We start from the raw sequence: 144179 nt of genomic DNA, 5'->3' as shown, positions 1-144179 counted from the left end.
ACATTCTCACCACTGACACCAGCATTTTATTGGATACGATCCAATGTTCAAGTCTATCAAGAGCCTCATCTTCTGAGGTGATAGGAATACCACCACCACCCCAGCTTTGTGTCATCCACAAATTTTATGAGCATCTCTTCTATTCTCTCATCTAAGTCATTTATAAAGATATTGCAGACTACTGGACCCAGAAAACAACCCTGAGGTATCCCACTGCATTCATCTCCCCATGTGGACACAGACCCATTAAAGACCCTTCTCCTTGTTGCCTGTCACCATCTTGCCATAGTCTCCAATCAGTGGGCCAACCATTTCCTTTACTCTTGCTCCATACATATCCAAAGAATCCTTTTTGTCAGCCACCATGTTTTTTTAATAAGAGTTTTATCAAGTTTAAAACAAAGATAAAAGCTACAGAAAAACAAAAAAACTACAAAAAGAAAAAGAAACTAAAAAAGTTTGAAACACAAAGAAAAGGAATTTTAAAGATTACATACAAAGGTGACTTCCAACTTTCAACAGCAAGAATATACAGCAATTTCCCTTTGTCATGAAATCAAGCCATTCTAAATCTTGCTGGCCCTCCAGCTTGTCCTTACTATACACCCAGAATGGGTCTATGCTGCATTGCTTGCCTTATAGCTTTAACATGCAACATTCCAAGGACTCTGATTCATGGTTCCCTCAGCTGAAATTCCACCCCTGCCCAATATTCATCACACAAAGACATCCTCCAATTGGCATGGACAATGCCCCATAATTTTTTTCCTTTGTTCTTTCACATTGTATCATGGATTAATTAATTTTTTAAATTCCTTATAACTATGACCTTTTGCTTCAGCAAAGGATCGTTACCTTGCCATGGTGCTGGAGCTTGAGCACCTCAATGATGCCATGAGCTAAACCGTGAAGGGCCACCGAAGACGGGAAGGTCATGACAGAGAGGTCAGACTAAATTCAATCCCTGGGGAAGGTAATGGCAACCTGCCCCAGTATTCTTGCCGTGAAAACTAAATGGATCAGTACAACCAGAGATATGTCGGTATACCATCGGAAGATGAGACCCCCAGGTCGGAAGATGGTCAAAATGCTACTGGGGAGGAACAGAGGATGAGTTCAACTAGCCCCAGATGTGATGACGCAGCTAGCTCAAAGCCAAAAGGACAGCTAGCAGCTGACGGTGCTGGTGGTGAACGGCGAATCCGATGTTCTACGGATCAACACACCATTGGAACCTGGAATGTAAGAACTATGAGCCAGGGCAAATTGGATGTGGTTATTGGTGAGATGTTAAGATTCAAGATAGACATTTTGGGTGTCAGTGAACTGAAATGGACTGGAATGGGCCACTTCACATCAGATGACCACCAGATCTGCTACTGTGGACAAGAGGACCACAGAAGAAATGGAGTAGCCTTCATAATTAATAGTAAAGTGGCTAAAGCAGTGCTTGGATACAATCCAAAAAACGATAGAATGATCTCAGTTCGAATTCAGGGCAAGCCATCTAACATCACAATGATCCAAATATATGCCCCAACCACAGATGCTGAAGAAGGATGAGGATCTGCAGCACATACTGGACAACACACCTAAAAGAGACATTGTTTTCATCACGGGAGACTGGAATGCTAAGGTGGGCAGTCCAATGACACCTGGAATTACAGGTAAGCATGGCCTGGGAGAACAAAACGAAGCAGGACATAGGCTGATAGAATTTTGCCAAGACAATTCACTCTGCATAACACACACACTCTTCCAACAACCTAAGAGACGGCTTTATACGTGGACTTCACCAGATGAACAACACTGAAATCAGATTGACTACATCCTTTGCAGCCGGAGGTGGCGGACATCTATACACTCTGTATAGAATATAGAAAATATTCTGTATAGAAAATCAAGTTGAAGTCCAGACATCTTATAGTTGCCAAGGTTGAGAAACACTGGTCTAGACCGTACTAGACCACAGTTGGTTTAGATATGGCATATTCATTATCAAACATCTGTTGGAGAGACCTCTCCCTCTCTCTTTCAAATCTTGTCCAGCAATCTCAAGTGCCAGTCCTTTATTTGGACAACATTGTGTCCTTTGGGGTTTCCGTCCAGTGGAAATGTCTGTCCTTAGTGTTGCCTGGAGATACGTTTCTGTTATCAGTGCAAACTTTTGAGAGCTACTTCCCTTTTCCTGCTGTGTATGCTTTGCATGATGCACATATTGTCTCCCTCCCTTTTCTTTCCCTGTACAATATGTGCACACTCGGGGAGATAAATGTTATTGCAAAGTACTAGAAATTTGCTGCACCACCCATATCCTGTGGCTTTAATTAGAAATCTTCAGAAATTTTCATTTATAGTCTTCTGCTACGCCTCTCCCTTATGATACTTTTGTCCATCTGTGCAATTGTCTTATGTTAGTTACTCTCAAAGGTGGCGGACATCTATACAGTCGGTAAAAACAAGACTTGGAGCTGACTGAAGTTCCGATCACGAACTTCTTCTTGTGCAATTTAGGATCAGACTAAAGAGATTAGGGAAGACCCACAAATCAGCTAGATATGAGCTCACTAATATTCCTAAGGAATATGCAGTGGAGGTGAAGAATAGATTTAAGGGACTGGACTGAGTAGATAGGGTCCCAGAAGAACTCTGGACAGAAGTTCGCAACATTGTTCAGGAGGCGGCAACAAAATACATCCCAAAGAAAGAGAAAATCAAGAAGGCAAAATGGCTGTCTGCTGAGACACTAGAAGTAGCCCAAGAAAGAAGGAAAGCAAAAGGCAACAGTGATAGGGGGAGATATGCCCAATTAAATGCAAAATTCCAGAGGTTAGCCAGAAGAGATAAGGAATTTTTTTTAAACAAGCAATGCGCGGAAGTGGAAGAAGACAATAGAATAGGAAGGACAAGAGGCCTCTTCCAGAAAATTAGAAACATCGGAGGTAAATTCCAGGCAAAATGGGTATGATTAAAAACAAAGATGGCAAGGACCTAACAGAAGAAGAGGAGATCAAGAAAAGGTGGCAAGAATATATGGAAGACCTGTATAGGAAGGATAACAATATCGGGGGTAGCTCTGACAGTGTGATCAGTGAGTTAGAGCCAGACATCCTGAAGAGTGAGGTTGAGTGGGCCTTAAGAAGCATTGCTAATAACAAGGCAGCAGGAGATGATGATATCCCAGCTGAATTGTTCAAAATCTTGCAAGATGATGCTGTCAAGGTAATGCATGCTATATGCCAGCAAATTTGGAAAACACAAGAATGGCCATCAGATTGGAAAAAATCAACTTATATCCCCATACCAAAAAAGGGAAACACTAAAGAATGTTCAAACTATCGAACAGTGGCACTCATTTCACATGCTCAAGATCCTGCAAGGTAGACTTCAGCAATTCATGGAGCAAGAATTGCCAGATGTACAAGCTGGGTTTAGAAAAGGCAGAGGAACTAGGGACCAAACTGCCAATATCCGCTGGATAATGGAAAAAGCCAGGGAGTTTCAGAAAAACATCTCTTTCTGTTTTATTGACTATTCTAAAGCCTTTGACTGTGTGGACCATAACAAATTGTGGCAAGTTCTTAGTGGTATGGGGATACCAAGTCATCTTGTCTGCCTCCTGAAGAATCTGTATAACGACCAAGTAGCAACAGTAAGAACAGACCACGGAACAACGGACTGGTTTAAGATTGGGAAAGGAGTATGGCAGGGTTGTATACTCTCACCCTACCTATTCAACTTATACGCAGAACACATCATGCGATGTGCTGGGCTTGAGAAATCCAAGGCTGGAGTTAAAATCGCTGGAGGAAACATTAACAATCTCAGATATGCAGATGATACCACTTTGATGGCTGAAAGCGAAGAGGAACTGAGGAGCCTCATGATGAAGGAGAAAGAAGAAAGTGCAAAAGCTGGCTTGCAGCTAAACCTCAAAAAAACTAAGATTATGGCAACCAGCTTGATTGATAACTGGCAAATAGAGAGAGAAAACATAGAGGCAGTGAAAGACTTTGTATTTCTAGGTGCAAAGATTACTGCAGATGCTGACTGCAGTCAGGAAATCAGAAGACATTTAATCCTTGGGAGAAGAGCAATGACAAATCTCAATAAAATAGTTAAGAGCAGAGACATCACGCTGACAACAAAGGTCCGCATAGTTAAAGCAATGGTGTTCCCCGTAGTAACATATGGCTGCGAGAGCTGGACCATAAGGAAGGCTGAGAGAAGGAAGATAGATGCTTTTGAACTGTGGTGTTGGAGGAAAATTCTGAGAGTGCCTTGGACTGCAAGAAGATCAAATCAGTCCATACTCTAGGAAAGAAAGCCAGACTGCTCACTTGAGGGAATGATATTAAAGGCAAAACTGAAATACTTTGGCCACACAATGAGAAGACAGGACACCCTGGAGAAGATGCTGATGCTAGGGAGAGTGGAAGGCAAAAGGGAGAGGGGCCGACCAAGGGCAGGATGGATGGATGATATTCTAGAGGTGACGGACTCGTCCCTGGGGGAGCTGGCGGTGTTGACGACCAACAGGAAGCTCTGGCATGGTCCATGAAGTCACAAAGAGTTGGAAGCAACTGAATGAATAAACAACAAATGACCTTTTGACCTTGACCACTAGATGGTAGCAGACAGAGGTTTTTGTATCTCTTGGCTGCCATCTATTGGTCATCCAAATGTGTGTACCTGAGATGCACCTGCTAGATAAATGTGATTGAACAATTGGAGTTTGAGAAAGAGGTTTTGCAGTAGAGATTGATGCAGGGGCTTCAATTTACCTGAAGCACACAGTATAAAGATTGGACAGAGAAGCCAGGGTTTCACTGGGAGCAGTGTTGACTGGGAAATGAATGCAAGACTAGGAAGACTACAGAAATATAAGAGCTGAGCCCTTTCAATTATACGCTCAGTGACATGCCTTAAACTAGAGATGAGCTTTGCACTCTCTTTGATTACTAGATGGCAGCAAAGAGTTGTCTGCTTAGTTATGCAATAGATTGCATGCTTTTCCATATGCTATGCCCTGTCTAGGTTCCCAGAGAACTACAACAGTGAGGATTAACTGAGCTATATAGATCAATGGTTTCACCTGGGTACAGTTTATGCTATAGTTCCTTTTGTTTTGGAAGAGTTATTGCTTCACCAGACTCTGTGCTTCCAGGTCCTACCAACAATGCAGATCCAGATATCATTGCTGCCCTGGACCAAACTGACTCTGATCCTCCTCACCAGCGCTTGAGAATGCTGTTGTCTGCAGGTACAGTATCATCAGAGTGAGTGGCTATGACTTCCCTTTCATAGAATTCCTAACTGCAAGAATCTTCCTGCATTTGACCCAACTTGTCATCTGACTTCTGTTTCCTACTTCTTCTGACACCATCCCCCCCAGTGAGTTTTGCCTGTTGTCTATGCTGCATTTATTGACGAGATTGGCTTGATGGACTTATTCTGGCAATAATATAGGTAGGAACTGCTGTTTGTCAGCTTAAGGATACTCTGACATGTGAATTCCAAAATGGTGACCCCATTTTGGAATTCTGCCTCTTGAAGTTGTCATCAACTCCTGATTCACATGTTCTGGGCGTGAAAGCTCCTAGATTTGATTATAGTTGAATGAAAAACTGAGTTGATCTTACTCTACCTTTGTTAATTCCAGCAAAGATTTCTGCCCTGAGCAGAACACACTGTAAAATGTTTCTCCAACTTATCTAGAAGGCTAATGCACTTTGCTGCTGTTTGATCATCAGTTTTCTCTTCAGCCAATTGAACACCACTCCCACTCCCCTAGTTTCAGAACTACTTTAATTTTCCAGTACAGAATACTACTTATCCATCATTACCAAAAAACATTCTCCAACTTCACACATACACACACACACACACACACACAAAGAGAGAGAGAGAGAGAGAGAGAGAGAGCAATCTGAAATTTAATGGGCCCCTCTCCTGGAGTACCCCACTTGTCCTGACTCAAGTTAATCTCTTTCTTCCTAATGGCCTCCATACAACTTCCCTGAAAATAAAACTAGTTCGCTCAAGACGGCTTACTTCAAAGCAGAGAAGTCTATCGTTCCACATTTTGTCATGCTTTTTACTGAGGCATAAAAATGAAAGAAAGCAGAGGGCAATTGGGAAAGCTTTTTCCTGAAAAAGAAAAAGAAATAAGGAAAGGGAAGAAGTAACACTAATTTAACTCATTTTCATTCTGCAATTTTAAAAGGGATCAAAGATCCAGAAGATGAGAAGGCTGTCAAGGAAAGCTGATGACTGCACTCTACTGTCATGGTTACTGTTCCAATGTTCCTGAAAAACATCGTAACGGGTTCCCATGCCATGGGGCTGACACGAGTTGCTGTATGGGAGGGGGCTGCTCCTGTTCCTTGTACCAGGCTGCGTTGCGAGGAGTGAAGAATGAGGAATGCATGTTTGGGTTATCTTGCCCTGTCAAGGATGTTTCCCGCAGACCGGCAGGAACAGTTAGGGGCACCTGTGGGCATGGAATTACACTGACTTTGGGGGGAGGGATTGGGAGTTGCTTGGGGATTTATTGGGAGACATCTCGCGCTTTTTCTATTCTCAGCTTTGCTTGTGATCCTGCATACTATTCATTATTAAATCAGATATCCATGAAAGCCCTGTGTGAGTCAGATGGTGATTTTGAATAGGCAATCATTACATCTACCCACAGAAGGACAGGCCCAACAGCTAATACTCATTTGCTTTCTCCTCTTTAAGGTTCTGCTAACATTTTTCTTCCCCCAATGGGATTGCAAAGGCAACCTGTTGTGCCCAACTGTGCTGCTCCATAATAAAATTCTGCACAGATAATTAAATATAGAAATTAGAGTTAGTTACAGCTATGGATCTTTCTGGCTGTGCACTGGAAAGTTTTGTTAAGAAATAGTAAACAACCAACTATGCATTCTCACTGACAACAGTTGGCAAATGAAAGATTCCCATCTTCTCAGGTTCTGTGGAATAAAGAAAAAAGCTGTGATTTAAAGAAGTCTGCATAATACTGCACTAAAGAGTCAGACATTGTGCATGACAAGTGACTGGTGGCTGCATCGTGTCTGCTGCTAGTGCACCAGACATTATGGCATTGGAGGGAAATCTTAGTGTAATATCTGTTCTTTTAATGTCACTTTTATCTCTTATCGGAGGGTCTCACAGCCACAAATTCCCACCAATTGCTACCTGATCCTTATTTGACAGGAAATGCCAGGAATAAACTTGGGATCTTCTGCAATCAAAGTAAGGGTTCTCCCTTGAGCTACTGTCCCTTCCTTGTAACAGGTCACTAGCCATGTACACTGCTTTCATGGATTGCTTGTAATTCCAGAAATAATTGGTTGGTCTAAATAGAGCTTTGATCCAGCAGGAGTCTTGTTCGATTCTCTTAGTCCTTTTCTCCAAGACTTCCAAGATTCTGTAAATGTAACCTTAGAATAAATTTAGAGCTAGTACTTCTGGCTGGACTTCTTGTGGACCTCTGGATTACCTCGCAAGGCTGACATCAATCTTGCAAGTCTGAAAGTACATCTCTTCCCACTCGCCTTTACAGTCCAAGAAACTAGGGAGGGTCCCTTCTGAGATGTTTGCCACACCCACATTTCTTCTGCGGACTCAGCTGCCATTTGTCTGACCACTGTCTAGTCTGTGGCTCTTCCACCTGTCTCCCAAGGTCATTCCTGTTAAAGTTTCCTACTACAGATTAAGGTTGCTATGGTAACTAATCATTTTGGCCAGGTGAAAAGGTTGAATTCAATTGTCTCCTTTTCACGTGTTAATGGTTACATCACCTGGGGGGGAGAAACCTGCCCGGACTTGTTTTTTAGTTTCTGTTTCTCTTCTGTGCAGACATGTAGAGAGTCAAGCTGCTCTCGCTGAGAGCCCAAGACTTTTAAATATGTTTTGCTTTTTGTTTTGCTTTCTGTAAATAAATTATTTTTATAGAAATGCCTGGTGTGTGTGACTTTTCTGATCTCTCCTGGGCCAAAGGCTTTCCCAGCAATCTGCCAACAGGTTATGGGCCCAGTAAACAGCCCAGTAAGCCCAGTAAAACCCAGAGAGAAAAGAGAGATCAGCTCCACACCTCATGCACAATTTAAAAGCAGGTAGCAAAGACCTGTGAAGATTTTCTTTGGAGCCACCTGGAGATTTTCCAGCAACTGCCGGTCTACAGGACAAAGAAGCCAGCTGAGGTGACTTGCAAAAGAAGGAAGAAGCCATGGCTACCTCCCAGCCCTCAGCGATGCCTCTGGAGCACCTATCAGAGATCAACTATTTGAATTGGGCCCTGAAGATGGAGATGTATCTTCGCAGAGAGAATCTTTGGCTGCCAATTGGTGAGCAAACCCCCCAAAATCCCAGTGCTGAATGGCTGAGACAGGATGAGCGGGCTAGAGCCACCATTATCCTGGGAGTTGAGGACAATCAGCTAGTCCATGTGCAAGACATGCAGTCTGCAAAGCAACTTTGGGACGCTTTAAGAGACTTGTATGTAAAGGGAACAGCAGGGAGTAAAGTTACCCTGACAAAAAAGCTGTACAAAGCCTACCTTGCAGAAGGAGATAGCCTTCCTGAGCACCTGCATTATATTCAGCAGCTGTTTGTTGAGATGAATGGAATTTACACCTCTCACAAAATCATATATCCTCCTGTCCTGACTAAATGAAATGTGGGACACACTGATTTGTACCCTGGAGGCTATGCCTGAAGCAGACCTCGCCCCATCGTATGTTACACAGCGCTTACTCGCTGAATGGGAGAAGAGAGAGGAAAGATCCCCTCCCATCTCTTCTGGAAAGCTGCAGTACCAGAAAACAAGGGAAAAGAAGGGAAAGGAAGCTGAGGCCACAGTGCTAGCCAGCCAGCAATGGTTCAGCTGGACATTTGCAGAAAGACTGTGCCTTGAGACCCAAGAGTAGAAAGACAGAGAAGAACACAAGGGCAACACAGAAGAAGGCTCTTCAGACAACCCAAATTGCACAGGTTGCTGAGAAGGGTAATTCTGATGTATGGGTGTTAGATTCTGGGGCCAACTGTCATTTATGTAATTGTAAAAGCTCTTTTGTGTCACTCTCTAAAACTGAAAGACAAAGTGTATCTTTGGCTGATGGGTCTGTGACCAAAATTATGGGACAAGGTGACTTGTATTTATCCTGCTTAGGAGAAACTGTAAAAGGTGTGTTGTATGTGCCAAATTTACAATCAAACCTTTTATCTGTGGCACAATTGGCTGCAACAGGGTATGTCATAACATTTAAGAAAAATGGTTGTGAGATACGTAAAAATGGGAAATTGTGTGCTACTGGTATGTTAAAAGACTCCTTGTACATTGTGCAAAATGCAAGGAAGCCAAGCTGCAAGGCTGCAGTTGGCAACACTCCATATCATGACCAATGTGTACACCTGATGCACAGGAGATTTGGTCATGCTAATTTCAAGTATATAGCACAAATGCCACAGCTGTGTGCTGACCTAAAGATAAAACCCTGTGACAAATACTTAGATTGTGTAGTTTGCAAAGAATGCAAAACACTAAAAGCTCCTGTGAGTAAGCACAGTGACAGAGTTACAACTAGACCTTTGGAAATTGTACACTTCGACATTATTGGTCCTTTTGCTCCAAGTCTTGGACAAGCAAGGTATGCAATGACCATCATTGATGATTTCTCAGGATACACATTTATCTACATCTTAAAACATAAAGATGAGGCATTTGAGAAATTTAAAAGTTTTGTGACATGGGCAAATGGAAAATTCCCTAGGCCTGTATCTGCACTCCAATGTGATAGAGGAGGAGAATACCTTTCTCACAAATTCAAAAGGTTCCTAGCAGAAAAGGGGATAGAACAAATTCTTTCTAACCCTTACACCCCTCAGCAAAATGGTGTTGCTGAAAGAAAGGACAGAACCTTGCAAAATGCGATGGAATGCATGCTGAAAGATTCACATTTATCTTTTAAGTATTGGGGAGAGGCAATATCTACTGCCTCTTATGTACAAAACAGATTGTATAACTCTGTGATTCAGGACACTCCATTCCATTTGTTTTATGGTGTGAAACCAAAGGTAAACCATCTTAGAGTGTTTGGTAGCACTGCATGGGTTCACATTCCAAAACAGCAGAGAAGGAAAGGGGGCCCCACAACAAAGAAAGCCATCTTTGTTGGCTATGAACAAAGCCAAAGGAGCTACAGGTTCATAATGGGAGAGAAATTGATCATTAGCAAAAGCGCTTCTTTTGCTGAACAAAACTGGGGGAGATTAAACTCTAGCTCTCCAGTTGATCTGACCACCACAAGAGAACAGCAAGGACTTGCTGATGGTGATCTTTTGCCTGATGAGGACATTAAACCAGAAAAGCAAACTGAAGATCTGTCTGATGAGATAGATGCTTCTCAGGAAAGTGATAGGAGTCAAAATTTAAGCCCTGTATTACCTCGCAGATCTCAGAGAAGTAATAAAGGCATTCCTCCATCACGTTTTCAGGCTGAAACAGTAAAGGCTTTTCACATATTCACAGAACCTGAGTCTTTAGAACAAGTGAATGCTTTACCACCTGAGATTGCACAAAATTGGCATTCTGCCATGCAACAGGAATTAGCATCCTTGAAAGAAAATAAAACATGGAAACTGGTAAATCTACCTCCCAATGAATGCTGTCTGGGTTGTAGATGGGTTTTCAAACTGAAAAGGGATGCTGATGGCAAAATCCAAAAATATAAAGCAAGGTTAGTTGCAAAAGGGTTCACTCAAAGGAAAGATTTAGACTTTGACAAGACTTTTGCACCAGTTACTAAAGGTGAATCAATTAGATTACTGTTAAAAGTTGCTGCACTGAAAGGAATGTCACTTCACCACTATAACATTCAGACTGCATTTCTCTATGGTGATTTAGACCACAAATTATACATGCAGCAACCCCCTGGCTATGAAAAAGGGGAGAATCTAGTCTGTGAACTGCAGAAGTCAATCTATGGGTTAAAGCAAGCTGCTAGATTCTGGAACCAAAAATTAGATGAAAAACTGCAGAATTTTGGTTTTGAAAAAGGAAAAGCAGATCCATGTGTATATATGAAGAAAGACAAACAAGGCCATATGTATCTGTGCATTTATGTTGATGATTTGCTGCTGTTCACATCAACAGAAAAACAAAGGCTTGATTTTGAAGCCTGCATGAAAAGCCATTTCATATTAAAAGGCCTTGGAATTGCAACAAACAACCTAGGTTTGAAAAAACACAGGGAGGAGGATGGTAGCTTTCTGTTAAACCAAAGGGGAGATAATGTTAAAATAATGTGAATGGAAAGACAGAGTTGTCAAATAAGATTGGTTGGCATCTTAATCTGTAGTATAAAAAGGGGAGTGTTAATATTTCCTACTACAGATTAAGGTTGCTATGGTAACTAAAGTGAAAAGGTTGAATTCAATTGTCTCCTTTTCACATGTTAATGGTTACATCACCTGGGGGGGAGAAACTTGCCCAGACTTGTTTTTTAGTTTCTGTTTCTCTCCTGTGCAGACATGTAGAGAGTCAAGCTGCTCTCACTGAGAGCCCAAGACTTTTAAATATGTTTTGCTTTTTGTTTTGCTTTCTGTAAATAAATTATTTTTATAGAAATGCCTGGTGTGTGTGACTTTTCTGATCTCTCTTGGGCCAAAGGCTTTCCCAGCAATCTGCCAACAATTCCCACATACCATTACATACAAGCTCCCTTTTAAAATCTTCAGGAAATGCTTTGCTTTCTCTTCCACCAGTATCTAAAGTGCTGGAGGGAGGGGCTGGTACTCCTTACCAAACAAGTTGCTAGCAAGACATTTTTCTTCATTCATGCTTTATAACATACATTGTAGTTTGATTTGATCATATTTACTTGTTCTATTTGCCCTATTTTTATTTCTTTTTTCAGAATTTGTATTTTGATTTTGACTATTGTAACCAACCTTGAGCAGCATTTGGTGGAAAAACAGGATAAAAAATTAATAGATAAATAACTTGCCATTTTTAATAGCTTGAAATAACCCTTTTCTCAGGCTTCATTACCCCAGTCACCCCCAGCCATCTGAAGAGCTTTTGTCCTCAATTCCAACCTTTCTCCCACGCTATCCTTTATGCTTGGAATAAGGCATCTGAATGATAGTACTTCTCTGACTTCTGTCAAATCCTTCTTCAAAACCACTTTTTTCACACAGCCCAACCTCAGACTTCCCATAGCCTGTTTTAACATTCTCCACCAAGGCGTCCTCCAGACAAGCAATGCGTGTAACTGTCACACTGGCTGGAGAGTCTGGGAGTTATAGTCCCAGCATATATAGAAGGCTCATGATTGGGACAGGCTATCCTCTCACAAGGAACATATAACTGAAAACATCTCCCTCCCTCCCTCCCTCCCTCCCTCTCTGCCACTATCTCCATCCCCTTCCTCTTTTGTGTTCCCAATTGTACACAAGCTCCTTGGGGCAGGAACCTATATTCTGAAGCAAGCATTTTGCACTGTGTAACAAAAAGGCTTACTAGAACAGGGATGCTTATTCAGAAAAATAGTCAGTTCTTCCCTTTCCTCAGTGGGACAGCTCAAGCAGTTTCTTCCATCCTTCTTTTCCCTTTCTGTGAAAACATTCATTCATTAAAGCTATATTTGCTTAACATATATTCTTACCAAAGGGTACTTCTCATCTCTTGTCCTTTAAACGACATGAGCTACCCTTTCTACCTTGCTATATAATCTCTCTTCCCACCCACCCCCTACCTTTTTCATAAGTGCTGTCCTTTGTTCTCTAGCTTTCATTCTTCCAAACTAAACATGAATAAAGTTTATAAAGGCCTCAGCATATGTTCTAACGATTTCCCCCAATTGGAAAGTATCTGTTAAAAGAGCATTTTCTCTTATTTCTGCAATTCTGTCCATATGGGTATAGCTATATGTGCCCAATTTAACTAAACTTTTTTCTCCCTCTCTAGGAAATCTTTTGGAAATATAACTGTGGGGTGCCACAGCCTGTGATTTAGTGGCATCCAGAGTCCTTGGTCTCCTTTAATTCCATCCTCCTCTTCATTTTCCATAGTCAATGTCATGTGCAGCAAACATCATGACTCTAATTCCGTATGTTGGACTGTGCTCTCTTATAGCCAGACGGACTTGTCACCATTCATCAGTGCCAAGAGAGCCATCCTTGTCATGTATTTATTAGCTTTTAAAAAGATTTGTCTCTTTGTATGAATAAAAGCCGTCACTTTTTCATCTGCGTTTGTCAAGATTGCCGCTCTTCACATAGTTATCTATTTTTCTCCTCTCCCAGGACATATCACCATTTTGATAGTCAAACATCCACTTCATTCCAAGGCTGCCTGCTGAACCATTAACCTTGAACAACAAGTTATCTCACAAAACACCCACTGAAAGCAAATGCTGGGAAACTTTCAATTCTTCCCCATCTTATGTTTGCTTAAACAATGAATCTGAATGAAGCCTTGAAGTGATAGAACTGTTTTCCATCTCAAACTCCATTGGCTTATATGATAAAGTATTCACACAAACTTTCCTCAAATTGTGCCTTCCAGATGTGTTGGGGTTACAGCTCCCAAAATACACAGCTATTGGCCATGCTGGCTGGGAATTCTGGGAGCTGTGGTCCCAAGGCCTCTGAGGAACACCAGACTAGGACAAGCTGATTTACACTGTAGCCTTCCTGTGTGTAACTTCATACAGAAGTAAACAGGTCAAATAAACATTTGAAGCTATTGAGTTACTAAGTCATTTAGTTCAGAGAAGGCAATATTTTGACATCCAAATATCACACTTTTTTTCTTCTATTATTTTTGGTAGGTAGAGCCGCAGAGAGAGGTGATGATATAACAATGTCACACAAGTAAGCAAGGGCGTGTTTTTCTGCTTAGCCCCTATTTCGGGGAGAGAACAATATCTCCCAATAAGATACAAGCTTAACAGGTCTTTTTTTTTCCCTCTCTCTCTCTTACTAGAAATCATCAGGGAATTATGCTGCTAAAACTTAATAATTTGCTGCCAGATTTGAGATGCATAAAGAGTATTAAGAGAGATTCATCCCTTCACTTATATTTTCACATCCATTTGGTCTATCTCTGAGATTTCTTTCATGAAAGTGGCAAAGTTATGCCATTAGAACCAGTATAAAAATCTAATGGAAATAAACAAGAAGTACATGTAAATATCGGAAAAGAACATTAAGACATCAGCCCTGGATTAACCATTAAGCAAAATAAGCACATGCTTAGGGCACCAAGGGAAGGGGGGCACTCCAGAGTTTTTTCCCCTAGCTATCATGCCCTTAACTCTTTCACTGCCACACTTGACTTTAGTTTTCAGCACTTACTGAGTCTTAATGCCTTGTCAGTTAAGCAACGTTTGGCTGTGCTCAGGGCTAAGGGCATCAATTGTCCTTAATCTGGTCCTATAAGAGCTACTCTTTTTTCACCAGTCAGGTTTCTAGCGTACATGTTCCCTGCCTTTTCAGGGCTGAGATAGAGCAAATCTTTCTTGCTTTACTCTGTTTAATACTCTCTTTAGAGTATTAATGCAGGGTCTTCAGAAAGAATTCTATTGCTTTAAGTCCATTTTCTTTGTCTTTCAATTGAAATTCCATCTACGCTTCTAGATTCTACTTATTCTCTTAGAAGACAAGTTCCAGATGTTTCTTACTGTGTACATTTTGTTTTTACCTCCCTCCCCACATAATGTGTTTTGTAGTTTGAATCTATGTAGGACACAGTATGCAAAGACCCAGCTCTCTGGAGAAGATTCTAATGCTGGGGAAAGTGGAAGGAAAGAGAAGAAGAGAATGACCAGCAGCAAGGTGGATAGACAGACTCAGTTACAGTAGCAATGAGTGCACCGTTGCAAAATCTGAATGACCAGGTTAGGGACAGATCATCATGGAGAAAATCTATGTGGTCGCTAAGACTCATCAACTTGATGGCATGTAATCATCATCCTTAGGAACAGAGTATTTCCTGAAAGAACACAAAAGAAAATCTGACTGATATTATATCCCCAGCTTTCTAGTCACAAAGCACCAAAGCACCCAACACCTATATTTTACCTTAAAATATAAGCCAGTATAAATAATTAAAATTATTAGTAGTTCAATTCCAAAGGCTTGGTTTAAAAGATATGGTTTTATAAAAATACATATGACCTAATTTGGGGACACACTCTATCTAAGCACAGCTCCAGACCTTGATTTCACTTTATATAAGTTTTGCAGTTTTCCTCTACTACACAGATAATGTAACCTGCTCTTAAATATCTTTTCCCATATTCCAAGCCAAATACGTTCTAACTGCTCTTGATCTGTTCATAAGGGTTGGAGCTGAGCTGCAATAAGGGAAGGAACAGCTCAAGGAAACAATATGCTGGTATCAGAGTAAGGTAAGTCTAGGGAAGGAGGAAAAAACCTCAGAAAAATCTGCTTTCCCAATCCTACCTTTTCCTCCATACATCAGGTTTGTTTTCTTAAAGACTTTGTTCATTTTAGCTTTCTTTGTTAGTCTAACACTATGTAGAAGCATTTGACATTTGCTTTTGTTCTAGAATTCATCTTTCTCTAATCATTTGAGCTTTAAGGTAGTCAGAACAAACTCATATTCTACTGTAACATTTTATTCCCTATAAAAATAACATGAGATTTACATTTAGTTCTCCCCCCAGTGAACCTCTCCCCCAAAACCCAGTGGGGAATATTTCAGTTTTGAGGTTGTTTTGTTATTCCCATAATTTTTAAGAAATACTGGCCATGTTGGCAGGGAATAATGGAATATTTGGAGGATACTAAATTGTCTGACCTTGAAGCTGTATCTTGGTGCAACCCTATTGAAGTCCACCTATCAAGGCACTTAAGTTGCCCTAAACAATAGTATGCTACTTTAATACACCTCCTGAAAAAAAATTGATTTCTTCTTGAATTGATTTGTTAATGGGGGCTTAACAGATTTGGCATGTCCTTCACATGCAAGGAGAGACAAACTATCTCACTTACTCTCTGTGATACTTGCAAATTCATTCTCTCCCATTCCTATACCAGTCTGTATTTCTGGAGTCTGTGCACCTTTTTTGTACAAAATTTGTCCTAATACAGGAAATGTTTTCTTGTAATATTCTTTTTTTTTTACCCTGTGGAGTTTTCCCCAATATACATATATGTGTGCATTTTTTTTAATCAGAGAGGTACAAAAATTGAAAAATAATAATCACAATCCTGTTTACATTTTTTAAGAGCTGTATATGAGGCCTGCCTTTATTACCATGCAAAGGAAATAAATTTCACCATCAGCCCTATCAGCACGATCTAAATAGGTACCTAAAATACACTTTCTTATTGCCTATCACTCTGCAAGTGTTCTGTGGCTAATGCATAATGGTTTGTCAGAAGGCAAATGGATGTGAAAGGGGTGCCCTAAGAAAATTAATGGCTTGGTAAACTCAAAGATAAGACCAAAAAGGAAATATAAATCATGATTGGTGATATAGATGGGAAAGCAGCAGGAGACAGTCCTGCCTTGGACACTGAAGGGCACTGAGAGACTCGGTGGCAAAACAGATTGAGGGGACATGCAAGACAGATCAACTCATTATTGCTCAAATTAATGAGCCACTCAGTTGCTAAGCAAACATTTTGAATGTTGATTAAATCAACATGGAAGTCCAGCACCATCAATTAAATCACCAGCAATGTCAAACTAGTGGAAACAATGTAATTACTTGAATCTCTTTCAGGAGTCATCTACAACATACAGTGTAAGGACTGTAATGGCCACTATGTAGGACAGACAGGCAGAAGACTAGCAGATCTCACAACACATGGACAGACTCAACCATAGTTTCAACTGGCAAACTGTGAGCATCCCAGACCAAGCTAAATCCAAAAATGCTACAGAATTCCTGGAAGCTTGGCATTCAGACAAATCAGCCATCAATAGAGATAAACCATATTTACACACCATTCAAAAGAGACAAAAAAGCTAGGAAGGACACAAAAAGACCAGAACACATCCTCCTCAGCAATCTATACCCAGATAAGCAGGAATTAACACCAGACAAGCAATCAAGCAGAAAACAATACCCTAATCAAGGATCTACCAAGGAAAAAAACACACACCCACCAAAACTGGCAGGGTAAGCTACTGTAGATTAACAGGGAGCAAACTCCACACTCACTGGCACTGATGATGTTACCTAGTTGGGTAATGAAATGTCAGCTAGCAAACAACCAAGTTCAGAGAGCACCAAGGACTCCACAGTTCAACCCTGAGCTACCTATATTCTCTTCTTTCAAGTAATTGTCGTCCCCACTTGAAATACCATCCACTTCTAAATGGGAACTTACCTTCAGTATATAAATGAGGTAGGTTGAATGTAAGGTAAAAATAGTGGCCCTTGATACTGATAAATATAGGGAGGGAAAGAAGAGAAAATTGAGCATAAACAGTTACAATCTATTATTGGATCAAGAATTGAGAAAAGCATCACTATTTGATTAGACAAGTGTGGATACCTTCTAAATTCTCAACTTTGGGATTTAAATGTACATGAGATAAAACATTTCAGATTTTTCTTGATTCAGAACCAAGTATAATGGTGTTCAGGAACAACCAGCAACTGAGCATTCTGGAGGACACATTGTCATTCTGATGAGGAAGAAAAAAACAAAGGCTTAGCTCCTATTTGAATCCTAAACTTACAAAGATTTGTTTTCAAAACAAATGTATCTGGTTCAAATACTTGAGTTGCAACTTCCTACATGACCAGTACAAACACTGAACTTGACAGGCAAGAGATAATTCTAACTAGGAACCAGAAAACAGAACTGCCATCCCAATGAATGGAACAAGAGACAACTATTTTCAAATTCCCAAACTTCAAAAAACTATTTGAGAAAAAAATATCGGGGGGGGGGGTATTAAACAGTGGTCACATCAGTTCACTTCCTTCAAAACTAATCTCACTCCTCAGATAGAGACGAAATAAACAGCTGATCTTGAGATGGATGAAATAGCTAAACAATTGTCCTGATCTATTTGGAACTATTCTAATTCATATAGGAATAGATGAGGTACTTTGTATGTCTAGGTCCTTTATGTATCCAACTTTCAAGCTGAAAGGGGATTCATAAGGCTGAGAACCTCTCCCATGTTATTGGTAAAACACAAAAAGGGAGTTGAAATGTGACTTCAAAAAAACTCAGGTTCATGCACTTGGTCAGTATGCTTGCTTTATTTAAGCCCTCCTCCTGCTACTGTTACCATCTTACTGGACATAGTTTTTCTGATAATTGCTGTCAACGCTTTGTTATGCATCATAGACTTGTAAACACTTTTAATGGCAATTAAAAATGCTTCTACATTTGGCTGGTGGATCACCTCTTCGCTCTTGTCTGAATTACCCAACTCATTAGACTGAATTAGCACTTAATAAATGCCGAGTTCTTACAAGGATTGCAGCCATTTCAGAGCCAACACGCAACATTAAAGCTGGGGCTAAAGGTGGCCTAGGCCTAATGCATCAGGATGTTTATCCATCTGGTTGTTTTTCCACTTTTAATTAAAAATTGACTTTGGGGTGTCATTTTATATTAACAACCAATTGAAAGGCTGCCCAGTCATTCCTTGGATCAAAAAGAGATATTCATAAGGCTCCTTTAAGATTGCATTAGTCATATGACTGTCAAGAACACTTAACAGTGTGTAAGGAACAGCTAGATAGGCCAATGGCATTGCAGTCACCAGCACAGGAAAATTACAGAGGGAAAATTTAATACATGGTTCTGAATAGTATTGATTTTAGGTGTGAGTGTATTAGTTGAATCCAGTTTTTTTCCAATCATTCTTTTTCTTTTCTTTTCTTTTGAGTAATTTTTTAAAAGATTTTTGTTATATCATGGGATACTTGGAGTCCTATTTCACTTCTGAATAGCTGATTGCCAGGGACTCACTCCCTTTAAGTGAGGTACATAGTGGTTAGATAAAATAATAGGAAATCACTTGCACTACCCTCCCCCCAGAGTATTGGGAGGGATAGATTAGAAGCATGATCCAGAACTAAAAAAAAATGGCTGCCACAGTAGATGTTCCCTCCCACCCACCCACCCCCTATTACTCAATATCAACTTCCACCTCACCTTTGCCTTAAGGGGAGGGGGGCAGGTGGGCTCATTTACAAAAGAAAACAGTGGGCTGCAGCCAGTCAGTATTTTTAATTTCTAAAAATGGCTTTGAAACCAATGTGGAATCAAAGGGCCATTGAAAATAAAAATGATTTGGGGGACTGGTGCTTTTCAGCATTTTAGCTTTATTATTTTGTTTAAAATTAAAGTTATATTTAAAACAAAAGTGGAAGTAGGGGGCCTGGCAGGCATGAAGAGAGGTGTCCATGGGCACGTTTTTATAACCCTAACTTGATCACTCATCCTTTTGCTGTGAAAAGCACAAACAGTTTTACAAGTATAGGAGGAGGTCAAGCTAGTTCCCCTTCTCCTGAGGCCAAATGACCACTTGTATTCTCCCCACCTAGGAAAAATACCACAGTTGCAAGCATTTCCTATACTTTAACATCTCTTGCCTGATCTTCTTTTTGCACTTACAGGTAAAAGCAGCACAGGGCACTGATGATGATAAGTGCAGGAAGTTCTAATAAGGTGCCAGCCAGATCTGCTGCATGCAGGTGATACTTGCAGGTGATCTGCCATATCACACTGTTTAGCACAGTTGATGAATCTCTTCTGGTGTCACTGCAGCAGCCCTTGATACATGAATGAAGGGCCCTTTCAATAGCATTTATAAATGTGCATTAAGCAGAAGGAGAGCCTTGGCATGGCCTGAGATCGCAAGCATCAGCAAAAGATAGGACAAACAAAAATGAAATGTATCCTGGTATGTTGACTGAATTCTTGGTAGAATTCTTCCATCAGCTTGAAGGGCTCTGAAAATAAAGGCAAGAGAAGCAAAAGCTACCTTCATTCTTGCTATTTCTAAGGCATTTCTAAGGATGGAACAAAGAGATGCTGCCTAGGGAATGGTCAGATAAGAGAGGGCATAGCCTGCAGCTGCATAATGGACAGAGAAAGAAGGTCAGAAGGGACCTTCCCTAGCTTCTCAGGCTGTAAAGAAGATGGTGGGGGATTTGTATTTGCAAGATTCTGTTAATGTAGCCTTAAAATAAAGTAGAATTAGCTCATCTGGTCATGTTTCCTGTCTGGTCTACCTGGGAAGGCTGGCAGTTTCCTGATCTAGCCTACTTTTAAAAGGCTGACACTTAGCATGTTGTGTGATAGCAAGCAGAGCTGAGCCTGTAAGATGGAAGTATCAAACCTCCTCTCCCAGAACCCCTCAGAGTCTTCACTCCTTAACTCACCTTCTGCCTTGGGGTAGCGGCTGCCACTGTAATCTTCCCAAGGGGTGACTCCCTTGTCTCCTCCCTCTTAAACTCTGATATATGAGAGAGATAGGGCTCCCACCCCCTCCTGCCTTTCTGGCAAGTAAAAGGTTGAAGAAATGATATGATTAAGTAATTGCTATAGTGCCACCATAAAGCATCAACATGTGCGACTAGAGGGACCAGCCTTTCCTTCCCCTCTTAGGAAATAGACCAATCTCACAAGAGATAAAGAAAATTCAAAGTTTATTTAAAGCATAGAAGGAAAGCTTTTTACTTTTAAATGTTAAAATCATAAATATACAGTGTTCAAGGAGCTAGACTATACAGCTGCCTGATTTACAACGTACAACAGCTAGCATACTGGTTAAACTAAAAATCTCCAAGATCACAAAATGGCATTGATCTGTTACAATTCCCCCCAGGCTCTGAGTTTTACAGATCTCAAAGAATTTCCCAGGGAAAAGTAGGTAGAAAAATATTGGACTAAGCTCACACAGACAGATGAAATTGAAATTTGATGCAGCTTCAACTTGAAATATTTGAGAGAACTGCATCCTGAAGCAAAGTCCTATGCTCCCCCCCGCCAGACTACACTCACCCCTAGGGGTAATTTAGCAGGACTCTTGGAGAGATGTTACATCCCAGCTCAGGCATAGCAACTCTTCTTTATTCCCCCAGAGTTCTGACTTTAAAAGAAAATTCTTTTTCCTATCCAGAAGAAGAAGAGACTGGGACATTTGCCTTTGGTTTACACGATGGAAGTTATGCCTCCCACAGTGTTATTTCTGCTGGAGACAAAGGAATGTATATTCCCAGTCAGGAAAGCCAGCTCGCATTCTTGTGAATGCAAGCTGGCATCACAACAGAGGTTGTCACTTTAAGCCATGATAACATTTTATTATAACAAGTTACATGAACATAGCAGGCATATTTTGTTAATCCAGATTTTACAGCTTAGCATACTATGTGAACCCAGCTAGCAGGAGATTAGAAGGAATAAGTACATTTAGCCATCAGAACCAGCAAAACACTCCAGGACCCAGTGACCAGGGAGACATGCCATCAGAGGGCATTTTACTAGGGCTCTCCAAAACTTGTGATGATGAGAAAAGGATGCCCAGCTGCCAAAATGTATTACATCCAAGATTATTTTGTAATTTTCCTCTTGGAATGTGTGTGTGCGTGTGTGCGTGCTTGTGTATATACTTACATAAACAAACACATACATTTCGGGTCTTTTCACCTGAGAAACATGGCTATTAAGGGAAACATGATAGAGGCATGAGAAAAGATGATACTTATTAGATCAAGATTCAGGACAGATTAAGGGAAGTAATTTTTTATACATACATAATAAGACTATGGAATTTTCTTCCATAGGATATAGTGATGGCCATCAACTTGCATGATTTTAACAGGGCACTAGAGAAATTCTTGGAGAATCAGCTAGTCAGAAGCTACTAGTCATAGTTGTAATGGTTGCCTATTCTGACATACTCAGCCTCACAAGCAGGTTCTTAATGAAAACTGATTTATTGAAAGAATAGTGTGCAAATACAAAGAAAGCTGAGAATGACCAAAAGCGCGCCAAATACAAACTAAAAACCCCCGCTTCAAACCCGATCCCGCCCCTCGCCCCACCATAGCAACCACCCCCTCCCAGGTGTTGGTGACCGTTACACATCGGCCTGGGAAAGTAACCTTGAACACATGCAATAACCCAAACATACATTCCTCAGTAACAGTAAGGAGATTACAGCCCGGCACGGCTGAAATTCCCCTCCCAGCAAATGACAGACACGGATCAGGAAATTGACATGCGAAACATTACGATGTACCCAGACCATTGGAACGATGAACATGACATACCGCCCCCCTTAAACAAACTAAGGAGCAGGCTTAGCAGGATAGGCAGTATGAAAACGGGCAATTAAAAGAGGGGAGTGAACATCGCGGGCAGCAACCCACTCAGGTGAGGGAAATGTTTCCAACGGACAAGGTATTGCAGGGTAGAATGGAGTCGTCGAGAATCAAGAATCTCCTTGACTTCAAAGTGCTGCTGACCATCAATCATAATGGGTGCAGGAGGTGAAGGTTGTGGGTGCCAGCGATCCGATTGGTGGAAAGGCTTGAGCAGGCTGCAATGAAAAATGGGGTGCAAACGTTTAAGATTATGAGGCAAATCCAACTTAAATGTAATAGGATTAATTTGGCCCACAATAGGGAAAGGACTCACGAATTTGGGTGCCAACTTTTTAGATGGTTGAGGGGATTTGATAAATTTGGTGGAGAGATAGACTTTCTCCCCGATCTTGAAAGTTGGTTGTGGCGCCCGCTTGGTATCTGCGTGGCGTTTGTACGCAGCCTGGGCATCTGCCAGAGCCTGTTGGATTTTGGGCCAGGAGTCCCCCAAATGTGCTGCCCAATCTGTAGGGGACGAGGGAGGAGACGTTGGTTGAGGCAGCTCAGGAATGGGAACAAAATCTCGGCCAAATATGGTATGGAAAGGGACTTGCCCGGTGCTTTGATGCACTGCGTTGTTGTAGGTGACCTCAGCAAAGGGCAGGAGATCGACCCAATTGTCCTGCTGATAATTAACAAAAGCACGCAAATATTGCTCCAGTGTGGAATTAAGTGCCTCTGTAGATTCATCAGTCTCAGGATGCGACGCAGTGGACAATGCTTGTTTAGTGCCCACCAATTTCATAAAAGCCCGCCAAAACTGGGAAGTAAATTGTGTGCCTCTGTCAGTCACCAAACAGGCGGGGCTCCCGTGGAGTCTGTACACGTGTACAAGGAAGAGGCGGGCCAGCTGTTGAGCAGAGGGAATAGAAGCGCATGGAATGAAATGGGCTTGTTTTGAGAAATAGTCTTTTACAACCCAAATCACAGTTTTCCTCTGGCTCGGAGGCAAATCCACGACAAAATCCACAGGAATTTCCTCCCAGGGGTGAGAGGGACTGGCCACGGGTTGCAATAACCCTTGGGGCTTACCAACCTTCCTTTTGGACCTGGCGCACACTGGGCAGGAGGCAACGTAGTTTTTGACATCACGCCTTAGCGTGGGCCACCAGAACTAGCACCGAACCAAGTGGAGGGTTTTTACAAACCCAAAGTGACCAGCCACTTTATCATCATGGGAACGGAGCAAAATGTCCTTGCGCAAATCATCAGGGACATAGAGACGGTCGTGCTTCCAAGCAAAGCCCCAGTCAAAAGTAACATTGTTCATATTCGCTTGCAACCAAGTGTCAGATTTCAATTTGGAGAGAAACTGTTGTTGCAAGTTAGAGGGAATTGGCAAACTTCCTGCACGGGATGAAAGTGAAACGTCGGGCTGCTGTGCACGAGTTTGGCTGTGAGTTACAGCTGCCATACCCAATTGGGGTTCAGTCCACAATGTGCCCACCACGTCAGGAACAGAGCTTGAATCCTGGGGCAAGTGGGAAAGGGCATCAGCTAGAAAGTTTTTCTTTCCTGGAATAAACTTTAACTTGAAATCAAAACGGCTGAAGAATTGAGCCCACCTGATTTGCTTTGGGCTGAGCTTCCGAGGTGCACTGAGCGCTTCAAGGTTCTTATGATCAGTCCAAACCTCGAAAGGGCAGGTAGCCCCCTCCAGCAAGTGGCGCCAAGTGTCTAAAGCAGCTTTAACTGCAAAAGCCTCTTTTTCCCAAACGTGCCACCGCCTTTCTGTCTCAGAAAATTTACGGGATAGGTAAGCACAGGGCTTTAGACACCCCGACTCATCTGCCTGCAGCAGGAGTGCTCCAATGGAAAAGTCAGAGGCATCCACTTCAACCACAAAAGGCTTGGTTGGATCGGGATGTTGCAGAATGGGTTCAGCAGTGAATAGCTGTTTAAGTTTGTCAAAAGCCACCTGGCATGCAGGCGTCCATTTAAGCAACGCCCCAGGGTTCCTTACCCTTCGGGTATCACCCAACCCTTTTGTTTTGAGTAATTCAGTGAGAGGCAATGCTATCTCGGCAAACCCCTGGATAAATTGCCGATAATAGTTAGCAAACCCCAGGAAACTTTGGAGCTGCCTATGCATACGTGGCCGCTCCCATTCCAGGATGGCTTGAACCTTAGCTGGATCCATCTCAATACCCTTGTCAGAAATTCTGTAGCCCAGATAGTCAATTTGAGACTTATGAAATGCACATTTAGATAGTTTAGCATACAGTTCAGCCTTTCTCAGCTTGCTGAGCACTTGCCTCACCAGTTTTTCATGTTCCTCCATTGTTTCAGTATAAATCAACACATCATCCAAATACACCAAGACCCCTTTGAATAAATGGTCATGCAAGACCTCATTGATCAGTTGCATAAAGACCCCAGGCACTCCCGCCAACCCAAAAGGTAACACTTTATACTGGAAAGAGCCCAGAGGGCAATTGAAAGCAGTTTTCCATTCATCCCCCTCCTGTATGCAAATGCGGAAATATGCCTCCCGCAGATCTAACTTGGAGAATATTTTCCCCTTCGCCAGATGTGCTAACATGTCTTTGATTAACGGTAAGGGATATTTATTCAATATTGATACTGTATTTAATCCCTGGAAATCTGTACATAGTCGCAAAGTTCCATCTTTCTTTGGTCTGAAGAAAACAGGAGCACCTACTGGGGAATTGGCAGGTTCAATAAAACCACTAGCCAGATTTTTGTCGACAAACTCTCGTAGCGTTGCCAGTTCCTTCTGGGTCATAGCATAAATTTTTGGCTTAGGCAATTGTGCATTAGGGATAAACTCTATGGCACAGTCAGTTTTGCGGTGCGGTGGCAGCTGATCCGCCTCCTTTTCGCCAAACACATCTGCAAAGTCCTGGTATTGTTCCGGCAGCCCATCTAGCGGACCGGTGAGGAAATGCGGAGTTGCTGCTGCCGCCCTCCCCACAGCGCTGTTGTCCACGTCATCCCCCTCAGGGGCTTTGTAGAACCCATCCGCAAAAGTCACCATCCTGTGCACCCAATTTATCTGTGGGTTCTGTTGGACGAACCAAGGCATCCCCAAAATGACAAACGGACCCCCCACAGGCGCCACCACAAAAGGTAGTTTCTCCCAGTGGCTGCCCATTTGCAATGCCACCATCCCTGTGGAGTGAGTCACCGGTTTCCCCCCCGCTGTAGATCCACCCAATTGGGTAAAGATCATGGGCCGTTTCAAAGGGAACATGGGTAGCTCTAATGCAGCCACCACATCAGGGTGCATTAAACACCACGAGCACCCCGAATCGACCATTGCCCACACTTCAACAGTTCGTGTACGGGACCCCAATTTCACCTTCACTGTCAGCGTAGGGAAGTTTCCACTCACCGAAGCGTGGTCGCGCCCTTCCTCTACCACCTGCCCAGTGGCGCCTCTTAGAGCAGGTGGCTGGCGTTTCCTGCCGGTTGGGACAGCTCAGGCTCCCCTTCGTCCCCATAGAAAGGTGCGTTCTCAGCCTCAGTTTCAGCCATCGCTGCCTTCATCTTCCTGGGCACAGAGGGGGATTTCCCTGATGACTTTGCCGGACACTCCTCGGTCTTCCTCTGCGGGCACGCCGCGGCTCGGTGCCCCTCCTTCCCACATCGGAGGCATTGCCCTTTCGCAAAACAGCTCTCCTTCTCCTCCTGCCAGGCCATACGTCCTGCTCTGCCAGTGGTGCCCAGTGGCTTGGCCATCCTCATCATGGCCATTTGCTTGGGGCCCTTCCTGCTTTGTGCGAACTTAGCCTGGGCTTGCTTGACATTCCCCGCTAGTTGAATCCAGTCATATAGGGTGATCGGATCTGCCCTTCCTAACGCCCATCTCAGTAACTCGGGTCTCAGTCCGTCTTTGAACATTTCTATTAGAGTAGTTGGCGACCAATCGTCGACCTTTGCAGCTAGGGCTTGGAATTCTAGGGCATAATCGGCCATGGACTTTGATCCTTGGATCAGTTCCCTCAGAGCCACCTTAGCTTTCTCCTTTGCTAACGGGTCAGCAAAATGCATTTTTAGCACCCACAGAAAGTCTCTGAAATCATCCAACTCCATGGTGTCCATCTCGGTTAATTGGACAAACCAATCAGCTGCCCTCCCCTCCAGTTTAGTAGCTACCGCGTTTATCTTTGCCCTTTCCAAAGGAAAAAGCCTCCCAAACTCCTCCATATAGCTTTTTGCATTAGTCAGGAAGAATGACAGCTTTGTGGGATCCCCATCAAACTTGACAGTGAAATCCCTATACCTGGCCCCTTGTGGGCTGCTCTTCCTCTCCTTCCGCCCATCCCTCCTCCTGGGCTCTGGAGACCTTTCTTCTCGAGGGGGGGGGAATTCGCAACCCCGACTTTGGGACTTCTCTTCCAATCTCTGCTTCGTCCCCTCCCTCCGTCCTCAGCCCGCCGCGGGGGCGATGGAGACGCCCGCCGGGGACTGCGCAGTGGTGATCCCCCCCAGTACCTCCTCCGGTCTTTCCTCCTCACACTCAGGGGGGGGAGGGAGAAACAGATGGGGATGACCATCTGTAGTGATGTTCCCTTCTTCCTCTGTCCTGGCTGCCCCTCACAAATGACATCCTCGCCATCATGTCTTCTAAAGACTTTACCCGGGCTTCCAACCTCTGTGATTTCTCAGTGGCCTCGGAGACGTCCGACCCACTCTTCTCCATTATGGCCACCTTTGGGGATAGCGGATACCTTGGCTTCACAGGTGCCTGGGGCGTTCTGGACAGGGTTCCCTCTGTCTTCCTGACCACCTTGGACTTTACCGCTTTCGCAGTAGCTGAGCTGGAGTCTGAGGTCTCTGACAGTTCCTCCGATTCCAGAGTGAGGGTCCTTTCCCTTCTTTGTCCCATGGAATCCGTTTCCCCCACGCTGGAATCCTCACTCTCTCCCGAGCGGGGAGTAGGTTCAGTCATCACTAACTTTGTTTCCTCACAGTAACACTGGAAGGATGTTAGTGGTAAGAGTTTTAAGATTCTCAGCTTTATGTAATGGTTGCTTATTCTGACATACTCAGCCTCACAAGCAGGTTCTTAATGAAAACTGATTTATTGAAAGAATAGTGTGCAAATACAAAGAAAGCTGAGAATGACCAAAAGCGCGCCAAATACAAACTAAAAACCCCCGCTTCAAACCCGATCCCGCCCCTCGCCCCACCATAGCAACCACCCCCTCCCAGGTGTTGGTAACTGTTACACATCGGCCTGGGAAAGTAACCTTGAACACATGCAATAACCCAAACATACATTCCTCAGTAACAGTAAGATTACAGCCCGGCACGGCTGAAATTCCCCTCCCAGCAAATGACAGACACGGATCAGGAAATTGACATGCGAAATGTTACAATGTACCCAGACCATTGGAATGATGAACATGACAATAGTGCTCTTTGAGTCTGGAGGGGAGGGTACATCTCTTAATAGCTATTAGCCATCATCATAGCTGGCCTACTTCTACGTTTTCCAGGAATCTACCAGCTAGAAATAGATACCCTATTTCCCTCATGATCCAACATTGTTCATATGTTCTTGGGACTTCCATACTCCTACTTTAAGTATCGTAGAAGGTATCAGTAGCCTACTGCCTTAATAATAAACAAGAGAAGAAAAGGCAATACTTCAATAATGCTGAGAATTTCATTATAATCATATAATCTCCCTTCCCCAGCAACAGATCCTTGCAGAATCAGGCAAGCTTATATCTCAAAAATGCCAGTGTGCCACTGAACACTTGGGAAATTAGAAGAATGGATTGTACACCCACAAAAAATTAGGATGTATATATGTTGCTGCAGCTGGCTTAGGTAGATTCATCCTCATACCTTGGGGAGGGAGATTATCAGCTGCCCTGCCTCTTAATGGGCGTGGATAAAACCCTCCTTTTCCTTCTCCTTCACAATTTTGTCTGGGTACCCTTCATGTCACTTTCAAATGGAATAATATTCCAGAAGTGTTTGTACTGAACTGGAAGAAAAGTGTAAGGAGACTTCTGCGACTATTCATTTGCAATTTCTCAAGAAATATTCCAAAGAGAAAGTTCTTTCTGCCTTGGGCAATCAACTATCTATGAACATTAAATAAGGAAGCCAAGAATCACTGAGGAATACGTGCACTGAACTTTCGACTGACCTGGGTAAAGCTGCCACCCCTGGAAAGCAAACCAGCCTAGATGTTCTGTATTGTTCTTTGTCTTTGAACCTTCTTTGAATTCTTTGAGAGAGCCAGACAGGCAGCTTTGGGTCAGAGTCCCAGTTTCTGTACAAGAAAACTCCCATCTCACTGAATCAGTAGAGCTGAAAGTCCCTGTCTTTTCCACCAGTGTTAGCATACTACCTGGCCCCAATGCCTGCTTCATCCTGGGCCATAATTTTGGAACTAGCCCACTAGGGGTCTTTGGGGCTTCAAAAGAAAGAGATGCTACAGGGGATGTATGACTAGAAGGTTGAAAGGAATCAGAATCTGCTTTATACCAGGTAGTTGAGACTTTTGTCTTTTAATTAATCTTTTAATTAATTTTTATTTAAGTTGGGCACAAATACCATTTTGAAATTTTCCACCAAATCTGCAGGCAAACAAACTGAGTGGATGGTTTCTGTGATTTCTCCTGAGGAACAAGAATTCATCCAATAATTTCTCAACAGCAAAGCTCCATCTTAGCACTGAGAGAAGCACAACTACTGAAAAGGCCTGTAGTGAATAAGAGGATGGCCTCGAAGAAAAAGATCTGCTACCAAGGCAATGATCAGATACATGAAACTTGAGCCCAGACCAGGAAAGTGGTTTGCAAAAATGCCTTAGACAGCACAAACACACCCCAATTCTAATGAACATAAAAGGAGGAGGGAAAGAAGTACATTAGACTTGCAAGATTACAGCTATTCCAATAAAAGTAGCTATAGGTCTGCACTGTGTCTGTTTCTTAGGCTAGTCTACCTTATAGAGCTGACAAGGTCCCAAGGAAGTAGTTTCTTCAACTATCTTCTTTTGAGATTTAACTGAAGCATGAGAACTGAGCAATCACTATAAATCACCAGAGAAATGATTCTGCAGGGAAAGACAGATTTGCACACACAGTTCTTGGCTACCTTATAGCTAACTAAATTCAAGAATATCATATTATACCATGAAAAATTCTTTGAAATTTTCTCCTTTGAAAGAATTTCTAAAGCAATTTCATTACATTGAATTAGAACTGGCAGAAAAAAAATGCAGAAGAACCCCTCTAGCCAGCATTAATTTTTATAAAGATTTAGTAAATTCATACCTCCTGCACTTAAGAGAATTGGAATGCATATGCATTTTGGACCCTGTAAGTTTTCTTACTTATCTTTGCAGTTCAATTTACCTAAAATAGGCAAAAAAGACTATGCATTAGGTAAAAGTGCAAATAGGTGTGTTTAGTAGAGGGAAATACACATCAGGTGCAATATATTTTAAAAAGTCATTTGAAAATGTATATATCTGAAAAAAATGTATGTATTTTTTAATTCAGACTTTTGAGAAACTCAGCAATACTGAACTTGCTAGATTTACCCATCACTACAATTCAGATAGTTTGTCTAAACTGTATGCAAAATATTAGATTGAACTATGCTTCCTCCCCAGATTTGGCCTAAATCGCATTGTTGTGTAAATGCGAGATTTTAATCTTTACCCTACCTGCAATTAAAATCTTATCCCTCAAAAATGTGCTAATTCCCAATTGAAAAAAAAAAAACCAACCTTGTACCTTGGTCCTTGCCTAATTGTTCAACAGGCAGTAGCTCATCATTGCTATAAAATGCACACTAACTTTCCTCTCTCTCTTAGCATACTGAATGAATTTGAAAAAGTTCAGGACAAGCAAAAGAAAATTCATTTTTCTTATAAATTGGAATTAATTATGGTATTTATGGCTATTAATATGTGGTTATCACTTCTGTATAAACTTGGAAGGAGAGAGGTAGTTTAGACTATCAAACCCAACTACCTGATCAGTGCAAGAATCCAAATTTTCTTTACCAATAACAGTATCAACAGTTTTTTTAAAAAGCCAAGTAATCAATGTTTAATAGAAAATGCATATTAGGGGAATTTGGATTAAGGTTTCTAAAGGAGTATTTTCAGTTACATTGACCACCAGGAGGCAGTCCATGACTGGTTTCATCCTTACTGGGAATTATCAGGCATAGGTAGTCAGATATTACTCTATGGGGTTCAAACCCTACCAAGATTTGAACTCACAGACTTTCCTATTTGAATGACTATACACAGTGTCTTAGCTTTAGGAGCTAAGTCTGGATCCTGGTGGTCAGTGGCTTACAAGAGGGGATACACTGTACAAAATAAATTCTCCTTTCAGCCAACCTCAATTTCTGGAGACTACAAGGATCTGTCTACATTGTTTTCTTGGCAACAGTGATACAGGTACTAAGAAATGCTCTCATTTAAGCAACAGAACTTTTTAGCTGACTTTCATTAACTATTCTATTAAGGAAATGAGACTGTTTTCATTCAACTAGTTCTTCTAATCACCCTGCCATTTTTCTGCTCTGAGAAGGAACAATCACATTCAAGGAGCAAATTAGAAACTTCTGAATAAGGGCTAGAGTATGTGATTGGAGAGGCAGAAATGGTTGATGTACTGAGAATGTATGTAGTCTGTAACAAAACAGAGGAAGGCTTGAGAAGACATCAGATGAGCTAAGATCTCACACAAACATTAAAGATTGCCCTGTGAATCCTAAATGCTAAGTAAACTGCAATCAGAGCTTGTGTTCAAGCAAATTTTTACATCTGAGCACTGCTTCCTGCTTTTGATCAGGGATGGGCCACTGATGGGAGGCCATATTCCTGGAAGGGTGAGGGAGAAGCCCTCCTGGCTACTAATCCTCTGCTAACTAGTCCAGCAGGATGGAGAAAGTAATCCACAGTGCCCCACCAGTTGTATTAGTGCCAGTGAAAGGGAATGATATACACAGTGGGATGTTGCATCTGCCCCACTGAGCAAGGCAGCAGAAGTGGAATTGTGGTGGTGGTGGCAAAACATTATTGCACTCCCAGGCCTTTAATGGTGGGAGCTAGGCAGAGCCAAAGGCAGCTGCACCAAGACACTGGGCCCACTTGAGTTTTGGGCTTTCCTTGAAAGGAGGGATATAGCACCTGTAATAAGTGAAAATAAGCTTGTCATGGAAGGAAAGTCACTAACTCCTTCCTGGATCACCAGGTTCCTGTCCTTTAGAGTTATCTGCTCTTGGGCCTGAGTGTCTAATTTGCTGAGTCCCAGAACGACAGAAACTTATTCAGGATTTTTAAAAAAGCATGAACTGAGCTTGAATTGAGCTCAGCTGCTGTCTCTACATGGACCTATCCTTACAGTTTTCTGGGCAGGATGTTTGTTCAGTTTCTCAGTCCAGCTAGCAATCCGGAGTTCCTTGGTGGTCTTCTGTCCAAGTACCAATCAAGCCTCATCCTGCTTAGCTTCTGAGCCTGGACAAAACTGGCAAGACATGGCCACCCGTTGGGACTGGTGGCTGTTACATTCATTTCTGTTTGGAATTGTTGGGAGGCCTCCTTTTTCTGACTGTCTCACACTCGCACACGCACACACACACACACACACACTTTATATCTAATTATTTGTAGGCAACACAGGTCTTGACAGCAGAACAAGTGGTAAACTAAACTCGAAATTCTCCTGGAGCCACCTGTCTTTCACACCTAATTTTCACACAAATATCCCTTCTGCTGAGAACACCAGTATGCCATAAGCACACCCAGAGCAAAATAAGCACGTAGATCCTTCCAAACAATGAAGGGAACATATCTATTAATAGCAGCACCTCCACCATTTACTTCCTCTGACTACTTTGGAGGGTCGAGCAGATTAAAAGAAGAAGGAAAGTCATGCATCCCCTTCACGGTTCAGTGTTTCCTAATTGCTCCTGCAATCTGCCATAACATGTCACCCCCCTCTGCTGAGGCGCAGAATATTACCAGATTCTTTTTGTATCTCTTTAGTGCATAACTTGACAGTTACATGGCTAGGCAACTGTTTTGTTTTCTCTGGAGCAAAGAGAGTTGTCAGGGCCCTGATATTGGGTTCCCTTCCGTGACACAGGTCTGATTTTTTTCTTCCCCTCAACAGCATATCATTCATGTCTGGAGCTGAGAAATTCGGAAGGTGGAAGCTGTGGATGGTTTTCCCACAGGGTGGGGAAAAAGTGCTCCCTGCTAAAACTGCTGGAAGGCTTCCCTTCTTAATGAACCATCACCTGTAAACCAGGCCTATCCTTGGCCTGTATGGAAACCCAATGGAGGGCAGCAAAACTCTTTCCCCCTGAAAAGTCCAGGCCCCAAAGCCCAGAGATTATTACAAACAGAGAATGGAGGAAGTACATGTCAAGAAAAAGGGAGCCCAAAGAAGCCTCCTGAGAAATCAGTATGCTTGGGGAAATGTCAACATTCGTAGGTGGAAATATATATATATTAAAATGAGCCAGGGAGAAGGGAAGGGAAGGGAAGGGAAGGGAAGGGAAGGGAAGAGAAGAGAAGAGAAGAGAAGAGAAGAGAAGAGAAGAGAAGAGAAGAGAAGAGAAGAGAAGGGAAGAGAAGGGAAGAGAAGGGAAGAGAAGGGAAGAGAAGAGAAGAGCATCCAGCCAAGACTAGGCATGTTCAGTAATCTCCAGAAATTATGGAATGTTGAGTATTAACCAAGAAAGGAAAACCAAAATTTTGTGTGGGACCAAGAGATAAGGAATCTGTTGAGCAATGACCATTCTGTTTATAGAATATGCTTAAAACCAAATGGTCTGGATTCACACCACAAGCTAAGCCACAAAAAACTATTCCTGGTTAAAACTAAACACACTTACCATGTTTACTTAACCTGGTTAAGGCTGTTGTTTGAATACAGCCATGGAGTATCATGGAAAAAGGCCTCATTGGCTGGCAAGATGCCTGAATAAGAGCATTCCAGCTAAGAGGTAGGAACCTTTTTACCTGCTATTTCATGCACCTTTGAACCCTGCATTATGTGGGTCTTTCATGCATTTTCTAAACATGGAGACAACAGGAAAGAGTGGACAAGCACAAAAACATGAGTACATAATGGCTGGATTCCCACATTGCACAAGCCACAATTTTAATTATGGATTGTTGAATAAACATAATTGGCTGATCTCATATAATATAGATCTGGGGACTGCAAATATCCCCAGCCCTCATGGCCATTGTGAGAATTCTGGGAGCTGGGGAAGGCCGAATTAACCCATAAACCATGGCTTACAGTGTTCACTGAATTCATGCAAAGGAATATCTGGAAAGCACTACGGTTTCTCCTTAGTTTTACCTTGCAAAGAATATGTGTTTTGCCTTCATAGCAAACCTCCAATGTAGATTTAGCTGAAAAAGAACAGGAGGCACAAAATCAGCCAGAGAGCTTTATTCCAAACAAGCAAATACTGAGCTTAGAACCATCTACACTTCCCTTTTCCCCACTTCACCATGGGTGGTAAAACTGGCAATGTAACAATACATGGATTACAGACTCTGTATCTGAGCAGGCACACATACAATTGCTATATGTGAGACTTGTATATTTGCCTATATCTTCATAATAGATAGAGCATCAATTCAAGCCAAGGTTAAAAAAACCTCATATGTGAAACGTGTAGGATGTTATAGAGGTACTTAGGAATTGTCCACAGAGAACCTACAATTGCACTATAATAGGAATTTTAGCCCTGTCTTTTTGTAGATCTAAATCCCAAATCCTCCGTTTGTTCAATTAAGGCTTTATCTAGTCCAAGTGATGATATTGCCTCGAGTGTGAGGCCACAATATGCCAGATCAGGATCAATTTGTCTCCTCAGGGATGAGGGAAACCTATCTAGTAGCATGAGGTGAAACAGAGGCTCACCCCAAAGAATTTTTTCAGCCAAAACCTGAGACAGCACCAAGAGAAACATGACGAGGCTCTAGCCAAACAAGGGCATTTGACGCTGAGTGAGGGACATGGAGTATGGCTTTCAGAAACTTACAGTAGATTGAACAGCCTCTAAAGTAGGGGCATCCTTATAAACACAAAGTTGTGCATCATTTAATAACAAGCCCAGAACTTTTGCTTTCTACAATTTTATAGCTGTGACAGCATAATTTCCCTTGATGGTTACCATATTTTAAGACTGCATTGAAAACTTTTTGAGCTCTAATAGAAAGCTCAACCATAGAGCAAAGTAGAGGTTCAGATCTTCAATCCACAGAGTGATCACTCCTGGGATCAGAGAACTAGCAGCAGAAGAACCATTCTCCCTTGTCACCTATGTTGGGAGGAGAAAAGTGTGACTTTTTGATGCCAGTTCTCCCAGCACTGAAAAAGTTAAAAAAAAAAACAAAACCATTCCACAGAGTAGCAGCTGAAAAGCCACTTTTCTCATTCCCTTTCCACAGGGAGAGGGAAGTGGGATGGAACTAGCACGTCTGAGGTAAATCAGCCCATTAGCACCAGTAGAAGAGCCGGTGGGCAGGTTCATGTGGGCAGCATCACCACAGGGCTGCCAGCAGCTCTTTTACAGGTGAGAATAAGGAGGGGGGGTGATATGTAGGGGTAATATTAGGAAAAGGCAATGGGCATATAAGAACTCCCCAAAATTGCAAATATTGTTGACCCAGTGAGACTGACTTCTGTACTCCAAATCAGGATAATCTAAAATGCATAGGAATAAAGTTTTCACTGAAGTCTCCATTACATTTGGTCAATTAAGATACCAAGTTTCACAAAGTAAATTTATTCAGCCTCACATTTAAACTAGTCAAAAGCTATTAGAGCATTTAGGTGGAAATTAAATCTGCTCCTCAGAGTTGTAAATGCATCTAGACCTGATGCAAATTAATTCATGATCAAGATACAGTTCTAACCAGTTCTAACATAAATCACAGATTTGCTCATAAAAATGTGGAAAAGTGTCCAGCCTGCCTCTTTGAGAGAACTGTAGCTCAGAGCAGAGCAGAAGGTTGACTTGCAAAAAGTCCCAGTTCCGATCACTATCATAGTCTCTCCTGATATGGTGCCCTTCAGATATGCTGGACTTCATCTCCCAGGATGTCTAGTTATTGGCCACATGCTGGCTAGGAGTTCTGAGAGCCAAAACCCAACAGACCCAAATGATTGGGAAGGATGCTCTCTCATTCAAAATACATCTCAGGTAACAGGTACTAGGTAAACCTTCCTCAGTCACCTTTCTGGACACTGCTTCTTGCTCATCCTGTTGCATGATAAAGAGACCAAACAATCAGTTAGTTGACCTTATGAAAACGAAAGCTGTACGTGAAGTCCAAGTTGTTACATTTTGCCTACTTCTTATCTTCCACAATATATTCTTTCTCTTACTTGGCCAATGGGTACATTTTAGATTGTTTTCCCCTTCCAAATACTTATGCTTTCAGTGGTCTCTACAGACAGCTTCATGGGGATGATGCAACAATTAATTTTCTAGAGCAGGGTGGCATAGCTTTGGGATTTAGTCTGTCTAACATATATGGCCAATTAATATGTTGGCTTTAAAACACGTTTGAAAGATAATCTAATGAACACAGCTGTCCCTCAAAGGCTGGAAGGGCACTAAAAGTGTCTCCCACTTGTTCTCTGAAAGGGCAATGAGGACTATTTCTTCCCTTCACATACACACACAAATCCCCTACCCTACCCACAGGAGCTTTGGGAAGTGTCTGTGATCTGCTTGCACTGAATGTCAGAAGCCAAAGGCCTGTCAACTTGGTCTACTGTGGTTGTCCTCATCCTACCACTCAGAGTGTAAGAGGTTCTCTCAGATGTGGCTCCTTAACTGAAGGCTCATTTCCAGTTTGTAATATAAACTTAAGTATGCTAGAATAGCAGTGGATTGAGGAGCTTATCAAGAAATAAATGAATTCACTTTTTATTAATACCACAACAAAAATATAGCTCGGGTCACTAAGGACACAAACCTAACTATGAACTCTGTTCCTATGATACCTAGCAAGCAGCTGGCAACAAGGAATTTTGCACTGGATTTCTTATGTGTATATTGAACAGGACTAGCATGCTCTGTTATAGTATGGGTATATACTGTGTTTCTCACTGAATCTATCCTGATCTGGTTTGCTGTAGAGTGTTCAAAAATCAAATTATTGTGATCTTGGTTTATAATGCATAAAACTTTTTATGTATCTATGCTGCACTTAGTTATAAGTGCACTCTTAAGTAAAACAGCTGCTACTACTACCACTATATATCTTCATTTGCCCAATTTAATTCCTTTTTATAGTAATTTTATTGAGAATTATAACAATAAACACTAAGACAAACTGAAAAAACCTAAATGAATAAAAAGAGAAAGTAAAAGGTGCAGAAAAGAAAAGAAAAAAGGAAAAAATAGAGAAATAGAAAAGAAAAAATAAGAACATAGTAAAGAAAAAGAAAAGAAATATATAAAGAAGTGAGTTCCCACCTTCATCACAAGACAGCTCACACAAGTGGCCATCGTGCAGCATATACCAAGGTGATGTACTGTCCCTGCTCATCTTCTGCATAGGTTTGAACCCCCTTAGCCAGATAATCACAAAGACTGCATACAGATACAAGTTCAAGAGTGGAACTACCATCAGCCATATCCTCTACATGGATGACATCAAGCTGTATGCTAAGAGTGAACAAGACATCGACTCACCGATCCACCTGACATGGATCTACAATGAGGACATTGGAATGTCATTTGGACTAGAGAAGTGCGGCCAGATGGTAGTAAAAAGAGGGAAGATAGTTAAGACTGATAGGGTAGAACTACCAGTGGGCCACATAGCAGACATACAGACCAGCTACAAGAACCTTGGTATCCCACAGTCACATGGGAACCACAATGAGGAGGCAAGGAAGACAGCGACATCCAAGTACCACCAAAGGATAAGAGAGGTCCTGAAAAGCCAACTCAATGGGAAGAACAAAATCCATGCCATCAACATGTACAGTATGCCCTGCCAGTCATCAGAGACCCTGCTGGTATAGTGAGCTGGCCAAAGGAGGACATGGCGGTTGCTGATGTGAAGACCCAGAACCTCCTCACAATGTACAGAGGCCTCCACCCCAAGTCCAACACCCAGAGACTGTACACCAGCCAGAAAGAGGGTGGGCAGGGTCTGGTGAGTATCAAAGCCACTGTCCTGGATAAGACCCAGAGCATCCAGGAGTACATCAGTAAGATGGCACCTAAAGATGAGCTGTTGAGAGGCAGCAGCAGACATGGAAGGAAGATCAAGCAGAGGAAGTGCTACGGCAAGGCAAGACCCTGCATGGGATGTACCATCACAGATAGCTGAGGTGGCTGACCTTGGGAAATCCTACCAGTGGCTGGAAAGAGCTGGACTAAAAGACAGCACTGAGACACTGATCATAGCAGCACAAGAACAGGCACTAAGCACCCGACCCATAGAAGCAGGGGTCTACCACACTAGACAGGACCCAAGGTGCAGACTGTGCAGAGAGGCCTCAGAAACAGTCCAACACATAGTGGCAGGGCATAAGATGCAGGCAGGAACAGCATACACTGAACGGCACAACCAAGTAGCTGGCATTGTATACAGGAACATCTGCACAGTGTATGGGCTAGACCCTCCCAAGTCCAGTTCGGAGATTCCACAGAAGGTCATGGAGAATGACAGAGCTAAGATCCTGTGGGACTTCCAGATCCAGACAGACAGGCAGGTATTGGCCAATCAGCTGGACATTGTGGTAATAGACAAGGACCAGAAGACAGCAGTAGTGATAGATGTAGTGGTGCCAAGTGACAGCAACATCAGGAAAAAGGAGTATGAGAAGCTGGAGAAGTACCAGGGCCTGAAGGAAGAACTAGAGAGGAAGTGGAGAGTGAAGGCCAAAGTGGTCCCGGTGGTGGTAGGGGCACTTGGGGCTGTGACTCCCAAGATGGGAGAGTGGCTCCAACAGATCCCAGGAACAACATCAGAGGTCTCTGTCCAGAAGAGTGCAGTGTTAGGAACAGCTAAGATACTGCGCAGAACCCTCAAACTCCCAGGCCTCTGGTGGAGGACCCGAGGTTGAGGAAGACACATACCACCCATAGGGGTGAGAAGGGAATTATTTTGTGTGTGTGTGTGTGTGTGTGTGTGAACATGTCTTTAAATGCACCAGGGATGCCCCAACTCAGTCTTTTATGCAGTTATTGTGAGTGCAAAAATAAAGGCAACTCTCAGAGAAATGTGTGTGTCTGTATGTGTGTGTGTGTATGTGTATATATACATACATACATACATATATACACACCTACACACACACATGCACATGCACACAAGGGTCATTTGTTCATGAGAAATCTTGGCCCATGAAGATTTCAGACACATGGAGGAGATCACATCAAGTACACATTCATACTAACACTGGGACTCCATTCCTGTAACCTACATAGACCATTCAATTCAGGATCAGGACATGGTCAATACTAACCCAGTAATTATTCTAAGTCAAATATTAATCAGAGCGCCTTCCCCCAGTCAGTCTAGCAAGGAAAAGAGACTGAAAACCCCCAGGAACACTATTGCAAATACGGTAGCCAGAGCTTGACAGTCACAGAATGCCACTCTGAAACACAACAGTCTGCAGTGCCCAAGCCACACCTATGACTGCCTGCCTTGCCATAATCAAGCCCTGCCAGGACTTTCCTGGTACAAAGATACCTGGCAGGACTGGAGGATGCTGGTGAGGCCTTTGCGTTCTCCAACATTGTGACCCTTGACCTAATTAGCATATTGAGTACTGCCAGATTCAACAGTATTTAGTAATGACAGGGTAAGGGGCTGACTGGGTTTAGCATGTTGTTTGAACACTGCCTAAATGTATAGCTAGAGGGCATGATTAGCAGCTGCAATAATGTCTGCCTAGGTGGCTAGCATGTATGACCCGGCTTCACTACACATATTCATTTAATGGGTGGAAAGAGAATTAACTAAGCACTGAACAGCTCTTCAAGTTCTTTGTCCAATCCTAAACTGATGTTACTGTTACCTGCAGCAATAAAGTCCAGTGATATTTATCACTGGTTGCTCCTTCATGACTAGGATACCAGTTTAGGGGGGGGAAAATAGCCCGAGGGCTCCCCCTAGTGTTTGCCAGACATGGCACACAGCACTTTAAATTCTCTCATCAGGCACTACTCAAAATAGAGGTTTTGTTTTACTTTTTTTAGATGTAGCATATTTTATATTCCACAATCAGAAACAAAAAGAAGAAGAAGATGAAATGGGAAGATCATTAGAGAAAGACAAAAATACTGCAGGTGCACAAAATTGAGCAAATAAAATATAGTTCACTATCTTGGCAAAGATATAAAATAGGCACCAGTTGAAAATTAAGCCAAGATTTTTTTTTCATATATTTGGTAGATGAATGGTGAATTAATTTCTTTTGAAAAATACTTCAAATCACCTAAGCTTACCTCCTGGCTTTGATTCACAGCATGCGTTTCAGATATGTTGGAAAACAGTTTGGACCAAGAGAGAAATTTGTTCAGTCTTAATTTTAATACAGACTTGAGTGATTTGCTTTTCCAAAGTCAATATGAGAACCAAAAAGCAGTTATGCTTTTTTTATTTTGCAAATATACTGTAAACCAATATGTACAGCCTTTCAAATGTTGAAATCCAGATCTCCAGTTTTAAACACAAAGATACACACACAAATATAAAGGGTGCATGTGTGCATACACACACACAAACAAACACATTTAGATTAGAGAAAATGACATAACCACCTTACATTTGGAATGACTGCTTTCAAAAATGTGCATTTCAGAAAAAAGGTATACAGAAATATATCAGGAAAAATGTACACAAAGATGCATTTGCCTGGATTTAAGAATCTGCAGACTGATGCACGAATGGGAAGAAATGAACAAGATGGTGGAACAAAATGAGAAACTGGACATAAGTTGAAGTTTTGTCCACCCCTGACTATGTCTCCCTCATCTTAGCACAGTCCAGATTTGGACAAGAGAGTTGGCTAGCTGGATAATACAATAATCATATATATTAACACTCATTCCCAGCATGTCAGTGAGAGAGTCGTTAATAAGCTTGGTGGGAGAAAGGACAACATAAATAAATAAATATTTAGGGGGCAAATGGAAAGTCAAAAAAAGACCCAGATGAATGAAGAGCCAGTTTGGTCTAGCGGTTAAGGCAAAGGGCTAGAAACCAGGAGACTGAGAGTTCTAGTCCCACCCTAGGCATGAAAGCCGGCTGGGTGACCTTGGGCCAGTCACTCACTCTCAGCCCAACTCACCTCACAGGGTTGCTGTTGTGGGGAAAATAGGAAGGAGTTTTAGGTATGTTTGCCACCTTGAGTTATTTATAAAAATCATAAAGGCAGGATTAAAAAGTCTTTAAAAAAGAGTTTGCTGAGTAGGCATAGAATGGTGACTGAAAGCTTGGGATGAACTGGAGTATGTGTGTATGAATGTATGCATTAGAAGAAAAAGCTCTCAGAGGGCAGGCAGGTGGCTGCATTCTGTATGGCAGGAGGCAAGGCGTTCCAGAGAGGGTTGGCAGCCACTGAGAAGGTATCTGGGTGAGCTCCCAGCCACCCCCTCTTCACACCGGGTAGCTCAGAATAACCTCTCTCAGGGAAAGCAGCCGGCCGGTTGACACTAGCCAGGGAAGATGGCCTTGTAGCATCCTAGAACAGAGCATAGCTTGCTGAATATCCACAATACCATATTTGTATTGGGGGTTCCTTTGAACAGCTGGAATTTTAGTTACTTACCTCCTTATCCTTCCCTATCTTTTAGCTAAGAGCAATGCGCACAAAGAGATTCACTGTGGAAATCCTGGCTCATTTCGAGCAGTTTAAGTGTTTTTCTAGATGGGATTTGCTGAAGCTGAAAGTCTGGCAAGGTTCATTATCTTGAGCAGGCTCAATAGATGCATTGCTACTATTGGGGTTAGGAGGGGAGGGAGAATCAATAACTAGCCCAGCCAAAGGCACTTATTCCACCAAAGAATTTTCAGTGCAAACCTGAGCAGACTCATTATCACGACAATTACATTCTAAAAGCCCAGATTGTGTTCGCAGGTTACTGGGCAGTTAAAGACTTGATGTCCCAGTGTGGCTAACTGCATTTTCATCGGCTGACCCCAATGAATTGGAGCTTTTCCTGCAAGAAGGGGATGAGACATTTTACAGGGTGCAACAAGAACTGGCTTTAGTAATGTGCCTGTGTACTTCAGATTCAGTTTTGCCTCAACATTTCATTGCAAAGTTGTATTGTTTTAGGGTGAAAAATGCCTAGAGTCTTTGAGGAGTGGCACACAAATAGACAGATGTATAAATAAATAATTCTGCTAGTCAGGCTTGGTGGTATATTTCTCAGTAATATAAGGGGGAGGAGTAACTGTACTTAGTGATTTTTATTATGGGTTAAAGTGGAATGACTTATAGAAATAATGTGGTGTTTTGGTTTAATATAGAGTAAGAGGTTGATTATGGGAATTTTTGTATATCCTTGCTGTTAAGAGTTGGAAGCCACATCTTTTTGTAAATTTGAAAAAAAAATTCTCTTGTGTTTCTGCACTTTTTTAGTTTTTTTTTTCTTTCTTTGTAGTTTTTTGTAGTTTTTATTCTTTTCTTGAAACCTAATAAAATTTAGTATTTAAAGGAAGGTTATATTATCACAAGGGAAATGTAACCGCATAAATTACAGTACACTGATCAGATTCTGCAGCAACAGTATGGATATCTTTTGTTTGTTTGTTTGTTTGACAAATGACTCTGGGTGGCATACAATCATAAAACAATTAAAACAACACAAAATAAATATATATGGTTGCCAAGTAAACCTATTGCCATTGATGTTAATATAGCCAAGCAACAGGACCATTCACATGCTCAGGGCCCCAGACCCGGGCACATAACCAGGTCTTTATGGCCTTACGAAAGGCCAACAGGGTCGGGATCACCTAATCTCTGTAGGGAGAATGTTCCAGAGGGCAGGGGCTACAGCAGAGGAGGCATGCCTCCTAGTCCCCGCCAGCTGACATTCCTTGGCAGACAGCTCCCATAACATGGCCAACCTGCCAGACCGAATTGGACTGCTATAAACAACTGGGAGAAGACCATCCCTTGGATAACCCGGTCCCAAGCCATGAAGGGCTTTACAGGTGACAGCTAGCACTTTGAATTGTACCCAGAAGCACACTGGCAATCAATGCAGCTCACATAGTAGTGGTGTTACATATGTCGAATATGCGACTCCATTTACTAACCTTGCAGCCGCATTCTGCACCAGCTGAAGCTTCCAAATGCTCTTCAAGGGCAGCCCCATGTAGAGCGCATTGCAGTAATCCAGACAAGAGGTCACCAATTTTAGTATATGAAAATCTCCAAGAGGCATATCAAACTGTTCAGACTGGACTGCTAATTCTGATTCACCTACGATCACTGAAGAAAATAGCATCTTGGTCCAGTCTGGCTTGCTCTGTTTCTGCATGCCTTAGTTGTGGGCCTCCAAAACCTACAAATATTGTTACCAAATTGTAATTATTAAGGTGACAAAAGGGGAAACTATTAAATCAATGACTGAAGCATAATCTCACTTTTCCCTCCTAAAGTGAAAAATCCCAAATACTTTAGCTACGCCTCTTAGGAAAAGTGTTTTTACATCTTGATCATTTTTTATTACTCTCATCTGCATTAAGTATACTCCTCCAGGAAATAGAAATATCAACACAAGATGTTACTATCAAATGCACATGCAGGCTTGAAAACTCAGCACAACCATAAATTATAAAGTGTTAAAAATATTGCATGTAGGGATTATATGAAAAACTGTCCAACTATACCAATAAATGAGGAAACTTTTGACCTTTCATTCTGGCAGAATTTTAGAATATGTCTTCATCCAGCACTTAAGAATACAAGTCATTTTTCCAAGAGCCAGAGAAAATTACACAATGTTTTAGAAAAAGAATGCCAGGCTTTGGTCTTTTACTTCAATTATTACCTTGGGCAAGGCATTTTCAAGCCAGCAATTTTGAAGGTTTCTTGGCAGCTACAGAAAGAAGATAATTCTTCATAAAGCAGATTGACATGCCAAACCATGTGCCAGCAATGGAGTGGTACAGTGGATTTCATAATAAAAATCCAAACATTGTACCCTAAAATCAGAGATAACCTCTTCACATAGATCTTTCCTTTTGCAATTAAAAAAGAAATAACTTTTAAAGGTTGACATTTCAGAAGCTTTCAAGGCATAGGAAAAAAAAATGTTACCAGCAAATGTCATGTTGGGAAAATTACTCTTAGGAAAGCATCAGTTCCCAGATCAAAAAGATAGCATGATGAATGGTTGGGTTCATGCAATATGCTAAGCCCTAAATCAATTTAATAAAATACAATTGCTGTGCCCACACAACATAGTATTCCAAAGCAATTATATTATGGCTCAATGATGGTTCACACAATATGCCAAGTCAATGGCTGGATTGCCACATCACACTGAACCACAGACCATTCAACCCAATTTTAACCTAATGTAATGTGATAAGCCAATCTAGCCAATGAGTGGTTTTATTACCATTTTCATCCTAGTGTTATCTTTTAATGATGTATTTACTAAAATATTTGTATGTCATCTTTCTACCACAAATGACCTCCATCAAAATCAACCAGCTCCATAGCTGGTTATAGAACTGAGAACCACATTAAAATGAAGAAGGTGAAATCCTAAGGTAGGTATCACAGGATCCAGAAGATTGATTGATTGATTGATTATTTACAGAACGTATGCAGCCACCTAACTCATATAATGATCCTAGGTGCCTCACAATAATTAATAAAAACAAGGATAAAAACAAAACCACCCTTTGATTATCTCATCCAGGCCAGAGACTGAATTTTGCTGCTGGAAAGCATTCTCCAGTTCTGAAGCCTCTATCTTGTTACTAACAGTGGAGCTCTGACATTAGTGAAGGAAAAGAGAGGTATTTCTAGGGTGTGTTGGGGAAGAAGCTTGGAGAAATAGGATCCAGATGTTTTCCACTCCTCCAGGAGTAAAATTATAGCAGCCCTGGAGTATCTTAATTTCCATCCCTTGAAGCATTGGGAAAAAAAAGTCAAAGAAGGGAACTAAAATGGGGAAAAGGTAGGAGAAACAGCTAAGCATTGGCTTCCTACATAGAGCAGGTAGAACTTTGGGAAGGTTGACCTTTGGTCACCTTACAATGTATGAGGTACACCGCAACTCAAACAATCCAAAGTAAATCTTCAAGAAGGCTTAGAATCAATGATGGCTCTTAAGGAACTCTTCCCTTATTTGTTGAGTTTTCCTGTTCTTTCTAGCAAAGGGCAGTCACTAATCCTCCCTGTTCAGCCCCTGGACACTGAGCTTGCTGCCAGAATGGAAAACATAGCTACTTCCCCAAACTCTAAGCCAGGCCTGTTGATTCTAATCACTTCCCTGATGACTTTTAAGCCAGCAGCAACAGAATTTTCATTGTGCCTAGAAACTGTGGGTTTAAACAGCTTTTTCAGTCTAAAGGCTTAACTTCTCCTCTTCCCAAACATTCATGTCTGATAGTGTTTGAACTAGTTTCCTGGTATTTTGTTTTCCTCTACTTCCTTGTAGAGCCTACTTAGAGCCCAAGGCAGCCCAGAAATCTCTTCATTAATTATACAAATCAGAGCTAACAAAAGCTATTATTGCCCACAGTATACGGGCTGTTATTATTAGTTGATTAAACATGCCTGTGAGCTTATATTGCTGCTCAAGTGCCTTAGCCTGCACCAGAGTTAATTCTAGAAGTTTCAGTAAAGCACTCAGCAAAAAACCCTGCTCCTGATTCTAGGGCCTTTTGTTTAATCAATCAAAAAGACCCAACGCCAGCCACAGGCACTAATTACAGCCTTCCTTTTCAAAGGTCACTAATGATTTCCCATGCGGAAACAATTCTCTTTCAGGAAAGATCGATTTGGCCACCATGGGAACAGAAAGTGGACTTGCCAGGCCAGGAGATATCCAAGTCTGTACCCAGTTGCAGACTTTTTGGCTTCAGTTGCAGTGCCTTGCTGCACACTGCATGGCTTTTTCCGCTTCCATTCATATGTAGGCTACTATGCAATATTTGTGCGGCTTTCTCTTCACAATACTTCATACGGAATATGGGACTAGATGGACATTTTGTCGGAGTCAGTACAACTTTTCTTACATTCTAATTTACAAAACCCAGCAGGAAGCATGCAGAAAACATTTTATAATGGTAATAATTCACAATATTTGCAACAGCCAAAGCCCTGTATTTAACATTTTGTGCAACAATTTTATGTTTTGTTCCAATGCTGCAATCATTCATAAACATGAGTGCCATTATTCATCTGGATTATCCAAATACAAAAAACACCTACCTCAACAACCCACAAGTTAAAGCAGTTGCGAATAAAGGAGGGTAAGAGATGAATGCTCAGGAATCTATTTGCATTATGCAAACTTAAACCAGGATTGCAGTCATCGAGAGCAGAAATTCATGAAGAAAAACTCATGAAATTTTAATCTGTTTCAGAAACAACTTAAGAGACCAACTTTTTAAACATAAGAAACAATAAATATTCATAGGGCATGAAATTTTGATGACATAGTAACTTAATAGCTTGAGAGGCAGACAGGATAAAGGTATAAATACATTTTAAAAGACAGAATAATTTGATTATCACAAATGAAGCTCATGTTCATAAATGTGTTTTGAGCTACTTTTGTCAGTCCTAAACCAAGCAAATCCCAGCCAAAAAACAACATCGAAAATGTTGGAATAAATTCTAATATTGAAGAATGTCAATGAGTAATTGAAAGCCAATTAAAATTCAGCAGAGGAATAAAATCCGACATTGCAAAAATATGTGGGATTCTAGCTGATGCATTCATACAAGGCCCATTTACTTTCAACTGATGTTTTCAAAAATCAAATATTCAATTCCATATTTGTGAAATTTATCCAGAAATTTGGATTAATGATCCATGAAATAGTTCTACTCTCACTTTTGTTTTGCCATATCATTTCTCCGGCCATATTTTATTCTTGTTCCTGATGTTTTCCTGAGCCTCTAGCTTTGCTGTTCTTTCCAGAACAAAACAAACTCTTGACCCAAAGTGTCAAGGTATTACAAATATGAACTGTACTGGACAATGATATGTGAACAGAGTGCCAACGCATCAAAAGCTCCTCTGTAAAACTGTTTGAAACAGCTGACAATCTAGATTTCAATGGAAAGAGAAAACAGAGATTGGCAGAACAAAGGCAAGAATTGAGGTATAATCTGTTGATAGTCATTCCAACTGTATCCAGGTTCCTAAAAAGAGAATTAGGATGCAAAGAACTACACAGGAAATTGTAATTATCTTAATCATAATAGCAACCAGCTCAATAACAGGATTAAAGAAGTTTATATAACTTCACACCTAAAGAACTTTCTTTAAAGAGACAATAACTAAAGGAGGCACAAGATGATTTTTTTAAAAAGCACAAAAAGTAAATATGGATAATTGCACTGCAAATACAGTATAAGGCCTCTGAACCCACAGGAAGTTTTTTTTCTGTTTAAGATGGCCATCCATTTTCCTTCTGTAGCAGTCCCAGTGTAATTGCCTTCTGGGCATGCACACTATCAGCCTTCCGATGTAGACAAGGTCAGGAAACAGGAGCAGCATGAGTTTCGGGAGTGGCCTTTTTGTTGTAGGGTGTCATAACAGGATCTTGGAAACCTGTCAGAGATTCTTATACCAAACAAAATCAAGGCAGGGTTATTTTGAGTTTCTTTCTTGGGCTTTCTTCTTTTCCAGGACTGGGTAAATTTTCTTCCCTTATCCCTTTATTCACCTCTTCCCCATTCCTAAGGCCAGATTTACATTCCATGGCACACTTAACATCTGGGAAAGTCCTTGAAATAGCCATTGCCTATGCGTCAGGAGGACACAACTGCCCTTGCTTGTGGTGTAACTGAAAAGTGCTCCCCCAAATGATTTGCCAAGACCTATTGAGTCCTATAAATCACCTGGTCAGTTTTCCCTGCTACAATGAAGTGTTTTGAATGTAGCCACCCAACTTGAAGGAGATCAAGGTTTCTAAATGTTGCTCTGGCTGCCTTAAGTGCCTGCTAGTCTTAAAACATTCACTTCACCTTTTAACTGTCCTTACCCAAAGAAATAAAATTAAAAGGGAACCCAATTTTTCACCCTGACTATCATGAGTAGTTCTCAGGAATGCAAGTTATAGACAGCCCTTTCTTAACTGAAACAAATGTTGAGTAGATCAAATGTGCACCTTTTCCCTAAAGATAACCCAGATCTGCTTCAGCTCTGGGTAAATACAAATACAGGTTAATGTAGAATGAGATGCCAAGAATCCAGTGATAGGGAATGAGGGATAAATGGATTCTTCTTCTTGATTTCCTCATTTCAGGATTCTTACCAGAAGTCTCAATGAAAGCAGCAGTTCTCCATGTTGAAGCATTTTGGCAGCCTCCTCCAAGCCCTGCTTTTTATTATATTGTAATTCTACTTTACACAATTGATCACCAAACACAATGAACCAGGAATTACATGAGCACTCCAAAACCACACACTCTCCACACAGTATTTTTGCCAAAAAGCTACCAACTCAAGATTCTGAGCAAATAAAATCAACATGACAGTTTTTTCAATTCTATGTTCTAGCATCTAGTAGTCTTATTTGGACAATAGCTCAGGCAGAGATAATAGGAAGAAAGAGGGATTTCCAAACATCAATGCTATGGAGGGAAGTCAATTAAGTATATCTGAATGTATGTGTGTGTTTCTAAGAAGTCAGAGTCTTCACAATTAGTTTTGATTGCTATCTAATTGTAAATACAAATTATTTTTTCTGCATTAAATTGGAACTTTTATATCAGGATTTAATGAGAAATAATCAGGGCAGTTAAGGCACAAAGCATGCTACATACTACTGTGAAATCCCAGAGACATCTGTATCAGAGATATCTTTTGGGAATGTATTTATTTGAATCTCCATCTAAGTCTGGTGAAGCTACATTAGAAGATAAGAATAGCTGAGGAGGGAGAAATATAACAGCAGTTCAAATGCTTTGTTTTTGGTTTTATCTAAATATCTTTAATCTTTTGTCCACTATTGTCACAAAATGAATTAAACTTGAGTAGCCCCAAAGCTGAGTTAGCCAATTTTACTATTTGGTTCACTTTACAGATTTCTGATGGAATCAGGATGTCTACAGCCAATGGAGGTTTCACCAAAATGACAAAGTGTGTCTTGTGACATCACAATGCAAGCTCTGCCCTTTTCACACTTGCATGTGAGATCATGACACACATACAAAAGGGTTGGAGCCTATGTTACAGGGTTGTGATGCTTGTTTTATCATCTACCCACCCTCCCCTGGAGGATGAATCAGAAAGAATTTTCCATTCACTTCAATAAGGGAATGGAATCTGTCAGTCTGGTTTCAGTATCTTCAAATAAGCAATATAGTTTTAAAAGACTTCAGAAACAATGGGGAACACTTAGAAACCTGACTGAAATTTAATTTAAAAAACATAGCTTTTGGGGGGGAGTTATTTATAAGCTGTTGGTGAAAGATGTCTCAGAAACTGAACAAGTTAAAATTTTTATGTTTAAATAGATATAGAATTTAAATGCAATAATTGATATGCAGCAATGGTAATGTCAATGGAAGAAAAACAGTAAATTTACACTGAATATTATACTTAAAGAAAACTTACGTTTTACCACTAGGATATTACTCCCGCACTGATTGCTAAAATGAACGGTTCATTGTCTAAAACTTGTCAGAAATGTAACAATCAGGTTGGATCATTTTTCCATATTTCATGATAATATTGTCAAGCTGAGTCATTTTGGAAAATGATTTATGAATTGAATGAATTCAAATGAATGAATGAAACAAATTCCAACCTGCTCTTTTTCAATTAAATATTACTCAACCTCACATCCCCATAAAGTACGTTGAATTAGCTTTGTATATGGCAACTGCTGCAGGATACTTTACACTTCTTATTAGAGAGTAAATGCAGTTCCTTCTGCAGAAGAACGGCTAATTAAGTTCCGGGAGTACACCATGACGTCTAGAATAACTTTGTATTTCAAACTAAGTCTGACACAGATTTTAATTCAATTTGGAAACTATTTTTGGACTATAATTCTACATATGGATTTGTACCAAAATATGGGTTTCTCTTAACACTAAGTCTTAATATTCTAATGTTCAATGATCTGTTAAATAAGGATAGTTGTAGTTCAGACAGAAAATATTGTTATTTATTTATCTATTTACTTGATTTATATAGCTGCCCATCTTGCTTTTATGTGACTCTAGGCGGCTTACAATAAAACAAATAAAAATATAAAATACATAATACATAATACATAATATAAAACAAAGATAAAAACTCATAGCAGCCAGGCACAATCTAATCCATCATCCATGCAACCAGGAGACATGCTCTAACCCATGCCCAGGCTCCCTGGCTTGAGCACAAAGCCAGGTTTTCAAGGCTTTACAGAAGGCCAACAAGGACACGGCCAATCTAATCTCAGGGGGAATGATGTTCCAAAGGGCAGGTAACATGGCAGAAAAGGCTCTCCTTCTGGGCCTCGCCAGCTGACACTCCCTAGCCAACAGTATCCAGAGCATGCCATTCCTACCCAGATCAGACAAGACAGGTAAAAACAATTTGGGAGAGAGAGTCCCATAAGTAACCTGGTCCTAAGCCGTGAAGGGCTTTAAAGGTGACAACTAGCACCTTGAATTGTACCCAGAAGCACACTGGAAGCCAATGCATCTCATGGAGCAGTGGTGTCACATGTGCTGAGTAACTGGCACCAGTAACTGCCCGCACTGCTGCATTTTGCACCAGTTGACTCTTCTGAATTTATTTTATTTATTTGTTTCTTTTATTAAGAGTCCCCTGATGGGAGGAGATGGGTGGGGACAAATTAAATAAATTAAATTAATTAATAAATAAAACTGCCCAACTCACTATAAAAGTGATTCTGGGCAGCTTACAAATAAAAAAGTAAAAAATTCTAAAAAAAAAAAAAGGTAGAAGAAGTTAAAAGAGGAAAACAAAAAGGTAGAGACAGTGTCTTTATGGCACCAACCACCCACTTAAGGGCAGCCCCACTTAAAGTGTATTGCAGTAATCTGATCTGGAGGCCACAAAGGCATGAGTGACTGTGAGCAAGGCCCCCTGGACCAGGAACGGCCACAGCTGACACATAGTCCTAAGCTATGCAAAGGCCCTCCTAGCCACAGCTGCCACCTGCTCTTCAAGCAGGAGCCATGAGTCCAGGAGTATCCCCAAATTGCACACCGGGTCTGTCTGGGGCAGTGCCATCCTATCCAGAACCAGAAAGTTCTCTGGAACCAGGAGATCCAAAAACCTAGAACTGCTCAGTCTTGCTTGGATTGCGCTGAAGCCTGTTGCGCCCCATCCAGACCCTGAGGCAGAACCTTCACAGCATCACTCAGATGGTCCTGGGGTAGAGATACTAAGCTGGGTATCATCAGCATATAGATGTTACCTCCCCCAATTCTTTATTTACTTCTTTATGTTATTCTATGATTTATACTGTGCTGAGTATTGCTGTTGATATTTATACAGTATATTACTTGGATTTCATTAATGACTTTCCATTTTTAAAATATGTTCAGTTATGTGAAACTAATGGAATATTGAAATTCCTGCCTAACAAATTTAGTTCTATTTAATTCTAAATAAAGTCTAAATTCTTGTAAATTCTGTTTATTTGTTCTCTCTCTCTCTCTCTCTCTCTCTCTCTCTCTGTGCCTCTTTTTTCTTGTCTTATTGTATTATTTCCTTGGTATTTACAGTGAGAAGATGGTTTAGTTTTTCACAGCTTTTTAGTCCTCCTTACTTAAAACAAATTGCATTCATTTATTGTAACATGAAAGCAACTTGGAAATAAGTACCAATCCAGGTATTTCTCCCACAGCTGAATAATTAAAAGAAGGTGGGTGAGGTGTAGGTAGTCTCTCGATCAACCAACTTGGTCATAATTAAACAGTCACACATTTATGAAGCTTGTCTAATTCATTCCAGTACCAGCAGCAGGGAATCAGCTTTTGTGAAAATGGTCAATTATAGTGTCACAAGGCTTCAAATGTATGAAAACTCTTCTTCAGGCTGGATATTATGTTCAAAAAAGAAACAGGGAGAATGACATGAAGGGGAGGGAAAAAAACTTTCAGAAAGAAGGATTATGCAGATGTAATGCTTTTAGACCAGGCAGGTACCCCCACAAAAAATCTTAGGGCTGCACCCAAGGCTACAAAGAAGCAACAGCAGCTCTTCTTTAAAAAAAAAATAGGAAAACCAGAAATGATTTGGCTATTTCAGTAGCACTAATTGGCTAAAACTCAAGAGACATTTCTAAGGTAAAGAGTAGATGTCAAGGGCAAAAAAATGTAGTAGTTCTTATCTCTATTAATGTCATAAATTTCCTTGGCATGAGAGCCAGAAAAGCAATGAAAAAGGCAGATGGGAAGGCATCACATTTTTATTTTCTCATAATGATGCCCTTCATAATACTTTACTCACTGGTCAAAAGTTGCTTTTCCCCTCCCAGTGTCTTGAAAAGAACAATGACCCCCTGAGAGTCCCCTGGCCTTTGGAATGCAGGGTGCTGTAGCTTTTAATTTGTTCCTTGGGGTGGTTCAAGATTGATATGAAATCATTAGGCATGCAGAGTCAGAACATTCTCAGGCCGTGGGTATCATTGTGCCATCTTGCAGTCTTGCTTGATTGCCTGGCCACCATCCTCATCCTCCACCCCAAAACACTGAACTCTTACAAGTTATTTTAACAAGATTTTGCACAAACATATTTAAAACTTGCAAAATTTCAGCAAATATATATGGATTCAAGGCATTTTACAGAATGCTGTGACATCCACAGAAACTATATTGCAGTCCATTGGAAGTCTGTTTATGCTGATTTTCTGCTCTTTATTTTCTTCACTCTTAAGAAAATGGAGATCTTGATCTGGTTTCTGAGGTCAGTGACAAATTAATATAGGTGAATAATAATAATAATACAAATTAAAACAGAGTATTTTTCTTAAGTTCCATTGATCCAGAGCAAGGTCCTCAAACAGTTTAGATACCCTTGATGAGGAGCATACCTTAAAAGTTCTGCTTGACCCAGCCCTGCTCCTAGTTGCCAATAAGGTCTCCTTTGATTGATTCACCTGTGGAGTTTCTTTCTGGAGAACTTGGACTTAGACATGCAGTTCCTATTTAGGATTTCACTGCATTACTGCAGTATTGCAGTAATGGAGCTGCCTTTGAAAAGCACTTGAAAACTTCAGTGGGTCCAGAACATAGCAATTGGATTATCCCAGGCACTGGGATAGGGTGAGGTTGGAGCTCAAGGATTATATGATCTGATAGATTGATGATTGTAGCTCAAGCACCTAGTTTTCTTGGTCTTGGTTTTATTATTGTCATGAGACACTCAGAGCTGTGTTCTACAAGATGGATAGCCTTATAAATCTTTTAAGTAAATAAATAAAAAGGACCAGTTATGAGAAATTGCAATCACAACACTCTCTAGCTGCTGCTACGTGGTTTACTGATTTGCTCTCAGGCCCACTTCCAAGAGCCAGCCATTGCCTTTTAAGAAACTGAACCAACTTTCTCAAATTTAGCATCCTCCAATGCCACCATAGCCCAGTTGGGAATTCTGAGACTAGTGCTGTCATATCTGCGAGGTATGGTTGGGGAAGGCTGCTCAAAATGGTCTGAGACTGAGATATTTAAAGAGTGTTGAATTAAAGAAAAGAGGCCCAATGGTACTATTCCCACCATCTGAAGTTTGGTGAGGAAGAATAAGAGGCAGAGATTTCCTGGCTGGTGTTATGAGACTGCAAAATACTCTCCACCAAGAAGTTTATCTGTCAGACTCACTACAGGTAGTTCTCGGGTTACAGTGGTAATTGGGACCAGGATTGCCATTGTTAAGCGATGCAGTCATAAAGCATGGTGTCATGTGACCACATTGCTTAGCGATGGCAATCCTGGCAGTTCTAGTTGCCATCATAACCCCAAGATGTGCAGGTTGTTAAGCGGGAAGCAGTGGGAGTCCCAGGTAAGGAGTGGGGGAGTGCCGCAGGGTGGTGTCGCGAGGGGTGTGGGAGGCCAGGGGAGGCCCTGGGAGGCCCAGCGAGGGGAGGAAGGCTGGGGGAAGCAGGGAGCAGCTCTAGTAAAGGAGGCCAGAGGGCTTTACTAGAGCAACTTGTGACCTTCCCTTCCAGCTTCCCCATTGACTTTGCTTGTGGGAAGCTAGCAGGGAAGGTCACAAATGGTGATCACATGACCGCAGGCACTGCAACCGTCTTAAGGGTGAGCTGGTTGCCAAGTGCCCAAATCACAATCATGTGATTGCGGGGGTGATGGAACATCTGGAACTTTGAGGACCGGTCATAAATACCACTCGCTCATCACCATCGCAACTTCAAACAGTCATTGAATGAATGGTTGGTAAGCAATGACTACCTGTATTATGTTTTCATCAAACAAAGCAGCCAAGATTTTGCTTGTTAGGAAAGCCTTGGGCTCATTCCATAGGAAGTATTGAATTATTTCTGTGGCTGTGGCTTTTTTCATAATTTTGTGTTGCTTTTGTCATCTGTAGATCTTAAATTCTAAATCCTGTCCATGCAAGCTACCTTGAGCATGAACCCTTGGGATGCACAAATATTATAAACAAATAAGCAGACACACATATATCTAGATTTAGATCCAGACCAGTAGTGAGAACCTGCAATCTACCAGATATTGTTAGCATCCCCCACATTGTTCGTGCTGGATGCAGCTGTTGAGACTGGGCGTTGTTCAACAACAGTCTCCTGCTACCCAACTGAATACATGTTTTGGCAATTCTTGAAAGCCAGTCAGACACACACACACCTTTGGTAAATTTGGTTAGTGGCATCCCAAGAAGGCACAAGAAAGGCTGAGGAGAAGAAAACCAAATTCCTCTCTATGAGTGAGCATGCTTACTAGCCATAGCATGTCGAGTGCATTTGGGAGGGAGAAGAAATGCAACATCCTAGAAAAAAGCTTTTTTGGCTGTTTGAATCTATCTGTATGCATACAATGCAATGAGCCTGGTTTATGATATTATGGCTCTCTTAACAGACTTCAGGTAAAGGAGATGATGTAATGGCATTACTGCCCTCCACCACCAGCACCACCCCAGGTTAATAAGCTTGCCCACCCTTGATTTAGAATTTCAGGGGTAAAAATTTTAAAAACTATGGAAATAACCAAACATTAAGTAAAGTGATTAGGGAAGACCCACAGATCAGCTAGATATGAGCTCACTAATATTCCTAAGGAATATGCAGTGGAGGTGAAGAATAGATTTAAGGGACTGGACTTAGTAGATAGGGTCCCGGAAGAACTCTGGACAGAAGTTGGCAGCATTGTTCAGGAGGCAGCAACAAAATACATCCCAAAGAAAGAGAAAACCAAGAAGGCAAAATGGCTGTCTGCTGAGACACTAGAAGTAGCCCAAGAAAGAAGGAAAGCAAAAGGCAACAGTGATAGGGGGAGATATGCCCAATTAAATGCAAAATTCCAGAGGTTAGCCAGAAGAGATAAGGAATTATTTTTAAACAAGCAATGCGCAGAAGTGGAAGAAGACAATAGAATAGGAAGGACAAGAGACCTCTTCCAGAAAATTAGAAACATCGGAGGTAAATTCCAGGCAAAAATGGGTATGATCAAAAACAAAGATGGCAAGGACCTAACAGAAGAAAAAGAGATCAAGAAAAGGTGGCAAGAATATACAGAAGACCTGTATAGGAAGGATAACAATATCGGGGATAGCTTTGATGGTGTGGTCAGTGAGCTACAGCCAGACATCCTGAAGAGTGAGGTTGAATGGGCCTTAAGAAGCATTGCTAATAACAAGGCAACAGGAGACGACGGCATCCCAGCTGAACTGTTCAAAATCTTGCAAGATGATGCTGTCAAGGTAATGCATGCTATATGCCAGCAAATTTGGAAAACACAAGAATGGCCATCAGACTGGAAAAAATCAACTTATATCCCCATACCAAAAAAGGGAAACACTAAAGAATGTTCAAACTATCGAACAGTGGCACTCATTTCACATGCCAGTAAGGTAATGCTCAAGATCCTGCAAGGTAGACTTCAGCAGTTCATGGAGCGAGAATTGCCAGATGTACAAGCTGGGTTTAGAAAAGGCAGAGGAACTAGAGACCAAATTGCCAATATCCGCTGGATAATGGAAAAAGCCAGGGAGTTTCAGAAAAACATCTATTTCTGTTTTATTGACTATTCTAAAGCCTTTGACTGTGTGGACCATAACAAATTGTGGCAAGTTCTTAGTGGTATGGGGATACCAAGTCATCTTGTCTGCCTCCTGAAGAATCTGTATAACGACCAAGTAGCAACAGTAAGAACAGACCACGGAACAACGGACTGGTTTAAGATTGGGAAAGGAGTACGGCAGGGCTGTATCCTCTCACCCTACCTATTCAACTTGTACGCAGAACACATCATGCGACAAGCTGGCCTTGAGGAATCCAAGGCTGGAGTTAAAATCTCTGGAAGAAACATTAACAATCTCAGATATGCAGATGATACCACTTTGATGGCTGAAAGTGAAGAGGAACTGAGGAGCCTTATGATGAAGGTGAAAGAAGAAAGTGCAAAAGCTGGTTTGCAGCTAAACCTCAAAAAAACCAAGATTATGGCAACCAGCTTGATTGATAACTGGCAAATAGAGGGAGAAAATGTAGAAGCAGTGAAAGACTTTGTATTCCTAGGTGCGAAGATTACTGCAGATGCTGACTGCAGTCAGGAAATCAGAAGACGCTTAATCCTTGGGAGAAGAGCAATGACAAATCTCGATAAAATAGTTAAGAGCAGAGACATCACACTGACAACAAAGGTCCGCATAGTTAAAGCAATGGTGTTCCCCGTAGTAACATATGGCTGCGAGAGCTGGACCATAAGGAAGGCTGAGCGAAGGAAGATCGATGCTTTTGAACTGTGGTGTTGGAGGAAAATTCTGAGAGTGCCTTGGACTGCAAGAAGATCAAACCAGTCCATCCTCCAGGAAAGAAAGCCAGACTGCTCACTTGAGGGAATGATATTAAAGGCCAAACTGAAATACTTTGGCCACATAATGAGAAGACAGGACACCCTGGAGAGGATGCTGATGCTGGGGAGAGTGGAAGGCAAAAGGAAGAGGGGCCGACCAAGGGCAAGGTGGATGGATGATATTCTAGAGGTGACGGAATCGTCCCTGAGGGAGCTGGGGGTGTTGACGACCGACAGGAAGCTCTGGCGTGGGCTGGTCCATGAAGTCACGAAGAGTCGGAAGCGACTAAACGAATAAACAACAACAAGTAAAGTGACAAAACAGACTTCTCCAACTTGATGTCCTCCAGAGGTGTTGGACTACAAATTCTATCATCTCTCACTTTCATAACTAATGGATTAATTGAAATTGTAGGTGAATACACTTGATATTGGAGAAAGCTATGATGCACTACCGTTAGCTTCTGAGATCAAGGTCCTTGCTTGATGACGTTTGATCAGAGATAGCTATCAGCTGCCAATGGAATATGAGTTGCACTATGAACAACTGAAGTCCTTCTACAGTCTTGATAGGACCAGAGGAAAATGAATCTTAAGCTTAGACAGATCTGAGTAGCTGTTATTATCTGGATCATAATCTGACACTCAACCCTTGTAGTATCTTCCCCCTCCTAAGCTAACCAGGATGGTAACGAGGTCAACAAATATGACTCCCTCAACAGAAATTGGAGAAAACATACAGATCAGTGAGAAAGGAAGGTGCCATAACACAAACTTTATTTATTTATTTATTTATATTTATTTGGTAAATTTATATAGCCACCCATCTCAGATATGTGACTCTGGGCAGTGAACAAAGTTAAAAAAAGAACAATACAACAAATATTTTAAAAAATAACAACAAAAAGCATTAAGAGCAGTAAAAGCATTAAAAACCATAAAAAGTTATTTGTGGAAGAGCACAGTCAGTTTCCCTGACAATATAACCACCTTACAGATTCCACACGCACGTTACTGGATCCCCAGGCTAGATGGCAAAGCCATGTTTTCAGGCCCTTCCAGAAGGCTGGCAAGGTCAGGGCCAATCTTACCAAATAAATGAGGTGAAAGGGCCTTTGCTAGAAGTAAAATAGCAGTGGCCACTGCCAAGTTATAACATACAGTATTAAATCTGTTTGCTTAATCCAGCAGACCCTACTGTTTTTCCTTAAGCCAATCAATCCCTATTAATACAGTACTCTGCCAATTAATTTCTTGAAGTTAGTATACAGATACTGGTTATCATAAGATGGAAAATGATCCTTTAAAACCTGGGATGAAAATCTGCCAACTATACAATTATGGCTAACGTTTTGGTCAGTGCATCATTCTTCATGAAGACTAATAGGAAGAAAAGGATGCATTATGTTTATTACATAGTTCATAGCTACATATTTATTATTACTTAATTTACTGTAGTTGTAGGAGGAAAGCACAAACTTTTTAGGAATGCAGAGGTTGGGCGTAAATGCTTAATTCCTGCCTTGCCAAGAGGACCAGAAGAACATTTCCAACCTAACCCCAACTTATGGGTAGACCATTTAGGGAAAAAGTTCTAATTGTCGGTAACAGATACTTACTTCAAAAGCTTCTAATGCATCAATTTCCATTCCCATTGCATTGCAGAGGAAAGAAACAATTTTCCATCTTTCTCCCATGTATTACATTGCAGTAGAGATCACCCCTCTGCTTATAATAAATTTAAGAAAAAACAAGCATGTGAGTCAATTTTATTGTGCAATTATGGAAAAGAACACATGCATATCAAAATCTAGGACCTCAAATAAAGAGAATAATTTAAAAAGCAATTGATGATGGTAGCTGCTTGTTAAGCAAATGCCTAATTTGCCTCCAGCTTTAGTCAATCAGATACAGCCTATTGAGGCTGGAGACTGCACTTGGTCATTGAGTTGCATGCCAGGAACAACCTTTCCCAAAATAGTAAGTCAGGCCACAACAAAGCTTATTTTATTTAAATTCATTTACAAGTTATTAAAATTAAGTATAGCTTGTATGGTTATTACGTTTGATCATTTTTCCCTTAGGCAGAATAAAATCACTGTTTGGGAAGAATGTTCTGAGGGGTTCTAGAAAGTTGTGCCCATAGCTATCAGATACCACCCATGGCCCAAGAGTCTCCAGTTGTACACCATGGGAAGCCAAACCATCTGAGTCACTGATCAGCTAAGCAGTGTGATCAACAAAGTGAATAGAAAATGGATTGTGTGTTTCATTACAGGAAACAAAACAATCTAGCCCCTGCCAGCTAACAAATGTTTGTGTCTTAGAGCAGGGATATGCAACCCTTGGGTCAAGAGTTGCCAGACCTTTCAAATGGCATGTCAAGTGGAGCAATGGAAAGGGGGTGGAGACACATCCAGGAGATGATGATGTCCGTATTATTGTTTTTAATAAATTAATGTAACGTAATATATTTGAATTTTGAAGAAGCAGGATAGGAAGAATATTGATGCTTTTGAACTTTGGTGTTGGAGAAGACTTCTGAGGATACTGTGGACAGCCAAGAAAACAGACAAGCGAATCATCAAAGAAATCAACCCAGAGTTCTCACCCGAGGCACAAATGGCCAGGCTCAAATTATCCGACTTCAGACACATTACGCAAAGATCTAGCTTTCTGGAAAAGGATCTTATGCTAGGAAAGGTAGAAGGAAAGAGAAGAAGAGGATGACCAGCAACAAGGTGAATGGACTTGGTTACAGTGGCAATGTGTGCATCGTTGGAAGACCTGAAAGACCAGGTTAGGGACATGGAGAAAATCTATGTGGTTACTAAGAGTCAGCACCAACCTGATGTCACATAATCAATCAATTAAAAATCAATTTAATACACATTTGGCACTTTCACATTTTAGCTGATTCCCAAAATTTAAGTATGTGGGCAATTTTTTAGACAGAATCAGGAGGGAAAGGTGTTGGGCTCCAAATTGGTCTCCTGGCAAGTTGCATGTGCACCTGTTTTAGAGCATGGAAATCTTATTTCAAAAATATCATATGGGCTGGGTTCAGAACAAGGAAGTTGATTTCCACATGCCATCTTCTCTCATAAAAAACCAGGGAGGAGGAAAAGTCTAACTAATCCCCTTCCTTCTCCATTTCCCTTTCTACAGACAATCCTAGAGAACAAAAAATAAAAGGAAGTTCAAGGCTTTGAGGATCATGGGAGATTCCAAATCTCATAATGCAGAATGGTCCTTGTTAGGCATTAATTTTATAAGATTACAGAGGATATGTTGCATGAGGAAAACCGTATACAGTGGCATCTGGAGGAGCTCTCTGCTTTCATCAGAATAACAAAAGCAGCATTCCGACATTGCACTCAAACTTCCCCCTCCATGCAACATTGAAATACACATAGAAAAGGGTCAGACCTTGTATTGCGACACCTCAAGCATCTGAGAATGGGCTGATAGGATCAAGATTAAAAGACATATTGGTTAAGACTACAACTTCCCTGCTCCCCTGGGAAGACCAGCATTTCTTAGAACCCTACTTCTGTACTTCAGTTTGTGGAAGTCTGGGATAGAGTGAGGTAGAAGAGCCTCCCCACCAATACAATGGTTTGCACAGAGTTCACACATTTTCCCAGTCAAAGTAATACACTGCTACCCAAAGGTCTGAAGGATAAAACAAAATAAATTCAGACTTCTCTACTGCATCCCTGCCCTGTGAGAGTATCAGCAAAGGATTATTGTCTTTGCCTTCATACTGGGGAGAAAGTATGGGACAAACTTACATCTGCATGGGGATAGCACATTGAACAGTATTTTTCTCCCATTAGATATTCAAACCAAGCTACATTGCAAAGAAACAAAGGCAGGGGCCCAAGGAGAGAAGAGGAAGAGAATTGTCACACAAATATTAAAGGCCTCCTGTAACACATGTTTAGACTCGGTGCCAGTATTCAGAGCAACGTTATAGGAACCTCTTGATATTTCCCTCCCCCTATTCATCTTCCATGCATGAAGCATCTCTCTTGGGTTTCTTTGCAAAATAACGTTCTGCATAATTGAATATATTTCCACAGGTAAATGTTTCATTTCCTACAGAATGCACCAAACTGAAAGCAAAAGAAAATAAACTAAAATGGGTTTAAAATGAGGAGAAACACAAACACCTCCTGGAGGTGTAGAAGCTTTCCAGGGGTGCCTTGAAAAGAGGATTAAGGCTTTTTGGTCTCAGTGTAGACTGGAGTGAGGGAGGACAAAGGGCCAGGATTCTGCCAATAACTGCTACCATCTGCTAGAGGGAACTGCCCAAAACTCACTTATGAATTGTAACACAATTATATATATATATATATATATATATATATATATATATATATATATATACACACACACACATACAAGATAAAAACTATACAAATATTCGAAAAGAAACAAAGAAAATAAGCAAGAATCATGAATAAGTAAGAAAGAAAATAGAAACAGAAACAGAAACAGAAACAGAAACAGAAACAGAAGAAAAGATTATAAAGAAGCGGCTTCTGATCTGACAGCGATTATAAATGCATTTATATTTTATCCTCTCCCTCTAAGGTTACATCATAATTCCTTCTTTCTATAAGCTACCCTTTCTAATCCTCAAACCCATAAATCACAACTTCATTTTTCAGCAAAAAGTCTATAAGGGGTTTCTAGTCACTGATAAATATAGCTATTGAACTTTCTCTAATCAAACATGTTAATTTTGCCATCTCTGCTTGTTCTGTCATCTTAACCAACCATTCCTCACCCACTGTGGGTGTTTCAGAGTCTTTCTATTTTTGTGCATATAATAGTCTTGCAGCAGCAAACTTTTTTTTTTCAAAAAATATTATTATTGTTGCTGTTCTTGTTGATAATGTTACACTAGTTAGCCAAAGAAAAAAGATAGATACATAACAATGATATTAACAACATAAGGTAACTTCAAAATTAATCATCATGATAATAAAAAGAAGGGGAAAGACAAAATTTCTTAAAAGGTCTGGAAAATTGTATTATGACTAGAACATGTTGTTGTTCTTTATTCGTTTAGTCGCTTCCGACTCTTTGTGACTTCATGGACCAGCCCACGCCAGAACTTCCTGTCGGTCGTCAACACCCCCACCTCCCCCAGGGACGAGTCCGTCACCTCTAGAATATCATCCATCCACCTTGCCCTTGGTCAGCCCCTCTTCCTTTTGCCCTCCACTCTCCCTAGCATCAGCATCTTCTCCAGGGTGTCCTGTCTTCTCATTATGTGGCCAAAGTATTTCAGTTTTGCCTTTAATATCATTCCCTCAAGTGAGCAGTCTGGCTTTCTTTCCTGGAGGATGGACTGGTTTGATCTTCTTGCAGTCCAAGGCACTTTCAGAATTTTCCTCCAACACCACAGTTCCAAAGCATCTATCTTCCTTCGCTCAGCCTTCCTTATGGTCCAGCTCTCACAGCCATATGTTACTACAGGGAACACCATTGCTTTAACTATGTGGACCTTTGTTGTCAGTGTGATGTCTCTGCTCTTAACTATTTTATTGAGATTTGTCATTGCTCTTCTCCCAAGGATTAAGCGTCTTCTGATTTCCTGACTGCAGTCAGCATCTGCAGTCATCTTTGCACCTAGAAATACAAAGTCTTTCACTGCCTCTATGTTTTCTCCCTCTATTTGCCAGTTATCAATCAAGCTGGTTGCCATAATCTTGGTTTTTTTGAGGTTTAGCTGCAAGCCAGCTTTTGCACTTTCTTCTTTCACCTTCATCATAAGGCTCCTCAGTTCCTCTTCACTTTCAGCCATCAAAGTGGTATCATCTGCATATCTGAGATTGTTAATGTTTCTTCCAGGACTAGAACATACACATTCCAAATTTGACTACATTTATTGCTTGAAAGTTGTCTTCTTTGCCCCTTCGTCAACACATTCTAACATTGACAAACAGTACATATTAACAATCCATTGCTGCAAATCAGATGTAGATGTCTCCTTTCAATCTTGCATGATAATTCTTTTAGCCAGCTCCCAGGTTCCCAAATCCACATTCTTGATGATTGTAAAGATGTCAAATACTGGAGATACAGCTAAGAAGAACACTGGCATCTTTACAACCCATCCATTCCATCATATAGACAATCATCTTTATTTTTATTCTAACCAATCTTACACTCCTGGTCACACTTCTATGTTAAAATGTGCTCTACATTTTTCAGTCAAACCCAGCCCATTCCTGCCCACATCCTTAATGATATTGCAGAGTTGTCATTTCCTATTTCCAGGGCATGCAGTCACAAATAGTCTAGCTCTTCACTGCAGCTGGATAATTAATTTTGACTCCAGTTTTGGTTGGGCTAAAATTATGTTGGCATCTCTGGCCTGGAGTTCGGTTAGGATTTCCAGTGCCCTTCATGCTCTGATGTCAATAGGCAGAAATGAAAGGGATTGAGGGTATGGCATAGGCAGACTGGAGAAGGCAGTGAATGATTTACTAGACTCTAACCCATGGAAACATTTAGACTCATCTTGGCACAGGTTTAAGTCAGTTCCCTCCCACAGCTTATAAATGGTGCATGCCTATTTTTGAATTTTCCATTTGCATCTCAAAGAAACTCCAGATGGACTCAATAAGAGACTCAATGCAAATAGCAGCTGTGGGTAGGCAATTTTGTTGTTTGGGGACCACAGCAGAAAATGCTAAATTTCCCTTCCACATACCCCACTTTCCAAGACACATCATTCCTCTAAGGTCTAGTTTAGCTCTGGAGAGCATGAAACAATGCAAGTGTATCACTACATGGGGAATTCTTTTTTTAGGAATCTTGGAATCAATCATTATTATTAATAGATTACATGATGCACCCGCTCGAGGAATTTATTTAATGCTCAAGTTGCATTGCATGAGCCTTTGCATCTTACTATGTCCTGCTGTTTTGTCTCTGCTGGAAGAAGAGGCAACACAGCTGCAGACATCTGAAGCAGTGAGTGGGAGATGGTTGACTTCTGCTGGCATTTTTTGATGCTATCATGTTATGGATGGCTGATCAAAGCTCCCTGCCAATTGATGAACCAATTCTCAGAAAAATCATGAAATGCCTTTCCACAAATCCATAACTCAGTCATTGCTATAAACTGAACATCCACAGTGGCTGGCTAACTACTCTCACAAAGTCAACGTTAATGGCTGTACCTAAGCATCTAAGGGAGTAGTCAGTACTACCCTGCCACTAAATATGGAGGTTTTATTTATCATATCTAAAATATTGTTTGTGTGAGAGAGAATGATACACACACAGCCTTGCTACCCAATAATATGGTATCCTACACAACTTGCATTGTACATCTGAGATACAGGTCCGCACACATACAATCACACGCAGACCTGTATGCTGAAAAGGAAACATTCAACTACCAGGACTAATATTATGTAACATTTTTATTAATGTCCTGAGAACAGAATTGATAGGTTGTTAGTCAAATGTGTGGATGACACAAAATAGTCTGGCCAACATCCAGGATGATAGAATGAGATTGCAATCTAATCATGAAGACAGCATCAAGAAGAACAAGGAGTCCTTCAAAACTGGAGAAGCATAAGGATGGAAAATATGCCTCATGGCTGGGGCCTTGTTATCTGAGGGACTGCCTCTCCCCGATTACATCAGCCCATCCTATTAGATCTGGCAGAGAAGGCATGTTGCAGGTACCATCCACCAGGGACTTGCACTTGGTGGGTCCCAGGAGGTGGGCCTTCTCTGCTGTGGTGCCCGCCTCATGGAACATTCTTTCCCCCAAAGTTAGGTTAGTTCCATCCCTGCTATTATTCCAGAAGTCTCTAAAGACCTGGTTATGTCACCAGTCCTGGGGGTCCCAGGAACCTGAGACCTCCTTAGACAGCTCCACTGTGGTTGATCTTTTTACTCTCTCCATGTGGTTTGTATATTTTAAGTTTTGATTATATTTTTATTCTTAATAATGACTTTTTATATATTTTTTTATTTATATTTGCATGTATTTGTTGTTTTACTGATCGTTGTACACTGCCTAGAGTCGCTTTTTGCGAGACGGGCAGCTATATTGTGAGGGAGTGAAACTGGGAAAAGTAACTGCAACCAGGCAGAAACGCTTCTGACGCCATTTCCCTCATACATTTATTCATTAACTCACAACTTTACTCACAAGCATCCAAGCCAATGTACCAGCTGCCTGTGATAAGTGAGCCAACCCTGGCATTTTCAAGGATGTGCCAACATCCAGAGGCAGCCTCACCCCACCCAGGCTCTTACCTTACAGTGGCAAATTCTAAGACAGAGTGAGGAAGGTGTGTGTAGGAGGAAAGGTGGGGAAGTGGAGGTGACACCTGGAGATTGGTAGTTATTACAAGCAGGCAAGAGGATTATCATTCAACTACCAGGACCACAAGTTACAGTGAGCAGCATATCCTGGTGGGAGTCCTGCCTGGAGCTTGGAGCTTTGCTCGGTGCTCAGTAGCCACTAGAAAAAGAACCACATGGAAGCAGCATCTCATCCAACTAGAGTAAGGACATTTGGAAGGAGGCGATGGTTATATGCCTCTTTACAGACTAATAGAGTTTTGCTTGAAGTATTAAAGATATATTTATATAGCAACATCACCTTGCAAGTCCTAGATGGGTGGAGAGCAATAGTCTGTTGTTGGGGCAGGTGTGCGCTGCAATAAACCATTTTGTACAGATTTGCTATGCTGTAGTGTGTCTAGTCCTTGGAAAGCAAAGAACCTTCACACATATAAATGAGATTAGGTAGGTAGGTAGGTAGGTCGGTCGGGGGAGAAGGAGAAAGATGATAGAGGGCAAATGCATAAGATGGGGCATTCTGGCTTTGATCTGCCTTTCATAGTGTGCAAGCAGAAGGCTGGATGGTTCTTTAGGTACAAATTAGCTGGTGAGTTCTGGTGAGTTCCCAGAGCCTTTGGCTGTTCTGCGGGACTAACCGCTCACAATTTCAGGCAGCCCATAGGGATAAAACCCTTATATACACTAACAGCATTCTCTGGGTGTTGTTCTTTATGTATCTAAAATAGCCCAAGGTGTGGAAAGTACCACAACAATTGGAAACAATTCTAGGGAATACAGGAGGAAAGACTGCAATGAAAACCAAGCTATTTATATGGGCCCAGAATGCTATCTGTTGAAAGGGGACAATGGAAATGACATGGAAGAGAAGGGGAATAGAAAGTTGTGGCTCGGATCCTAAACAGAAGCACTCCACCCTGCAACATTTTGTTGCAAGCCAATATAGGGATGGGTTAATGTGCTTTTTCTTCAATGTAATTTTTTTTCTTAGAAGTTTAATCAGGATTTTAAATGCCCTGTGATTTTCCCAAACCTTCAACATACACTATGTATTTTAATGTAAAAAAAAAAAAAAAGACTGGAGAGAAAGAGGGAGAGAGATTGGGAATATGCACCATATTTAATTTAATTGCATTAAAAGATAATTACAAAATGAAGCCCAACAAATGCATCAGCAACTGTTTTAATTCAGCATTTCCATTATTATAGCAACAAAATACCACCAAGAACCCAACAAACATTACTTGATGGTGCCAACCTTCCCCTGCTGCTGCGAGGCAACAGCTAGCAGTCAGTAGCACTCTGCCACTAAATATGGAGGTTCTATTTATTACATCTAAAATTAATTGTTTGTGAGAGTGATACACATACAGCCTCACTACCCAATAATATGGTATCCTGCACAACTTGCATTGCTGTGCTTCTGAGATATAGGTCCACACACATACCATCACACGCAGACCTGTATCCAGAAAAGGAAACAGAGTATTTCTTTTCTCTTTTCTTTTTCAAGAGGAAAAGAACCCTTCTGCACATCATCTGAGAATTTCACAAAGCACAAAAGCTGATTAAAGCCTATGAATTATTCATTTGGCTTCAAGTGAAAGAGATCAGATTTAATTACATTCCAAGGGGCAACTCCTATAGAATTAAAAACAGATTTTTTTAAAAAAAAACCCTTCATGGGTCTAATATGGTTGTTTTAAGCATCAGGGTACAGGGAACTTTAAATGTTCATACATATGCATATCAGGATAGAAAATAAGTATTAGTTCACAAACTGAACAAAGGGACATAATTAAAATTGTGTAAATGCCTTGGCAGTACATTCCTCTACTTAGAGAATACTTTGATGCAAAATCAGAAGAAAAAGATGTGAGCTCAGCATTGGGAGGGGCAGGAATCTAATAAAAATAGTTCTACCACTACCAAGAGTAGAAAACTAGGAAAATATATTTCCTTTGCTTTCTAACTTCTGTAATGCTAATACTTCCTGCACTGCAACCGTATGTTGAGACAGAATAAATACTATTGATTTCAATGAGACTTCTAGAATAGTTTAATCAGCATTAAACTATGCAGAGAGGTGTTTTTAGTAGACAGGCCTAGGATTGTAGTGTTAGATGTCTTTCCTAAAATTATTCCAAGGAACATTTAAAAAAAGGAACTGCAGCTTACTGACAAGTCACATTCTTTACAAAGAGAATGTGGGCCACGATTCCGATGTTGTTTATTGTTTATTCGTTTAGTCGCTTCCGACTCTTCGTGACTTCATGGACCAGCCCACGCCAGAGCTTCCTGTCGGTCGTCAACACCCCCACCTCCCCCAGGGACGAGTCCGTCCCCTCTAGAATATCATCCATCCACCTTGCCCTTGGTCGGCCCCTCTTCCTTTTGCCTTCCACTTTCCCCAGCATCAGCATCTTCTCCAGGCTGTCCTGTCTTCTCATTATGTGGCCAGAGTATTTCAGTTTTGCCTTTAATATCATTCCCTCAAGTGAGCAGTCTGGCTTTCTTTCCTGGAGTATGGACTGGTTTGATCTTCTTGCAGTCCAAGGCACTCTCAGAATTTTCCTCCAACGCCACAGTTCAAAAGCATCTATCTTCCTTCTCTCAGCCTTCCTTATGGTCCAGCTCTCGCAGCCATATGTTACTACGGGGAACACCATTGCTTTAACTATGCGGGCCTTTGTTGTCAGTGTGATGTCTCTGCTCTTAACTATTTTATCGAGATTTGTCATTGCTCTTCTCCCAAGGATTAAGCGTCTTCTGATTTCCTAACTGCAGTCAGCATCTGCAGTAATCTTCGCACCTAGACTACGAAGTCTTTCACTGCTTCTACATTTTCTCCCTCTATTTGCCAGTTATCAATCAAGCTGGTTGCCATAATCTTGGTTTTTTTGAGGTTTAGCTGCAAGCCAGCTTTTGCACTTTCTTCTTTCACCTTCATCATAAGGCTCCTCAGTTCCTCTTCACTTTCAGCCATCAAAGTGGTATCATCTGCATATCTGAGATTGTTAATGTTTCTTCCAGCAATTTTAACTCCAGCCTTGGATTCCTCAAGCCCAGCATGTCGCATAATGTGTTCTGCATACAAGTTGAATAGGTAGGGTGAGAGTATACAGCCCTGCCGTACTCCTTTCCAAATCTTAAACCAGTCCGTTGTTCCGTGGTCTGTTCTTACTGTTGCTACTTGGCCGTTATACAGATTCTTCAGGAGGCATACAAGATGACTTGGTATCCCCATACCACTAAGAACTTGCCACAATTTGTTATGGTCCACACAGTCAAAGGTTTTAGAATAGTCAATAAAACAGAAAGAGATGTTTTTCTGAAACTCCCTGGCTTTTTCCATTATCCATTGGATATTGGCAGTTTGGTCCCTAGTTCCTCTGCCTTTTCTAAACCCAGCTTGTACATCTGGCAATTCTCGCTCCATGAACTGCTGAAGTCTACCTTGCAGGATCTTGAGCATTACCTTACTGGCACGTGAAATGAGTGCCACTGTTCGATAGTTTGAACATTCTTTAGTGTTTCCCTTTTTTGGTATGGGGATATAAGTTGATTTTTTCCAGTCTGATGGCCATTCTTGTGTTTCCCAAATTTGCTGGCATATAGCATGCATTACCTTGACAGCATCATCTTGCAAGATTTTGAACAGTTCAGCTGGGATGCCGTCATCTCCTGCTGCCTTGTTATTAGCAATGCTTCTTAAGGCCCATTCAACCTCACTCTTCAGGAAGTCTGGCTCTAGCTCACTGACCACACCGTCAAAGCTATCCCCAATATTGTTATCCTTCCTATACAGGTCTTCTGTATATTCTTGCCACCTTTTCTTGATCTCTTCTTCTTCTGTTAGGTCCTTGCCATCTTTGTTTTTGATCATGCCCATTTTGGCCTGGAATTTACCTCCGATGTTTCTAATTTTCTGGAAGAGGTCTCTTGTCCTTCCTATTCTATTGTCTTCTTCCACTTCCATGCATTGCTTGTTTAAAAATAATTCCTTATCTCTTCTGGCTAACCTCTGGAATTTTGCACTTAATTGGGCATATCTCCCCCTATTGCTGTTGCCTTTTGCTTTCCTTCTTTCTTGGGCTACTTCTAGTGTCTCAGCAGACAGCCATTTTTCCTTCTTGGTTTTCTCTTTCTTTGGGATGTATTTTGTTGCCGCCTCCTGAACAATTTGTCCCTTTACTTAGGTAAAAAGGCTTGTTACAGGACCTCTGTCCAGTGCTCAAATCATGATGGGTGATGTTGGGTGGGAGACAGGAGGTCTAGCTCCTCCAAGCTTCTTCTTAGAAGGCCAAAGTATGGCACATTTAGGTAAAACAAAAAAAAAGGAGAGAGACAAGGGCTAAAGTCTATGGATTTTATTGAGACCCACTTTGTTTTCTTCCCAAAATGTTGATTCATTTTCTTTTTATTTCTTTATTACAAATGTTTTTGGGGCACCTATTCTGGCAGATTCTGCCTGTCCCAGAGACCCTTCAGAAATCTTCAGATAGGAAAAAAAAATCCTTTTACTGAAAGTTTTCAGGCAGAGCAAATCTAATCCTTCTCAAAGTTGCCCTGCTTGTCCAATGCCCCTCCATCAGTAGCAAGGTAACTGCAGGCTCAGAGGAACCCCAGAGTTTACCAAAAACAGAGGGGAATTCTATTAAGAAAGACATCCAATAATAATCTAGAAAGGCCTAAGAAGGATCAGCCAAATTGAAGAAGAGCTGATTGCTGGAGAAGGGGCCGAAATGGGAAAGGATGTTGGAATGGAATATTCTAAAAGAAGGCTCAGTTGCTGGCTTGTCCGGCTGGAACTAGCACATTGCAACAGTTTGATGTCTCTCTTGTACTCATCAAATACTGTTTATAGAGTTATGCTTATTTATAGAGGTATTTCTGACTCACTTTTCTGCACTCAGTTGACAAGGTTTAAAGGCAATAAACAGCAACATTTAGAGCAACAGAAAGATAAAACGCTAAGCATACTGATTACATTTCAAAATCCATTTAAAAACCATAGCAGAAGTATTTTAACAGCCCCTTAAAAAGAAATAGAGAATGGGACAAAGACATGGATTAGTCTAATGAGCTATGCCTGAAGACTTTTCGAAAGCTACAGCTGATCCAGAATGCAGCAGAGCTGGCAGGGATGGGCAGGCCTAGTTAGTTAGTTAGTTAGTTAGTTATAAATTTATTCACTGCCCATCTCCACCTCATGGGGGGCTCTGGACGGTTTGTTATGCCCATGTGACTCCACTGCTCTGTGAGCTGCACTGGTTACCAGTTGGCTTCTGGGTGCAATTCAAAGTGCTGGTATCACCTTTAAAGCCCTTCATGGCATAGGGCCTGGTTATTTGTGGGACTGCTTGTCTCCGGTTGTTTCTTCCCATCTAGTGCAATTGGGCAGAGTGGATGAGTTCCAGGTCCCATCAATTAAGCAGTGTCATCTAGTGGGACTCAGGAAGCATACCTTCACTGTTGTGGCACCTGTCCTCTGAAATGAAATCCACCCAGAGGTCCAGATAGTTCCCACCCTGATGACGTTCAGGAAGCAATTGAAGATCTGTGTGGTCTTGAGGGCAGAATGAAGATTTGGCTTGGGGGCAGAGTGAAGGTCGAGCTCCTGCTGAATGGCTTTTTTTGGTTACATGTTCATGATTTCTTTTTGTCTTTTGTAATTTTTTACTTCTTTGTTAGCCACTCAGAATCATTGGGAGTTGGGCAGCCTATAAATTGTATCAATAAAATAAAAAAATAATTTCCTTGGGGAGAGAGTTCCACAATTAGAATAATGTACACCAAAGGTCTTGTGTCACCTTCATCCCATCCAGAGGCATCCATGGAGGGGGCGGAGGTTGAAAAGTCAAGATGGCAGCTGAAATCATGTGATCACAGCCCCACCCCTTTTCTACCTGCATCACACATGTATTTTGTGTAAGCAAAGGACAGGGTTGTGCCATTGCTGCTGCCATCTTGACTTTTTTGATACCATACTCTCCTGCCCCCATCCCTGTGGTGGAGAGACAGAGAGATCCCCAAAGATTTCAAGTTGGAGGGAGTTTCATATAAAAGGAAGCATACTTTCTCTCAGATATTTTATCTCTAAATCCTGGTGGGCTTTACAGATCACACAGTTGATGCAAAATAATGCAATACAGTCAGCTGAAATCAACCAGAATGCAATATCCTTTAATTTTGTACTCACAAGAGTTTCTAAATACCTTTCAAGGGCAGCACCACTAATGGTGACATCATTCCATTGATTAAAACAAGCAGAGTTTAAATCTGCTCTTTATAATTTCATTAGATCTTTGATTCTCCCTATCAGATCAGCAGCTGTCCATTCTCACATTGAATGGAGGAAGCAGCATCACTCATGTCGGACTATCTACTTTTTAATTTCATTACTGGCTGCAGCATTCCAGGAGAGGGTCTCACATCTCCTGCTATCCGATGCTGTAAAAACAAAACAGAATGGTTCGATAACTGGAGATACTGGGAGCTGAACATGAGAACTTCCACCTGGAAAGCATGTGCTCTATCCCTGATCTACAGTCTTTCCTTGAAAAGCAAGATAAGGACTGAGAAAGTTTTTCAAATCAGCATTTCTAAAAGATAGGGGAGCTAAGACTGTTCTGCAGATATCATCTGAAGACTTCTAAAACAGGCTAGGAAATAGCATACACGCGCGCACACACAATGTTCCCTCTAAGGTGTGTGCACATGTGAGTGCACAATATTCATCACGCTTTTTACCATGTGCACATGGTAAAAAGTTGAGGACAAAATTAAGTTACCCCCAATTAATTAGGCACCATAAATCTGTGGGCGTGCCAGTCCCAACCTACAAGGAGTCCTGCGCAAGCTAAGCACTTTGACTCAACTGCAGCAGGGAGGGTCCCTTAGTGGGAGCTCCTGGAGGAAGGCCCTTTTGCCCAGGACAGTGGTCCTTTCCTGTCCATGTAGTTCAAGCCAACCTGCTCTGGATCAGGCCCAGTGAGAGACACTTCAGGCATGACCCCCGAGTCCCCTGCGCACAAAGGAGCGCCCCTCTCTTTCCCCCAAAACAGGTTTAATATCTATTGAGTTTCAGGCTGCACAAGATCCATGACTATTATTAACTTTATAAAAAGTTCAATTTTTAAATTAATAATAAAGTTTAAATAAGTTCAGAATACATAGAGAAACGGAAGAATGGGGAGAAAAAATGAAAGAGGGGCTATTTAAATACTTTTGATATGCTTTTCTTTCTTCCATTTTAACATTTCTTTCATTACAATATCAAATTCTAAAAAACAAATGTAACGGCTTACAAAATATTGATTGCAATTATCAGTTATTGGTGATTAATTAATTTATATTATAATCTGTAAGCGTGTATGTGTAGCACCAGTTTGGTGTAGTGGTTAAGGCACCAATCTAGAAACCAGAAGACGGTGAGTTCTAGTCCCGCCTTAGGCACAAAGCCAGCTGGGTGACTTTGGGCCAGTCACTCTCTCTCAGCCCTAGGAAGGAAGCAACAGAAAACCATTTCCAAAATCTTGCGAAGAAAACTGCAGGGACTTGTCCAGGCAGTTGCCAGGAGTCAACACTGACTTGGATGGACTGATACATATGTGTAATTATTATATATATTATGATATACATAATTTATTCTATTAGAACAATAAGGCACATACTTCATTACTATGGAAGTAGGAACTGTTAGAGAGGCCACAGTCGTGTTTGTTGTTAATTTTTAGTCCATTTTTTGTATCTGCAAATAAGCAAGCACATTTCTGCATTCCTACACATTTGGCATAGTTAAAAACAAAACCAGCAAATCCTTTCCTGACCAACCAGTCCCTTGGTGGAAATAGAGGTAAAAGCATCTCCTCCATCCTATTTATGATCATGATCTTCTTTATACCCTCTTCCTCTTAGGGAGCTGTTTACTCTGTTAACAGTTTAACACAGATTTTACTAGCAGTTTCTTTCCCCCCCCTCCAGAAAACTCAGTATTAATTCCTTCCAGTTACTAATCAGTTCAATCACTAGTCAGTTTCACAGTACCTAGAGAAGTTTGCCCAGCTCCACCCTCCTTTTTATACAAGGAGTGCACATTTCCCCCCCTTGCAGCTTCTGTAAACAAAAGAACAGTGAAACTCTGATATCCATTGTGTTCAACAGCCCATGGAAATGGTACTTGCCAAAGAAGCATAATAAAAGCAGACAAGGCCAACCAATTTTTTTTTAAAAAGGAAAACTAGTGATAGATTGCAGTGAATATTGTGAGTTCTGTGAGACAGGCAGCCAAACACATCAACAGGATGTAACGTTCAAAAGCTCGGATGAGAGAGGCAAGGAGTTATGTCCTGCCAAATAAGGTGCTGGGAGAGGACTGAAGGATTGGCAAGGAAGGGCTTGGAGAACTGAACAGGCCAAGGGGTCCTTTGAAGTCCAGTGGCAAAGGACAGGCAATGCAAGGGGCGCGTCATGTTTCAGATTTGTTGGCATTGCTCCTGAATGTAAACAGGCTTTAAAGAGGGCTTTTGTTTGTCTTTTGGCTTCTCCAGATAAAGCAGAATTTCCTTTATGGTGACTAGAACTCAGCTGGGGTAGAAATGTGTCTATCTTCAAAGGAATTGTTACAACTGTTACAATTGTTACAACTTCAAAGGAAGTATTATAACAATTCCAAGGAATTGTTACTGTTACAACTGGGAGGACCTTTCAACCTTTTTCTACTTCTGTCCCCAAATCATAAAGGTTGCTATGGTACAAACCCACGGCAGCTTTCTTTCCATTTCAAAAAGGAAAAGGAATGCTCCTTTAAAAAAACATAATAAAGTACCAGAATACCTAGTGATTTGAACCCTATTCTGCTTAGAGTTTTCAGAGGTGGAAGGGCAGATAAGCTGAATAAATAGCTTGCACATTCCATCAAATCCTGTTAAAATGCCATAAAAGCTCTTGCTATTTGTTGATTTTCAGCAATACTAAGATGTTCAAATCTCACTTTAGAGTTAGCCCTAAGTCAAACCGGGTGGCTTCCATATGGTGTGAAGGGAATTGAGCTGTTTTCTTCACTGCTGACTTAACATCTGAAATTTGCCTTGTGGTCAGTGCAAGCACTGAAAATTTCTTATTTCAAAGAAATAAAACACAAAGGACTTATCTAATTGGCTGGCCATGACTGTTTCAAACCATTATGGGCACAGGCCATCTTGGCCTTGGGACACAATGGTTGTATTTGCACAGCATGTTTAACCAGGTTGAAGGTCTAGCCACTGCATTTGCACAAAGTGCAAAGCTTGACAAACTCTTAACACTGGCTAGTTTGCGGGGGCAAGGGGTTCGCATGTTCTGCCAAGCCAGCTTAATTGGACAGATTATGACTCAACGTATTGTGCAAACCTACAAAATGGGTTTTAACTCAGTAACCTAGTTAAACACACCTTTTAAAAGAAGCAGATGCAATGGGTCAGTCATCTCAGACCAATGAAGAATGGTTCATTGCAATCTGAAATCACCCTCAAACTACATTGATATAAGCAAGAGAAGGGAGATCAAACAGCCTTGAAGCTCCCCAACTGTATAGAATGCAGTTCACTAATATGATTTGGAACAGAGAACTAAAGGAACAGCCCTCTTAGGACTGTGATTTTTCCAAGGCAAACAGCATTGACTACTGTATCTATTTTCTACATTTCATTTTGGACAGCAGAACCTGGTCATTATAAATCATTACATATTTCTCTACTGTTACTTTGAAAGGGAAGGCAACATATGGGTCATGTGCAGCCTCCCAACCACTTACATGGGGTCCTTAGGGTCCCCATCCCAAAATTATGCTGCTGAAATTGAGCAGGGCATTGCTGAATTGGGTGCAGTTACTTATGCCTTTTTAAAAAAACAAATAAGCAGTTAAGCAAATGTGGGAAGACTTTAATAGCTGTAAGATACCAGTTCTGCTATTCCCCCAAACACAACAGAAAGCTGAAAATTCCCTCACATTCCCTTCCTGTGGCATTACCGCTATGGTCCCTTTGGTTTTTGGAAGCAGGAAAGAAACATTTTTGAAAGTACGGCTTCTGGAACAAAATGGTTGTCCACCTGTCTTAAGAGAAGCTTCTTAGATTTCTCAGTTTATAGCCAGGGTGTTTTAGTTCTATCTTCCTAAGCTAACAGAAAACTTCACTAATTACTGACTCATCGTGTATATTTGCAGTAGTATTGGGGGACCCTAGCTTTCTTGTTATTTCAAAAGTATCAAAACATGCAGCACCTTATGATATGGTGTCCATTTCCTAAGTATTGAGTAATTGGAACCCCTCACAGACTTAATTGCTCATTAGTTAAAGCAGTGTTTTTCAAACTTGCCAACCTTAAGATGTGTGGACTTCAACTCCCAGAATTCCCCAGCCAGCATATTGAAGTCCACACATCTTAAAGGTGCCAAGTTTGAAAAACAGTGAATTAAATGAAAGGATAAACCCTGTTTATTGTTTGTCTCACACACTTACCTTTTTGAGACTGGTTCAAAGAGTGAATGAGGCAAAGCTCAGATATGTTCATTAGCAATAATGTTTAAACAGCATCCTCTGGTGGACAATCAGAATTTGCACTTATGGTTGGTAAGGATTTCTTGAAAACTCATTTGCGTTTCATTGATCTGTATAGTGCTAATACATTCATGAGTATCCTATGTATATAATTATTAATCAAAGGAAAGGTACAACATTCCCACTCATAACATTTACTGCAATAAATTGAAAAGCAAATCCAAATTTATCACTTCTATCCCTCCAAGTCCAGGGTTAATGCATTTACATTCTTATCTAACAGCTATATTCTGCTGTAAATTAAAAGCCAGTCAAAGTTAAGTGAAGATTTCAGGGTTATTAAAAACGGTTGAACTTGGAGGTAGACAGGTGGGGAGACCTAGGTGTTTCTGCCTGATCAGCCAGAATTTGCCCTGATCTTTATACAAAGTTTCCTTATTTAGAGTTGCTTTCTAGGATAGCAGATTCGCCAAACTTTGGGAACTCCAGATGTGTTGAATCACCATTCAGATTCTCCAACATGGGAGGAAAAGCTGTTCTACAATGAATCAAATCATTCATCCATTTAGGCCAATCTGTCTCCTCTGAATGGCAGCAGCTGTTTTAAGGTTTAGCCAGGATCAATCCTTGCTTTACCCCAGGTTACTTTATAACTATGTAGCTCCCTTCATTGAGAGGATAGCAACCTCCCCGAACTTTGCGCTCCCCAGTTGTGCTGAATCATAATTCCCATCCTCCCTGTCATGCCAATGGCCATGCTGGCCATCAATGACAAGAACAGTAGTCCAACACTTCTGGAGAGCACCAGATTGGGGAAACATGAAATTTAGAACGGAGCTTGTTACAGTGACATCCCTGGCAACAAATTAATTCATTTACTTCATTCAAAATTATAAATTTCATTTATTATTGTGAGCAAAGGCAACAACATAATAGCTATACAGAACCTTTTTTAGCATTTTTTTAATGTACTATTTTCATTTATGTAAAACTTGAAATGTTTTGAAGATAACTGAAAACATGTGATATGAAAGCACCCAACTACATTTAAAGTAGTTTCCCCTTTTATGACAGTCTTTATGGAACTGCACATCAGATCGCACAAATCAGTGATGGGGCATATTCAGCCACACCCGTGGCAGACTCTGGAAAGCCACCATTTTAAAATGGCCCAGAACACAACCATGTTGGATGCTCCAAAGTATTATGGAGAATTTAGAATAATAAGCTGCCAATAACCTGCCACTGTGTCAAAGCAAGCACATGAAGAGGAGTGAGGGGAAAAAAGGAGACCCTCCAAACATCACTAAGGTCAACATTACTGGACTATCAGCCACTTTATGACAGCAGAGATATAGGAACTCTACACTTCTGGCTGTCATCTAGTGGTTGTCTGAAATACAGACTCTTTAGACATCAGTTTCCCAACTGCCCCCAGAAGCTCACACTGCTATTGAGGAAAAGGATAAGGTGATTTTTTTTTCCAGTGGAGCCTCACAAAATTATTCTAATTAGTCTGTACAGAATCCAAATAGTGGTTCGTGTTCTTGTCGCAGCTCACTGCACAGTTGACAAAACAAAGAAAGCAAAAACAGTCCTTCATGCTGCAAGTTGCATCACACATTTGGAATATGCCAGGCTAAAGAAGGCTGAATTAGACTAAAAAAAAAAGACATTTTGCTGCCAGGAATGGAGTAACACATGGCACCCATGTCAAGTCAAGGAACATACCACATGCTGGTGAAGATGATGGAACTTGCTGAGGTGGCTAAATTGACTTCTTTAATCAAAGAAAAGACAATCTACATTTATTGCTGACTGAAAACCTGTTATGGACTTTTTACGTAAATAAAAAAAAAATGAACTTATGGTTTATGGTTTTGAAGATTAGTCAGGGTAGATTATGGAAAGAAGAAAGTTATGTGGTAACTACAGAGTAAGAGGTAAATTTATAATTGTACTTATAACTACTGAAAAGATCGTAAGCTACTTCTTTGTATTTTTCTATTTTTTTTCCTTTCTTGCACTTTTAGCTTTCTCTTTGATTTTTCTTTTCTTTCACTTACTTTATATTAGTTTGTATTAGTTTTTAGCTTCCTTTTAAAAAATCTTTAATAAAATTTTATGTGTCTGTGTGCAGACGTGCGCATAACACGAGATCAGCCAACAAAATCCCCACAAGCATTTGCTTCCCTTCCTTGGCAATAAAAATGCAGAAAAAAAATCAAATCACAAATAATATGTTGACCCTTCATTACATCCAAACCCAGCTGCTTGGGATGATTGTGATCAAACGATTGTTTTTTTAGTGTAATGGAAGTAAATAATTAACTACGCCCATCTTTATAGGGAGTCTGTACATAAAAATTAAGAAAACTTAAGTGAGAGAAGTGGCAGCTGACAACTGGCCAGCATATGAAAGGGAAATAAGGAAATAATCAGGTTTATATGAAAGAAAAGAGACATAGTTAGTTGAAAAGTTTACTTCTGAAAAAGTAAACTGTTATTCAGTAAATAAGCAGGGAGTACTATACTTCAAATCAGAAAACGTTTACACTCATATCATGAAATGTTTTAGTTATATGAAGTTTTAATTGCGTATAAATTGGTCCTCTGTAAATGAGTATTTTGCTAAAGTGTATTTATTTATCCACAAAAGAACCATAGAAGAAATTATGCCACTTCTGATTATGTAAACCCAGTTTTGCCACAACGACCACCTCATTTTTTTTCTTGAATCATCTTGAATTCTAGTGTGGCTCTGTATTCTACATTTTATTTTTGGCCCTGACTTACAGGATATACTTTCACCTGCTCTAGATATACCCTATGGGTTCCCGTTCACTCTTTGGTATTGTCAATAGTGCCCTGATTCCTAATTTACTCTCTGCTGATAGCCCAACCCCAATATTGCCTTCAAAAAAACACATATACGGCAGTTCCATCAACTCAACATTGTAAGTTTTAAGCCAGGGATAGCAAAAACACAACTGGTCCACTCACATAACACATTATGCCCTCCAAATAAACCCTATTATGATATAACATGGTAGCTTGGCTCATACAATGCTGAGATTGTGGCTGAGTTCTCACAGTACTATAAATCACACATGACCCCATTTTAGTCTAGTCCAGTGTACTGGGTAAATTCAGCCACGAGGTGCCACACAGGGGATCCAAAAGAGATGGTTTTACCCTTGCCTTCTCTCTGCTGTTTTCCTGCTGAAAATCCTCCACTTTCATAAATGGTGTTTACTATTGTACAAATGAATAGTAATTAGAGAAGAAACTGGCATTATGGAATTCAGAGGCTAACGTACCAACCCAACCGACTGTTAGGCTTTACCCAGGTATTAGCCATGCACACATGCATCTGTGTATACATCCTTTTTAATGCATTTTCTGGCCATGGACTTCTCATAATGGCTTACCAGACAGTGGTGTGGCCCCAATTATGGAATTCTCTCCCAAGAGACAGTCAAGCGGCTACCACCTTTTCTTCTTTCAGAAAATAACTAAAGACATGTCTAGTCACCCAGGCACTTGTAGGACAGCAATTATTCTAGGACCAGGCTTTTCACTGCTTGTTATTTTGGTGAGTTGTTGTTTTGTTTTCAGTTTTTATACCTCCTGTACCTAAACTTTATTGCGTTCAATTAAATGCTTTTATTTAAGACATTTTTATTGTTTTCTTGCAAAGGGCTCTAGGTTTATTGGAAGAGCAACACAAAAATCAAAGAAAATGAAAAAGAAAAATGGGAGAAAGTGGAAGAAACATTTCTGTCAATAAGGAAGGTAATGATCATTCTCATGCACATTAGAAAAATGTGAGTTACACATGCATAGCCCTCCTTTACATTGCCTTCTGCCACCCAAACCCTCCATACAAAACATGCAGTAACAATAAATAGCTTTTCAAGATTACAGCACCACTGTATAAGCAATAGTGATTTTCTAGACTAATTATGTCATTAATTTCCAGTCATTTCCCAACAAACTTTCAATTATACTGCCAGGTCAATAACTGCCCACAGTTTACTGCCACCCCTCTTCTTTCCAGTAACAAAACTAGGTCTACATTTTGTATTTCTTCCACTAAAGCAATGTATTAATATGGGGAGGCCTAGACAACTGAAGACCTTTATTGACATGAAATAAATAGCTTGTGAAGCTTATTCCCTAGCCAAATGTTGAACATTCCTCAGCTGCAAGAACACAGTTTTAACTGTCTTGATATCTGGCATCTGAAGTGGATTTATTGTCAGTCAATAAGCAGCACACCTTCTAGCATGAGCCATTAAAAAATTCAGTGTGCCAGTAAATAGCTTCTCAACCCGCAGAAATTTATGATGTGAGGAAAGAGGTAAGGCGGGATGGAAACTGTTACTTGTCCCCTACTGACGTTCAGCATATACTCGTTACCCTTATCTAGTAGGAAGACCAAAGGGCCCATTACTACTTTGAGCCAGTACTAGAGAACAAGGAATGCTGCCGTGCACCCACTGGCCAGTCTCACTGCCTTTTTATTGTCCATTTAGCACATCTCTATTGTAAGGCATGCCAGCAACATGAACTAAAACTGAGTTATTTGAATGTTCATCAACACAGCCAGAGGAGTCATATGAATTTAGCCCTTCTCGACTGCATTTTTTATAAGTACTGTACCTACCTGGGAATAAGTCTTCTTAAACTCAAAACAGCTTTCTTTTGGAAAGTATGAATTGGATTGCTTTACTAAGAAATTGATCGGGGTTTTCAACTAGGGAGATAATGTTCCTGTCTCTGCTTCTCACCCCAGAGATATGGGTGGCCCCAACCCTACTGGCCTCTTAGAAGGCTGTGAAGACCTGGCTCTTCCCCCAGGCACAGGGGCCAGACTGTTAGTAACTGGAGCTCCAGTGCGGATGTATGACATCGGTGTCTTTTGAGATTTTTCCCTTCTTTTTTGTGTTTTGATTGCTGATGTCTCCTATTTTTTGTTCGCCACCCAAAGCTTCACTGGACAGAGCTGTGGCCTTATAAATTTGATTTAAAAATAAAAATAAAATAAAACCATAATGATAGGTCTTGATTCTAGATTCCACATACCCCTTCACGTGTTGGTGGTTGTTTTAGAGCATTCTTTCAAAATCCGTGTTCTCCAATTGGGCTACAATATCTATCATCCCCAGCCAGAAAGATTGGTTTAGAAAGAGATGTGTTATTTCATTTATATATCCCAGTCTTCATCCAAGTAGTTCAGAATGAATAGACAATTCCTCTTCCAACTATTTTATCTTTCTAACAATCCTGTGAAACAAGCTACTGTGAGAGACAGTAGTTGAAGTTCTTTTTCCTCTCACTGAACCTCCTGGATCCGTGAGGATTTGAAATAAATCTCCTCTGACACTCTGGCGCATGCCGCAACATGATGCCATACAATCAGCATAACTTACATAAAAAATCAAGTAGATACCATTTAGCTTGGGACAAACAGCAGCCCTCCTCCTCCTCCTCTGTCTTCCTTTGGGGGAGTCACACTGAAATCTATTTATTTGATTTTTAAAAGAAGTCACAGTTTCATAGCACAATATTACTGCAGTGTGGCAAATACAGAGATATGGTTCCTGTCTCTGCTTCCACCTTCCATGATCTCAACCTGAATGATACATCAAATATTTATGCTCACTTCTGTTAGAACAAAACTGGCCTTGCTGCAATTTTTCCCCAGAGGAGAATTGCATTTTAAAAGGAGTTGATCTGTAAATTTAGAAATCTGGAAACTATTTGTGATCCAAATCCAGCAGTAAAGAACCAGGGGCGTTAACAAGGGACGCAAGGTAAAGTCAGGGGAAACAGTCTGAGCAGGGGCTCTGGAAAAAAAAAAAAATATTTATTAAATTTAAAACGGTTGGAAACATAATTTGCCCAGGGAGGGAGGGAAGAGGGCGGTGCGTGTCTTTAGATCTTTTGGCAGTGAATACTGGATATATGACAGGATGTTTTAAAAAACAAGATCTCAACAAAAAGGCTGGAAAGAAACCGTGAAGGGAATATCATAAGCCAGGAGCACTGTATCACTGGAATAAAACATTAATTTTTGCCATACGTATACTAGTAAGTCTACAAAGCAGTGCAGCTACAAAATCTGAGGGTCAGAAATCTTTGCAAAGAAGGTCTTGCACAAGCACACAACCCTTGCACACATACATGCGTGGAAAGGAACTGGTCTCAAGCTATTTTTAGCTGAGATGGTGACATTCACACAGCAGACCTATGCACTGTCGATTTTGTTATTTGAGGAATAGCTGTTGCTAACTTAATTTGGGAGAAAGATATCCTCCAGCCTTCTTCAAATTAGATCACTCTATCCACACTCTTTACTCACAGCAACACACAAAATACTCAGCAGCATCTGCAGGAATCTGCCACTTTTCTTAAAATGCATGACACGTAGAGAAAAGAGGCAGGGCTTGCATCACAACACTGCAACACTGCTTTTGTCCCTCCTGCCTCCCTGCAGGCATCGTTGAAAATACTGCATATTCAAGGTTTTTGACTATCACCCAGGGGCTAGAATTTCTGAAGATGAATCATAACTATTTTGTTGCGGGAGGGGGGGGCTGTTTTACAGTGAATCAGATCATGCATCCATTTAGGCCAATACTGTCTCCTCTGACTGGCAGCAGCTCTCCAAGGTCCTAGTCTGAATCAATCCTTGTCTTTAACTTAAGTTACTTTAACTAAGATGCTCCCTTCATTGACAGAATGGCAACCTTCCCAAACTTTATGCTCCTCAGATGTGTTGAACTGCAATTCCCATCCTCCCTGACCATCATACCAATGGCCATGCTGGCCATCAGTGATAAGAATAGTAGTCCAACACTTCTGGAGGGCACCAGATTCAGGAAGCATGTCATTTAGAACAGAGCTCATTGCAGTGGCATCTCTGGCAACAAATTCTTTCATGTACTTCATGTATAAATTTCATTTATCATCATTAGTAAATTCCATTATTGTGAGCAAAGACAACAACATGATACAGCTAAGGAGAAACTTCTTTTAATTTTGGAGGGATTGCTGTCCTGGCTATCCACTGGAGGGCAAATGATAGCACGCGTATGACGACTCTGTCAACCAAATGAAGTGACTTAAGTATTTGTGTCAGACGTCATGATATCATGGTATCATGAAAAGACTGTGCCATTTGCACAAGGTCATGTCACACAGGTTGTCATTTTGATGTCATCATGGCTTGTTTTAGATGCAGCTGATCACTGGCATGATCTATACTTACATGCTATTTTTTTATTTAAATTCTAGATTTGGGAGGTAGGAACTCACAACATGTGAAAGTTATCTGAAAGCATCCACATTGTGTATAGGCAAGCCCCTCTAGTCTCTGAAGTGAAATAACTATAGTGAGTAACAGAAGAGAAATGTATACCTTTGCAGCAACCAGTAAACAGAGCACAGTTCATTTTTTACAAAGGTGGAAAGCTCTAAGAACTCTGATGATCTGGCATCAGTTCTATTTTTTTCTCTTCTGTATGTTCTGAATTAGAACAAGATGGCAGGGCACTTCCTTCGTAGACTTCTCCCAGCTTAAGCCAAGATTCTGAAATGGAGTATGTTCTTAATACATCCAAATAAAGTAAAAAGTCTTGTAGGCAAGTGGGTATCGGCAACTGGCGGATGTGCTGGTCTGATCGCAAACAAGCGCTTGTTAAAAGTGACCGGATCTCCAGGCGGCACAGATGAGACAGGGATGGGATATGTTCTGCCACAAGAGAGAAACATGCATTTGTCAGGAGCAAAACAACTGAGTGTTTCATGAACCTTCAGCTTGAGTGGTCACCGCTAAAGGCCCACAGAGGGAGGGAAGTACCTTTCCTGACCCAAGAACTACACTTTGCCTTTAAGCAATATGTCCAAGGCTGTACACCAGAAAGAGTCCAGAGCAAAATTGGATTTTATTTCATTTAATTTCAACTTAAATGTATCAAATAAAAAACTCTGACAAGTTATGTATTTAATAATTTTATCTTTCTGTCACATTAAAAATTACCAGTGTTACCATATTGTAACAAGTTTTGGTGTTCTGTAAGGGCTACTTCCTAGTTTTCTGAGGGACAAAGCCAAGGCTTTCGGGAACTGCTGGTTGCACATCTCTCATCTACAAAGAGAGCAACATGAAAAGCGGCCCCCACACAAAATCTCCATGGTCATGAGCTGAAGTTTTCCTTCATGAATTGAGGAACTTACTTAACTACCTCTCAGTCTCAGCCATTCTTTGGCTTGGTCTCTCTTGGGGGTACAGACAGTCTTCTGAATTGGTACCTAGTCTTCCTACTGTTTTACAATAAAATTTGTATATTTATATTTCCTCTTTGATAATAATAGGAAAAATGATTTTGTTGTCCTTGACTTTCCCCCACCTGATCTTCAAAGAAAGCTACATTCTAAGTTTTGTGTCAAAATAATAAGACATAAACAGTGTTTTAAAATTAAATAAAACTAAGATCAAAGGACAGCCACTGACAAAGAAGGGCAGATTTAAATCAGCACCAGAAAATCTAAGCAGCAGGCCTGTGTGTTGAGACAGCAACTTTTCTTTTTTCCTTTCCGTTTTTTCATTCAGACTTTCTCATTTATTTCATTCTTACTCTGCTTCATGTATGTATGTGTGTTTGGGTGTGTTGGTGTGCATGTCGATGGATGGATGGATAGATTTATATGTATAAAACTGCCAATTACATTTCCAATGTTTTTAAATGTGGAAAAAGAACTGAAATTTCAAATGCCATGTTGAAATATAAGTTGAAGGAAGCCAGATGGGGAGGGGATTAATAACACACTTCAAATACCTGAAGATATTCACACAGAAGAAGGCTATTATCCACTGTCCCAGAGTGCAGAATATGAGAAATGGATTTAACTTATAGGAAGACAGATTCTTTTAAATGTTAAAAAGAAAATTGTAATAGTAACATTTTGATACTGGGACCAATTACTGAAAGAGGTGGTAAGCTCTGATTCACTGGATATGTTCAAGAAGAAGCTGGATAGGTATCTGGTATGAATGCTTTAATCTAGATTCTTGCACTGACCAAGGGGTTGGGTGGCCCCAAAAGCCTCTATCATGGGGATTTGCATTTAAAGAAGTTATGTAAAATATTTACATTGGTTGGAAAGGAAAGTAAGTAAAACTGCACTTTAGCTAACCATCTCAAATAAACAGGCTCATGTTGAAGAACAAATTATTTCTGATAGCTTTTTGGTTACAAAGAAGAAAACAAGGAAGGCAAGAATCTTTATGCACTGATCAAAAATATTTTGGCAAACAAATAAGTAAATTTGATAAGACTGAGACCATTTCTTCAGCTTATACAGAAACTGTGACAGTGCTGATTGGGAAGCTACTTTGCAAAGCTGGGAGTTACACACCCTAAAGACAAAAGAAACACTGCTGTTTTCCTATAATATGAATAGCTCTGTAATTGATCTTCACTACTGAATGTCTATATTGCAAATATTTAAAGTTAAGAGGGGTTTTATATTTTAACTTTTTTTAAAAATTAAAAGTTTGATGTTGTCGAACTCTTGTGAAATTGGTCCAGCTGCCAGGAAGAGCTGAATCCTCAAGGCACATGCCTTTAAGCTACATATCCAGGGGTTACATTATAGAAATGAATCACTAGACAGGCAAAACAGGATGTGAGAGCTCTCTCTCTCTCATATAATGGGTTGGGGGGGAGGATGCCAGGTGAGCACCATCTAGAAGAAAGATGGTGGCAGTAGGAACAAACAAACTGTTAACCCAAAGCAGGAGGTAAAGCCTTGGTGTAACGACCCAGGCTTCTGGGAGATAGGCTTTGATACTCCAGCCTATCATCAGCTGGGTCTGCTACAAAGGTATACATACAAATGTGTGTGTGTGTGTGTATATATATATATATATATATATACACACACACACACACACATACAGATATAGGTAAGATATATGCACACTTTTACTGGGAGAGGGAAATCTCCAGGATTGGTTTCAGCTGGAGTTCTTTACTGAAAACGTGGGGAAGCAGAACACACGGCACAGGAGTTTCGTATGGTGATCATACATGTATATACAGGTAGTCCTCACTTAACAACTAGTCGTTTAGTGATGGTTCAGACTTACAACAGTGTTGAAAAAAATGACTTACAACCAGTTCTCACGCTTATGACCATTGCAGCGTCCCTGTGGTCACATGACCACAATTCAGGTGCTTGGCAGGTGGTTTGCATTTATGACCGTCACAGCATCCCGTGGTCACATGATAGCCATTTTCAATCTTCCTGACCAGCTTCTGACAAGCAAAATCAATGGGGAACTGCATGATTTGCTTAACAACCACATGATTCACTTAACGACCATGGTGATTTGCTCAACAGCTGCCACAAAAAAGGTTGTAAAATCGGGTTGGATTTGCTTAATGACCACTTCACTTAGCAACCAAAATTCTGGTCCCAATTGTGGTCATTAAGCAAAGGCTACCTGTATACATATCCTTCCTTTGGGAGATCATCTTAAATCCAAGGTCCATATGGGTAAATACAGTGAGTGATATCAGGCAGTTAACTGAGAACAATTTCAGCACATTACCCATGAAAGAGATATAAATTGGTCAAGATTATATATTTGGTTTCTTTTATTGAGATTCCTGTGTGTTGTATCTGAAGACAGCATGCTCTAAAATGGTGCTCAGGGGGACTGTTTACTTTTTAGCTCCAGGGTTAGTTGGCCAGGAATGGTTAATTGCAAGTTTTTACTTTGCAAGTTAGCAAATTATCAGAGTTATTTAGAATAGGGAAAATGATAGTAAAAGTGAGCAGGAGAAGTAAGAATTGGGAAGCAAGAGAATGGAAGAGAATAAGGGTGATGTTTGACAGAAGAGGTAGTAATGGAGCCCACTGGATAAGGAAAGGAGAAATGCAGGGTGAATTTAAAAAAAGAAATAAAAGTGATGGCCCACACAATTTCAGGTGTGCCTACTTATAGCTAAGACTTTTGCAAAGGGTGCTGGTTTGCATGCGTTCAGATATGCTCAAACATTTGTTCTGATTAACCTACTCTTATGTTCTTCTATAAAAGCCTATCATTTGGATCCCTTAGGACATAATTTAGTAAGAGCTCTGCAAGATCAAACCAAAAGCCTATCTAGTTCATCATCTTATTTCCCACAGGGGCCAACTAGAGGACCATAAGAAGGGCATGAGGAAAATAACCCTGAATCATTCTTATCTCTCTACAAGTAATATTCAGAGGTATATTGAATTTGGACATGGAAATTTTGCATTTCATGTAGCTAACAGCCATTCATAAACTACTACTCTTCTCTAACTTTGTATTTGTTAGAGACAAATCATATTTTGCAACAGCAAATGCAGATTAATTCTACCTTGGCCAGAGTCTAACAATCAACACAAGCCTTTTCCAACTCAGTGCTGTCTAAATATGTTAGAATAACAGTGCCAAGAATTCCCAGCCAACATTTGGAAGATATCAGGTTAAGGGCACTGGGTTATTAGATATGTCAAGCCAGTTCCTGTATCTATACCACAGCAGTATATTTTAATGTTTCAAGGCAGCACATAATACCCAAAATGTGTGGCCCCCAGAGACCTTCAGAAGTTAATGTGACAGAAAGGCAAATAATAAATACATGACTAGAGATTGATATTGTATTTAATTATAATGGCATAAAAATATCTTACCATATTTTAATTTAATTCTTGAAGTCAATATATTTTGGAATGCAACCTGAAGTGTACCCCATGTGCAGGTTTTGGTCCAGAAAAAGTTATGCATCCTAATACTTAAAAAGAAAATGTTAGAATGAGGTCAATTCAGACCATACTAATAACCATACATTTGAATTTTCTAAAGAGTTTTTTAAGCAGAAAAAAATAAGAAAAAAAGTCTGGTTGGCAAGCTGATCGAGACCACAAAGTGAGATTAATTAAAGCAACATTCAGGCAGAACTCTCTCTATGCATTTGCTGGATTTGAACACAAGAGAAAAGAGACATTTTCTGATCAGAGGCTTTCCCAACCTTTCCATTATTAAAAGATGGTATTTTGGTCTCCAGGGTCTCTAGTTAGCAACTGATGATTGCAGACTGTATCTGCACCATTCTCCCCACCTGGCAGGCGGTCTGGAGCTTCACTGTTGCCTGGAGTAATTGGATGACCTTTATTTCCAGAGCAGGATTAAGCAGAGCCACAGGATCATTTATTAAAAACACAACAGCACACTGATTTCAGAAGTCTAATTTGGAAAGCCAAGTTTCACAAATGCCCCTACTTCAACACTAGCATCCACTAGTGCTCCTTCTACTCACTCAGCATCTGGCCCAGGATAGTCTAGCTAGTTCCCAAGGTCTCTCTTTCTAAAACTGGAAAATCCAGGACCTGAATCTGGATTCACATTTGCTTCATCAACAATAATAAAATTAAGTTCATGGTACATTAAGCTGATCCTAAGATCCTATCTATACATCTACTTTCTCCTTTGTACATCTTTTCAATACACATAAGCACCAAGGTGCAGCTATGCTGCCTCACTCTGGCAAGGGGTGTGTTCCTGGGAGGAATGTGCAAAGAATGCTAGGAATGTATCTCAAGAGTATATATGCCCAGCAGGGTCACTCAGGGCATGAAGTTCATCCCAGCTGCTCAGCTAAAGCAAGCAGACACCTATATCAGGCAGCAGCAATATTTATTTGTTTGTTTGTTTATATCTATGTATATAGCCACCCATCTCACATAAAAGTCACTCTGAGCAGTGTACAATACTTAATTAAAAACAACAAATATCTAAAAACAGTCAGAATTTTTTTTAAAAACTATTAAAAAGCACATAAAATAAGGGATATGATATTGGAAATATTGGAATATTGTGAAAATATGTCAACATACTGGAAAATTATGGAGGAGGATCACCTAACAAGTAACAAGGCATCATTTCACACCATGCTAATGAAGGCAATGGTAAACCACTCCAGTATTTTACCAAGGAAACCACAAAGATAGACAATATAAAGTGACTGACAATAGAGTGCCAGATGATGGGCCCCCTAGGTCAGATTGTAGTCAACATGCTGTTGAGGAAGAACTGAGGATTTTTCAGAGTACAAATGGTGTTTCTGATGTGGCTACATTAAAGCCTTTGGAATGTCTAATTGCTGGTGCTGCCATGAAGGAAAAAAAATGCAAAACTGCAAAGACAGAGTTACAGTGAGAACTTGAAATGTAAGAAGCATGAATGTGGGAAAGCAGAACCCAGTGAAATATTAAATGTATCAACTACACATTGGTATCTTAGACATCAGCAAACTGAAATGGACCAGAATTGGACACTTTCAGTCAGAAGATAGTACAGTTTACTACTCAGGATTCATTAAAAAAAAAGATGGAATGGTGTTGTTTTCATGGTTAGAAATAATACAGCAAAGACAGCATTTGGGTAGAATGCAGACAATGGCCAAATAATATTAAACTTCATGGACAGGTCTCTAATATGATGGTTATCCACATTTATCCTCTGCCCACTGATCAGAAGAGGAGGTTGACAGGTTTTACAGTCAAGTTCAATCTGAAATCGACAAAACATGCAAGCAAGATATGCTGTTTGTAGTTGGAGATTGGAATGCCAACGCTGAAAACAATGAGGAAAATTTACTTGGATTGTATGACCTAGGAAATAGAAATTAAGCAGGAGAGCAAATTATCAGTTACTACCATTCCAGTGATTTCTTTGTTGCTAAGAGAAGATGCTGATGCTAGGGAGAGTGGAAGGCAAAAGGAAGAGGGGCCGACCAAGGGCAAGATGGATGGATGATATTCTAGAGGTGACGGACTCGTCCCTGGGGGAGCTGGGGGTGTTGACAACCGACAGGAAGCTCTGGCGTGGGCTGGTCCATGAAGTCACGAAGAGTCGGAAGCAACTAATTGAATAAACGACAACAAGAGTTTTCAAACAACCAAAATGACATCTATTTACATGGATATCACCAGATGGAACACCCAGAAATCAAATTAACAATATTAGTGGTGGAAGGAAGTGGAAGAGCTAAGTTATAATAGCAAAGACAGGGCCAGGGCTGACTGTGGAACAGATCATGAACAGCTCAAGTGCAAATTCCAAGTCAAGCTAAACTGGAATAACAAAGCCAACCAGTTTCCACAATATAATATTGAGCACATACCAACCATTTTCAAGAACACCAACAATTGCTTTGAAGCCCTGAACCTCAATGATAAGGAACTAGAGGAACCATGGAAAGAAATGAAATAATTTGCTATGGATGAATGTGGAAAGAGCCTTCCAGAGACAGACAGACAGAAACCAACCAACCAAACAACCAACCTGAATGTTCGAACAAATGGTAGAAACTGAGAAAAGAGAAGCCAAAGACAAGAAAGACAAGATCTCAGGAAGAAAGAATTTCAAACAGCTGTTAAGAAGCATTATTACAACCACATTTGTAAAGATAGTGAAGATGGAAATATACACAGAAAAGGCCAAGAAACAAGGTAAATTATTTCTGGATAATTGAGAAAGTCAAAGAATACCAAAAAGAAGTCATTATGTGCTTCACTGACTATGTCAAGCTGTGGAATGTCCTTAGGAAAATGGGAATTCCACAACCTCTCAAAGTTCTCATACAAAGCCTACAATGTATGAAACAAAGCCATAGTCCACAGTAAAACAGACTGTCTCTAGGTTGGAAAAAATGAAATAAGGTTGCATTCTCTCTATTTATTAGGGTATATGTTGAATATAAGTTGAGAGAGCCTGGACTGGAAGAAAATGAGCGTGGTTTTGAAATTGGAGGAAGAAATATCAATAGCCTGAACTATGCTAATGACACTACCCTAATAAATACAAAGGATCTGGAAGCTCTAATAATGGAAGTCAAAGGGCACAGTGAAAAAATGGGACTTAAATAGAAACAAAAACCAAACTAATGACAACAAGCACAGCAACCAACCTTATAATTGACAGTGAAGACATTCTAGAGGTGAATAGCTTCTGTCTTTTAGAATTGATTACTGACAGTTAAGGAACCAGCAGTAAGAAATACACCATAGACTAGCACTTGGTAGAGTAGCAGTGAAGGCCTTGAAAAGGATTTTCAGAGGCCATGACATGTCTATACCTACAAGATTCAGAACTGTGATGGCAATAGTTTTCCCTGTGACCCTCTGTGGATGCAAAAGTTGGACTTTGAAGAAGCAAGATAAAAAAAAGTATTGACACTTTTGAATGTCTGTGTTGGAGAAGACTCCTGAAAATACCATGGATAAGAAATAGCTAAGAACCATTTCTAAGATAAGAAATGGATCATAGAACAAATCAATCCAGAGTTTTCACGTGGGGCACAAAATTTATCAGGTCCAAGTTACAATATTTGGACACATTATGCAATGACACAGCTCCCTTGAGTTGGGAGTCCACAACGCTGGGAAAGGTGGAAGGAAAGAGAAAAGGATAAACAGCAGCAAGATGGATGGACCTGATTACAGCAGCAACATGTGTATCACTGGAGGCCTGAAGGACCAGGCTGGGGACAGATCATCCTGGAGAAGATCCAGGTATATGGTTATTAAGAAAGGACACTGTCTTGATGGTACATAGTCAATCTTTTAAAAAAGGAAGCATCACTACAAGGGAAGGGACCCTGTAAATCTTCCATAACTGCACCCATGTGAGATATTTACTGATAATACAACACTTATTCCACATGGGTGTAACCACATTAAAATATTTCAATGAAAATTAACTTCTTATTCGTAGTTACTATCCTATTACACCATGAAAAAATAAAGCACAAAAGTCCATAAGGGACATAACTTCTTGCCTTGCCACTGAAATAAAATACAGAAGACCGGTAAGTTTTTGGTAATCAAGAATCACACATTAACATCTGAGAATACAGCATCATATAGAGTAGGCAGGGACATATTATATAGAACTTAAGCTTTTTTTAAAGCATACACCATAATTTTCATATGTTTCCTACCTTGAAATAGTGGGAAATGACAGCACCATTTTTCTAGTTAATAGGGGTCAAAGGGAGAGGTTGTGGGCAGCAGGTTGCTACCCATAGTTTAAACAAAAGGGGTCCCTATAACAGGACAGGATCACTATCATAAAGATTATCCTAAATAAAATAAGTAATAAAATAAAATAAAATATGTGATTTGCCTATTTTAAATATGTTATATATTAAAATCAACATTATGCTATCTGAGCATGTATAATAACACTCTGGTCCCTTGTGTAATCGACTAACGAATTATTTATCATTCAGACCCTGATAACAAACAGACCATGCAGAAATAAGCTGGCTGCTTACCAAAATGGCTACAGGGCACCCACAGGGAAGTCCCTTTGCAGCTGGAAAGAACCTGCTCCACATTCCAAGGGAGCCTCTTCCAATTACTGAACTCCAGAAGGAAGTTCAAAGCATCACCGCTTACAGAGCAAACCCTAGAAGAAAGAAAAATAAATTACTATAAGAACCAGTGTATTGTAGTGAATGGTGTTGGCTTCTGCTGAAGCAGTTCAAGAGTTCAAGTTCCCTAATCAGCCATGAAGCCTACTAGGTGATTAGAGGCCAATTACTGTCTTTCAGATAAACCTATAATATCCTCAGTTCACGAGAGAAATATAAAGGTGAACAGTAATAAAATTTTTAGAGAATACTAAGTGATGCATTCCTAAAATTCAAAACTTTATTTACTTGGGAGAATATGCTTATATCAAATATATAACACATTATCTTAATGGGATTCATATAAGTCAGGCCTACTACATTCTATTCATTACATTAAAATTAGTCTAACGCTGTTCTCCTGTAATTTGAATATCTCTGTAATAGATCTTCACTACGAATGTCTGCATTCCAGATATTTAAAGTTTTAAAAGGCTCTTTACTGTTTATCATTTTTAAAATATATTTTTTTTATTTCTTTTACCTCTTGTGAGATGGTCTATCTCCCAAACAGGATAGGGAGAAGAAAGGCTGAATCTCTGACCACAAACTTACTGTAAATGCTATATAGCCAGGATGTGACACTATAGAAAATGGTTTCTCACTTTTTGCTTTTCACCTTTTTATCAATGAATATGCAACACAGGGTACAAGAGCCCTATTGACTTGCAGGAAGATGAGGCACCCCCAGGGAGACAGAAGGCTGTAGCAGGAATTACCAAGCTATTATCCTAAGGTAAGAGGCAGGACCATGATGTGAAGACCCAGAGGGCTCCTGGAAGAAAAGATTTGGGACTACTAGTTTTTTACCCTAGAAGCCCAGCCAAAGTCTGCTACACCATGGTTTCAACTTTTATAAGAACGGATCTCTGACTCACCTGCTCGTCTCCCTTTTTTACCTTTAATTTTAGAGTAGCCAGTATTGTCTGCCACCTAAATCCTATACTGTGGTTAATCTCAATTTTTGCTAGTTGTTCATTAACAATGACAGTTCATAAGCCATAGTTTGAAACTGACTTGCTTCAACTTGCTAATACTGGTCACAATTTGCCTGCTTATTGTAAATGTAGAATAGAAGCAAAACCACATAAATATTTCTTTGGTGACATTCTAAAAGAAAATGGTACAAATGAGCTTAAGGACTGTTGTGGGAATCAAACAGAAATCCTAGCTATTATATTATTTTACCCCGAAGACCAGCAACTCCATCACTAAGCTAAGCAGTCATTAAACGAAACATGTGACCGTGACGTGCAATCTCCTGCCCGCTTCCCCATTGACTTTGCTTGCCAGAAGCCAGCTGGGAAGGTGGCAAATGGCATTCAGTGTGACTGCAGGATGGTGTGACCGCCATAAATGTGTAACAGTTGCCAAGTGCCTGAATCACAATCATGTGACTGTGGGGATACTTGCAATGGTCAGAAGTGTGAGGACCAGTTGTCACTTTTTTCAGCACCGGTGTAACTTCAAATACTTGCTAAACGAATGGTTAAGTGAGGACTACCTGTATTTACATTCCCTCTTTTATGCGTGCTTTTATATGAGGAAGAGAGTTGGGGACTGCTCTACTTGCAGTTGGTTATTTAACTGTGTTGTAACTAAATCCATTAAATAAATCTTAAGAAAGATCATTTGTCTTGTTCAAAAGGGACTGGGTAAGGGAACCAATATTTTTCCCATTACCACTCATCCTGCTTCCTTACGTTCAACAGAATGGAATAATCAATGTGATCATGTGATCTCTTTTAACTCTGTGGATACTATCATAATACTAAACAGCATCAGAGTGGATTAATCTGTTACTGTTTAAGAGACAATTCAGGTAAATTTAACCTAGCTTTCATACAGGTGTACCTTCAGAGCCAGATGTGGACAATTTAAGATCCATGGGCATCGTGTAATCTACCTCATACCCCTTTTGTACCTCTTAAAGCATTCCCAAACATCTCTAGGATGGCTACACATCTTCAGTTCAATAAATGGAAGAGGGATTAAGGAGCAAAATAACTACCATAAATCTTGCCAAAACCTGACTTTCCATGACATGGTTTCAGTAATGGGATTTCACCCGCTAAGATTCCTGATTGGTGTGTCTCCCTAAGTCTTTCATGACAAAAGATACAGAACATGTCCATGTTGGAAAAAATTCAAGCAATTTGAACTCAGGATCTTTTTGCTAATGTTGTCAACATTCATCATGGGAGCTTATAGATTCCTATGCCCAGCATGTGTGTGCGTGCGTGCGTGCGTGTGTGTATATATATATATATAGAGAGAGAGAACAGGCACTAAGCACCAGATCATTAGAAGCAGGAGTCTACCATACTAGATAGGACCCGAGGTGCAGACTGTAGAGAGACGCCTTAGAGACAGTCCAACACATAGTGGCAGGGTGTAAGATGCAGGCAGGAACAGCATACACTGAATGGCATAACCAAATAGCTGGCACTGTGTAGAGGAACATCTGCACAGTGTATGGGCTAGACCCTCCCAAGTCCAGATGGGAGATTCCACAGAAGGTTGTGGAGAATGACAGAGCTAAGATCCTGTGGGACTTCCAGATCCAGACAGACAGGCAAGTACTGGCCAATCAACCAGACATTATGGTAGTAGACAAGGACCAGAAGACAGTGGTGGTGATAGATGTAGCGATGCCAAGTGACAGCAACATCAGGAAGAAGGAGTATGAGAAGCTGAAGAAGTACCAAGGCCTAAAAGAGGAACTAGAGAGGATGTGGAAAGTGAAGGCCAAAGTGGTCCCAGTGGTGGTAGGAGCACTCAGGGCTGTGACTCCCAAGCTGCGAGAGTGGCTCCAACGGATCCCAGGAGCAACATCAGAGCTCTCTGTACAGAAGTGCTAGGAACAGCTAAGATACTGCACAGAACCCTCAAACTCCCAGGCCTCTGGCAGAGTATCCAAGATTGATGAAGACACATACCACCCATAGGGGTGAGAATTTTTTTTTATACCCACATAAACATACATACACACACACACCCCACATACAGACATAGTAAATTATTCAGAAATCATACTGCCAACTGTAAATCCTAACTTTGTTCAACTACTGCAATTAAATTATTTATTTCATTTCTCTCACATATACCTTGAAGACAGTACCACAAAGGATCAAAGCAGTTAATAGAATTACACCCAGGCTGCATTTCTTGTGACCTTTGATGATATTTGGCTTCAGAACACAAGGCTCTTTTTATTAGTTTAAAATGGCTGTAAATCTAATGTATTCCACAACAAGATGACTTCTGCCCTTTGAAAGCAAAGAGAAGATATTCTGTCCTTTCTATGTGGGAAGGAGTGTGCATATGCTTCATTTTTTGTTATTTGTTCAAAGCTTTAGAAATGCAGCATAGAGCAATTTCCCCTTTCACTTGAAAAAGTCAGACCACCTGCTTTCATTGAGGAATCAACACAGTTTGAATTTGACACAGAACACAGTACTGGGAATGACCAGCACAATGGTCTTCCTGTAAGCATTTTCCACTGTTAATTCAATTCCAACCTCATTGTCTGCCAATAATTTACTTTTGTTCCAAACTTCCTCCTATTCTTAAGATCTTGAGGCTGGAACAGCTGTAATGTTTGGGATGCTGAGTAGCAAGATCCCATGCTTCTTCCCTAAAGCCCCTTACAACTCTTCACAACTCCCCTTAGAACATCATGGCTCAGCTTAACATAGCAACTATGGCTAAATGCTACCCAGAGTTTATTTTATTTATTTATTTATCAAATTTCTCTGCCACCCATCTCGTACACGACGACTCTGGGTGGCTGTTTGCTGTTTATTAGGCCTAAGGCAGAAATCATTTTTCTTAGCTTAATAATAATTATTAAGATTCTACAGATGCTATTTGCCCTCACATATTTCTTTTCTCTGTAGTGCAAATTCTCTCCTTTCTCAGAATTAACTGTGGTGTAGTGTTATATCAGCACTCATATTAATGCAAACCCTGATCATCAGAGCCTGACACTGAAAACTGAAGCTGGTTCACAGAATTAACTTCTCTGTCAACCTAGCATATTCTACTGGGGAAAACATGCAATTTGCAAGTTTACTTCCAATACCTTTAACCATAATTATTTACTTAGGTCATAGAGTTTCCATTCTGCAATTCTAAATCTTAGCTTAGGTACTGAAATCTAAGGACTTGCAGAGTCAGGCTGCAGAATCCTGGAAAGAGGGGACAGGCTTAGATAGGTCTGAACCAAGATATGAGAAAAACCAGTGTTATTTTCATGGCATTTGAAGGTTGCAGACAAACCAGTAAATGCAGAGGAGCATCCTGTTAATTTGCTCCAGTAACAACAGTAGCACAATTATGCAGCAAGCCCAGATAATAATATGAGACTAGCCTTCTAGACTTCCAGGATGGGAGTATTCTGGGTCATAATATTGCTTTCCATACCCTTACAGTAGAATTCAAGCACTCGTTCCTGGCTTGCAAGTGGTGTTCTCCGTGGCTCCCATTACTCTGATGGATGGCAGATGGAGGGCCGAGGTACACAATAACTGTACACATTAGTGTACCTACCAAAATGTTCACATCAGTCAAGATACAATAAATCCAGCCCATATCAGTCTTTCCCTATCCACTCTTATCAAGCTCAGTTGTCCCTATCCCCTCATTTTTGTGATGCCCTGTTTTCTCCACCAAAGATATCAATTACTGCAAATTTTAAGTATTGGCCTTGTAATGGTATTATATGCAATTTCTTTTTTAAAAGAAAATCTGACAGAATTTCTAGGGCTTTGCTGTGCTTCAGATTTTATTTTAACTAAGTATTTTGGAAAATGCAGAGTTGTGCGCATAGCATCTGTCTGCAGCTCTTTAAAACAGCTATGCCTTGTCCCACAATCCCAGGAGAATATGTTTAAAAGAGCTGCAGACAGGTTGTGCTCCACTCTGAAGCACCTTTTGGAAACCAAGATGAACACAGCCCTAGAAATTACACATGGGATTTGCTCTGTTTATACACAGCAGTAATATTCAGCTGTCCAATTGCCTTCCTTTTTTATTATTATTGATTTTTCTTAAAAAGTTTTCCATAGCTAAGAGACAAATCCAGAAATATATTTTAAAAAAGAGAAAAAAGAAAAGGTGCAGAAAAGAATACAGTTAAAGAAACAGATAGTTAAAGAAGCAACTTTTGCGCTTCTTATAGAAGTTACAAACTCACTCATTATCCCTCCTCCCTCCTTAACGTTACAATAATCCCTTCAGCCTGTTATTCAATCTTTTTCAATCATCTTCACAATCCATTCCTCCATTGTGGGTATGTCAGTATTTCTCCACCTTTGTGCATATAATAACCTTGCTGCAGTTAGCATATATAAAATCAGTCTTGCTTAAGTGTTTTCTAATTGACAATCCGTAAGTCCCAATAAAAAGAGTTCTTATTTCATCTCAATATTAATCTTCAAAATTCTTCGTCTCATCATATACATTTATTTCCAAAATTGTTTTGCTTTTTCACAAGTCCACTATGTATGGTAAAATGTCCCTTCATGTTTTTCGCATTTCCTTTTAAAAATCTTTTTATTAAATTTAAATTAAATTTATTTTAATACATTTAAATTAAATTTAGTATTTTAACAACAGAAGATAAACATGAAAAAATCTATGAAGAAAAGTTAAGCAAAGGAAGAAAGAAAAAAGCAGTATAGATACATAAAGGAAAAAGAAAAAGATATTTAAAGAAGCGACTTCCAATCTTCTTTACAGCAGTTACAAACTTATGGTCTCTCCTCCCTCTTTAAGGCTACATTACATAATTCCCTTCTTCCCATATTCAACCCCTTTAAACAGCAAATCCAAAAATCACCAATTCATTTTTTTTTCATTTTCAGCAAAAAGTCCATAAATGGTTTCCAATCTTTTATGGAAGTATTTGTTGTTTTATCCCTGAACAAACAGGTCAATTTTGCCATTTATGCAAATTCCACATCTTCACGATCCACTCCTCCATTGTGGGTATTTCAGTATTTTTTTCATCTTTGTGCATATAATAGCCTCACTGCAGTTACCATATACAAAACCAATCTTCCGTGAATCTTTTCTAATTGGCTGTCCATAAGTCCCAATAAAAAAAATCTGGTTTCATCTGAATATTTTTAAAATTCTTTGTTCCATCATCATGTGTATCCAATATTTTTTTTCTTTTTTGCATGTCCACCATGCATAATTAAAATGCCCCTTTGTGCTTTTCACATTTCCAACATTGATTAAAGTGCCTTTATACATCTTAGATAATTTACCTTGTAACATATACCAGCAGTAAATCATTTTATAGAAATTCTCTCTTAAATTATAACACAATGTGAATTTCAGTCTTTTTAACCACATTCTCTCCCAATGGTCCATCTATATATTATAACCAAAATTCTTAGCCAGTTTTCTCATGCACTCTTTAACTTGTTCTTCCATTTCAAATCTCAACAAAAGTTTGTACATTTTAGCAATCACATGTTCATCATTTGTACATAATTCAATTTCAAATTCCATCTTAAGCTGTTCTATTCCAGTGAGCCTTGGGCCAGTCACTCACTCTCAGCCCAACTCACCTCACAGGGTTGTTGTTGTGGGGAATATAGGAGGAGGAAGGAGTATTAGGTATGTTTGCTGCCTTGAGTTATTTATAAAAGTAATAAAGGCAGGATAAAAATTAAATAAATAAATAAATAGATAGATAGATAGATTGCTCTCTCTAATATAAAACATATAAATACCACTGAAAACTAAATCCCTCTGCAGTTAATTGTTCTCTTTGACTTCATCTTAAGCTGTCCATCTTTCTGTATTAATAAGTCTTGATATGTTAACCAACTGTCCAACTGCTTTCCAAGCCCAATTCAACACATATAAAGCAATATTGTGCAGCATAACCATGAAATAAAAATAAATACAGTGATAGTAGTCTGTTTCACACATGCTGAATAAACATATAAAAGTTTCCATGCTTAAGTAGCCCAGTCCGAACCTACTAGATATTGAACAAAGCCCTGAACATGTGTTCAAAATACCCCATAATAATAGGTATCAGTCTGAAGTGATTCCTACACACATATGGACAAACAGTTGTAAAACTTTCTTCATGGACACACAAACTCGAACTGATGAGATCTGTAGGTCCCTGTGGCAGGAGTTTCATGCATTTATGTCCAGACATGTGCAACATTCAATACAAAGTGAGGCTGATGATACAATGGCACATGAGGCCGACATGGGCAAAAGATACTATCTGAATTTACTGGTCTGCAAGAGATTATGGATTTCTGACCAACAACTTTTAACTGTAAGAATAACAAAATAACACATGTGATAGTCTTTATTATATGAATGTATAAAAGAAGTCTGGTGCTTGCCAGGAATGGATTCTGACTTTATGAAGGACTTCGCAGTCAATTCAGTACTGGTATCAACTCTAATTTAAGGCCTCAACATTCCATAATCCTAGGTAAATTTCTTTTTGTAATATACTTTGATTGGCGAACTCCTATTTTAGGGGAGAAAATCCCATAAGTCTGAAATCCTACCTGGACTATACAAGACAGCCCTTCCATACAATCATACTGAGTAACAAAAACAATTCCTGTGATATACAAATGTATGGGTCCATACATGCATGGGCATGTTTGTATTTCTGTATGCATACAGACAGACATATGTATACATATATACATGGTGGTGTGCTGGAGCTGGCTCACCAAGCCAATTGATAAATTTTCTGAATTTTGTGAGCTGGTTCACAGCTAAGGTAAGCCTCAACACCTAGCACACTAATCAGCTGTTCCATGCCTAACAGTGGCCTGTTCTTAAACATTTAGCAGCACACCACTTTGCATACACAATCATATAGTATACTTATACTCCTATGTTATCTTGCTTACCATGCGTCACAGAGGAGATACACAGGATTAAACCCAGCCAGCAGGAGTGACGGCAGCCACTCTCTGTACTCATGTCCTGCACTGACTGCGTGCTTTGAAAATTCTGCCAGGTGCTGCTGACCCGGGAGCTTGCAATCCTGCCTCAAGAAATGCCGAAATAGAGAGAATCTTCCGTGTTGCAGGCAGAGGCCTAAATCCATTTCAAGAACCTTAATTCCATATCTCAGTAGAATGAGAATTAATCCAGATCTGCAAGAAATGCACAAGCCATATATATGTTAACACAGTATTTATTCAAAACAATCTTCTGGAAATTAACCATCAACTTATACTCCTATGTTATCTTGCTTACCATGCGTCACAGAGGAGGCTCACAGGATTAAACCCAGCCAGCAGTTAGCCAGCTAGCTGATTAATCCTCCTTATTAAATAGCACTAGGCCAATGGCTAGACCTCTCTACACCATCAATGAAATTAGTGGGCCTCTTTGAACACAAATCCAGTCCAGCAGAATGTTTCAGAGAAAGATCCATAGAGGTGGCCAAACATGGTCTGAGGGGCGAGTTTCTATTTAAACCAATCTTCCCAACACAGAACCCTTAAAAAGCTCCACACTACTTTGAAAGCCACTGAGTCCCCTTGGTGTGCTAGACTGTGCAGGCTGAGCAGGTCAGGAGACGACTGTCTTCAATTGTACTTGGGGGGGCAGCGGTTTGGAAAAAGCGGGCTTGTCCACCTTGGTGGATTCACAGTATTTTCTAAATTTGACTATAAAGTGTGTGCTTACAGTATGCACTGTATATGTGAGGGAGGGAGGGAGGGAGCGAGAAGCTGTATTAATCACGTCTTGTACCTCAACTAAAGTTGCTATTATTACAACTGGGAAATGCAACAAATGCAGTCTGAAGAACTCAGGAACACTCCATTCTACTCCACCTCCTTTTCCAAACTCTGGGATTTCCATGAATCTGCCAATATCTTCCTCTTATGAGCAGATAATGCTGCTTTGCCTACATAAGCAGCAGCACTCATCTCTGAGTATTAAAAATAAAAGGATTTGTTTTTAAATGTTATACTTCAATGCACAGGGTGAAAGTCTAAGTATGAAAAACAGTTGTCTGCTTATTCTTCACTTGCCAACACTTTCTCCTTCACTGACCAACTCCCAATGACCAGTTTTTTAGCTCTTTGGGCACATCTCCTGAACTAATATATGGACTGGAATGCAGTCACCCATATTCATTTTTTTCTATTTTTAATATAATCCTCCACTAAAACAAATATATGTTTTAAGTTTAAATGTGAATTTCAGAGTAAAATATACATTTGAGAAAAATGCAGTGTTAGTGAAGATGTAGGGTTTTATAAACCATAAACATGTGATGATGACATGGAATGAACATCAACCCATCTATTCATTCCTATGTTTTCCTTAAGTAGGGAAAAGGGAAAAGTGATTTGAATATATGAAGTTGTCTCATTACCCAGAACAGCTCACTTGTGTATCAATTCATGTGACTGGCAGTGGATCCCAGAGTTCTTTATTATGATGTCTCCCCACTTGCTTGTAGGAGTAGGATAAATGGTGCATTAGGAAACACTAGTTTTTATAAAACAACAAATCTCTCAACCTTGTGGCCCTAATCCACTACCATTTCATTTAGGTGAAAATAAAAGCATTTGAGAGTTCTCACAAGTTTCCCATATCATAAGTAGTGTGATCCTTCCACAGAGCTACAATATTTGAATCATGTTCTAGGGAATGACAGGATTCCTTAGCAGCTTAACAGCAGTTCCATAAAAAAGATCAGTAACAGCAGAGAAGGATCCCCAAAGGTATTTCATTTTCCCATACTGACTGATTTCTCTTGAAATGTGAATCTGCATGTTCTAAGCCAGTGGTTCTCAAAGTGTGGTCTGGGGACCTCTGGGGGTCCCTGAGACCCTTTCAGGGTGTCCACAAAGTCAAATAAATATTTTACAATTTCTCAGTTTTGATTTCTAATACAGTAAATATTGATAGATATAATCCAAAGCTCTTTGGGGTCCTCAGTCATTTTTAAGAAAGTAAAGGGGCCCTGAGATCAAAATGTTTGAGAACTGCTATTCTAAGGCATTTCCAAGAATCTACTTCAACAGGCAGTTGAATTTGAAATATTATCTGAAAGTAAAATGTTTGAAAAACTTTGAATACAAACCAGTTAAAGGTAAAGGTTTCCCTTGACATTAAGTCCAGTCATGTCTGACTCTAGGGGGCGGTGCTCATCTCCGTTTCAAAGCCGAAGAGCCGGCGTTTGTCCATAGACACTTCCGTGGTCATGTGGCTGGCATGACTAAACGGACGCCGTTACCTGCCCGCCGAAGCGGTACCTATTAATCTACTCACATTTGTATGTTTTCGAACTGCAAGGTTGTCAGGAGCTGGGACTAGCAACGGGAGCTCACCCCGTCACACGGATTCGAACCGCCAACCTTCCGATCGGCAAGCTCATTATTTGCCTTTTTTGCTAGTTCCCAAAACATTCTTGTCCCATAATACCTGCAAACAACATGCATACCCTTTTTGAAAAGCAAGAGACATTGGTGATCTGCAGCCAAAGAGAGGACAAGCCTGGGCATCTGGTCTGTAACCCTCCTTAAGCAAGAGCTCCAAGCAATCTTCCTGACCACTGTAGATCGCAGAGTAGACAGGACTCACTTTGCCTTCAGCACTGCCACAAACCCGATCAGTAACCGGTATGAGCATGCGCAATATACTGCAGAAATGCAAAATGGATGTTACTGTGCAAGCATAAAAACCTTTGTTATGTAACTTACAGATAAAAACAGTACTTCCCTGGCCTTCAAACAAAAAATCTTATTTGCTGCCTTTAAGATGCTCTGTATAAAATTGAATTCTCAGCAAGTGGCAACAACTGGCTGATATTATCTGGATTCTGAAACTAAGCAGAGTTCAGCCTAGTGAATGGAAGACCTTTAAGAAATACCAGGGCCACAGACAAGACATATTGGTTAAAAGCATCATAGAGAAGGCAGTGGCAAGGAACACTGCTGCGGAGAAAATTACATAATTGCATTCATGTTGTTACTAACAGTTGAGCTTGATTCAAGGGCTTCTATACTAGATAGCTGAGTCCATAGGACAAAAAACTGAAAGTCTCAAACCTCCTCTTCCAGAAGCCCTCTAGTATGGAGTGGCAACTTAGTAGTTTCCACTGCCACCACTTACCTCCTAATAGGCATTTCATCTTGGGTCCTCCATGTAACCCTAGTATGTGAGAGAGATAGGACTCTCAAACCAGTGTTGCCTTTCTGGCAATTAAAAGGTTAAAAAAAAATCAAACAAGCAAAATAATTACAATAATGCAACCTCTTGGCCATCTAGCATAGAGGCATGTAGCTGGATGATCCAGCCCTTCCTCTCCTCCTTGGGAGACAGACCAATCTCACCAAAGAAAAACAAAACCAAATTTTATTTAAAAAGAAAAAAAGATAAAATGTAGCTCCCCTTTTTAATTTTAAATATTAAAATCCAAATAGTAAATGTTAAAGATAAATGACAGAGCTGTTCAGATTGCAATAAAACAGCTGCCTGAAAGGAAAAATACAAAGGAAAACACAATGTTTCAGACTGACAAGATGCTACTACACATTCTTCATTCTTTGCTCCAGAGTGAAGGGGAAAAAAAGAAGACTGGTTAGGTATTTTAAATTAATATTAAAGATTACATGAACATTCCAGAGAAGATTTGGTATCTTTATATGCAACCTGATAGATTAAAGACTGAGGTTACATACTCAAATTCTAATTTGTCAGAGAAATAACATTAGACTTCAGCACCACAAAGAAACATAAATCACAACCAACTGCAATGTTAAACAATTTGCCTGTTTAAACAGATGTTCCCTATGCTTCAGTTACCTGGACTGGAATGTTAGTCTCGGGTTTTCCCAGCCTCAGTTCACAGCTTTTGGAATTCTGCCCCTAGATTTAAAAGGACCAGACCTTTTCTTTTTCCAGCAGAGGGAAAGGCGAGGTAATAGGATTCGATACATGATGTTTCTTTACCTTTTTAAAATTTAAACAGCTCTAAGAAGCTTTTTTTGTAACAAGCTTTTACTGGAAGGAATCTCACTGATTTTTAAAAGCAATTATGAAGATAAATCTAAAATTTAATACCTGGTGACAGAGATTTAACCTATTTTTAAATCTATTTTCTATTTCCTGATAGCCCTCTTTTAATCTACCCAAGTTCCATGGCTTGGTTATTCATTCAGAGAACATTCCAGAGATATGCAGCCAAAAGTGATTTGAAGACAAAAAATTCTGTGAAAAGCTGTAAGCAGAAGAGACAGCTTTTAAATCCCATCCATCCAAAAGACTCCCTTCCTAATCACTTTGGAATTCAGAGGTAATCCATACATAGCCTGGCAGAAAGGAAATCTTACCTTTAGAGGTTCTGTCTGTTATGCATTAAATAGAAACTCTATGAGAAGGAACCCAATAAAATTAGGCCATAGATCATAGTGAAGCTGGGATGGATATTTCAAATTATAAGGAGGGGGAGGTCCTCCCAGTAGATGTTGCTGGTTGTGCCCCATTTTCAGGAGGTGAGGGAGGCTAAGGCTAGAAAGCATTGCTTTTCAACTATTATTCTTTGGAGCAGGTTTCCTCCAGATCAGTGTTTCTCAAACTTGGCAACTTAAAGATGTGTGGACTTCAACTCCCAGAATTCCCCAGCCAGCATGATAGTTGAAGTCCACACATCTTAAAGTTGCCAAGTTTGGGAAACACTGATTTAGATGTCAGACTGGCCCCTTCAGTAATAGCTTTCCAGAAACTAGCAAAGGCTGAATGCCAGAGAGTGCATGGGATCTGATCCTTAGTCATCATCATTATGTTTTTTATTATGTTTTTCATTTTTTATTGTTACTGTTAGTTCTAGGTTTTTTAGTTGTGTGTGTTATGAAACAATGTTTTTTAGCTGTTTATTTTTTCTTTTTTCTTACTGGGATGTTTTATATATTTTGTTTTTTCTTACTGGGATATTATATATATATTCATCCCCCCCCCCTTACTGGGGATGATTTTATTCTATTTTTTTTTTTTGTAAGCCACTGGTAGTCAGAATGTTTCTGCAACATACACATTTAATAATAACATGTCTGTTTGTTTGTTTATTTATACAAATTTAAAGGCTGCCTATCTCCTGGTTACTGAGGGCAACTTACAATTAAAAAAATAAGAAAATTACAGAGAATGAAATAAGAATAGCCCAAACAAATTAATGAAAAAACCCATCCAACAGGGGACTTTAACATCATCCTGCCCCAAAGTCTGGGAGAATAGCCAGGTCAATAATAACAATAACAAAAATAACCCATTATTTCCTCCCAAGGTTTTGCATAAAGGATGCATTAGTCTTTTTTAATTATGAGACTGTTATTGTCAATGACTGTGATTCCTGTGACCACATTTGAGAAGCGCAGCACAGCTTCCGATGGGGAATGGTGGACTGAGTGGCTGGACTTAGCAAGCAAAGCTGACAACGCTGTAACGTTTTTTGGGCTCAGGCAAGTTCTCCTGAAGCCCAGAAATGTTTTCCAGATAAAGGAAAATCACCGGACAGCTGCTTGCAGCCAGAAGATCGCAAACAGTGTTTCGTGTTCTTTGCGTTCTTCTTGCAAGAGCCAGCTGAGAGGCGGGGACGTCATCATTTTCCAAGCTGCACTGTAGCCTTAAAGGGACACTAAGACCGGCCACCCCATTTCTAGATCACCAAATTTGTATTTTTTTTAAGTATATATATCCCAAGAGAGGCTTTCTACAGAAAGGAGAAGCTGGCTGTCTTGGTGCTTATCGTTATTTTTGGGATTACTTCTTAAAAACATTTTTTTTAAGTTTTGGATTTCATTCTCCTTTTCCAAATATAAAGGAGGATTGAGAGTAAACAATTGTCTTCCTGTCATTATTTCTGTATTAAATTTGAAGATATTAGCATTTTCCTACATGTTGAATTGGCTGATTTGAACCTGCAGCTTTCCGTTTTCACTTTCCCTTGGGAACTGTTTGCTTATCTCACTTTCGCTTGCATAAATACATTTTGGAACTTTTTCATATCCTAGACATTCACTGGTTAAGCTCCTAGGGGGCACCATAATCTACTACATGAGACATGGAGGATTTTAAAGAGATTTTTTCTGACTTCCACCAAGATTTTAAACAGATTTCTTCTGACTTTCACCAAGCTTTTATGCAAGATATTCAGGACATCATGGAAAATATGAAATTAAAATGTGCTATCAGGTTGGAGATGTGGTAGATAAAACTGAGGAATTCAACAGTGATAGAAATGTTTCTTCTAAGAGTGAGATTGGGATTTATATTGAGATGCTGGATAAACATCAGATAGTGGACTTGGAGAAATTTAAGGGGGAGAGAGAACTGCAGGCCACAAGTGAAATCGACTTTCTGGTGGAATGCCATGAAAAGAAGTTGGAATCTTTGAGGGGGGCAGTTGGGCTGTTTGATTCTTTGAAGAGAAAAGCTCTGTGCACATTGTGGGGATATGTAACTGCTCTGGTTTATTTTGAAGTGGGATAATGGTTGAAGAATGTCTATCTGGTTTGTTTTAAGGGTTTGATTGATGTCATTTGCTTTTAAAGATTTGGATTAAGATTATTAAGGTTTAAAAATGTGTTTCTTTGGATGGTTTTAAGGATCTGATTTAAGGTTACTGTTTTGAGTTGTCTTTGTTTTTTGGGTTTAGTTAGATTAAGATTATTAAAACTGTTGTATTATCAAGTATAATAGCAGACAATCAATATGCTTTTTAATTTGATTCTCATTTTAGACAGAGAAATGTATAGAATAGTGGTAGGAAGGGAATAATTAATGTGTTATCTTTTGGAGGGGAGAAAGATGTTTAGGAGGTTTATATGAACTTTTTTTTATTTTAATATAAGGGGGAGGAGTAACTGAACTTAATGATTTTTATTATGTGCCGAAGTGGAATGATTTATAGAAATAATGTGGTTTTAGTTTAATATACTTCAGCAAAGGATCGTTACCTTGTCGTGGTGCTGGAGCTTGAGCACCTCAATGATGCCATGAGCTAAACCGTGAAGGGCCACCCAAGACGGGAAGGTCATGACAGAGAGGTCAGACTAAATGCGATCCCTGGGGAAGGTAATGGCAACCCACCTCAGTATTCTTGCCGTGAAAACTAAATGGATCAGTACAACCAGAGATATGTCGGTATACCATCGGAAGATGAGACCCCCAGGTCGGAAGATGGTCAAAATGCTACTGGGGAGGAACAGAGGATGAGCTCAACTAGCCCCAGACGTGATGACGCAGCTAGCTCAAAGCCGAAAGGACGGCTAGCGGCCGACGGTGCTGGTGGTGAACGGCGAATCCGATGTTCTAAGGATCAACACACCATTGGAACCTGGAATGTAAGATCTATGAGCCAGGGCAAATTGGATGTGGTTATTGGTGAGATGTCAAGATTAAAGATAGACATTCTGGGCGTCAGTGAACTGAAATGGACTGGAATGGGCCACTTCACATCAAATGACCACCAGATCTACTACTGCGGACAAGAGGACCACAGAAGAAATGGAGTAGCCTTCATAATTAATAGTAAAGTGGCTAAAGCAGTGCTTGGATACAACCCAAAAAATGATAGAATGATCTCAATTCGAATTCAGGGCAAGCCATCTAACATCACAGTGATCCAAATATACGCCCCAACCACAAATGCTGAAGAAGCTGAAGTAGAGCAGTTCTATGAGGATCTGCAGCACCTACTGGACAACACGCCTAAAAGAGATGTTATTTTCATCACAGGAGACTGGAATGCTAAGGTGGGCAGTCAAATGACACCTCGAATTACAGGTAAGTATGGCCTGGGAGAACAAAACGAAGCAGGACACAGGCTGATAGAATTTTGCCAAGACAATTCACTCTGCATAACAAACACTCTCTTCCAACAACCTAAGAGACGGCTTTATACATGGACTTCACCAGATGGACAACACCGAAATCAGATTGATTACATCCTTTGCAGCCAAAGGTGGCGGACATCTGTACAGTCGGTAAAAACAAGGCCTGGAGCTGACTGTAGTTCAGATCACGAACTTCTTCTTGCACAATTTAGGATCAGACTAAAGAGATTAGGGAAGACCCACAGATCAGCTAGATATGAGCTCACTAATATTCCTAAGGAATATGCAGTGGAGGTGAAGAATCGATTTAAGGGACTGGACTTAGTAGATAGGGTCCCGGAAGAACTCTGGACAGACGTTGGCAGCATTGTTCAGGAGGCGGCAACAAAATACATCCCAAAGAAAGAGAAAACCAAGAAGGCAAAATGGCTGTCTGCTGAGACACTAGAAGTAGCCCAAGAAAGAAGGAAAGCAAAAGGCAACAGTGATAGGGGGAGATATGCCCAATTAAATGCAAAATTCCAGAGGTTAGCCAGAAGAGAAGGAATTATTTTTAAACAAGCAATGTGCGGAAGTGGAAGAAGACAATAGAATAGGAAGGACAAGAGACCTCTTCCAGAAAATTAGAAACATTGGAGGTAAATTCCAGGCAAAAATGGGCATGATCAAAAACAAAGATGGCAAGGACCTAACAGAAGAAGAAGAGATCAAGAAAAGGTGGCAAGAATATACAGAAAACCTGTATAGGAAGGATAACAATATCGGGGATAGCTTTGACAGTGTGGTCGGTGAGCTAGAGCCAGACATCCTGAAGAGTGAGGTTGAGTGGGCCTTAAGAAGCATTGCTAATAACAAGGCAACAGGAGACGACGGCATCCCAGCTGAACTGTTCAAAATCTTGCAAGATGATGCTGTCAAGGTAATGCATGCTATATGCCAGCAAATTTGGAAAACACAAGAATGGCCATCAGACTGGAAAAAATCAACTTATATCCCCATACCAAAAAAGGGAAACACTAAAGAATGTTCAAACTATCGAACAGTGGCACTCATTTCACATGCCAGTAAGGTAATGCTCAAGATCCTGCAAGGTAGACTTCAGCAGTTCATGGAGCGAGAATTGCCAGACGTACAAGCTGGGTTTAGAAAAGGCAGAGGAACTAGAGACCAAATTGCCAATATCCGCTGGATAATGGAAAAAGCCAGGGAGTTTCAGAAAAACATCTATTTCTGTTTTATTGACTATTCTAAAGCCTTTGACTGTGTGGACCATAACAAATTGTGGCAAGTTCTTAGTGGTATGGGGATACCAAGTCATCTTGTCTGCCTCCTGAAGAATCTGTATAACGACCAAGTAGCAACAGTAAGAACAGACCACGGAACAACAGACTGGTTTAAGATTGGGAAAGGAGTACGGCAGGGCTGTATACTCTCACCCTACCTATTCAACTTGTATGCAGAACACATCATGCGACAAGCTGGCCTTGAGGAATCCAAGGCTGGAGTTAAAATCTCTGGAAGAAACATTAACAATCTCAGATATGCAGATGATACCACTTTGATGGCTGAAAGTGAAGAGGAACTGAGGAGCCTTATGATGAAGGTGAAAGAAGAAAGTGCAAAAGCTGGCTTGCAGCTAAACCTCAAAAAAACCAAGATTATGGCAACCAGCTTGATTGATAACTGGCAAATAGAGGGAGAAAATGTAGAAGCAGTGAAAGACTTTGTATTCCTAGGTGCAAAGATTACTGCAGATGCTGACTGCAGTCAGGAAATCAGAAGACGCTTAATCCTTGGAAGATGAGCAATGACCAATCTTGATAAAATAGTTAAGAGCAGAGACATCACACTGACAACAAAGGCCCGCATAGTTAAAGCAATGGTGTTCCCTGTAGTAACATATGGCTGCGAGAGCTGGACTATAAGGAAGGCTGAGCGAAGGAAGATCGATGCTTTTGAACTGTGGTGTTGGAGGAAAATTCTGAGAGTGCCTTGGACTGCAAGAAGATCCAACCAGTCCATCCTCCAGGAAATAAAGCCAGACTGCTCACTTGAGGGAATGATATTAAAGGCAAAACTGAAATACTTTGGCCACATAATGAGAAGACAGGACACCCTGGAGAAGATGCTGATGCTAGGGAGAGTGGAAGGCAAAAGGAAGAGGGGCCGACCAAGGGCAAGATGGATGGATGATATTCTAGAGGTGACGGACTCGTCCCTGGGGGAGCTGGGGGTGTTGACGACCGACAGGAAGCTCTGGCGTGGGCTGGTCCATGAAGTCACGAAGAGTCGGAAGCGACTAAACGAATAAACAACAACAACAAAGTTTAATATAGAGTAAGAGATTGATTATGGAAAATCTTTGTATATCCTTGCTGTTTAAAGTCGGAAGCCACATCCTTTTGTAAATTTGAAAAAAAATTCTCTCATGGTTTTGCACCTTCTTAGTTCTTTTTTCCTTCTTTGTAGTTTTTTGGGGGGGAGTCGTAGTTTTACTCTTCTCTTGAAACTTAATAAAATTTATTTTTAAAAAAAGAAGCACAGCACATGCTCTGCATGCAGATGGTCCAACCTCTGGCAGCTCTGGTTTAAAAAATGAAGCGTCAGGAAATGGGAAAGGAAGTGTTTGGCTAGAAAGCAGCTGCTTCTCAGAGTTAGTAACGGACAAATAACCTGATCTGATGAAAAGCAGCTTTCTATATTCCCAAAGGGTTCTAATTTTCTGTATTGCCAAGTGAGTATCTACACAAGATTTTTGTCATAATTTACTGTATGTAACTTTTCCACTTGGTTCACAAATACATGAGGGTACATCAAATACCCTAAAGGAAGGGGACTTCCATTCATACAACAGGGTTTCCACTTGCTCCCCATTTGTCTCCAAAATCTGCTCCAGGCAATTTCACAGGTATTGAAGGAAAATTCAGGGAATGTGCAGGGAGAACAAGAGGAAGAAGAGATCTGCTTTGGGAGGGAAATAATCATGTTCTTACTGTTTACTTCAAAAGGATAACCTTTCCTTTGCCCTGCTTTTCTTTCTATGCTGTGTGAATGCCTCACAATGAACTGCAGGTTTGTTCTTTTGCTTCTGATCAAAAGCACGAGATTTAGGGCTCTAAATTTTCAATCCAAACATTTCTATTTTCTGGAATTCTCCTAATACACATAAAAACTCAAGGACAAATCCTGTCATTCAGGAATCATCAGGGCAACCATGACACCTTGACTCATTCCACAGAAATATCAAACTAAGACACATTTATTACTTTTACCCCACATATTACATCAGAAGACATCTCACCTCAACTACTTATCAAGACATTTAAATCATAAATATATAAAAAGCAATGAAGAAAATGAAAAGCCCAAAATATCAAATTAAGAAAAACATATTAAGTAAAATTGGCTTCACTACCAGTCAAAATCAGAGCACATAGAAAACTGATTAATCAATTGTAAAAATTCTGAAAGATTAAATAACTTCTAATATTGCTTAGAAAATGTATTCATAAATAGGAAAGCCATGTTCCCACAATTCAAAATATTTTATTTCATAATTTATGCCTGGCGTATCTTCCTTTATGGAACTCAAGACTTAGCAGAAATTAAGAGCAACTTTTTCATACCACCTACTTGCTATGTCCCATTTGTGCTGCTGCATGGATAGGTAGCTGCCATTCCTCTTCATTGCAGTATAGGTTTGGATTGGCTCCTTCGGCTAGTAACAGCTCCACACATTGATCATTGCCCTCCTGGGCCGCAATGAATAGGGGTGTGGCCTGATCTTTTGCTTGACAATTGACATTTGCTCCTGATAAGGGAATTTTAATAAATTGATAAAGACTGACCAATGCAGATGCTCCTCCCTTTCAATGGTCCACTGAAACTTATTTTTATACCTCTATGCTTAGATAGGAACTAGTACTGGAAGTACTATAAGGTTGCTGAATCTTATAGGACTATCTACAAATCAGCAACAGTATCAGTTTCTATCCACGCACAGAGTATTAAAATGCTCATCAAACACTGTGGCCTCACTTCCCTTGGGAGCAACATTCACCACTCCATTCCATCTCCAAAAGCCCTACAGAAGAGCCAACTCTTTACTGCCCCCTGGAATAGCTACAGGGATAGGAGCATCCTTATTTCCAGGTTCAGGTAGGCATTTATTTTAACACAGTAAAATTAAGCAAGATTAAGATTCAGACTATGAACATTGTAGTACAAAAATGCACATAACTTCTGATAATAGACTCAAGAGATAGGAATATCCCATAATCCTAATTACTTCACATATGTCCCAACTGCTCATTGGTTTTTGGCTATTACCATTGCCTATTCCCAGCTCAAATTCTTTATTGCCTAACCTGGAGTTTCTCAACTGGGGTTCAGTGGAACCCTAAGGTTCTATGAGAGGTTGCCAGATGTTCCATGAGAGATTGTTATTGGGAAAAAAAGGTCATATAAAGTTGACCATAAACACATCATTTGGTCTCATCATACAACTAGAGATGTGTATAACTGGTCAAACTCTGTTGCCCACATGGTGTGCTATCCTGCCAGTCAGTCCCTGGATCAAGAAGCTTAACAGAAAATAATGAACCAATAGAATATTCTATCTGCTACAATTCACCCCCAGTCTCTACCAATGAAATCCACTTGATGACTGTAGCTTTGCAGAAATCAAGAAGTTACCATATGATATAAGTATCCTTAAACATTCCAGCTTTCCATATTGTGCAGCAATAAATAAAGGCGTGATCCCAAAGTCATCCACAGACTCTTTGTCAGCTCCTTCATCCAGGAGTAGTTTCAGTATTTCAGGATAATTCTGAAGTGGGAAAAAGACTGGTTGTTAAATATGGGTGTAAAACTGAAATCTTGCCATTTTGGTTATTATTTGTAGCCAGTTCCTTGGTCCCTTCAAAGCTAAGTTCAGCTGACCTGCTAGTCCATTAAATATTGCCAGTGACAACTGAGAACACACACAGTGGGACACAGGTATAAGCCAAAAAAGATTTACAGGATTGCCATTTTATAACACAGACTTTTGTTTCTTGTAACATTTAATTCTGCTCAAGTGAATGGCTGATTTACAAAATAATTTTTAAAACAGCAGCTCCCATGGGAGAAAAAAACCCAAACTGACTCCATAGGAAGACTTGTCCATCTAGCCTTTAAGACCTATAAAAGCCAAATATCAGAATAACTGAAGAAATCAAAGCAACAGAATAAATCAAAACAGGATTTGAGTTAAATGGATATGGGCTGACTAAAAATCTAACAATCTCTCAGGAAGATCTTAAAGGCATACATGGGGAGGGAGGGAAGAAAGGAAGGAAGGAGGACATTAAATAAAAGGGATTTCATCAAAATTTAACTTCTAGTCAAAACAAATCCCCATTGCTTAGAATTCTCACTGGTTTAGACCCAGAGATGTTACTGCAAAATTTTGCTCATGCAACGGGGCTTTCCTAACTCCTCACATCCCTTAACAGCTTCTTCCTTTCAAAATGGCACAGAAACAGAAACAAAGCTGAATCGAGATAAGGAATTCAGAAGAATTCAGCACAGCAATTTCTGAAAGCAGAAGCCCTTTCCCACTTGTACAAGAATACCTGGATACAAGTAGTTGATTTCAACAAGATTTGCCTGCCACAACCCAAAGAAGTCGTTATAAAAATTGCTATTATCATACTTAGAACTGTGGAATATAAAGATATTGCAAATATCAGAATACAGTCTGATACTACACCAAAGAACTGAAGAGCTGGGCAGTCTATCCCAGGAACCATTGGCTGGTGTTCACTTTTTAAATACCAAAACTTACGCCAGTTTTCTGAAGGTCTCAGTGCAATGGGATAAAACAATTATTTCAAGTGAATTACTGTTCAATAACAGAGTTATCACCCATGTAATGTCTGATCATTTCTTAAATGTGTGTAATACTTTCTTTATTCAAAATGTATACTGTTTCGTACTCTCTTCAGCTCCTGCCATATTCAGGATCATCATTTGCATTTAGACTGAGTTTTCTGCACTACACTGTCATAAATCAGAAAAGCAAATGGCTTGCAAAGACTACACAAAACTGCTCTTTAAAGAAGAGAGAGTAAAATTTTTATTTATATGGAAATGAAATTATGGATTTATAGATTACCTGAAAAGCAGCCTGGTGCAAAGAATTCCATTCAGACCAGCAGTGGGATCCATTAAGATTGGCTCCATGTTGAAGGAGAAGCTTAACCACATTAGTATGTCCATTTTCAACAGCTTCAAAGAGTGGGTTAAAAGCTATTATTATTATATATTCATCTTAATCACCACCATCATCAAGAATGTAATTCCTCATCCACTATGAAGTCAGAACTAATTCTCTAAGTGGCCCTGCAATATTACACAAGCTATACAAGCATAGTGCTCTGCTTCCTTTATAAAATAAATTTCATTCCTGAGAGATGCTTGCTATTGAATAAAAGATTTATGAATTCCAATACTGCCACTGATAACTGCATTTTAGGAATGTAAGATACTATGTGCAGGGATAACAGGATTCCTATGCTGGAAGATCTGCACTGTTTCCAGTTGCTTACCGAACACAATTTAGGTGCAAGTATTAACCCTTAAAGTCCTAAATGGCTTAGGGCCTGACTATTTAAGGGTTCATGTCTGTTATGAACCTGTCTGACCATTCAGAAATGTGGGAGACACCCTTCTGAATATATGCCTGTTACAGGAGGCCCATTTTTGTGGTTCATGGGAAAGGACGTTTTTCTGTATTGCTCCCACACTATGGAAAGCATCCCTTTGGGAGCTGATCTGGCCCCCACACATTACTTTAAAAGTCTATTTAAGATTCATCTCTTTCATTAGGCTTTCAGTTAACTAATTTTAGGATTACTTTTAAATGCATATGTTTAACTTTTTAGTTTCTGAATTTTCTTAATTTTGTTGCCTTGAGTACTCAATTGAATAGAAAGGTGGAGTTTAAAACAGGGAGGCAGGACCCATTCGATTGGTCCGCCCCCGGTGACTGATGGACCCAGTGAGGTTTCAGAGGGAGCTGGGGGAGGTGCCCAGGGATCTGCTGCACGGTCCAGCGGAGGCCCTGGCTGCTGCCTGGAACAGGGAAGTGGCCGGGGCCTTGGACAGGATTGTGCCTGTGCAGCCTCTCTTGCCTCATCCAACCCGACACTCCCCGTGGTTCACAGAGGAGCTGAGAGTTTTGAAGAGGCTTAAGAGATGCCTAGAGAGCCGCTGGAGGAAGACAAAGACCGAATCCAACCGAACACAAGCTAGGGCCATTATTAAGGCCTACCTTGTGGCAGTAAGAGTGGCAAAACGGCAGTATTTCTCTGCTCTTATTGCATCTGCAGATTGCCGTCCAACAGCCCTGTTTAAGATCACACGTACCCTTTTGGGGAAGGTGGGCCCAGTGACCCACCTACAGGGCCGTGCGGAAGAGTTTTCTGAGCATCTGCAGGATAAAATCACTCAGATCCGGTCTAAGTTGGACTCCATGCGTGAAGCAGGGTCTGTGGAGATACCAAGGGAACGTTTTAGCCTTGTTATCTGGGAGCAGTTTGATCTGGACCCGAGGAAGTGGACAGGATCCCCCGGATTGTGAATATCACCACCTGTTATTTAGATCCATGCCCCTCCTGGCTGGTGAAAGCAGCTCAGGAGGTGATGTGTGGTTGGGTCCAAGCGATGATAAATACATCCTTGAATGAGGGGGTGTTCCCGGTCGCCTTTAAGGAGGCACTGGTGCGCCCCCTCCTCAAGAAGCCATCTCTGGACCCAACCGTGCTGGACAATTTTCGTCCAGTCTCCCACCTCCCCTTTTTAGGGAAGGTGGTTGAGAAGGTGGTGGCGTTACAACTCCAGAGGGTCCTGGAGGAAACGGATTATCTGGACCCCTTTCAGTCAGGTTTCAGGCCAGGATATGGGACAGAAACTGCATTGGTTGCACTTATGGATGATCTCTGGAGGGAGCAGGATGGAGGCAGTGCATCCATCCTTGCTTTCCTTGACCTCTCAGCGGCCTTCGATACCATCGACCATTGGGACGGCTCAGGAAGTTGGGGGTGCGTGGCGTAGTTCTGCGCTGGTTCACCTCCTTCCTCCAGGGCCGGCCCCAGTCAGTGGTGATAGGAAAGGAGAGATCCAGCCCTTGACCCCTCCATTGTTGGGTGCCGCAGGGTTCGGTTCTCTCTCCTCTTTTGTTTAACATCTACATGAAACCACTGGGTGAGATCATCCGTCACCACGGGTTGAGGTATCATCAGTATGCTGATGATAGCCAATTATACATCTCTATCCCGGGTGGGGTAAGTGATGCAGTGACTGCCCTTTCTCGGTGCCTGGGGGCTGTGGGGGTCTGGATGGGGAACAACAGGCTTCAACTGAACCCTGGTAAGACGGAGTGGCTGTGGGTTGATGGGGCTTCATCTTCCGGAAAACTGTCATCTTTAGTTCTGGATGGGGTGGCACTGCCCCAGACAGACTCAGTGCGTAATCTGAGGGTTCTCCTGGACTCATGACTCCTGCTCGAAGAGCCAGGAGGGCCTTTGTGCAACTTCGGGTTGTGTGCCAGTTACGCCCGTTCCTGGATCGTGAAGCCCTCCGAACAGTCACTCACACCCTGGTTATCTCCCATATAGACTACTGCAATGCGCTCTACATGGGGCTACCCCTGAAGAGTATCCGGAAGCTTCAGCTGGTGCAAAATGCAGCCGCATGGGCTATTTTTGGTGCACCTAGGTGGGCACATATAACACCATTGCTGCATGAGCTGCACTGGGTGCCAGTTTGCTTCTGGGTCCAATTCAGGGTGTTGGTTATTACCTTTAAAGCCCTACATGGCATGGGGCCAGGTTACCTGAGGGGTCGTCTCATCCCCATTACATTGGCCTGCTCCACCCAATCATCCAGAGAGGGCATGTTACGCACCCTGTCCATAAGAGAATTTTATCTGGCAGGGTCCAGGAAGCAGGCCTTCTCTGTGGTGGTCCCCACTCTCTGGAATATCTTGCCCCCGGAGGTGAGGTAGGCCCCTTCACTCCTGACCTTCCGGAAGGCCCTGAAGACCTGGTTTTGCCGTCTCGCCTGGGGCAGGAAAGTGAATAACCATTCTTGGGGGTGGCTCGCACCCTACAGTCCCTCCCACCAGCCTGGATTTTACATCTCTCTTGGATTTTATTTATTTATTGTGTTTTATCATAATTGTTTTATGTGATTTTAATGTTTATGTTTTATGTGGGATTTTATTGTAAACCGCCCAGAGTCCCTCTTCTGGGGGAGATGGGCGGTGGCTAAATTTGATATATATAAATATAAATATAAATATAAATATAAATATAAATATAAATATAAATATAAATATAAATATAAATATAAATATAAATATAAATATAAATATAAATATAAATATAAATAAAAACAGATCTGGGACGCTGATCTGACCATAGCAAGTATCTATTAAACTAGTGAACAATTTGCTTCACTGCAGCCTTCCCAGTTAACACTCGTGGACCTCTTACAAAACATAAATCTTCACGCACCCAATCTAGCACAGCGCAACCTAACCTTCCCTAAGTTGAGAATCACATTCTTCAAAACTAGATTCAATATTCTTCCATCTGCACTACTCCAAGGCAGGTATAACAAAGTCCCTATAACTGAGCATATCTGCCCATGAGGTGAAGAGGAAGTAGAAACCATCTCCCACGTACTGCTACACTGTAAATTTTACAGGGATATCAGGTCAATCTACATTTTGTCCCTAATAGATAAATTCCACGGGCAATTTTTACATGAACTATCTACTTCAGGATCTAAAATCATACATTACTTGTACAGTTGCCAAATTCTGTGTTGCTGCAATGAAAATAAGACAAAACCAGACAAAGAAATAACTCCCTATTTTAAAAAGTACTTTTAAATTTGAAATATCTTAATTAATAAATTGTCAGGGGATATATATTTTTCCTTTCATAATTCCTAATGTTCTAGGCTCACCCCACTAAGGTAACAAATATATTAATATAGTAATAGCAGAGTGAACGCTATATTATTATGTGATATATCTTATTGGTCAGTAGTATATTATTGTACTTCTTTGTTTTACTTTGCTTTTCTCCTTTTAAATTTTGCTGGTCATTGACTGAATAAATATGATTTGAATTCCCAGTTAACCTGTCCAGCTAAGCTCCACCCCTAAAGTTGTGTTTTCTTCTTTCTTTGTTCTTCCTCCTAATGTGCTCTCTGCTCAGTTGGCTAATGCAATAGATCAGAAAGCCCTTGACTTTACAGGTTAACTGCTGGTTCAGTTGCCACAAGCTCCTGACCTCTAGACTCAGATTTAGTAGCAGGAACCTGCCCCAGTTCTCCATATAATGATACAACCAGCCCATCCTTCTTAGACTTTAACCTCAAGGCTGCAGCAACCATTTTCTGAAAGGAAAACATATATACATGGGTGGGCAACTGTAGCATATTTGTAGTTTCCTATTTTAATTGGGGGGGTTTTGCTACCACAAAACTAAAAAGAAATATTATTAGCTTATCTTCCTAACAGCACATCATGGATCTCATCTCTGGCAACAAATGCAATTATTGTACAGCAGTTTTTCATTCATGCTAAGGCAGCTTTGGAAACATCAGCATCTCTGCAGTCATTTTCTGCAGTTTCATCAGCAATTCAAGATCTTACCTACAGATAGCACCAAGATTTAAACAGTATCTTTGCATGTGCATTATATGAAATGTGCAAACTGGCCAAAAACATATTTAGAGAATGTTTATTTTTCTAAAATGATGTAATGAAAATTTCCTAAATGCTTATATTAACTGTGCCATTCTCTCCCACAATAAGAAAAGATTTTTGAAAATTATGAAAATGCTATATTGGAAATACAGTTAAAATCAAGTAGATTCTATGAATTTTATCCAGTGTTCAGTTCACTAGTAGAAATCTTATAACTGGCAAGATTCTCTTTATTCCATTTTCCCCGATATGCCAAATTTTACCCAGAAAGTTGGGTGGTCTTCCAGATCAGATTTGAGAGGTAGGGAACAGAATGGAGAAAAACCAAGAGAAATTGACATACACAAGCAGCATATGTAGGATATATGTCAAAGAGAACATAAATTCACAACTCTAGGAAAAGGGGATGAATACTATAAAAACATGCTTCATTGACAGCAACAAGGAAGATTACAGTGAAAAAGTGGTGAGTGGAAGATGGAGATACAAGGTCCAACAGTGGCAAGTGTTTCTAAAGGATCAGTTAACTTTCTCAATACATATATAGGAAAACTGCAACTAATTTATTCCTGGAAATATGACAGTATTTTTCAATACATTTTCTAAACAGGGATGAGATCTTAAGAGAATGTGAAACATTGGAAAACAATACAAATTAAGGATAAATACTTGTTTTTCTTCCATGATAATTAATGAAACAATGCAAAAACGTATGTGAAAATAAGTTTGAAAGGTTTTTTGGGATATATGAGCAACAAAGTGTTTATAAATTTAACAGACTTTTTAAAAACTAAATAAAGCAATCGTGATTCTAAATTACCATTTTACTGATTGCTCTAGGAAATCAATGGACTATGAAGAAGCACAAGGGTTTTATGATTTTTATAAATTGTGGAGGTTCATTACTATCATATACAGTATGGGTGGGAGAGTTAAAAAGGCACTGTTAAGAACTGTATCTTTAAAGAAACTTTGTATGATCTAAAAAGTCAAACAAAGGAAGAACTGAGAATATATTAGTTCTCTCCAAGTTTTTGCTTATCTAATTATTGCACTGCCAAGCACTGCCAAGGCAGTTTCTTTTCCACATTAAGCCAAGAATTTGCCTTGACTGCTTTTAATTCTCAGTGTAGACTTGACTCTCCACTGATCTATTAACTGCCAGTCCATAATCCCAAATCCCTACACTTCAAGAAGTTGCAAAGTCAGGAACTCTTTGAAAACAGATTTTATTATGGCTGAGACCAAGGAACAACAAAGGCCACAACAGTAAAGAAACGTGGGACAGGATTTCTAGAAGTAACCAAAAGTCGTTTTATCTTAGTTCAATTGAGAACCTATGGCTTTTAGGCTGATTTTCAGAGCCTTCTTGTAATGCCTTGCTCTGAATGGAGTTTTGAAAAAGAGGTGTCTCTTTTCAGAGACAATGTTCTTTTTTTATCATTTGAAACCAAAAGAAAGACATCAAAACATCAAACTTCCTTTTAATAAACAATCTGAAACCAAAGCAGGTTTTGTACTGATTCAAGACTACCTAGCACTCACGTATATTATAAAATGAACCTTTGTGGAGTTTATTATATATTTTCTACCATCATATTTTATAAGACACACCAGAACCATATCTATCTTATACTGAGCGGCACTATGACTTCTAGACTGGGGAATGAATATATGTTTGCTTTTCTGTAATTTTAAGGTAAAGAATGAAAGAGAGTTGTTTTATGTCTACTGATGTACAGCAATATTACACTATACTAGCCAGTTAGTAATGTGGATATTGGGAATAAATTAAAGTTTTCTGTCAGAGCATTCTAATCTATAATAGATCATTGCAACCAGCAGTAAATCTCTACTTAAGAAACAATTTTCCACAATGCAGAAATATAGTTCTCTCAGGTTAATTCTAGCCTGTGGGCTAGAAACTCAGCTTGTTCCCCATTGATGAGTGGAGAATTATTAAATTCCGAAACTGGTGTGGTCAACCAGAAGTCTTTTCTCAATCTTGGCATCCTCTAAACCTATGGCTTTGTCTCCTTCTCTGCCGGAAATCTGATCCTTTAGCCAAAAGGTCTGAGTGATAACCAATGAAAATATAAGACATAATGCAAGCATATGCAGAGACAGCTACCAGGCCAAGATTCACTCAACAAATTCTATTCCTTCCAGCAGCATACAATCACTCTCAACCCATCTTGTGATTTCCCTTATTACTGATTCCCTTATTACTGATATCCTCATATTTTTGCAGCCCACCCAGGGACCTATTACATGGTTCTGCGTTTCCAGTAAAGGATTCTGCACAAGAAAATTTCTTCCTTAGCAAAAGTATCACTGAATCGTCAAAACAACTGCTGTAATTCATAAGAGAATACAGTGAGTTTAAGCTGTTTAAAATCAATTCAGCATTTTTCCTGCTCCTTGGATAACACTGACACCTGCCGGCTCATTCTCAGCAGTTGGTTCCTCCCTATTTAAAGATTGTCATTATTTCCATTAATCCTGTGATTAATGTTCAGTTACTGAGTAATCCTCCAAATGTTTCACAACCTTGCCCTTCTAATACAATCTGTGAGAGTAAACCGTGGGGTATGGGCCTAAGAGCTTAAATGAGACACCTTTTCTTCCTTTTCAAAGCACTTAGCTCAAAAAAAAAGGCCCAACAGAATTTTGCCCACTTGTACATGGAAATGGTATTCAGTTTTGTAAGGAGGCAATTTCCCTTTGAAAAATGGCAATAGACGTATTAAACAACATATAAGAAATAAGAAATAGCCTTTATCTGAAATATGATGAAAATCATCTATCCTGCTTTTAATTCAAAGCAAAATAAACATCTGGTTTAGCAACAGAAAAAGATAATACCAATTAAAGCAACAAGGGTGAAGTCAAGTCTTTAATACTGTCCTTGTTATGTGGCACCCAGAGCTTTTCTGAACATAACTGCCAACAATCAAGTGGCTCTGGTTCCTGGTACCCTGATGCAGGAAACATCCAAAAATTATCTAAGCCCCAAAGTAGGCTCATCATCGTTAGAATAAGGGGGGGGAAAGCAAGAAACCTTCAAAACACAAGGAAAAGAACCAAAAAGCTTGGGCTGCATACAGTGCCATTTACTTTGCATAATCATTCCACCATGGTCCTAGCGCTACAGATTCTCCTGCCCTGTGTGAGCCTTTCGGCTTTTTTAACAGGTGAACCACAGCATAAAACACATGCATACACACTGAATCACAAACCTCGCTTTTGAAAACTGTTCCAAGACCCAAATATGTTTTACTGTCAAGAACGAACACCTACGTTGAAAAGACAAAACCAAATTACCTATCCAGAATTACCTTACGCAAAATCTTTCTAAAATAGCAGCAACTGTGAACCATAGAAATTGAATGAATGAATGAATGAATGAATGAATGAATGAATGAATAAATAAATAAATAAATAAATAAATAAATTTGCCCAACACTTCAAACTGAAGAGCACTGGACAATCCTGGAGGGGGAAATGGCAAACTACTTCCATAATGTTGTCAACAAAACCGCACAGATGTGTCCATGCACTTCCCAAGTTCAACTCAGTTTACCTTTTCTAAAGTAACCAAAGTTATGGTTGAATTTGCCTTTGTAAACAAAAATTTCCTGCAAACTGATAAAGGAAGTAATCCAATAACAGCTATGTTGCAGAATATTCAAGAACTATGAATTCTGACTAGCTGAAACTTTGTACTAATATAAAGTAATGATGGCATCTTTTGTCATTTTTATATTTGCATTTGTTTATGCCAGAGCACACAACTAGTACAACTAAAGTGATGATGATCAGTTATGAAAGGAAGAAATTTGGAACATCTAAATTTGAGGATTATTTACCTGCATAACTCTTAAAAGTTTGGTAACAGTACACTCACCGAGAAATAAAGGTGTGGTGGCATCATTAGTGAGCTCATTAGGATCTGCACCAGATTCCAGGAGAACAGCAGCACATTCCAAGCTTCCCCTACTTGCAGAAAGATGTAGTGGACAAGTACCCTCAAATGTTTTGGATCTTATGTAGTTAGCAGAGGGTGCTGGAAATGATAACATAGAAAATAACCTTACAAAACGTCCCACCAAACTTATATATATTGAAATGGGATCAGTAACATTATTTGTCAGCATGTGAAACAGAACAGAAACAGAGAAAGAACACAGAAAAATATTATAGGATGCTAAAATGGGCTTTAGTGCTTTATAGTGCAAGAGAGAGTCAATATTTTGAATGCTCTACCTTGCAGAACACACAAAAAATATACATCCTCCACTAAGTAGAAAACAATACACAAGAAAGAGTTGGAGAAGTTCTTTTAAAAAAAAAAAACAGTCCAAAAGTGCCATTTCCCACCTCTCCGTATCTGCAGTCTATCTACATAAATAGATGAGATCACAATGTGGCGGCAAAGCATGTGCTTCTCACATAAAAGGTTCCAGTTCACATCTTCACCTAAAAAAATTGTAACTGCTGCTCTTAGGAGGAAATTCTGAGCTACTTGGACAAACACTATGACCTAGTATAAGACAGCTTTCTACTGCCTAATCTAAATTTGTAAAAGAGAGGAGCACAAGTTTTTTTTGGGGGGGGGGGTTATCTACCAGAAACTCTGTGTCCTGCCAGCTTTCCCTTGAGAAGGTAAAGACAGTCCTTGACTGGAAGGCATTCCCTTACAGTGCCATTTTAGAATGCAATTGGATTGCATTTTAGCTGTTTTTATTAATTATTTAATTATGTTCTTGTCTGTAATATTATGTAATCTTAAAGTATTGACTTTACAGCTGGAAGTAGTACTGAACTATAATGCAATGTTGGATTTTGATATCAAGAGACGACAGCCTCTCCCCGATTACATCAGCCCGCCCATTACATCTGGCAGAGAAAGCAAGTTGCAGGTACCATCAGCTAGGGACGTACAGTTGGTGGGTCCCAGGCGATGGGCCTTCTCTGCTGTGGTGTCTGCCTTATGGAACATTCTTCCCCCCAAAATTAGATTAGCTCCATCCCTTTTGACATTTCAGAAGTTCCTCACACATATTATCAAGACCTGGTTATGTCAGCAGCCCTGGGGCTCCCAGGGAACCGGAGACATGCTTAGATGGCTCCATTGCTGAGGTGGCTATTGTAATGACTGCCCACTCAGTTTCTCATTAAATCCAATTCATACGTGTTAAGTAGAAATCTCTTTAATGGAGTGTAGTGTGCAGTACAGTGAAAAAGTTGCGAAGAGAAGTTCCTGCGCTTTGTCCAAGTTAAACAGCCCAATGAACTCAACCCCCTCCCCCTTCTTTGGTATGCAGCCCCTCTTTTCATGCCAGTTCGTTCAGTTCTGTACAGATGTCTGCAACGGCTCTGCCGGGTGACCTTGGATGCCAGAGATAGTCCAAACAAGATGCCTTCACACTCCTGGCTTGTCTCCCTCCCACTACTACTGACTCACAAGTCTCAACCCGTGTTGATTCCATTCAGGCATGCAAGTCGGATCAGATGTTCTGGGAATATTTGATCTGGGAGCATGACAGCTATTCTTCTCTCTTTGCCTAGGATTTGTATATTTTGTTTTTTATATTATTTGTCTTTGAATATTGATTCTTATATTTTTATATTCGTTTTCTATATGTGCTGTTTTTATTGGATTGTTGTACGCTGCCCAGAGTCACTTTTGGTGAGATGGGTGGCCATACAAGTCTGATAAATAAATAAATAAGTCATAGTCCCTAACATTCAATTTATGGCTCCCAAAATTAGTTAGTTCTTCCTTTCTTGGTCATTTGTGGGGCACTTAAATGCCTTCTAAATACTTCCTCAAATTAAAAAAAAATGAGGGCCAAATTTGCTCCTCTCTAGTGCCATAAGGTCATCAGATACAACTTTTGCATCCCCAAAGATGGAATAATATGTGGCTTCCAGGATATAAGTTTGCATTAAATTTAAATTTAGCAAAAGTCATGATGTCAAGAATCCTCTCATGAAGGAAATGAATCAGATTGTATATCTTGGTTCTTTAAAACAGCCTGAGAAAAACAGAACTCATTTTATTAAGATAAAGGTTCAGTTTGCATGTAACATCACATTGTGGCTTGGTGTTACATCAGCTAGCTTAGGGCTGCCCTCTCTTTTTCCCCCCAATTCTCCTGCTTTCTACACTTGAAGAACATAAGAATAGTCCTGCGGGGTCTGTTTGGTATAGTGGTTAAGGCATCAGGCTAGAAACCAAGAGACTGTGAGTTCTAGTCCTGCCTTAGGCACAAAGCCAGTTGGGCCAGTCACTCTCTCTCAGCCCTGGGAAGGAGGCAATGGCAAACCACTTCTGAAAAACCTTGTCAAGAAAGCTGCAGGCACTAGTCCAGGCAGTCGCCAAAAGTCAAAAACTGACTTGAAGGCACTATATACACATACACATATATCAATGGTACGTTCTCCATACTTGCAAAGCTTTTCTTGCTGGACAGGTGTTGACTTTTTCAGCTTTTTAAAACTCTTATCCTGAAAAATATAGTTGACTGAAGAACAGAGAAAGTGTCCTTCCCTGACTTGCTGCATTGTTGTAAGATTGGGGTGTTATCAAGATGACCTCACAGGAACCCTTCCAACTCTTGACTTAAAAATTTCAGTAAGTATAGGTCTCACTAGGAATGCTATAAAAGATAGCTCAAAACCTGTCAAAAGAGAGTCAAGAGATGGCAAGATATGATGATGCCTTCCAATGGGATACACAGGCAATTGGCAGGTATGATTTATCTATTTTTCATCAACTAGATATCTGATGGAAAATAGGAGTCAGTTGGAGAGCTAATATTGTAAAGTATAATTTTATCCTCATCGTATATATATTTGTAAATAAGTGGCTGTGATCTCCTTTAAAATCAGGGGAAGGCAATCATGGAAATGGAGACCACACAGTATTTCAGCCTCCAAGGAACACAGTAGCAATGGAGACACTACAGGGGGAGAGGAAAATATTTGGCCAGATTTTGGAGGAGTTAAGATTAGATGTGTTAAGCAATGCTGGAATCCTAATGCACCTGTTTTGCTCCTTACTTGGATAGGAAAAAAAAATTATGATGCCAAATTTTGACATTTTGATCCTTGAATATCAGTATTTCAAGCTGGTGAGAGTGTGGTATAAGGGTCAGGTGTTAGGAACTTCATGTAACTTCTGGACTTTCAACTGTTCTAAAGAAACTGAACTCTTGAGAAAATCTGGAGCCTCTGAAAATCCCCATTACTCTGAAACAGAAAGCACATAAATATCACTATTGCTGATATGTTTCTCCTTACCTGCTTGAATTAAAAGCTTTAGACATTCATTTGTGTTGTGAAATGTAGCTTCATGAATAGCCATCCAACCTCTGTTATCAGGAACATCTATGCTGTATCCTTGTTTGATTAGTTTCTTCAAATGTTTGATACTGCCTTCTCTGGCTGCAAGCCCAACAGCTGAACATCTATCAGAATAGGCTTCTGTAAAATCCATCCTAACAAAATGGAGGAGGAGGAGAAAATGAAAAGGTATATCCCATGAAATTAATGGAAATAAGGAAAACAACAATGTATTATCTCAATAAAGTTTACAACTCTTTAGAATATAAATCTACACTAACATATCTGATAGGTGCCTCTACAATAAATTCATTTGCAGAAAGTATTAAGAACACCAGAAGGCTATGCCAAGGGTATATACACCCAGCAGGATCACCTAAGGCATGAAGGTCATCCCAGCTAAAGCAAGCAGAAACCTGTATCAGGCAGCAGCAATGTAGGAAAATGCTGGAAGGGGATGATCACTTTAGTAACAATGGTAAAAGCATCTTTTCATATTGTATGGAAGAAGACAATGGTAAAGCACTCCTGTGTTTTATTAGACAACTACCTGGATAGGTGACTGACAATATACAGTCTGACATTGGGCCTCTCAGGTCAGATGGCACTCAACATGCCACTGAGGAAGAGCTGAGGTTTTTCGGTGATGTTCATGTCAGATTAAATTCTTCAGGACATCTAGTCACTGATGGTGCCACACAGGAAAAGAAAATGCAAAAAAGCAAAGACAGAATTATAGTGGGAAATGGAACATAAGAAGCATGAACATGGGAAAGTTCAACTCAGTGAAATATTAAATGAAGCCACTACACATTGACATTTTAAGTTAACTGAAATGGACTGGTGTTGGGCACATTCAGTAAGATCACACTGTTCACTACTGTACTCTGAACATGAAAAACAAAAAAGGAACAGCATTGTTTTTCTAGTTAGGAAGGATCTAAGAAAAATAGTACTTGGGTGCAATGCAGTCAATAACTACATAATATCAATTAGACTTCACAAACAATTCTTTAAAATAATCATTATCAAAGTTTATGCTCTAATGTAGAAGAAGAGATTAACAAGTGTCATGGTCAAGTTCAATCAGAAATTGATAGAATGTATAAGCAAGATGTACTGCTTGTGATTGGAGATTGGAATGCCAAAGTTGGTAACAGTACAGAGGAAAATATAATTGAGCTATATGGCTTAGGAAATAGAAATGAAGCAGGAAAGTGGCTTATAGGTTTCTCCCAATCCAATGATTTCTTTATTGCTAACAGTCTTCAAACAACCAAAACATCCATCCATCCATCCATCCATCCATCCATCCATCCATCCATGACTTCTTCACACGGATTACGCAGCAATCAATTTGACTATATTATTGGTACAAAGAGCTGGTAACACCAAAGGCATAGCCAGGGAATGACCGTAGAACAGATCATGAACTGTCCATGTGCAAGTTCCAAGTCAAGCTACAGCAAAAGAACAAAAGCTAACAATTTTCAAGGACATCAGGAATCACTCTGAAGTCCTGAGCCTCATTGATAGGAAACCAGAGGAACTGTGGAATGAAATCAAAGTAGTTGCTAAGGATGAATGTAAAAAGAGACTGCCAAAGATCAAGAAACAGAAGAAAGCAAACTCGATGTCAAAACAAAAAGTTAAAACTGCAGGGAAGAGAAAACCCAAACCCAAGAAAAACAAACATCACAGGAAGGTACTTAAAAATTCAGAGAGCTTTTTAAAAGACAAGAAGCAGTATGCCATCTGTAAAGAGATAAAAGATGGAAACAAACATGGAAAGACAAGGACAATCTTCCAAACAATCTCTGAACACAGAAGGGGGTTCCAATCCCATATTTGTATACCAATGGACAGACAGTAACTGATTCAAAGATCAAATACAGATGGAAGGAGTATATTGAAATTCTATAGTAGGGATGTCAACACCTAAGATATCTTTGAAGATATACCTAACTTACAGGAACCTCTAGTACCAGATGATGATGTCACATCAGCACTCCGGTCTTTACCAAGTCAGAAGGCTACAAGAATTGATGGAATATCTACAGAAGTACGACAACAGAAGAGAAATCAGTAAAAGTTCTAACCAAACTATGTCAGCAAATCTGAAGAACAACACAGTGACCAGAAGATTGGAAGAGGCCAGTCTACATACTAATACCAAAGAAAGGAAGCATAATAAATGTACAAACTATTGTACAATATCCTTAATTTCACATACTAGCAAAATAATGCTTAGGACCATCCAAGACAGATTAGATCCCTATATGGCAAGTGAGATGCCAGATGTTGAAGCTGGTTTTAGAAAATGCTGAGAAACAACAGACATTATTGCTGATGCATGCTGTAAAATTAAGAAAGCTAAAGAATACTAAAAAAGAAGTCAATTTGTGCTTCATTGATTGGAAAAAGGCTTTTCACTGTGTTGACCATATCAAGCTGTGGAATTTCCTTCCACAGTGGCACCTCTGTTACGGGTGTTCAATGGATTTCTCCAAGTTGGTAGCACTCAAGAACTTCAGCCTAGTGAAAGCACTCAAGAAATTCAACCTAATGAAAAGCCTGGAGCAGCCAAGGAGTTTATGACCACCATGACAACCATCGATCTGACCCAGTTTATTAAGTGCCCAGCACTCATGAGAGGTCTCACACTAGATCTGTTTTTTGTCTCAAGGCAGACATAATGTAATCTGAAAGTGGGAGGCATTGAACATTGCCCCTTGTCATGGACAGATCACCCTTATTATTATTTAGGAGTTATTATTATTATTTAGGAGTTTTGCCATGCAACCTCCACAGGGTTGAAGGTCCTTTCAGATCAGTCCACCCCAGGTGCCTAATGGATCCCTTCGGTTTTCAGAGGGCACCTGGGGATTTTCCAAGAATCTGATAGGCAGTTCAGTCAAGACCGGTCACCCACTAGAAAAAGGGGGAAGCTGAAGGGTTTGACCAAATTACACTGTGACTTCTCCTCTCCCACAGATCCAACACTGTTCATTGGTTTGCTGAGGCGCTCATGGAGATGAAATGGCAGAGGAAGACCAATTTTAAGTCCAACCACTGGTAAGAGCTCACATTTGCATCTACACAGTAGTAATCAAAGCGGCAAAAAGGAGATATTTTGCCACTTCATTGCATCTGATGACATTAAAGAAGGCAATTGTCATAAAAATATGAAAGGCCCGCTGTGAAGAATTTTCATGACCTCTGGCCAACAAAACCACTCAGATTCAAGAGGAATTGAACTCCAGCTGGACAGTGCCAACAGAGGTAACTGGGCCTTGTGATGTGCCCTCCCTCCTTCCTGAGAATCAGCAGTAGCGCTGAAATCCACAACATCACCCACCCCTTCAGGGACACATTCCATCATATGCAATTAGAAGAAAGGCAGAACACTTTCTGGAAATTTCTTTATAAACTTAGGAGGCTACCCTTCTTACATTTATCAGATAGAACTGCAAAATCTCTTCCAATAATAACAACAGATCTATTATCACCAAAATATGTTTAATACTTTGAATGAGTTCACACATCAAAATCACATTATGGCTTAGTACATGGGTAAACCTAGCCATGTAGTATATGACTACATAATAAATAATATGGTTGATGATTCAGTGTACTGTGAACCCAACTGTAGTTTACTGATTCAACCACTGATGAGCCAGAGTTTGGCCATTTTGTTCTTTTCAGCCATTTTAATACTTTGTATGACCTTCCCCACTCCTTCTGAGAAAGGCAAGAGGCACATACCAACCTAAAGTGATAGAGTCATAAAGCTATCATGTTGCTCTGGCATCTGGGTACTACAGGAAAAGTTGGGGCGGGGGTGAAAGGTAACAGACCTGACTGATTTAAGCTTGTTTTTTCCTGCTTAAGTGATATATACCAGATCTGAGAAATGCTTGTTAGGGAGACATCTGCTTGTTTTGATAACCTGTAAGACCACATGACATTTGCTGGGTATTTGGGACCCATGTATAAAAACTGCTGGAACCTTTTGTTCAGGGTCACTTGCTTTGGGAGTGATCCTCAAGTGACCTATTCTGCCCAGAATAAAATTGTTCTTGGTTTGTGATTCATTGGGCTGTTGCACACCAGGCACACCATGACTAAACAAACCCTGGTTTAGTGCCATGTATGAACACATGGCTAAGGCAAGAACTAATATATGGCTTGGGCTGAGGGGGCCAGAGAGTGGGTGACTTTGGGCTGATCACACTCAAACTGACCTACCTCACAGGATTGTGTGGAAACTACATGAATGGATATCCCCACATCAGTCATCTTAAACTCCCAGGAGGAGGAGGGGATACAAATGCATTAATTAATTGAACACGATTTAGGGAATTAATCCAACTGTCTGGGTTCACATCACATACTCAAGCATCGCGTAAGGATGTACCAAAGTAAGCAAGAGCGAGGACGCCTCCTTTGTGACTCAGAGGGCAGCAGGACTCAGACCCTCACTTCGAGTTTGAAGTTAAAACCCGCTGCCTGGCCTAAGAACCTCCAAGGGGGGAGCCGTCGCAACCCCGCGCCCCCACGATGGCTGCTGTTCCCTCCTCGGCTCCCGGGGCAGCCTGAAGGGAAAGCCGTGAAGATGGTTCCCTCGGCGGGCTCACCTGCTCGGCCGCCCTGCACGGGATACCCCGAAAGAGGGCGGAGGCGTCTGTAAAAGAGGCCGCGCCAAAAAGCCGCCACCGCCGATCCCGCCTGCCCCTCGCCGAGCTGGACGAGGCGGCTACTACTTCCTGCTCTCGCCAAGCGGAGAGCAAGAGCCCGCCCGAAGGAACCAGCCGCAGCCCCGCTCCCTTCCTCGCCCCCTCTTCTCTTCTCACCGCAGCTCAACGCCGGGGCGCCCAGGGCTACCGCGGCCGAGAGCCTTCGCTTCTAGGAAAGCGGGGGCAGCCGCCCAGCGTTTAGGGCTCGGAGCGGCTCTCCCACAGAGCATCAGGAGCCCTGCCAAGGAAGAGCCGCCCGCTGAAGCCCAGCCCTTTCTTCCTCGCTCAGAAAGGGATGCCGGGAGCTGTAGTTTGTGCTCGCTCACGGAAAAAGCCAGCATCGCCTCTGACTCCCCAGTTCTGCCGGCGAGACAGCCCGTGGAGGAGCACGTGGTTAAGTGGAAGCGGAGCTTGCTCGGAGGTTGGGGCTCTTTTAAGCGCGGGCCCTGTGCTCTGCGGCGCTCTCTGCCTGCCGGCTCAACAAAAGCTGGAGAGACTATGCAAAGCCCTAGCAGCCCCCAGGGCCGCTGCTGCCCCTTCCCTCCCTCCTCCCCAGACAGCGAAGCAAAGAGTGACGGGGCTAGAAACATGTGGGTGTTCGGATATGGCTCTCTCATCTGGAAGGTGGATTTTCCTTACGAGGACAAGATGGTAGGATACATCACGGGCTACAGCAGGAGGTTCTGGCAAGGCAGCACGGATCACCGTGGAGTGCCGGGCAAGGTGAGCTGCGGAGGGCAGATAGACAGAGCGGAGAAGCGGGGCGACCTTGCTTACCCGCTCGGTGCCAATGAGGCACTGAGAGATGCTGGGACTCTCTTAGTTAGTGGGGAGAATCTGTACCTCCTAGCCGGGCGCTGGGGTTGGAATCCAAATGCCAAAGAGGGCCGGAGGAGGAAAAGCGTTGGGGAGGTGGACCTGTGCGACGGACAAGAGCTGCCCCGCCAGCCATCCCGTTGCCCACCGGTCGGATTGCTGCTTGTGTACACAACCGCCGAGGCAGATCTCCCGCGTTCGGAGTATGTAAAATAAACCGAGCGCCCGTTTCCTGCGGGTGGAGCGCTTCCAGAACCCAGGTGCTCTTTCACACGCACAGCCCAGCGCGCACTATTGCTGGAATAACGGAGGGGAGGCGCCTTGGTTTCCCACTACTACTCCATATGCTTTTTACTTGTCTATTTTATCTATACACAGACAAATCTCGAATACTAACTAAACGCAGTTACCAATGCAATTGGGTACAAGTTACGTTCTGACGATTGATTATTCCATTGGGGGGATGCAGAACAGGACAGTGTATCTTGTCAGGCAACTAGGAAAAGGACAAAGTTCCCAAGCTAGTTTTTCTTTTATTTGCTTGCAATACACTTCAGTGTCTGGGCCACCTCCTATAAATGTATACAGTATAGATTTGCCCAGACTCCTTCAGAGCAGACTTTGAAAAAACTTCAGTGACAAGATTTGATTTTCTGATAAAAATAGAATTACTGATCTTGCGTATCATGTTTAAATCCAAACCCATGGATAATGCTGGCTATATCCCTACATGTTATACCAAAACAAATCACATTATGGCTTAATATGGCCTGATTCACACAACACACTAAGACAATAGGATTTTTTAGTTTTGGCTTAGCATGTATAGTTTAACCATAGTTTGTTACTTAGCATATTGCACAATATAAACAAATGTGATCATTTCCTGAGCAACATATATTTGTATGCCATTATTGTTCAAGGTCGAGAAAGGCATTGTCCACCTCTGAAACAGCATTAAAGCATTTGACATCAGCAAGTCTTTTAATGGCTACCTCCATCTTGTTCTCAAATATAATTTGGGAAAATTTTCAGCCAATTCGTTACAACAAATAAACTCATGTCACATATTACAAATAACTTTACAGGTTCATGGCTCAATCCTCCATGTTTTCTCTGAATATGTTACACTAAGTAAGATGAGTTATTTCCTAGTAAATAAAAGTGTATAAGATGAAGGGAGTTGTTACAAATATTTAAAAAAACCAACTTCCACTTACTACATGTAGACCTTGATTGCAGAACAAGCACATGATACACTCCATGGTGGGATGAGCTGTGCATCCAATTTTTTAAAGCCTTGTGAAATGGAAAGCTAGAATCTTGGATTTAGCTAGAATCTTGGATTTCTAGCTTAGTGTCTTGTGTAAACCATTTCTTTATGTAGAAGGGTTCTTTTTATTTGGAGAAACAATCTGTCATACTCACAACTTTCTGAAGTGATACTATCACAGAACCAGCAGACCACACAATTCTTCTGGAATCAGCACACAAGCAGTGTTCCAAGATTTCCAGGGTAGGATGTGGGTTTGCATTTGTAATTTCAAGCTTCTCCAAGGCTACATCTTCCCTCAATTATATGAAGACAAATGTGTAGGTTATCCTTCCTGTATAATGCTGCAATCTGATAGGGACAAATTGGATAATTGTGCAGTGCATGCCAACAGCGTTTCCTCTAGTGACCTCCAAGGAGACCTTTATTTTATGTAAACTGCCCAGAGTCACTCTCTGAGTGAGATGGGTGGGGAGTAAATTTGGTATATAAATAAATAAATAAAATATTCTCTCAGTGAACTGTTCTTTTGCCTGAATAAGTGTTGCTTTTTTTTCCCATATTAAGTTGAGAGGTCTTAAACCATTTAAGTTTCAGACATCAGATACTGGTTGCTATGAAGACCACGGTGTTCAATTTTTTTACTGCATTTACCTATAGAGCTTACTAATCAACTGATAAGATCAGAATGTTACATTTCATTAAAAATTAATATGTGAGCAGTATTAAAACTAATGAAAATTTAGTTGGAATTAGGCAACCAATAAATTTAAATGAATAATAATAAATAACGTCATTACACAATCAACTGGCCAGGTAAAAATATATACTGCTTCATAATAGTCCCCATCTCTCTCTATATAAATATATTAGTATGATGATCCCTAAGCTATTTCACTGTGAACATCTTCGATTGTAACCATGTGCATACTTACCTAGGAATAAGCTCCACTGAATTCAGTGGCAGTTACATTATACTAGGTCACAATTTCTGCGCCCTCTCTGACTTTATGATTGCTATTTTGAAATGATGTTAAATTCTGATTATATGAAAGAACTAAGAAGATATCAGAGCAGTTGTTAATTTTCCATCTCTTTACTAATAAACCTTTACACCAGACTTAGTAAGAGATTAAATGAACCTTCTTCAATATTTTTTTAGACAGAACAATGATGTCAGAAAGTATGTGAACTCTTTAGAGCTATCCATAATCCTGCAACACTTTGACCTACAATGTTCTCAGAGCTCATATAATGAAACACAAATATTAACTGTCATCAGAATGCTGTTCATAATCCAGGTTTGTAGAAACATGCCCAATTCTACAGACCTCAGAAAAGGTATTGATATTCATGAGTCTAGAATGGCCTGTATCAGTTCATGGGTCAGGCAGATAGTGTACAAATGGAGAAAATGCAACACCACTGTTACTCCCAGAGTGGTAATCAAACACAAAATTTCCCCAAGAGCAAGACTTACAATTTTCAGAGAGATTCCAAAAAATCCAGAGAATAGCAAAGTATTTGCAGGCTACTCTTGCACTGAAGAACGCACTGATGTCAGTGTTCATGACTCTACCATAAGGAAGACACTGAAGAAGGTGTGTATGGAAGGCTACCAAAGAAGAAGCCACTGGTCTCCAAAAAACACAACACCACAAGTTTCAAGTTTGCCAAAGACCACCCAGATTTTTTTTTAATTGTATGGCATAGCAGTTCGGTGTTCATGCTGCTTTTCTTGCTGGGAAATCCTTGTGAGGTCCAGCAGCCAGATGTGTAGACTATTTAGCCATGACAACCACAAGGAGGCTAGTCTACATTGCACCGAGTTGGGCTGAGAGAGAGTGAATGGCCCAAGGTCACCCAGCCGGCTTTTATGCCTAAGGTGGGACTAGAACTCACAGTCTTCTGGTTTCTATCCCAGCACCTTAACAACTAGACCAAACTGGCTCTCCCACCCAGATGATCCAGCAGGCTATTGGAACAAGGTTCTGTGACAGACTGAGACAAAAATGGAACTTTGGACATTAATGAGATATGTTTGAAGAAAATGAAACACTGAATTCCAGTAAAAGAACCTCATTGTAAGCATGGTGATGGGAATTTTCATGGAATGGGGCTGCTTTGCAGCCTTAGGACCCAGGCAATTCACAATTAGGGAGGCAACTATAAATTCTAGATGGTAGCAGCAAATTCTACCAGAAACTGCTGGGGTATCTACAACAGTTAACCCAACTGAAATTATGCATTAAAACATATAAACATATACATTATGCATTAAAATATATAACTAGGAGTTCCAATCGAAGTGAGTATTTGTAGCTCAGGGTTGAACTGTGGAGTCCTTGGTGCTCTCTGAGCCTTGTTGTTTTCTTGCAGATGTTTCATTGCCAGACTAGGCAATATCTTCAGTGCCCTGAAGATGTTGCCTAGTCTGGCAATGAAACATCTGCAAGAAAACAACAAGGCTCAGAGAGCACCAAGGACTCCACATAACAAGGTGTTCATATAAGACAACCCCAAACTATCAATGAAGTGAAGCTGTTGTATATAGGGAAACAGGCCAAAATACTTGCAAATAAAGGCACAGGATTGATAATAAGTACAGAAAGTATTTTGCTGAGATCAGATCTAATTGGTCATAGATGGAGTTTAGAGCACATTGTAGCTCATAGTACTGCAGGATTATGGATAGTTCTAAAATGTTTACAAACTTTTTCTCATTGCCATAGTATAATTGAGACTAGGACATGTTGCCCAGTATGCATCATTTCGCTCTGGTTTTTTTAATCGGTTTTATTTGCCATTTTGTTCCCTCCATTTTTAATACTTCACAGCATTTCATAGTGGCTGCATCTGAACATTACTACGCAAGCTGCACTGGCTTCCAGTTTCTTTTTGGGTGCAATTCAAGATTCTTATTCTCTCTTCTAAAGCCCTGAATGGCATGGGGCCAGGTTATTTGTGGGACCACCTGAGGGTATTTACCCTCTCCATCAGGTCAGATAGGGTGGGCAAGCTCCAGGTCCCTTCCCTTAAATGTTGCCATCTAGCGGGACCTAGGTAGCACGCCCTCTTGGCAGCGCCCCTGCCCTTTGGAACACCCTTCCCCCTGAGATCCAGCAGGCCCCTACCCTCCTGGCTTTCTGAAAAGCCTGGAAGACCTGGCTTTTCCCACAGAGCTGGGGTAACATATGGATGGAGCCTAGTAAAGTTATTTGTAGATGTGAGGGGTGTTTTGCTGTTAGGGGCATTGGGAGTTTTTTTGCTGGTTCTATGTTTTTATTGATGTTTGTCAGCCGCCCAGCATTAGGGTGAATAAGATGGGAGGCTGTATAAATGGAAGGAAGGAAGGAAGGAAGGAAGGAAGGAAGGAAGGAAGGAAGGAAGGAAGGAAGGAAGGAAGGAAGGAAGGAAGGAAGGAAGGAAGGAAGGAAGGAAGGGCAAGCTGTATAGCATATGAATAGTATGTGGTGACAAGTACTCTTAGGTCATTGCCATAACTACCAGGGGATAAATAATTCTGAAAACTCTGCATATGATTTGCATGAAGTTGTGTGCAAACCAGTAATTTTCACTTGTTTCTGTCCTGTAACAGTCCAGAAACATGGAAATATGACTCTCAATCAAACTGCTGGGGCATATCAACAGAAGGGTGCTATTATTCATTTTTATATGCTACCCATAGGAATTAGATTGTCCACTAAACCCAATGGCCTTTTGGTCTGAACCAAAATGCTGTGGGGTTAAACCAAAGTGAGCAGGCAGCATAGACTAACAGACTGCTTCTTTGCGGTTAAACAGAAGACTAAATAGTTGGTGTCAAACACAACCAGAATGCACTGGATTACACCCTTCCAAATAATTTGGTATTATAAGCAAACTGGCTGTGTTGGTCCAGATAAATGATGAATATGTGTGTCGGGGATGTTCAATATATTTGGTAAAATTTTAAAATGCTTCCCTCTATGCATGCAAGTATTTAATCATTTCTGTTTAAGCATAAAACAGGTGTTTGGAATCACAATCACTAATTTCCTCAGAATGAAGAATTTTAGTTATTAGTACTGGTGTCTGTTTAATTATTATAATACACTGTTAGGCACAGATCTCAGTGATGTACGCTTGTCCAACTTTCAGGATTTCTCAGTAAAACCCCTTCCGATTTGCTTTTGAAACTCTCTGAATTTAAGAAAAGGCAACAAACAACTTCATTGCAGGGAAGTTCTAAGGTCATGTCACAGGATTCTGTGAGGGCTCTTTTAAGGAGAAACTAATTTTTTTTTTTTACTCAACTTTTCTGCTATATTAATCATAATCGTATTTTGTATTTGTAGCCTAAATAAAGGACTGAGAATAAGCTATGGCTTAGTTATTAAGGAACATATCAGGAAATGCTTTTCAGGAAGCATTGCCTGCCATAAGTTAATAACAATACCTATGGGTTAAGATTAAAACAAGTAAAGCCTTTCCTAACTCCTATTTCATAAAAAATAAAAATATTGAAACAAAAATATTAAATTTTACAGTACTTTGGAACCTAGCCTGCCTCTCACTATGCAAAGATTATAGAGCTTATAAAATTCTAAATAGTATTTGTTGAGCAGAGGAAACAATGGCGTTCGGAAACATCCAGCAATCTAGGAGAATGGCATTGACAAGGCTATGTTATTTACTGCTGTATATGCAGCAGGTTTGTCAGTCATCAGAAATATTCACTGACTTCAACATAAATGAGCCAATACTTAGAAATAATTGGTATTCTTCTGGGATTAGAAAATATGCAACAACATTAATATTCGGTAGAGTTTACACCTTTCAAATAATGTTGTTTACTTTTTATATGCAAATTCACATCTCCAATCTGAAATCCTTATAATAAATTTTGAAAATTCATTTAAAGGCATATGCTCCTTACAATATTTTAACATAAGGCTAGAACATCCACAGTAAATCTACAAAAAACTTTTAAAAGAATATATTTTTGCATTTTTCTTTTCTTTTGTAATACCAAAGAAAGCTATAAAGATTAAGGTTTTCTGATTCAAATCAGTACTAAGGTACATAATGGAATATAATACAAAAATTAGAAAACTTAGGTATAATATTCAAATCAACCATCTGAACATCTTTGTGACTGAATAAAACAGTACCTATGTGCTTCTGAACATTTAATGAAAAAGTGCTTTAATTTAATTATCAGTTAATATATAGATTGTAAATGATTATGTCTTTTAAAGAGTTCAGAGAAATAGTAACCTTGAATTAACTTTAATGCAGATTCCTATGTTGTTGACATGAACTAAGACTGAGAGGTAGCACCTTAGCTTAGGCCTTTTAATGAGTTTTTAGCTAAGATAACACAATGCCAGTTTCCTAGCTATTAGCTACCAGATTGCCTTATCTTAACAGAGTTAGACAACTGAGCACAAAGATCCTGTTTGTGGTAAAGAGGACACTCCACTCTTAAGTTGTACCTGCACCTGTCCAAATGAGGTCATTCTTGAGTATGGTGCATGGATACATTTCTGAGACCAAATCTCATCACACATATGACCTTACTGATTATTACAAAGTAAAGAACAGGGGACATGCTTAGTTGTTATGGGCCAGGGGCACATTTAAAATTTTGAAAACATAGTGGTAGGTAGATTCAGAACATAGCTGTCATAGTATGCATAGCCAACCACACAATACTCATTTATCAGAAGGCAAGCCAACGTCTGAGGCCACGCCCCATCTCCCAGTAAGACTTATGTGGGACTCAAAGACTACATGATTCTAGAGGCTTTTGCTTTGTAGCATGCCAGTTTCTTGCTATTACTATCATCATCATCATCATCATCATCATCATCATCATCATTTTTAAAAATCAGATGAGTTAAGAGAGCCTAGCAAGTGAGTTGCTTGGAGATAAATTAGTGAATAATATTCCTGTCAACAGGAACTGAGGTTTCCATATTCCCTGTTCCCACAAGATTTTCCTGGCAACCCAGTTAATAAATAATCAACACAGTATTCTGCTGTTCTGCTCCCTATTTCACATTTAAGTTAAGCATAATATGGCTTACTTATTTTTGGCATTATGTGACATGCATACATTCAGGAAACCCTCATTGATTAATTATGTTTTGTGCAGAATATATCCATCTACAAGTCTTGAAACAGAAAACTGTTATCAGCTAAACAGGCAGAGAAAAAAACCTAGCAGGGCAATTTATTTGATTTCTCTAGAATAAAAGGAATGTAGCACAAATAAAAAAAATAAATCAAGGGGGAGAAATACAAAGATTAATAGGCCTTGCTCATGCTGTTCAGAAGCCAACCAATTTTGGGACAGTAACAATATTAGCTATAGGTGGGGTCGTGTTCCCCAGAAGGAGCTGATCTATAACCTGGGGATCTTCCTGCAAGTGAAGCCTGTGGCCAGAACTTTTACCAGCTCCGACTGGTGTGCCAGTTTCAGCCGTTCCTGGAACAGGAGGCACTGGCAAGAGGCACTCATGCCTTGTCACTTCCCAACTGAATTACTGCAATTTGCTATAGAGAGGACTCTTCTTGAAGACACCCCAAAAAACTTCAACTGGTACAGAATGCAGATGCCCATATACTAATGGGAACATTTAATTATTATCATACAACCCAAATATTATGGAAGCTACAATGGTTGCCAGTTTGTTTCTGTATACAATTCAATGTGCTGGTAATAACTGTATGTCCTAATGGTAAAAGACCTGGATATCTATTAAATAATTTGCTCCAAGTAGAGTCTGCCTCCGCAAGGCATGCAAATAGAAAGAGCACACTTAGAATCGCCAAACATCCCAAAAATCTATAGGAGGGACTCAGAAGCAAGCATTCACTACTGGAATTCCCCTTCTATGGAAGCAGCTTCCCCCTAAAATAAGATCATTTAACATTTTAAAAGTCTGTGAAAACTTGCTTGTTTAAGCAGGCATTCAAGGGTTGAGGAACCAATGATAAATGTGCCTGAGATACAGTGGGCACTGCTTATTGTTGGTTGTTCTTACTACTGAGTTGAATTGTTTTGCTTGATTAAACCAGCCTAAAAGCACTTGTAATAGATAAATAAAATGATTAAAAATGACACATTCTGCATTCTTATCAGGTATAATCTCAGCCAGCAAATATACCATTACTATGAGAGAAGTCAAACACTTCCAAATATATTGTATTTATTTAATAATCTTGTGGGTTTTTTCTTTTTGTTTTACAAACACTCCACTTTTGCATCTGCTCTGACGATTAACGTTTTTACTGAAAAAGCGTTTTTTGTTTTTAAATTTTAGCCTGGAAGAGTTGTGACACTTATTGAAGATCCTGAGGTACAGTAGTTGCATTTTTACATGCTCTATAGGTATACTTTGTCCTCAACAGTAGTATGAAGCTACCTTAACTCTGAAATATGGAGAAAGCTAGAATTTTAAACTGCAATCCTATACACATCTATTGGGGTATAAATTCACAAGGACACAGTGTAATTAACTGCAGAGTAAATATGCATATGGTTTCAATTCTGTCATTTTCCCCCCAATATATGAAGAAGGATCTTCAAAGTTATGATGTAGGAACAAGCTTGAGTCTAACATATCAAATTGACTTTTTTCATGGGCAACGAAAAATGTTCCTAGAAAAGTGGCTAAAATATATATAACTGTTTATAAACCATCAGCTGAAAAAATAGTGAAAAAGTCTGTCCCTGAAAAAGTCTCTTAACATGCATGATATTGGTCTCAAACTGATTCCTGTTCACCTTTGAGATCTCTTTTTCTTTCTTTCCTGCTCCTTCTCCATTCAGCTTTTACTGAAGTGTGCATTAGGACTCCTAGAAAATAGCTAAGAATTAATTTGTAAATAGGGAAGTAGATCTAACAACTTGACACCATCTGTCTAACAAGAATCAGCTTCTCTATCCATATCCACCCACTCCCACCCCAAAAATTGTGTGGCAGTTACAAAAAATTATATTGCTATTAGTGGTCCCATAATAGTTATTTTTATATTTGAACAAAAGGATTCAATACCTTATCTCAGCAACTCTTTGTTCCCAATTCATGCTTGCCAAAGTATAGGTAGCCCTTGCTTAACAACCCTAAGTGGGACCAGAATTTCCATTGCAACAGCTATAAGTTCAAGGACCGGCCATAACTACCATTCATGCAGTGCCATCATAACTTCGAATGGTCACTGAACAAATGGTTGTTAAGCGAGGACTACCTGTAATGAGATGCTGGTACAGAAGGTAATTTAACCTCCAGGCAAGCTTATTAGTTACACAGAATGGATATGAAAAAAAATAAAGAAAAATATATGCTACTTATAATGTACCTTTGCATCAGATGCCTCCATAGTTGGAGAGAGCAGTGACAAGACACATTGCAGCCTGTAAAATATGCAATCAGATAGCACTCTTAGAGACATCCTATGCCAAATTTCGCTCCCAGTGGCATTTCTTGCCACTATACATACGTTCAGTATTTGTGTTGGATTCCACCATACATGAGCAAGAAAGTAATATCCTGATGAATGGTAAAGCAGCTATTTACCCTATATGAATAGTAAAGAAATTCACTGTCCAGCCCCATATAAACCTAATTTTATTTAAAATATATTTGGTCAGTGTTATGTCATAAAATAAAATTTCAGTAAGGCAATATATGTAAGAAAAATAAAAAAAAATGTCTGCTCTCTGAAGTGCTGGTTCTTCAGGACATATTCCATTACATTTCTAAAATTAAAAAAAAAAACTTTGAGACTCACACTTCTGATGTGGTCCTTAGTATACTTATTTGCCACTGTAAATTTACCTCATACTTGCATTATTTCCTTGAACTTTTTACCTTATAGTTATTCATCTTCACATAATCTGTAGATTAGCATAGTATTTTAACATGCTGTTGAAAACTGCTAGTTCTGATCACAATGTTTTTATTTTAAACTTCTTTAGAAGTTAATGTTCTGTTTGTAGTACAAAAAAAGTAAGCAACTTCTCCCATCCTATGACCTGCTGTTAAATACCACAACACTGATGCTAAAACTACAATTTTACACAGATAAGTACCACTAAACCTACTTATTTGAAGTAAACTTGCCTAGGATCAGAGAGTAAAAATGTGAGCCATGAGAATCTCAGTTCCATCCTCAAATCAGCTGCAAACTCATGGGTGAATTAAATCTTCAGCCTTGTATTCTCAATCTCTTCTTTGAGCTCCATCTGAAGAGCAAAGGTAAAAACTTAGTGTCTGACAGGATTATTGCAATGATTACTGAAAATACATGCGATATATTCTGAAAAGTCAAAGATGTGAAATAAAATAAAATAAGCTCAGTTCATGTTTCAGTTATATATCACCTTGATTTCTTCTAAATTAGGAATATTCAGACCAAGGACCACTCTTGACTTCTAGATGGTATGCTAGGGACCCAGTATAAAAATTAAGTGAAGCCAGGATTGAAAAATGGCTGAGACCAAAATAAAAATTATTTTGCCATAGTTTAACTGTGATATAATGTAAATTATATTAAATTAAATACAGTTTACTTATGATGCACTGAATAGTTTCTTTCTCCTAACACCTTGAAAATTTCAATTGGAGGCAAGTTTTGGAGGGATACGGTGGCTACATATAGCTCTGAAGCCTCAATTGTGCACATCCTTTCTAAGTAGCATCAGCGATCCCCCCCCCCATTTATATGATCTTGAGAATATAAATGAATGTGATGAAAACAAGGAAGTTTGAACACCACTAATTTTCCTCTAATGCTGCCAAATTTAGATCAGTAATGGCAGCTACAGATTTTAACCTTTTGTACTTGACAAGATCAGCAAAATGCAACACAGTGTCTGTCACTGTGAATTCTTCTGTTCTTTTCTGGTAAGTTTTTTCATACTGCTGTGCAATTAGATCCTATTATGTTAGCAGACAGCTTCCTCTATAAGCAAAGAATAGTTTGGCTTGGTTTTTTTCTCCTTCTTTCCCCAGCATTTGTTTTGTAAAACGAACTCCAATCATTGTGAACTAGTTATTTTAAATCAATACTCTGTAGTCATCCTGAATTACTAATGTACAACTGTAGTACAGAATTAAAGTAACTAGAAATTAGCAATATTTTTAGCATCTCTCTCTCAATTCATCCTGCTAAATTAACAGTACCTGTCAGATTGAAGTACCTGCACAGAGAGTAGAGAGTTCTTAGCCAGACTAAAACCCTGGAATTAAAAAACATGTTAAAAGGAGGACAGCAGGTGAAGGATTGGAAACATGGGTTTGAGGACCTATAGTGCCATCATTAATATCCTGCTTTGTAGTCTTTCTTTAATTAAAGAAGTTGTGTGCACGCATTACTGACAAGAAAGGTTTGGAAGAGTGGAGGTAAAGTAAACTTCTGCAACTCTTTCTGGTTGTATTCTTCTACAGGGCTGTGTATGGGGTGTTGCATACAAACTGCCAATAGGACAAGAAGTTGAAGTAAAAGCCTACCTTGATTTTCGAGAGAAGGGTGGATATAGGACTACAACTATTGTCTTCTATCCCAAAGATCCCGCAGTGGAACCTTTTAACGTGCTATTATATATTGGAACCTGTGAAAACCCTAACTACCTTGGACCAGCACCCCTAGAAGAAATTGCCGAACAGATTTTTAATGCAGTTGGTCCTAGTGGAAGAAATACAGAATACCTATTTGAACTTTGCAATTCCCTCAGGGATCTTGTACCAGAAGACGTGGATGAACATCTTTTTACTTTAGAGAAACTAGTAAAGAAACTATTGGAACAAGAGCAAAAAAAATCTGTATAACAGTCACTTTGCAAACAGTTGCTTCACTATCAGAATAAGTGTATTGTTTATATTGTATGTGTAATTTGGAAATAATCCACCAAAACTTAAGAAATTAGTTTTTGTATTTCACTGAGGCACCTCTGTCCTTGAGCAGTAGAGAATTATTTTTAAAATATTTTCAAAATTTTAATGAAGGAACTTTGAATTTTCATAAAGTTTTAAGGATGTTTTACTGTTCATTTCTCAAATTTGAATAATTTAGACCTGATTTAAGTTTGAAGGGAAGCTTTCTTAACTTTAAGTTATTATTAGATTTTGTTTTTCCTTTCCAAAACACAGTTTTGAAGTAGATTCTGCACTTAGGTATGGATGCAATCCTATGCACAAAAGGAAGTCCCTTTCAACAAGAAAGAAATGCATAGGATTGAGTGATGTGTGTTGACTTAAATGCCAATCATATTCCTTCAAAAATGTTCTCAGTGGGATTTGTGGATTACAGCACTGTGGAAGAAATCCTTTGTACGCTTGTTTAGGATTAAGTCCAACACTGTACAAAGTAAATATGGGTAGGATTACGTTCTATGGCAATTATACCTATGAAGGGCCTGGA

At 40.2% G+C, this 144179-nt stretch overlaps 2 protein-coding genes across 3 annotated transcripts; one reads left to right on the top strand and one right to left on the bottom strand.

Annotated features, from left to right (window-relative positions):
* Positions 1-82399: 82399 nt before the first annotated feature.
* Positions 82400-131034, bottom strand: ASB3 (ankyrin repeat and SOCS box containing 3). Of its 2 annotated transcripts, XM_063301539.1 has the most exons (11): positions 127428-127471; positions 126493-126627; positions 125901-126097; positions 122500-122658; positions 113985-114097; positions 112520-112655; positions 111458-111635; positions 102433-102630; positions 99875-100123; positions 91830-91963; positions 82400-83206 (listed from the first exon to the last, which is right to left on the bottom strand). In XM_063301539.1, the coding sequence occupies exons 3-11, from the start codon at positions 126094-126096 to the stop codon at positions 82929-82931; spliced, it is 1641 nt and encodes a 546-aa protein (XP_063157609.1). In that variant the 5' UTR covers position 126097; positions 126493-126627; positions 127428-127471; the 3' UTR covers positions 82400-82928. The 2 variants fall into 2 exon arrangements, with proteins under 2 accessions (XP_063157609.1, XP_063157606.1); XM_063301536.1 differs by lacking the exons at positions 126493-126627; positions 127428-127471 and adding an exon at positions 130796-131034.
* CHAC2 (ChaC glutathione specific gamma-glutamylcyclotransferase 2) lies at positions 131031-143737 on the top strand. The gene is made up of 3 exons (XM_063301551.1): positions 131031-131401; positions 140078-140113; positions 143207-143737. The coding sequence occupies exons 1-3, from the start codon at positions 131177-131179 to the stop codon at positions 143585-143587; spliced, it is 642 nt and encodes a 213-aa protein (XP_063157621.1). The 5' UTR covers positions 131031-131176; the 3' UTR covers positions 143588-143737.
* The last annotated feature ends 442 nt before the right edge of the window (positions 143738-144179 follow it).

This window comes from Candoia aspera, chromosome 1 (genome assembly GCF_035149785.1).
Source record: "Candoia aspera isolate rCanAsp1 chromosome 1, rCanAsp1.hap2, whole genome shotgun sequence".
Taxonomy (NCBI): Eukaryota; Metazoa; Chordata; class Lepidosauria; order Squamata; family Boidae; genus Candoia; species Candoia aspera.
Note: the sequence above shows the minus strand (reverse complement) of the source record. Positions and strands in the feature narration are given on the sequence as shown.

Bases quoted from the DNA above. Each gene is read 5' to 3' on its own strand.
- ASB3 (XM_063301536.1), bottom strand. From the start codon at position 131,019: ATGCTGGCTTTTTCCGTGAGCGAGCACAAACTACAGCTCCCGGCATCC. The intron at 114,098-122,499 runs GTGAGTGTACTG...CACTCTTTGAAG, and splicing joins CACCACACCTTTATTTCTCG to CTGTTGAAAATGGACATACT. The intron at 112,656-113,984 runs GTAATCTATAAA...TTCCCACTTCAG, and splicing joins TGCACCAGGCTGCTTTTCAG to AATTATCCTGAAATACTGAA.
- CHAC2 (XM_063301551.1), top strand. From the start codon at position 131,177: ATGCAAAGCCCTAGCAGCCCCCAGGGCCGCTGCTGCCCCTTCCCTCCC. The intron at 131,402-140,077 runs GTGAGCTGCGGA...TTTAAATTTTAG, and splicing joins ACCGTGGAGTGCCGGGCAAG to CCTGGAAGAGTTGTGACACT. The intron at 140,114-143,206 runs GTACAGTAGTTG...ATTCTTCTACAG, and splicing joins CACTTATTGAAGATCCTGAG to GGCTGTGTATGGGGTGTTGC.